At 35.8% G+C, this 144,179-nt stretch overlaps 6 protein-coding genes and 3 pseudogenes across 10 annotated transcripts in view; 6 read left to right on the forward strand and 3 right to left on the reverse strand.

Moving 5' to 3' along the window:
* Positions 1-1,713, forward strand: part of LOC143550442 (BTB/POZ domain-containing protein POB1-like) — a 6,034-nt pseudogene extending 4,321 nt beyond the window's left edge. Inside the window, exons 5-8 of the transcript XR_013138329.1 lie at positions 1-121; positions 213-276; positions 359-635; positions 716-1,713. The exon at positions 1-121 is cut by the window's left edge and continues 1 nt beyond it. The product of XR_013138329.1 is annotated as a BTB/POZ domain-containing protein POB1-like (transcript). The remainder of the gene's footprint in view (positions 122-212; positions 277-358; positions 636-715) is intronic.
* A 687-nt stretch (positions 1,714-2,400) lies between these two features.
* LOC143550417 (uncharacterized) lies at positions 2,401-4,907 on the reverse strand. Of its 2 annotated transcripts, none has more exons than XM_077041062.1 (2): positions 4,115-4,907; positions 2,401-2,571 (listed from the first exon to the last, which is right to left on the reverse strand). In XM_077041062.1, exon 1 carries the CDS (start codon positions 4,870-4,872, stop codon positions 4,123-4,125), a length of 750 nt encoding a protein of 249 aa, XP_076897177.1. In that variant the 5' UTR covers positions 4,873-4,907; the 3' UTR covers positions 2,401-2,571; positions 4,115-4,122. The 2 variants fall into 2 exon arrangements, with proteins under 2 accessions (XP_076897177.1, XP_076897178.1); XM_077041063.1 differs by having other exon boundaries at positions 2,425-2,571; positions 4,120-4,907.
* An 810-nt stretch (positions 4,908-5,717) lies between these two features.
* LOC143550419 (protein CURVATURE THYLAKOID 1A, chloroplastic-like) lies at positions 5,718-8,358 on the reverse strand (annotated as a pseudogene). The gene is made up of 5 exons (XR_013138324.1): positions 8,145-8,358; positions 6,983-7,077; positions 6,789-6,896; positions 6,606-6,677; positions 5,718-5,963 (listed from the first exon to the last, which is right to left on the reverse strand). The product of XR_013138324.1 is annotated as a protein CURVATURE THYLAKOID 1A, chloroplastic-like (transcript).
* Positions 8,359-41,502: 33,144 nt separating this feature from the next.
* On the forward strand, positions 41,503-45,869 carry LOC143550443 (common plant regulatory factor 1-like). The gene is made up of 12 exons (XM_077041087.1): positions 41,503-41,678; positions 43,015-43,145; positions 43,237-43,287; positions 43,381-43,476; positions 43,577-43,645; positions 43,732-43,883; positions 43,983-44,031; positions 44,521-44,569; positions 44,670-44,857; positions 44,942-45,019; positions 45,101-45,226; positions 45,307-45,869. The coding sequence occupies exons 2-12, from the start codon at positions 43,068-43,070 to the stop codon at positions 45,517-45,519; spliced, it is 1,149 nt and encodes a 382-aa protein (XP_076897202.1). The 5' UTR covers positions 41,503-41,678; positions 43,015-43,067; the 3' UTR covers positions 45,520-45,869.
* A 20,261-nt stretch (positions 45,870-66,130) lies between these two features.
* On the forward strand, positions 66,131-68,346 carry LOC143550420 (putative glucose-6-phosphate 1-epimerase). The gene is made up of 8 exons (XM_077041064.1): positions 66,131-66,261; positions 66,349-66,423; positions 66,721-66,777; positions 66,867-67,030; positions 67,107-67,241; positions 67,314-67,416; positions 67,495-67,594; positions 68,063-68,346. The coding sequence occupies exons 1-8, from the start codon at positions 66,151-66,153 to the stop codon at positions 68,248-68,250; spliced, it is 933 nt and encodes a 310-aa protein (XP_076897179.1). The 5' UTR covers positions 66,131-66,150; the 3' UTR covers positions 68,251-68,346.
* A 6,811-nt stretch (positions 68,347-75,157) lies between these two features.
* LOC143550421 (ethylene-responsive transcription factor CRF5-like) lies at positions 75,158-76,415 on the forward strand. The gene has a single exon (XM_077041065.1). It carries the CDS (start codon positions 75,332-75,334, stop codon positions 76,217-76,219), a length of 888 nt encoding a protein of 295 aa, XP_076897180.1. The 5' UTR covers positions 75,158-75,331; the 3' UTR covers positions 76,220-76,415.
* A 2,557-nt stretch (positions 76,416-78,972) lies between these two features.
* Positions 78,973-83,824, forward strand: LOC143550444 (mitochondrial carrier protein MTM1-like). The gene is made up of 10 exons (XM_077041088.1): positions 78,973-79,325; positions 80,397-80,471; positions 80,564-80,686; positions 81,112-81,171; positions 81,270-81,440; positions 81,515-81,611; positions 82,491-82,585; positions 82,671-82,820; positions 82,946-83,004; positions 83,536-83,824. Exons 1-10 carry the CDS (start codon positions 79,164-79,166, stop codon positions 83,675-83,677), a joined length of 1,134 nt encoding a protein of 377 aa, XP_076897203.1. The 5' UTR covers positions 78,973-79,163; the 3' UTR covers positions 83,678-83,824.
* LOC143550445 (arabinogalactan protein 41-like) lies at positions 83,787-85,263 on the reverse strand. The gene is made up of 2 exons (XM_077041089.1): positions 85,135-85,263; positions 83,787-84,003 (listed from the first exon to the last, which is right to left on the reverse strand). Exons 1-2 carry the CDS (start codon positions 85,256-85,258, stop codon positions 83,900-83,902), a joined length of 228 nt encoding a protein of 75 aa, XP_076897204.1. The 5' UTR covers positions 85,259-85,263; the 3' UTR covers positions 83,787-83,899.
* A 39,113-nt stretch (positions 85,264-124,376) lies between these two features.
* On the forward strand, positions 124,377-126,972 carry LOC143550446 (jasmonoyl--L-amino acid synthetase JAR4-like; annotated as a pseudogene). The gene is made up of 4 exons (XR_013138330.1): positions 124,377-124,726; positions 124,804-124,908; positions 125,628-126,008; positions 126,239-126,972. The product of XR_013138330.1 is annotated as a jasmonoyl--L-amino acid synthetase JAR4-like (transcript).
* The last annotated feature ends 17,207 nt before the right edge of the window (positions 126,973-144,179 follow it).

The raw sequence follows: 144,179 nt of genomic DNA on the forward strand, positions 1-144,179 counted from the left end.
AGATGAAGGTGCGAACGACCTTGATTCAAACTGGAGCATGGAGTGTACAACAGTCGTGAGAGTAAAAACTCTACACATTAGCTCTCCAATTTTGGCAGCAAAAAGTCCATTCTTTTACAAGGTAAAATTCCCAATTTCCAAATGAGTATACTTTTCTCTGTCATTAAAATTCTTTAATTTACAATATTCATTTCCATTTATCTCCAATGCAGCTTTTCTCTAATGGTATGAGGGAGTCAGAGCAACGACATGTAACATTGCGTATCAATGCATCAGGTACATATTTCATTTTATTTCGAGCGTTCTATACCTAAAACTGTTAAGATTCTTCAGATTTCTCACCCTTTTTTTGGAACAGAGGAAGCTGCACTTATGGAACTCAACTTTATGTATAGCAATACCTTAACCGTGACAACTGCTCCTGCTTTGCTGGATGTATTAATGGCTGCTGATAAGTTTGAGGTGGCTTCTTGCATGAGATATTGCAGCCGTGCATTGAGAAATCTGGATATGACGCCCGATTCCGCACTACTTTATCTTGATCTTCCATCTAGCGTTTTAATGGCGGAAGCCGTTCAACCGTTGACTGATGCAGCAAAACAGTTTCTTGCTGTCCGTTACAAAGATATCACCAAGTAAGCTCATCTCATTTTACGTTTATTTAAGAAAAGAACCATTAGTTTTCAGTTTTTAATTTTCGATATAATAATATCAGGTTTCAAGATGAGGTTCTCAACTTGCCTCTTGCTGGAGTGGAAGCAATTCTAGCAAGTGATGATCTCCAAGTGGCATCAGAAGACGCGGTTTATGATTTTGTACTCAAATGGTCCAGACTTCAGTACCCTAAAATAGAAGAACGCCGTGAGATCCTAGCCACACGTCTGGCTCAGCTCATCCGGTTCCCCCACATGACCTGCAGAAAGCTCAGAAAAGTCATGGCATGCAACGACTTCGACCACAAGTTTGCACAAAAAGTGGTGGTGGAAGCCCTCTTCTTCAAAGCCGAGGCCCCACACCGACAACGCACCCTAGCCGCTGACGAAAACCCTCACCCAAATCGCCGGTTTATCGAACGGGCCTACAAGTACCGCCCCGTTAAGGTTGTGGAGTTCGAACAGCCACGTCAGCAGTGTGTAGTGTACCTAGATCTGAAACGCGAAGAGTGCGAGAATTTGTTCCCGTCAGGCCGGGTCTACTCTCAAGCGTTCCATTTAGGCGGTCAAGGGTTTTTCTTATAAGCTCATTGTAACATGGACCAACAAAGCTCGTTTCATTGTTTCGGGCTGTTCTTAGGGATGCAGGAAAAAGGGTCGGTGACTTTTGCGGTTGACTACGAGTTTTCAGCTCGGTCTAAGCCGACTGAAGAATATATTAGCAAGTATAAAGGGAATTATACGTTTACGGGTGGAAAGGCGGTTGGTTACAGAAACTTGTTTGCGATCCCATGGACCTCGTTTATGGCTGAGGATAGTCTTTACTTCATCAATGGCATCCTTCATCTTCGGGCCGAGCTTACCATCAGGCATTAAAAATATAGTAGTTAATTAATATTTCTTACTTCAAATGTTGTGATCTGAGAACTGAATCAAAACTTGTGTGCTTTGAAAAGATAAAAGAGGAAATGTAAATTGGTATTATGAACCTTAATATGCATGTATTTATAATTTACTGTCTTATAATATTCGCTCAAATCGAACTTTTTACATATTTAGATCAAATTGCGCAACCTGTAAAACCGACAAAAACGGGCTTAGATGGTTTAATAACTTTTTTGCAAACTAAATTCTGTATATGTAACCAAGTATTCGGTGGGTTTACACACCTGAATTCAAGTTTTAACAGTTAACCAAATCGTCAAACCTCATTTTTAGACTATAAATTGATCGACTAATTAGTTGGGTTTAAACAGATCGTCCAACTAGTTTAGCACTTTTAGCAGTTTAACCGGTCACTAAACAGTGACACACTGTAGAGTGTAGAAGGTAGACAGTTCTTGTATGTTAACAGTCTTTATGGGTGCAGAAAACCAAATTTCCGAACTGATTTGAGTAGGAAACGGTTTGAAGTAAGTCAAGGATCAGGTTCGTAGACTGGGTTTTGATCAATTCATTCAGGTTTGACTGGTTTCAAGCTATGAGGTTACAATCCGGTTTACACCTACTGTTTGGTTTTTCGTACATCTCTACAATAAGAAAAAATCGAACTTTTCTTGCGCTGTTATAACCTTGGTGACAAAGAATTCTGTAGCAACACATGCCTCAGAGTAGTCACAATAACTATTAAATTTACTGTTACATGATGTTTAGAATAATACTAGACCAGTAAACTTAATAATGACAAAATATTATCACCAACATGCCAACCATGTTAACATTATCCCAAAATAATAATATTATCCCAAACAATAAGATGAGATGATACAATCATTGATCAATGTTCAAACAAATTTTCATCAACAAAACTGAAGGTCATTTATTGAATGGGTGATGAGATCTAACAAACTAAAAGCATACCAGCCGACACCATACGGCTGCAACTGCAAACACCCAAAAGTTGATACCATGAATAAACCTGCATCAATCAAAAGAAAGACTCGTAAACACCAAAGATAGGATAATAACAAGTTCCTGATCATCCAACACAAACTAGATGTGCATTTGCTGTAAGCGAACCAAGGCTGGAAGTTCGTTTGTGTTCATAAACCGTTCACAAACAAGTTCACTTCATTAATGAGCGAACACGAACACGAACACGGAAACAAAGAAGAACCTTCGCTTGGTTAAGTATTCGTGAACCATTTGCTCGCCCAATAGAAGAGGTCGAACATAAACAAGGCCTTGTTTGGTTTGTTTCTGTTCGTTTATAACCCCACGCATTTCTATTAAAATCAAGTTCAAAAATCCACATTCAACAAAAAACACAAATCTATGCCATTATTATCAAAAACCCACATTCAACAACGAAACTGGTTTCTGACTCGTCCCACTTTAAAAGAACTGGTTTGGGCAAAACCCGACCCAATCCGCAGTTCGTGTAGTGGCATTCACTGGAACCGGTTTGGACCCAACCTGATTTGTAAAAATGCAAAAAAAAAAAACGATTTTTCCCTAAACCGGTTTATAACCCGAAACCAATTCATTTAATAGGCTTGCTTATTTCCCCCCTAACCCATTTTAAACCCGAACCAGTTATTTACAAACCGATTTTTATAACCTGTCGGCCAACTCAATTCGGCTTATTAAGACTCATGAATCCAAACCAGTTTCGTACATCTCTAAAATCAAGTTCATGAATCCATATTCAACAAACTAATCAATATTTAACAAATCATAAAGACTCAAGAGATCAAAGATCGGCTAATAACAAGTTCTTGATCATCTAACACAAACTAGATTTTCATTTGCTGTAAACAAACCAATTCGTTTGTGCTCGTGAACCGTTCACAAACAAGTTCATTTCCTTAATGAACGAATTCTGTTCGCTTACAACCCTATGCATTTCTATTTAAACCAAGTTCAAAAATCCATATTCAACAAAAACCACAAATCAATGCCACTATTATAAAAATTCCATATTCAACAAAGAAACCGGTCTCTGACCCGGCCCACTTAAAAAAAACTGGTTTAAACCCAACCCAATTCGCAGGTTCGTATACCAGTTAATAGTCACATTCACTGAAACTGGCTTTGGACCCAAAGTGATTTGAAAAACAGGCAAAAAAAGTCGGTTTTCATTCATAAATCAGTTTATAAGCCGAAACGAATCGACGTGATAGGTTCGCATATTTTTCCTCCTAACCATTTGAAACCCAAACCAGTTACTTATAAACCTATTTTTATAACCGGTCGACCAACCCGATTCGTTTACAACCCAAACAAAATATTAATGGTTAACAAATCATAAAGATCAAAGATCGACTAATAAGTAATAACATATTCTTGATCATCTAACACAAACTAGATACGCATTCTTTATAAACAAACCAAACGTTCATTTCCTTAATAAACGAACACGAAAAACTTTCATTCTGATCCGTTCAGTTCGTTTACAACCCTATGCATTTCCATTACAAATAAGCTCAATAATCAATATTCAATAAAGCACATATCCTAACCTCACCGCTCATCGAAGCTTGGCTTGAATCGAACTCTGCCTCTTCGCCGCCTCCTTCACCTTCTCAATATACCCTTCAATCGGCGGTGTCAGCGTCGCCATAAACCGATTAACCGGAAACGGCGTCATATCCGGCACCAACGCCTTCTCCCTCAACTCATCCGGCAACGCCTGGATCGCCTCCTTCTTACACTTCAACAACGCCGTCTCCGCCGCCTGCCTCGCCCTATGCTTCCTCATTAATATCCTACTATACTCCTTAGCCAACTTCCTCCCATCCTCAACCGTAAGTTCATATTTCGGGACCTTATCGCCATCGACTACTCCTAATGTTATCAAATCCAATCCTTCCGGTCCAATTAACCCTAACTTATTATCATTATCATTATTACTATTTTTTTTTATATTTTTTTTGAAATTAGTGATTTCTAGTTTTCGGTCTTCGGATATTAATCCCATTTTCTCTCGTTCGGCTTCTCGTGCACGTTCTTTGGGGGTTAAGTGACGTACGGGTGCCTTGGCTTGCAAGCAACCGTCGATTAATACTTCTAATTGGCTTCTTCTCGGGCCGGATTTTGAATCCGATGGATCCGGTTTCTGTTGCTGGCCTTTTTTGATGGTGATTTTGGACCGGGTTAGGGTTTTGCCGTCCTTGAGCTTGCCTTTGCCTTTGGCCGTGCCGCTGACGGTACGGCGTTGGAGGATTTGGTGAGTTAGGGTTAGAGTTTGGAGTTTGGTGGTGGTTGTGAGGCGGTTCATGGTGGTTGGTTGGATGGGGTTAGGGTTTTGTGAATGAAATGGTGAAGAGGAAGGAGGTCAATTTGAAAATATGGAATCTTTTACGGGTTATTCGGGTTTCAAAGTTTTAAATCAAGACTCGAAAGCCAACTCAAATCACTCGCGGTTTCTTCAGGTTCGGGTAATTCGGGTTCGAGTTTTTTCGGATTGTGTTAATCGGATCTTGAGTATTCTTAGAAAAAAAAGTACATTGTTAAATTTAAATGTAATATATTTTTTTTAACTCGTAATGTAAATTCTTTACTCGCATGTCAGCAAATATACCCCTTCATCTTTACCAAATATTTAACGATTTTAATTTAAAATTCTTATTTCTTCCATATCTTTAAATATATTTTGCCTTAAAAAAAAACGAGCCTACCATTGTCACGTGCTTATTTTTGTTAACGTTACGATATTAAACTTATTCAATTCCATGATATAGATTATAATGTACAAGTTATTGATGCATTATAGTTAAAGATTTTAAAGCCCATTTTTGTTTTCAAAACCGAGTCAAACATATTAACTCGAACACAACATAAATATCCACTCGTTATGACAAACACAATGTATTAAACCCAACATCTTTACAAATTACATGTTTACAAATTACAACCAATCATACATAAAACTATTACCATTTTACTAAACAATATCATATCAGTCTCTCTTTCAACTTTAAAACTGTAGTCAAAATCACACATCAAGTTTCATTTACGGCACATAAACATTAACGGAAAAACGGCTTAAGCAAGTCGATTTGCAAACCCGTCATGTTGACACAAACGCTAGCCGTTTAGGTAAATGTGTTCGTGGATTCATCATGAAAACGAACCAACCCGGGCTTGGTTTACTTAAGCTTGGCAAATTCCACATATAAGATACTATACTACATTACAAGACCATATATGCTTCTTGTACATAAATTTTATGAGAAAAAAACACTTGAAGTCGAGTTCAACAAACAAAGTAAATGTAGGATTATAGACTGAAACAACGACCATCTATTCGGAGCCTGCAATCTTCTTCTTTATGGACTCGATGTCTGTGGCTAGCTCTTTTCTGCTCGACTGTAGCACAAAAAACATGACACCATCAGTCATTCGCTATCTATACTAACTGTATGTGAACTTAAGAGCCGGGGCCCAGTCAACAGACTGGTCAACGCTCTACGCAACAAAGCCTAGCCCGGTCAAAGTCTGGACAAGGGGTGTGCGTGGTGCGGTTCGGTGAGGTTTTTGGTTAAATTGAACCGAAAACCAAAACTTCGGTTTTTAGAGTATTTGAAACCATAGGTTATGGTTTTTCGGTTTTGGTTTCAGTTCGGTTTCGGTTTATTGCGGTTTATGCCATTTGATCTTGAAAAAGTTAGGCCGAAAAAAAGTTGGCAAAAATAATGAATTTAGTTATAAATAATTTTATTAATTTTAAAATAACAGACTATTATACATTAAACCAAAAATAATTGAGTTACATATTTTTAGATTCTTATAAATTACTTAATATAAAATATTAATAAACAAAAATTTAGGAATTCGGTTCGGTTCGGTTTTTACAAAAACATAAAACCAAACCGTCAGTTTTAGTTTCGGTTCAGTTTTTTCGGTTTCAGATTGGTTTTTTCGGTTTCTTGCACACCCCTAGTCAAGACCGGACCGTATAACCATTACCAGAAAAACATCTTGCAATATTTTTAATCTTTTATTTCGTACCTTGAAGAGCAAATATCAGTAGACAAACCATCCACTATAACCGAGTCCTACCAACTCCATGATCTTCGGAAGCTGAAAATTTTATAAAACCAAAAAAAAAAAAAAAATCAGAAAAGATATTAAAATTGCTAAAATATGTTTTTTACAATAGTATCAAACATTCAAACTTATGCTACTACTTACCAATGGCACGGAGTTGATTGCACCAACAACGATCGAGGATAGCCAAACTGCAACAATTGCACCTCCGCCATAGATTATGACGGTGGATTTGTTCTCAACTGCATCCCACTGCAAATAATAAACAAAAAATAAAAGAACATTAAGATATGAAACATAAATGTTTGAATGTTTTAGACTTTTAGAATCATGTTTACCTTTTCTTTAAGGTCATTGAACAACTCGTTAGCATCTGGGGCGGATGACGCGTCTTCTGAGACCTTTATCTGGAAAAGATTTGACCTTTTTGAACCTGGTGTGCAACACGAAACAGAAATGAGATATAAACTAGGATTATTATTTATTACCCAAAATGCAAAATTAGCCTAATTTGGGAAACAAAGAAAAGGATTTGATCGTTTTAAAATCATAGGAAGCTCATGAAAAATCTAGTTCCCAAACATACAAATTGGCTGTGTTATAAAGATCACGCTTAGGCCCGATTAATAATAAATCAAAGGACGACCAATTTGATTTCACCAAACCGGTCTCTAAAATCGGTCAGAAATTGGTCAAAAACGGGTCAAAATCTAGTATTTGAAAAACTATACTTATTTTGAATAAATATACTCGAGCCCCAAAATATTTCTGCCTGTTCTTATCAACAAGCCAAGCATTTACTTAACCAAAATCTTCACGCACACACCAAGTGTTCGACAAACCGTTTGAAACAAACAAACAAACAAATGGAAAATTTTTACAACTAAATCCTCCGGCAAAACACTTGAATTATGAATAACCCACGCCCAAAAAAATCTTTATACACGTTCTTATAAACAACCTAACCATTAACTCAACCAAAATATTCGCATACACTCCAAGTGTTCGACGAAAAGCTAGAACATGTTAAAACTAAATTCTCTGGTTAAACACTTAAATTATGGATAACTCAAGCAACCAAAACCTTTATACATGTTCTTATCAACAACCTAACCATTAACTTATCCAAACTATTCACACACACCAAGTGTTCGACAAAATGCCTGAAAGAAACATACTACCAAAAATTATTTTTTTAAACGTAAGCTCTCTGGTTAAACACTTGAATTACGGATTACTCAAACCCCAGAATCTCCATATTCGCTCTTATCAACAACTTAACCATTAACTCAACCAAAACCTTCACACACACCAAGTGTTCGACGAAATGCTTGAAACAAACAAACAAAAGAAATTTTTTTACTATTAAACACATGAATTATGAATAACTAAGCACCCAGAACCTTTATACACGTTCTTAGCAACAACCTAAACATTAACTCAACCAAACTGTTGACACACATCAAGTGTTCGACGAAATGCCTGAAAGAAACAAACTACCTGAAACCCGCTTAACAGAAGTCTAAAACGAGCGAGCAGGGAGTGAAGGCAAGCCAGAGCAACGGGTGGTTGTGGGTCTGGTCGGAATACGTGGTAACATGACGGCAGTAGCCGCCATGTAGGTTGAATTAGCCGCCGCATACACCGTCGACGCCATTGCAAATGCTATCCGCACAAAGTCTAATCTATTCCGAGCTTGTTTTTGTTTTGTTAAGTTTTTATTATTGTTATTATAAAATTAAAAGTGAAGATTTTGTAGTGACACGTGGAGGAATAGAGGTTTTTGATTGGTTGGTTGTTTATCTTCTTAATCCACGTTTGAAAGGTTCATACTTGAAAGAAATATAGAATAGATTCAACAGAATTATAGAATATACTTGGTTTGGGCTATATATACTGGGCCATGAGTGTTAAAAAATATGGTTTCGGTTATTTGGGCTTCATGGGCTTCCTTGTGCATTAGTCACTCACGAGTTATTAGAGATCTGATCGATAAAAAGGTTGTGCATCATATAAAGTTTGTTTGGTTGTCATTATGAGTTTGAGCCTTGTATAGGATGATTGTTTAGGTTTGTTGAACCTTAATGAGTTCGGTGTGCTTTTAAGTTTTAACTCTTTTGAACTCCTATGCATTAATTTCACAGTGTATAGCTGAGCTTGAGTTGACCTTTGACTCGTTTAAGGTGCTACCCACGTGCTCAAGCTTAGGCTTATTTAAAAGTTTTTTTCAATATATATATATATATATATATATATATATATATATACACTAAAAATATATACAAGGTAATTAATAAAGAAATAATAAACGAGCCATGGTCGAGACAATTGCTCGAGTTTGAGAAAACAGCCCACAATTCGAACTCGAACTCTTATAAGTCACAACAAGCCAAGCTCAAGTCTAGACAAGCTTGGGCTCAGCTCGTTTGCAGTTGCACCCTTAAGTAGAGGTGCACAAAAAACCCGAACCCGGAACCGGTTTTTTTAATACCCGTACCCAACCCTACCCGTAGGGTATGGATAGGGTACGCATTTCGGTACTAAAACCCGAACCGGACCCGATTTGTACCTGGTAATACCTGAAAACCCGAACCGGTTCCATACCCGGAATCGGGTTTTTCCAATACCCGGAACCGGGTATTTCAAATACCTGATGTATACCCGAAAAATACCTTATAAATATCCGAAAAATACCCCAAAAAAGTGCAATCTTATAAAAAATCCAATCTATACCCGAAAAATATCTGGAAAAAGGTCCGAAAAAACCCACAAATAGGGTTTTTTCAATACCCGAAAATAGGGTATTCAAATACCCGGTTTTAGAATACCGGTTTCTATACCCGACCCGAACCCGATGCATAGTGTATGGTTTTTTGAGGCAATACCAAGACCCGAACCGATTTTTACCAATACCCGGTTTTTCAATACCCGGTCATACCCAAACCAGATTCCATACCTGAACTCGGGTATTTGAAAAACCCGATTTGCGCACCTCTACTCTTAAGTAGAGGTACACAAATCGGTTAACCTATAACCGGTTTTTTTTTTTTTTTGCGGGCATTAACCGGTTATACCGGTTTCCCGGTTAGGTTAGTAACCGATTTTGACCGGCTGGAGAAGCGGTTTTGATCGGTTAGGCCGGACCGGTTAACCGGTTAATAACCGGTTTTTTATAAAATAATAATTAAAAAATCGGTTAACCGGTTTATAACCAGTTTTGAAATCAAACATATAAACCGGTTACTAACCGGCAGTTAGAATCGGTTAGTAACCGGTTAAGGTTGGACCGGTTACAAAATCGGTTAGAAACCGGTTTATGTGTGCATCTCTACTCTTAAGTCCAACAAGAGCAATACATTTATGTTACATTGATGGTCTAGTTCTTTTTTATATGGGTCAGGTGGTTCGGGCCTGTTGTGCTTTTCTATGTGTGGAACTACAGTACGATCAAGTATCAATGGCCCATATTTATTGGGCGAAATAATGAGTTTAAGTGGCCCCATCCCTCAGCCATTTTTGAATTGATTTAATTAAATCATTTGGTTTGGACACACATATAAATGAGACGTTCCGTAGGGATGTAAATGAACCGAGTCGATCTGGGATCAAGCGCAGCTCACTTAATTTACTAGAGCTTAAGCTTGAGCTCGGCTTCTTTCGTGCTGTATTTCTAAAGTGTGGTGTAACACCCCGACCAAAGGCGGATTATACATCAGGGCGCCACATATTGTTTCATTACTCGTGACACTATTGGTGTCAATATTTATTAATACACATTTTATCGCGCACGCGCAGCGGGGAAAATAAAATACATAAATCAAACATAAATCAATATATTATAAATTATAACATTCAAACAACATTAACTAGTCTTGATACATTTTAATTCTAGGTCCAAAAGTAAAAACGTCCTACGTGTCCACAAGCTCCAAAACAGCTACTGCAAACCTGAACATGTGTTAAAATAAACGTCAAACACTTGCGTGTTGGTGAGAAATCAAGTTTAGTACAATACATAGATAACAATAAATCTGCGCGCAACATGTGTATGTCTGGTTTTCAACAAGGGTGTAATCTGATCGGGACCAACTCTAAGAGACAAGACTGCCAGTGCTCACAATTGAGCTCACAAACAAGACTAACTGTGCAAGTGTAACAAAAGAGAAAATCATAAACGATAGTTCTCCCGTGTTCATCTAATGGTACCATGAAAACTGCGGAATAGACCGTCAATACGGTTAATGATCCACACATACAAATAAACAGCCAAGTCTACGTCCTCAACACATGGGATACTGCGCGACTAAAGTTCATAAACAGTTTAAGACTCAAGTTTTGTATGAACACATGAACATCCCAAAGCATTTAAAATAAAAAGGGATTAGATACGAGATAACTCACTTGATAAACGATGCGGTGTAAGATAAAGCAAGAACCAACTTTAAACAAGCACAAGTTAACCTATAAATAAGATTATTGTTTTAATGATCTGTTTTAAGTCTTGATTATAAGTTAGCATAATTAATAAGTAAATTATTATATAATATATATATATTACCGGAAAAGCAGGGAAGAACAGGGAGGAAGACGGAGGCAGAGAGGAAGACGGCAGAGAGAGCAAGGAGCAAGAGAACAGGAGAGATTAAGTGTTTTGTGTGTGTAGTGTTAGGAAAAATAATGTTATTATTTATAGAGAAACCCTAGGGAACACAATCCCTAGGAAAAGGGGAAAAGATCTCAAAAAGCAAAAGATTCCAAAAGCAAAAGATATCAAAAGATATGGCAGCTGCAGGGGCAAGATAAAGCTGACAGCGAACAGTAAAAAGGCATGGGCAGGTCAGATAAAGGTACTGGTCAAGCATGGCAAAAGCAGATCTCAAAAGATTATGTCTTTTGTGTCACTTTATCTGCCAACCAATGGGGTTGGTGCGCATGCTGCGCCGAAAGTAACTATTCAGACATAAAGCAGATTAGGTCAACAACACAAAAGATAAGACAACACAAAAGCAAACGGCTAGATTAAACAGAAGAAAAACTCAAAGGGTTAAGCGCGGGAAGGCTGAGTGCGCGAGCGCGAAGGCTGGCACAACAATCCTTAGCGCACTGCGGGAAGAATCACAAATCCTTCGCGTGCTGCGTGAAGAACAAGAATTCTAAGCGCATCGCGGGAAGAACATACATTCTTAGCGCATTGCGGGAAGAACATGCATTCTTAGCGCGCTGCGAGAAGAGTTCTCTTCACGCATCGCAGGAACAAGATGTCTTCACGCAGGCTTCCTATGTAAGGAGTCTGGCGCGTGGAGCTGCAGACATCCTTAGGCGGGAAGAACCAAAGGACAAGCAAAGAGTTAGAAGAAAAAGAGGAAACAAGGCTTAAGGGCGGGACAGCGACAAGAGGGAACAGAAGGCGGAAAGAGAGAAGAGGGATGGGACGGCGGAAAGAAAGAGAGAGAGAGGCGGGAAGGAAAATATATATATATTATTATTAAAAGTAAAATATAAGTATAAATAAATATTAAATCATAAAAGAAAGAGATCGGATAAGAGAAACGGGTACCTGGGTCGGGTCGGATCAGGGCAGATGTCACAGTCTCCCCTACTTTAAGAAATTTCGTCCCGAAATTTATCTCGAAGTAGGTTGCGCAGAGAACAGGTGCGGGTACTTGATCTTCATTTGATCTTCCCTTTCCCATGTAAACTCGGCTCCGCGCTTGGACTCCCAGCGAACTTTCACGATAGGGATACGACTGCGCTTGGTTTGCTTAACCTCGCGATCCATAATCTCAACAGGCTTCTCAACGAAATGCATAGATTCATCAACTTGAACTTCATCGAGTGAAATGTGAAGGTTCTCGTCAGCTAAACACTTCTTGAGATTGGATACATGGAACGTTGGATGCACATTACTGAGCGCGGGCGGCAGGTCAAGTCTGTAGGCAACTTTTCCCACACGCGCGAGAATCTTGAATGGACCAACATAACGAGGAGCAAGCTTACCCTTCTTCCCAAAGCGGACAACACCTTTCCAAGGCGACACTTTGAGGAGAACAAGATCACCAACTTGAAATTCGAGAGGCTTTCGCCTACGATCTGCGTAACTCTTCTGTCGGCTTCTGGCAGTCAGCAGATGATCACGGATCTTGGCGATTTTATCGGTTGTCTCTTGAACAAGTTCGGGTCCTGTGATTTGAGTTTCACCCACTTCGCTCCAACAGATCGGGGAGCGGCACTTACGACCGTAAAGTGCTTCAAATGGGGCCATACCAATACTGGAATGATAGCTGTTATTATAAGAGAACTCGATCAAAGGCAGGTGCGAATCCCAATTACCTCCAAAATCAAGAACACAAGATCGGAGCATATCCTCAAGGGTTTGAATAGTTCGCTCAGACTGACCGTCAGTCTGAGGATGATATGCCGTACTCATGTCCAAGCGAGTTCCTAGCGCAGATTGGAGAGATTTCCAAAAGCGAGATATAAAACGGCCATCGCGATCGGATATGATGCTCAAAGGAGTACCATGGCGGCAGACAATATCCTTGACATAAAGCTGCGCGAGCTGCTCAACACGGTAGTTTTCACGAATGGGCAGGAAGTGAGCAGACTTAGTCAATCGATCCACTATTACCCAAATGCTATCATGTTTGCTTGCTGTCAAAGGTAACTTGGTAATAAAGTCCATCGCTACACATTCCCATTTCCACGTAGGAATTTCTGGTTGTTCGAGCAAACCAGATGGGCGTTGGTGTTCAGCTTTTACTTTAGAACAAGTCAGACATTTAGCTACGAACACAGCAATATCCTTCTTCATACCGGGCCACCAATAAGTAATGCGCAAATCCTTGTACATCTTATCAGCGCCAGGATGAATAGAATATCGAGATTTGTGCGCTTCACTCAGGATATCAGCGCGAAGATTCTCATCAAAGGGAATCCAGATGCGATTGAGATAGCAGAGAATTCCACTCAGATTAGGGACAAAGTGCGCTTCCGCGCCACACGCTAACTCGGCGCGAAGGTTACCATTACTGATGGATGCGCGCTGCGCGTCACGAATACGCGATTCAAGGTTGCTTTGAATCGGCGCGAAGTGAAGATGCGTGCGCGGCAAAATACAGTTAAGCTGGCAGGGTTTTCGGCTGAGCGCATCGGCTACCACATTAGCCTTACCAGGATGATACCGGATCTCACAATCGTAATCGCTGATGAGTTCGTTCCATCGGCGTTGTCTCATGTTAAGTTCCTTTTGATCAAAGATATGCTGAAGGCTTTTATGGTCAGTGTAGAGGATACACTTAGTACCATAAAGGTAGTGTCTCCAGATCTTTAAGGCAAAAACAACTGCACCAAGTTCGAGGTCGTGAGTTGTATAATTCTTCTCGTGAACCTTGAGTTGCCTCGATGCGTAAGCGATAACCTTGCCTCGTTGCATAAGAACACAACCGAGACCTTGGTTGGAGGCATCGCAGTACACGACAAAATCGTCATTACCCTCAGGTAGTGCAAGAACAGGAGCTTCACACAACAAACGCTTGAGCGTTAGAAAGGCTTCTTCTTGCTTCGAGCCCCAAATATACGGTTTACCTTTGTGCGTCAGAGCTGTTAAAGGCAAAGCGATCTTCGAGAAGTTCGAAATGAAGCGCCGGTAATAACCAGCTAAGCCCAGAAAGGAACGGATCTCAGAAGGAGAGGATGGCGTAATCCAGTTCTTGATTGCTTCAATTTTGGATGGGTCAACATGAATACCCATCTTGTTAACAACATGGCCAAGAAACTGTACTTCATCCGACCAAAATTCACACTTGGAAAGCTTAGCATAGAGCTGCTCGGTTCGGAGCTTTTGCAACACCAACCGAAGATGTTGCTCGTGCTCGGCCTTGGTCTTAGAATACACCAGAACATCATCGATAAACACGATCACGAATTTATCCAAGAAAGGCCTACACACCCGATTCATAAGATCCATGAAAACGGCGGGTGCGTTGGTTAGACCGAAGGACATGACCAAGAATTCAAAATGGCCATAACGAGTTCGAAAAGCAGTCTTCGGCACATCTTCATCGCGGATGCGCAACTGATGATAGCCAGAGCGGAGATCAATCTTCGAGAAACAGGAGGCACCTTGGAGTTGATCAAAGAGGTCGTCAATACGCGGTAAGGGATACCGGTTTTTAATGGTGAGCTTGTTCAACTCGCGGTAATCAATACACATGCGAAACGATCCATCTTTCTTTTTAACGAACAACACCGGAGCACCCCAGGGCGAAGAGCTAGGGCGAATGAATCCTTTAGCAGTCAACTCTTGAAGTTGGCTTGCCAATTCTTGCATCTCAGCGGGTGCAAGACGATAAGGAGATTTAGCTACGGGGGAAGCACCAGGGACAAGATCAATACGGAACTCGACTTCACGAGCGGGAGGGATACCAGGAAGATCATCAGGAAAAACTTCAGGGAAATCACGCACAACAGGGATATCGCGAAGCTTCTTTCCTTCATCGGGTTTAACCACATGGGCTAGGAATGCAATATACTTCTTCCGCATGAGCCTTTGGGCTTCGGCGCAAGACATAAGTTTAAGACCACTGGAGGGTTTTTCGCCGTAAATGTAAAGATCACCATTTTCTCGAGGTAGGCGAATCAATTTCTTGGCGCAAATAACTTCGGCGCGATTCTTCGAGAGCCAGTCCATACCAATAATAACATCAAAGCTTCCAAGAGGCATAGGGATGAGGTCAATCAGAAAATCGTTTTCGTTAAGGTTAAGCGTGCAATCTTTAATCACCGAGTTAATTAAAACAGTTTCACCGTTAGCCAATTCAACTGAAAAATCTTCTTTTAAATCGTTGCGCGGTCGCGCAAGCTTCTGCTCGAAGGCGCGAGAGATAAAGCTTCGATCGGCGCCAGTATCAAAAAGTACAGAAGCATAAAATCCGTTAAGTAAAAATGTACCATTAACTACGTCATTATTCGCTTGCGCTTGGTGCGCGGTTATGTTAAAAGCTCGTCCACGCGTCACTTGGTTCGAAATCTGGTTCACCGGATTCGCTTGTGTGATTTGCACTTGCAGTCTCGGGCACGCGTTCCGGAAATGACTGGGATCACCGCAGTTAAAGCACGATCTGGGTCGTGGGTTTTGGTAGATTGATTGTGGGTTCTGCGGGTAGACTGGTGGTGTTGGCGAAATTGGATTTGCGGGAAGGACTCTACAGTTTTCAGCAGTGTGACCAGTACGGCCACATCGGTTACAAAGTCGACACGGGGTTTGGGTTGGGGGGTGAAATCTACAGGTTGGGCAAAAGGGATGGTTTCCTGTGTAAGGTTTCTTAGGAGGCGGGGCAGGGAGTGCTGGATTGGTTAGGGCATAGTTGTGAACTACAGGGGGAGTTGGGTAAGCTGACAGAGGGTTAGGCGCGTAAACTGGGGGTTGGTATGCGGGTTGCTGGACAATGGGCGGGTTGGTAAGCGCATAGGCCTTGCGCCTGCGCTTGAGGTTGTTACGGTTTGAGGGTTCAGGTTCAGGGGCAGTTTTGGTGGGTTTGGTCTTCTCAGATCCCCGCAGGAACAGGGTTCCTGCTCTGACATGGTTGTCGCTGAGCACAGCGGCCAACTCAATGGCGTCAGAGAGGGTAACTGGGTTTCTGGCCCATACAGAATCTTGAATTTCCATGGGGAGACCCCCAAGGAATTTCTCGATTGCTCGGCGTGAAGGGGTAACAAGGTGAGGGACCAGTAAGCTTAGCTCGTGGAAGCGCGTCGCGTACTCGCGCGCTTCACCGCTGTATTGCTTCAAGTTCCAGAATTCTTCCTCCAGGCGCTTAATTTCGTTGGGAGGGCAGAATTCTCGCGTAAGAATTTCCTTGAATTCCTCCCATGTCATGCTAGAAGCAGCTTCTGCGCCACGCGCATGGGCTACTCCATTCCACCATGTAAGCGCTCTGGATTCCAGGACACTGGAAGCATATAGGGTTCGTCTTTCTGAGGGGCATTGGGTGTGAAGGAAAGTGTTTTCTATCTTCTCGAGCCACTGGAGCATCACGGTGGCTCCTTCGAGACCTGTGAACTTTGGAGGGTTACCCGCGTTGAAGGATTTAATGTTATAACTGGAGGTATTGGTATTGTTTTGGCTCAAGGCTTGGGCTATTGCGGCGGCCATTTCCTGGGAACGTTGCTGTCTACGCATGCGCGAGGCTTCTCTTCTCTGAAATCGGCGAGATAGCGGAGGCATTCTATAAAAATTTTAATTTTAGTTAATATCTTAGTTTTAGCACAAAGTTTAACCTCGAAAAGCTTGGTTTCACGGAGTTAGATGCTATCAAAAGTTAAAGTAAAATAAATGACCCAAAATGCAGACTTAATAAAGGTAACAAATTCGAATCAAAAATCGACAATTCATGTATCACCATGACTTTCCGAATTCCCAATTTAAAATATACGAGTAAACGAGTATTGGAGATTGACGATTCATGTATCACCATGACTTTCCAATCTTCAATATAAAATATACAAGAAAATGAGTATTGGAGGTTGACAATTCATGTATCACCATGACTTTTCAAGTCTCCAACCTCAGAACATAATCGTAAATGGAAATTGAAAATCAACTATTCATGTATCACCATGACTTTTCGGATTTTCAATCCCAACAAACGAATATGTAAGTAAAATCAATAAAAATCGAAATTCACAAAAATCGAAATATCGCGGAATAAAACATAAAATCATATACTGCGCAAGTGCGAGCATATTCATAAATAACGAGTAATTAACAATAAGCGCGCAAACATGAGATTTCTCTCATGCGCGAGAAGGGACTCTTAGGTATTCTAGGCCGTTACGTCTAACCACCTATCCTAAAGTCAACGAGCTCTGATACCAATCTGTAACACCCCGACCAAAGGCGGATTATACATCAGGGCGCCACATATTGTTTCATTACTCGTGACACTATTGGTGTCAATATTTATTAATACACATTTTATCGCGCACGCGCAGCGGGGAAAATAAAATACATAAATCAAACATAAATCAATATATTATAAATTATAACATTCAAACAACATTAACTAGTCTTGATACATTTTAATTCTAGGTCCAAAAGTAAAAACGTCCTACGTGTCCACAAGCTCCAAAACAGCTACTGCAAACCTGAACATGTGTTAAAATAAACGTCAAACACTTGCGTGTTGGTGAGAAATCAAGTTTAGTACAATACATAGATAACAATAAATCTGCGCGCAACATGTGTATGTCTGGTTTTCAACAAGGGTGTAATCTGATCGGGACCAACTCTAAGAGACAAGACTGCCAGTGCTCACAATTGAGCTCACAAACAAGACTAACTGTGCAAGTGTAACAAAAGAGAAAATCATAAACGATAGTTCTCCCGTGTTCATCTAATGGTACCATGAAAACTGCGGAATAGACCGTCAATACGGTTAATGATCCACACATACAAATAAACAGCCAAGTCTACGTCCTCAACACATGGGATACTGCGCGACTAAAGTTCATAAACAGTTTAAGACTCAAGTTTTGTATGAACACATGAACATCCCAAAGCATTTAAAATAAAAAGGGATTAGATACGAGATAACTCACTTGATAAACGATGCGGTGTAAGATAAAGCAAGAACCAACTTTAAACAAGCACAAGTTAACCTATAAATAAGATTATTGTTTTAATGATCTGTTTTAAGTCTTGATTATAAGTTAGCATAATTAATAAGTAAATTATTATATAATATATATATATTACCGGAAAAGCAGGGAAGAACAGGGAGGAAGACGGAGGCAGAGAGGAAGACGGCAGAGAGAGCAAGGAGCAAGAGAACAGGAGAGATTAAGTGTTTTGTGTGTGTAGTGTTAGGAAAAATAATGTTATTATTTATAGAGAAACCCTAGGGAACACAATCCCTAGGAAAAGGGGAAAAGATCTCAAAAAGCAAAAGATTCCAAAAGCAAAAGATATCAAAAGATATGGCAGCTGCAGGGGCAAGATAAAGCTGACAGCGAACAGTAAAAAGGCATGGGCAGGTCAGATAAAGGTACTGGTCAAGCATGGCAAAAGCAGATCTCAAAAGATTATGTCAGTCACTTTATCTGCCAACCAATGGGGTTGGTGCGCATGCTGCGCCGAAAGTAACTATTCAGACATAAAGCAGATTAGGTCAACAACACAAAAGATAAGACAACACAAAAGCAAACGGCTAGATTAAACAGAAGAAAAACTCAAAGGGTTAAGCGCGGGAAGGCTGAGTGCGCGAGCGCGAAGGCTGGCACAACAATCCTTAGCGCACTGCGGGAAGAATCACAAATCCTTCGCGTGCTGCGTGAAGAACAAGAATTCTAAGCGCATCGCGGGAAGAACATACATTCTTAGCGCATTGCGGGAAGAACATGCATTCTTAGCGCGCTGCGAGAAGAGTTCTCTTCACGCATCGCAGGAACAAGATGTCTTCACGCAGGCTTCCTATGTAAGGAGTCTGGCGCGTGGAGCTGCAGACATCCTTAGGCGGGAAGAACCAAAGGACAAGCAAAGAGTTAGAAGAAAAAGAGGAAACAAGGCTTAAGGGCGGGACAGCGACAAGAGGGAACAGAAGGCGGAAAGAGAGAAGAGGGATGGGACGGCGGAAAGAAAGAGAGAGAGAGGCGGGAAGGAAAATATATATATATTATTATTAAAAGTAAAATATAAGTATAAATAAATATTAAATCATAAAAGAAAGAGATCGGATAAGAGAAACGGGTACCTGGGTCGGGTCGGATCAGGGCAGATGTCACATGTGGGCTCCGCTTTTAATATTTAGGCCATGTTTGGGATTCCTTATTTACACCTCCTCTTGACTAAAATAAGGAGTTTTTGATAAGTTACACTTTTCTAACTTATCAAAACTCATTTTTCCTTCTTTACAAACTTAAAAAAAGTCACATTACCCAAACATTAACTTACAAAAGTTGATAAGTTATAAGGAGGTAAAAATAAGGAATCCCAAACACCCCCTTAATTTATACACACATATTATAACTATAAATTTATATGTACTATAATATAGATTATTTGATTATTTTTATAATTATTATATTATAGTACTATATAAATTATAATAAATGCATTAGATAAAATCTATATATATACTCAGAGCTCATCTAGGCTCGTGATCCAGATTGAACTCGGGCTCATTTATCAAACAAACTTAATTTTAACCTTAGGCCCATACTCGTTTAAGCTCGGCACAGTCTTAGCTTTTTACGAGCCAATCTCAAGTAGCTCACACGTGAATAGCCTGTTTACACCTTTGGTATACGAATATGGAATAATTTATACAATATCACAATGAAGGATCAAAAAGTGCGTATATATATATATATATATATATATATATATATATATATATATATATATATATATATATATATATATAAATTAGTTTGTTTATAACCAACACATGTTTATATAGTGTAACATATGCGTTGTAACTCGTATAAGTTTAAGCTCAGACACACAACTTAGGGAGTTGGTTTGGCTCGAAAACAATTACCAAGATGAAATTTGAACTTTAACTCTATGTCTCTACTGAAACCTTAAATAAAATTCAAGCGATGGTGCGAGGTTTTAATCAAGGATTTTTCAAACAAGTTTTAAGCCAAAACTATCTAGTAAACCTAGTTAAGCCATTAAAAACTATCAAAATAACAATACATTTATTTTTAGAACAGCGAAAATCTACGGTTATGACTGGGTAGTTGCAGATCGGCTTGCGGCAACCCCAGTTTGAAACCTTGATAGAGTTTCTCCCGAGTGACATAGCCCCTGATTCCATGATCCTCCCGCGTCCTCAAATGAACTATCTCATCTTATGTCACTTAACACCAGTTACACCGACATAAGAGTCGAAGCACTTTAACGTAACTTAGGCAATATCATATTTAAATATTTAAGTTAAGAGGAAACATCCAAGTTGATGTGCTACCTAAATAGATAGGGCAAGCCCATAATGTTCAACGAGTAAGAGTGTGACACGTGGGCCAAGAGCACGTGGAATCTATGTGCCACATGGTCCCAATTGGAAGATTTGAGGAAAGTACCATTGATGAGCTGGTCTTTGGTGACGTGTCATGACTCGTGAGGCCATAGTAGCTTTTCTTTTGTTTATGAGCTGGATTTCTAATCATTCATACAATATTAATTAACAAATGAAGTTATAATGTTGTTTGGGTGATCTTGTATATGTTTTTAGTCTTTTGACTGTGTGTTTCATTTGTGTTGGTTCTAATTGGGTGTGTCTAGCATCTTGCTAGTCAGCTGTCTTGTAAAAAAGTATTTTGTTGGTCGTTTAGAAAACAAAAAAATAAAGTTATAATCGACTCTTTTGATATGTAGAATTATTTACATATCATTTCGGTTATAAACGTTATAGTTACTTGATAGTGGAAAGGATTCTTTGATTAAATCAGTTAGGAGTTGAATTTCTAATTCAAATTTACACTTTAAACTTACTCGTAAATTTGTAATATTTTGTTCATAACTGGACTTAACTATTACAACTTGATTACTTGAAAGAGATATCGTTTATGCACCTATATACCATTAGGTTACATAGTACATACCATTCTTTAACTTTGATTAACTTAATGATAAATTTACATATTACTAATCAACTTTTTCAAGCGTATCGCTAATGTAACTCAAAGTTTTTTTCTTAGTCAAAGTCATAACTTTCCTCGGGTGTTTCGGTCCTATATGAATATTTTATAAACTATTTTATTTTTTGAAGTTAAGTGAAACAAATGAAACGTATATAAATATTGGTTACTTTTTTAATTACCTAAATTTAACAGTTCTTGATTATTAGTTAGTGAACTGTCTTTATTTACTATTACCTTTTTTACTTCAATTTAATTGGAAGAAAAATATTAAGGTGTGGATATATTAAGAAAACAATATATATTATTGTTATTACTTATTAATATCATTTGATCATTAAGAAAACACGTTAATGATATGGATCACAAATTGAACCGACATTTGCAATGGTAGGTATTTCTACGACGCCTTTCGTTTTTTGGTTTCTCGTGACGTAATCTTGACTATCTTTTTGATTTAGACAAAGGCCCCACAAGAACTCGTGGTGCTTGTACATTATTATTTACTATTTTCTCTTTTTAGTGTATCCGCTTCTCTAAAAAACATGACTTAACACAAATATTTCTTGTAACACTAGAAAATGGTGCGTTTAATTTAAATTGACTGCTCACTTATTTAATAATATTAAAGCGTTAAAGTTAGATAATATAACATTAAGTTTATAATTAAGATCTATTTTAGTTCTGAATTATATAAAAGGTTTTTGAGCGATATGCTTTCTAGATTCTATAAAATAACCAAATAAAAAGAATTTTAGCAAGTAGCTTTGAGCATTTCAAGAGAATACATACGACAATGAAATTTTCATGTAACTATGAGCATTTTGTAATCTACGTGAAAGAGTTCACTTCTATCTCTTTTAGCACTTTATATCTTTAAGGAATTCTATGATTGAATATCCCATAACTCAGGCGTGATTTGTTGAAGTAGAAAACATAGCCAGTTGTTGTAACACAGGTATCGCGCTTGAGAAGCGAATCCACTTTTGGGATTATGTTGTAGCTAAAGAAATTAAAGTTAATCGATACCCTATTAACCCAATGGTGCATGTAACTATTTGTGTGGTACGATTATGTTTCTGTCAATAGTTGGATGGACTGTACTTATTGTTCCATGAAATCGTGTCCTTTCCAAAATCGAAAACCATTGTACCTTGTTATCGTTTATGTGCATATCATTTAAAAACATTGTTATAGTTCTTAAACCTCATCATGTGAAATCATCCCCATTTACCATTTCTAATTTCAAGTCAATTTATTGTGTGTTTATGGGTTTATTTTAACATAAATAAACCCTAGTAATTTCTTAGTAGAAACAACACCTTTTATTTTCTTATACGGATAGTCCTAAAAGGTAAAAAAGACCAAATGTCCTCATATGCAATGCACGTGTGATGATTTAAATGAAATTTTTAACGGTCGTTAGCGTAAAGGACTAAAATAAGACATTTTTAATTTAAAGGACAATTATTACAAGTAAAATTTTTAAATGACCCGATTCATAATTTGGCTATGTTTGAAGTACGAAAATTGTAATTTTGTCAATTGTTTGACATTCTTGGCCCGATCAATTGTCCAATTAAAAGTCCAGTTCTTCACCATCTACTTTTCCTTTCGCAAAGGCCTTAAAACTTAAAAGCAATACACAGTTTTTCAAGTTCTTAGTTAATCATAATGATATATGTTTTCATACGCCATAAACGCCCTTCTTGACCGGATAAAAAGGCCACACTCTTTTGTTTGAGTGGATTGACAAGGTGACTTTTCGACTTATACATCCACCACCACTTTAGTAAGTAGATTGATATTAGACGACGAGAGACTTCCCACCCCAAGCTATTTTATTGTTTTGGTTATATCTGCCCTATAGAAAAATCTTATTCTAATTTTCTCAACTTCATTAAGAAGTAAGGAGCAACTTAGGACAACCTTAATTAAGCTGAGCCCAGGGCCGACCCTTGGGCAATTCTAACAAAGCAGCCGCTTAAGACCCCAAATTTTATTTAGAATAAATTAATTTAAAAGAATAAAGGATAATAATAATAATAATAATAATAATGAAAATTGGTTTTTATTGGTCAAAACTATTGTCGTTTGGTCATTGCCGGTCTCAACTAACGAATTGATCGCTGATGGTCCCAAATTTTAATGAATTTGTTCATAACGGTCAGTGGCTAACAGAATCCACATGAACACCGCCACCACCACCAACCAACCAACATCACTTAAGCACCATCAACTGATTCCGACGATGGTGTTAGGGCTTCGGCGATCTCAGTAATTGAGGCTTGTGCCATAAAAAAGTTCCTAAAGGTATGATACAAAGTTACTATGACGTTTGGGACAAAATTGTTGAGTTTTTTGGAATAAATGTGTGTTTCCGGCCAAAAACTTTTCCGGTGAAACTAATGACGTTAGAATTCTGTTAGTCACGGACCGTTAGAAACAAATATGTTAAAAGTTGAGACAGTCAGCAATTAATTCGTTAGTTGGGACTTGCAGTGACAAAAAAACGATAATTATGACCAATAAAAACTAATTTAATAATAATAATAATAATGGTTTTATAAAGGCAGTGGGATAAACTATTGATCTGGTGGAAGGTGGTGAGATAGAAAGCGTGCTGATTCGGCATAAGCAAATGGACGGCTAGGATTGAGTCATATTTTGTTGTTGGTGCAATAAGTCAAACATCATGCGTCAGACACGCTATGCTTTCCGCGTCGGCTGTTTCGATAAGTGGGCCCCACTTCATATCCTTTTTCTATCTTCAAAAAGGCTAAAGGTAACATATCAATAAGTTGTTCCCGTAAATGAATCGAATGAACATGAACCTGTAATTGAAAATTTGCTTTGATAGTGTCCGTTCATTTAGAAAATCGGTTACGTTTGTGAATGTTCGTTTAGGTTTTAAACGATTTAACATGGATGAATATAACCTAACAAACATAAATGAACATAAGTTAGCATTCACAAATACAAACTCTAGTGAGTTTAGGATTGTTTCGAGTAATGGGCATTTGCAATGAATAGTAACTAACTATTACAGATAACGGGATGCCCACAAACCTAATGATAACGAGTATTGGCTACCGAACTGATATAAGCTCATGTTTTATAATCATGTATGAGATTGGAGTCCGAACTGATATAAGACATGTTTAATAATCATGTATGAGATTAAAGTTATCAACACTAGACGCATACCTAAGTCGTCGGTATTGTCCAAATGGCTACAATGTAATTAAAAGTTATGTTTTATATATTTTATGTGAATTATAACACACATTTTAAAATCTTAATTTGTGTATTAAGTTATATAAATGGACAGTTTAATATAAGTTTTCAAAGCTTTATACCATCTTATTATCTAGCAAAAAAATCGTAATATCAAACATGTAACATATATGGATGATATCATCATCATCATCATCATCATCATCATCATCATCGTACTCAGTATATCCCACCAATAGCAAAGCTATGGTAGGGTCTGAGGAGGGTAAGATGTAGACAGCCTTACCTCTACCCCATGGGGATAGAGAGGCTGCTTCTGGTGAGACCCCCGGCTCGATAGTAGTTTTGCATCAAGCCTTGGACATATTACATAAGGCACATAGCACTCAATCATCGGGACGCCGGCTGATTGGTGCATGTACCCTTGTCTTTCGGCTATCAACGCCACCACATGATGCCTGATTAACCTTCCATCACTTTTAACGTTATTTTCACAAAATTAGTAAAATAACGTCAAAATTAGTGCAATTTTAGAAAGTTAGAAATATAACTTGTATTATAATAAGAAAGTTCGAAATATAACGAAATAACAATAACATATGGATGGGACATGGAGCGGATGGAGAAGCAATATGGTTAAGGTGACAAGGCATGTATGGTGGGACCCTCCCCCACACCCCCCCCCCCCCCCCGCGCTAGGTATTGTTGTGGCATATTCATATTGATCGATTCTAATAATTACATTATTAATTTGATAATTACATTATTAATTTTATGTAATAAAGCATGTTTGATACTTCGTATTAATCTTTTTTGGTTCCGTTAATACAAAATTGTTCATGAACGTGCGTATAAAGTTTTCATTGGTATAAATATTGATATTCATAAACCGCATTCATGTTTAACAACGTGTCAAAACCATTGTTGTTCATTTGTTTGTTTTAACTGAAACCAGAATGTACGTCGTAGGGCGCCTTAATTAAACATATCACATATGTTTACTATGATCCATCGTTTTGGATAATCGTATTCATTTGACTAGTTATCGAAATAGAGGTGATTAAATCAATAGCATGCATTCGATTAAACTTCTTGTTATGAAACAACAATCAAATCGACAACTTTCACTCACCAATGACGAGAAAATTCCACGATATGTTTTGGCAACTATGTATCGTCGTAACTTAATACCTAATTTAACTATACACAATACTAGTTAATGAAGTAACAGCTAAATATAGAAAGGCCTAGTTCAATTTGATTTAAAGAACAAAAAGAAACAAGAGATGCATTGAAAATGATATTAAGTTCGGTGTATGTGAGTATTATGAAACTACAAAGACCAATAAGTTAAAGCTACACGTACTAAATTCCAATGTAAGGATCAACACGTAAGAATTGGACACATGATGAGCCCGATATAATAATGAAAATCATGTAAGATATATTGCTTATCATTAATCAATTATACATATGAATACAATGACAATGATTAAGAATGAAACATAATCAAATAACATATTTGAAACATGATAATTATATAACAATAAACCTTGATATTATATTTTTATAAATATTGAGTCCGGCCCCGTCGATGTGCATGTCCAGGCTTCGTTACTGAGCATGGAGACAACAAAAAAAGAACTATGCTTCTAGTGGCGAAAAATGAAGATAGATCAGCGTTGGTTGGCCGATCAAAGAAGATTTGATCGACGACAGATGGATCCTGGTCAAAGGACGACGGCTAGGCATCGATAGAGGAGTTATGATTGTGGCGACACTAATTGTAGAGATATCGGCGATAATTAACCAATCAAGGATGATTGGAGGCGGCATCTGGGCCGTGGTTAGGCGGAGGCGACTTAGCATGGTGAAAAGTATCGAATATCTATTATATGTGTGTATAAACTGTTGGGTTTCTATGGAAATTACAAACTTAGTTAACCATTTAACTAGTCACATTAAAGGCGGAAGCGTGATATAAATAAACTAAACATATGTATCCATGTGTTTATATATGTATATCTTACAAGTTTATATAAGATATGTTCATGAACAACCTAGTTCATTCATGTCTTAAGATTACCAATAATCTATTTATTAGAAACCCGAAGCAAGGATCAAATGATACGGAAAAGCTAAACTATCAAAGCTATAAACACTTACATTCTTAACCCTTTAAGATTGTAGTTGATGTTGAAGAAGATGATGATGTTGATGCTAGACTTTCAAAAGGAAAATCCTCAAACGGAATGTACCCCGAGCCTCCAACACACACCGAGCTATGTTAGGAAGCTTGAACACGAAAAAACGAGACCCGAACCTCCTTTTTTTTTTCTTGGCCGTAAGTAAGTAGCAAGAAAGAAAGAAAGAGACTTGTCTATCTTTTGTTACTTGAAAGTTTATATGATAATTATCTTTTTTATCATTCAATCCATCCATCCATGATGTTAGGTATTAGGTCAAGTAAACAATACTCAATCTATACCAAATACATGACAATATTTGACCAATACATTGGGGTGTGGGGCCCACCCAAAACCGGCCCCAAATATATTTATTTTTTTTTTATTTTTTTTTTTATTTATTTTATACTTTATAAAATATATAAACACCCCATCTTTTATAAACCATTTTATAAAAGAACACATAGTTAAATAATCATTCCAATAATAATTATTTGAATAAATAAATTAACCAATTAATTTATTTAACACTTTCAAGTAATTATTCAGAAACCCGATTTTCTGAATGTGTCGTGTTCTGTATTTGTCTTATAGATCTTATCTCAACAAATACATAATTGGTGTGTGTCTAACTCGTTATTGGGTATGACCCGACTTGGATCAAACACGGCTAGCCACATTAACCTAATTATGTGTCTCGGGCATACGGTATTCCAACAATCTCCCACTTGCACGTGACTCATAAGAAGTTAATGCTAATGGTGAATACCGCCTAACAACAGGTCACCACCCCTAGTGTGTTTGACTAAGTGCCATTCAATAACATCATCCCCTTCAAGTCCATACTTGATATGATATAGGTAAGTCTTATCACTACATCCCTTTGTTACTAGATGTCCTGTCAAATCGAAGAGACACAGAGTAATCATTCTCTCAATGATTTAACTTAACAGGCCTTAGACATCTAAACTCTCAACACATAAGAGGAACAAATCCCATCTTGACTGCATACATCCTCGTTGACATCTCATATGATATCTGAGCTCTTTCTTACACGTCATCGTGTTACCGAAATAACAAAGAAAAGAGTCAAGTTATCAGACTTGATGAAAAACCAGATCCAATATGCGTCTCAGGTCAAAGGACACAATGATACTCGCCTTTACTCAAGGATTACTTATGATCAGTTGCACTAACTCCATACAGTGATCCTTGAGAGCGGATCATGTCCAATATTTGTATCCCACAAATATCTATGAACCTTGGTGGCAAACCTATGCCCTATATTCATCACATGAATATTAACCAATCCGGGTTCATAATAGTCTTACCTTCATACTTGTTCCCACAAGCATGATCGACTACGGACGTTTAGAACAACATAAGTCATTCATGGATTAAACATGCAAATATAGAACATAACTCATTGAATAATTAAAACATAATTAATTTTCATGAGACACCCATTACATTCGTTCTTATACAAACACTAAACACAGATTAAATCCACTCACTAGAATACCGAAGTCCTAATGCACAAACATGACCCTCATGCTTTGGCCTATCGAGGAGCTTCGTGAGTGGGTCCGCAATATTTTGATCGGTATGAACTTTATGAATACATATCTTTTTCTTTTCAACTTCATCCCTTATGTAGTTGAATCTGCGCTCAATGTGCCTCGTTTTCTGATGAGCACGAGGCTCCTTGATCTGTGCAATAGCACCCTCATTGTCACAGAATATCTCTAGGGGCTCCTGAATGGTAGAGATAATCCCTAGATCCATGATGAACTTTTTCATCCATGCAGCTTCTTGGGCTGCCATTGAAGCGGCGATGTACTCAGATTCTGTAGTGGATAACGCGACAACATCCTGCTTCGAACTCTTCCAAGAGACAGCGCCTCCATTCAAGATGAAGACATATCCCGATTGTGATCGAGAATCATCTCGGTCAGTTTGGAAACTCGCATCCACGTAACCCTTTACGACGAGTTCCTCCTCACCAGACCCATATATTAAAAACATATCCTTAGTCCTTCTAAGGTATTTTAATATATTCTTGACAGCCATCCAATGACTGTCACCTGGGTTGTGCTGGTATCTACTCGTTATGCTTAAAGCATACGAGACGTCCGGTCTAGTGCACATCATTGCATACATAATAGATCCTATTGCCGAAGCATAAGGAACATGTTTCATCCTATCCTGCTCTTCCTTAGAGCTAGGACTTTGGGATGAGCTTAACACGGTTCCTCTAGGAATAGGTACCAAACCTTTCTTAGAGTTTTCCATCCTGAACCTTTTTAGGATTTTATCAATGTATGCACTTTGATTAAGTCCGATCAATTTCCTTTGTCTATCCCTATAGACCTTTATTCCCAAGATATATGTCGCTTCTCCAATATCCTTAATTGAGAAACGACTACTTAACCACGTTTTAACGCTTTCCATACTTGGTATATCATTTCCAAATAAAAGTATATCATCGACATACAAAATAAGGAACATGATTATACTCCCACTAGCCCATTTATACACACACGCCTCATCACCGTTTTGGACGAAACCAAACGCTTTGATTTCTTCATTAAAACGATGATTCCACATCCGTGATGCTTGTTTCAACCCGTAGATTGATTTCTTTAACTTACATACTTTATCAGGATTAGATGGATCGACAAAACCTTCAGGCTGAACCATATGGACATCTTCCTCAAGATATCCATATAGAAAAGCGGTCTTGACATCCATTTGCCATATCTCATAATCAAAATGAGCTGCAATGGCAAATAATATCCTGATCGACTTAAGCATCGCGACCGGCGAGAAGGTTTCATCATAATCAATCCCTTGAGTTTGCGTGAAACCTTTTGCGACAAGTCGGGCTTTGTAAGTATCTAAATTTCCATGCATATCGGTCTTCTTCTTGAAGACCCACTTACATCCAACCAGTTTGGAGTTAAGTGGACGATCAACCAATTCCCAAACTTGGTTATCCTGCATGGATTGCATCTCGGCGCTCATGGCTTCAAGCCACTTGTCACACTCAGGTTGTGACATAGCATCTTTGTAGGAGATCGGTTCATCCGAATCGACCAAGTAGCAATCATCCACAAGAAATCCATATTTCTTGGGAGGTCGACTAATCCTATTAGATCTGCGAGCAACGTGTGTATGATCAACCATTTGATCATCTTCAACATCCTCGTGTTGAACGCTAGTATCAACCAACTGTGTATCATCCAGTGATTCTTGAACCTCTTCAAGTTCCACTCTTTTTTCACTAGGTCCTTCCATAAGGAACCTAGTTTCTAAGAAGTATCCTTTGCGTGAAATAAACACCTTTTGTTCACTAGGATCATAGAATATATATCCTATATCATCCTTTGGGTATCCTATGAAGATACACCTGATGGATCGAGCCTCAAGCTTATTTGGGGTGTCACGTTTAACATAAACTATGCATCCCCATACCCTTAAATATGAAAAGGATGGAACCTTTCCATGCCACACTTCATAGGGTATTCGATCCACCTTTTTGGTCGGGGCCATATTCAAAATACGAGCCGCTGTGAGTAGCGCATATCCCCAAAATGATGGCGGTAGTGAGCTTCGTGCCATCATTGATCGAACCATGTCCAACAGTGTTCTATTCCTCCTTTCGGATACTCCGTTATGTTGAGGAGTTCCAGGATGAGTGAGCTGTGAAATAATCCCACAATCTCTAAGATGACTTTGAAAAGCATCACTTAGGTATTCGCCTCCTCTATCGGAGCGGAGTACCTTGATTGTTCGGTCGAGCTGATTTTGTACTTCATTTTGAAATTCCTTGAACATTTCAAAGGCTTCATGTTTGTGTTTCATTAGATACACATACCCATATCGACTAAAATCGTCGGTAAAGGTAATGAAGTACCTTTCACTATTCCTACTAGTTGGCTTGAAAGGTCCGCATACATCCGTATGTATGATACCCAACAAGTCCTTAGCCCTTTCATTTGTACCTTTGAAAGGCTCTTTGGTCATCTTGCCTTGAATACAAGATTCACACTCATCAAACGAACCTAACTCGTTTGTTTTCAAAAGACCATTCTTTTGGAGAGTATTTATACGATTCTTGTTTATGTGTCCAAGGCGACAATGCCAAATGTAGGAATCACTCAAACCCTTTTTGAGTCTTTTAGTAGAAGTTTGATATAATGAGCTATTTGAGGTATTATCATGAACCAATTCATAAATACCGTTGTTTGGTACAGCTTTAAAATAAAAGATACCATTAGATGATACATGCATTTCTGATCTTACAAATTTAAAGTCAAAGTTACATTGTCTAAGAAGGTGCACAGAAATAATGTTCCTAGTCAAACTAGGAGCATACAAAACATTTTTCAAAACAACTTCCAAACCACTTGGAAGCGATAAAGTGAAGTCTCCTCTAGCGACCACGTGCACCCTTGCACCGTTGCCCATGAAAAGATTCACTTCGCCCTTCTTTAAGTCTTCATTCCTTTTGAACCCCTGCAACCAATTGCAAATATGAGTTCCACATCCGGTATCCAATACCCATGTGTTAGAAGAAATAAGATTTAGCTCAACATTAATCATAAAGACATTACCCGAGGTATGCGCCGCATTCCTCTTGTCTCTTAGCTCTTTTAGGTAGACCGGGCAATTGCGTTTCCAATGTCCGGTCTCCCCACAACCAAAACAAGGATCATCCTTATGACCCCTCGGTTCCACAACCTTTTGTTTCTTTGCCATAACCGGTGATTTGCCCTTACCCTTAAGATGCATAGGAGGACCCTTTCTTTTTGCTACCTTAGCCTTAGAATTGGGTTGAGATCGATTCTTGGATCTACCCTCATTGATCGCAAACATGGGTAAAACCCTTTTACCCATGCTCGCCTCGGCTGTTTTAAGCATTGAGTGAAGTTCTCCAATGTTTTTGTCCCACCCGTTCATGTTATAATTTAACACGAAAGTGTCGAACCTTTTCGACAAAGAGTTAAGGATCAAATCCGTTGCTAACTCTTTTGAGATGGGACAATTGAGCTTGGCGAGGCGATCAATGTAACTTTTCATCTTAAGTACATAAGTTGAAACTGGTTGATTATCATCCATTCTACATGCATGCAAGGCTCGAACCGTTTCGAACCTTTCAACCCTCGATTGCTTAAGGAACATTTCCTTAAGTTGAGTAATCATGTCGTACGCATTATGGTTTTCGAAATCCTTTTGGATTTCGGGAACCATAGTCGCCAACATGAGGCATGATACTTGAATGGAATCTTCCGTGTGTTTGACCCAATTCATGTATTCGACCTCAGTTCCCTCTTCCGGTTCTTCGGGGATAGGTGTTTCCAAAACATGATATAATTTTTCTTGTTTTAGAACAATCCTTAAATTTCGGAACCAATCCGAAAAGTTATTGTGGTTAAGACGGTCTTTAGCGAGAATAGATCGGAGAGATACGTTTTGGACGTTAGGGATTATGTTGTCGTCGACGTGTGCGGCCATCTGCAGAATTTTAATTAAGTTCATTTTAGTGTTTTAGACTTTTAATTATAAATACCCTTTTATATATACCAAATATAATTAATAATTAAAATCTAAAATCCAACAATAAACCCGACTCCGGTTAGGTGACCTTTTTCCCATTGTCGGTTTATCAAGGTAGTTATTCATAACAATTGCAAACCATTTTGCAACTTCTAGAGTTTATGGGACCGGTTCGAAATCATATTTCGTGTCGGCATGTTTATCCCATCAACACCTATTAGACCCATGCTTGGGTGACCCTCTTCACATGGTTCTAATTTAAATCGTCCTACTTGTATCAACTTGTAATATTAACATACAAACGGTTAGGTGACCTTTTTCCCATTTATATGCCAATATTACCTCAACATATTAATTTACTCTACGCGGTTAGGTGACCTTTTTCCCACTAAGAGCTTACTAATATGTTAAGCGTTATACAAAAGGATGGTGTTTAACTCGTTATCCTTAATTTAAAAGGGATTTTTAGTTTTAATAATTCTAGTTGTAAAACTTTAAATCATGTTCTAACATGCATTTAGTAACATGATATTTTGAAACCATTTTCAAAATTCTAATATATAATAAAACCATTTTATTATGGGCGTGAGACGGCTAGTTAATAAGTCCATTTTATTAAACTACGTGTCACGTAATTACCGATAATTATTAGAACCCGTTTTATGCTTTGTTAATTAATTCTATGTGACGAAGTTGATATCCTAATATCTAACAACCACATAATCAAACAATCAATTAACAAGCATACACAATTATACTAGACACGAGCCACTAAGTTAGACCACACTTGTTAGCCGAAACAAGTGTGTGTCTTAGGTCCAATCCTAAGGGACACATGACACGATCCCGCATCCAAATGCTTCGAGCATCTTCTTCAACCCCGTTGTGATCCATTGGGCTTGAACTTGGGCCTTAGCTTCCATAAGCTTTCATTTGGCCCAAACTTCCAATTTTGCAATCTTCTTTAATTTTACAAAACAAATGTCCTAATACATTTTTCTATAAAATAAAGATATTACAAATAACCTATTTATTACATACCCATATGAATAAATAATTACAAAATTACAAAATTGCCCCTAATTAATTATTACAAACCGAAACTTGAATAATTAACTACAATCACAACATCAACCACAAACAAACATCCATTTTGGTCTACGGCTCGGTCTAGTTTTAACAAACATAACCCGTTATGTTTTAGGAACCCGTTCCAAAACCCCTTAACCTTATCGGGCCTAGCCCAACCCAATTTGGGCTTGACCCAATAACTTGATTATGGGCTTCGGCCCACATGTCCAAAACACATGGGCTTCGGCCCAATGAAAAGTCTAATGGGCTTCGGCCCATTTATCCAAAATGGGCTTCGGCCCATATAGTTTTTTCCCTTTTTTTCCGGTTAGCCCAATAACCATTTTCAAGTGGGCTCCGGCCCAATTTCACCCGAATTGGGCTTCGGCCCATTTACTCGGTTTTTATTTTTATTTTTATTTTTTTTGAACAAAGCCCAAAACAATAACAAGATTAAATACAAAAAAAATCATGCATGTTAATTTTTGTATAAAATCTTTCAAGGGGAAAAATATAAAACCAAGAACCCGAAGCTTAGTTTCCCGTATCCCGGCTCTTGATGCCATTTGTTGGGTTTCTATGGAAATTACAAACTTAGTTAACCATTTAACTAGTCACATTAAAGGCGGAAGCGTGATATAAATAAACTAAACATATATATCCATGTGTTTATATATGTATATCTTACAAGTTTATATAAGATATGTTCATGAACAACCTAGTTCATTCATGTCTTAAGATTACCAATAATCTATTTATTAGAAACCCGAAGCAAGGATCAAATGATACGGAAAAGCTAAACTATCAAAGCTATAAACACTTACATTCTTAACCCTTTAAGATTGTAGTTGATGTTGAAGAAGATGATGATGTTGATGCTAGACTTTCAAAAGGAAAATCCTCAAACGGAATGTACCCCGAGCCTCCAACACACACCGAGCTATGTTAGGAAGCTTGAACACGAAAAACCGAGACCCGAACCTCCTTTTTTTTTTTTTGGCCGTAAGTAAGTAGCAAGAAAGAAAGAAAGAGACTTGTCTATCTTTTGTTACTTGAAAGTTTATATGATGATTATCTTTTTTATCATTCAATCCATCCATCCATGATGTTAGGTATTAGGTCAAGTAAACAATACTCAATCTATACCAAATACATGACAAGATTTGACCAATACATTGGGGTGTGGGGCCCACCCAAAACCGGCCCCAAATATATTTATTTTTTTTTTTATTTTTTTTTTATTTATTTTATACTTTATAAAATATATAAACACCCCATCTTTTATAAACCATTTTATAAAAGAACACATAGTTAAATAATCATTCCAATAATAATTATTTGAATAAATAAATTAACCAATTAATTTATTTAACACTTTCAAGTAATTATTCAGAAACCCGATTTTCTGAATGTGTCGTGTTCTGTATTTGTCTTATAGATCTTATCTCAACAAATACATAATTGGTGTGTGTCTAACTCGTTATTGGGTATGACCCGACTTGGATCAAACACGGCTAGCCACATTAACCTAATTATGTGTCTCGGGCATACGGTATTCCAACATAAACGTCCCTAAGGAAAGACGTGAAGGAAAGAAGATAAATAATAAGTTAATAGCTCTAAGCTTTAATACCAAATAGAATAATGAAAACTATATAAGATGTTATGAATTACTAATCGACAATTTATTCTTATTATTACGTGAGTTAATTATGCTGATGGTTCATGTGTTCATATTACATCCACTGTCTATCATAACACGTTTGGTTCTTCACACAGATAGTGAAACCTCTGTTAAATTCCCATGGATGGCGAAACTACCAAGGAAAGGAAGTTTGGATTGTTATGATATTAGGTGATACTCGTCTTGGTTACCCAAGCCCGTTTAGTCATATCGAAATCAAATATACTAAATAGTATGTCGAAAATTTCAATATCATGAGAAAAATTATTAAAAAAATCTAAATCAAATAATATCAACTGAAAATCATAATAGCATAAACCATGAAGAAAATCCAAATTCCAAACAACATAAACCTTGATAAAACAAGGTATCGAAATATAATATCTAGAAAGTCAATATTTCTTTTTTATTTGAAGTTGAACTGTGTATATCTGTCATCTGAGGGACTTGAACACAAGACTTCTTAACCCCTTGATGTTTATTAAAAACTCTATCTTCGTTAATGAACCACCAACATGATTCGTTTTTAAATAATTTTTAATAACTATCACTAATGAAATTGTAGGTTTAATACGTTAATGTTGCATGTGGCAATCATAACACATTATGAAAAAAATAAATTATTTGTTTTATAAAGTTGTACACACATTCAGTAGAATAATCTCATACGACATGTAAGTAGGATCTACTAAAATCATACATGTTAAAACGAGTAACTATTAGAAATCGTGCTAACTTAATATATGGTCAAGGGTCGATATGTTCATGACCATTGTCTTTCTGTACCCTTGATCGTTGTTGCACCATCGCAATGTTTTAATATCCGGATTTTACCGTACCGGTCGGGCTCATAAACGACACAACCGGTAATAACGGCAGGTTTGAACTAGTTTTTAAATTATAACTCTAAAAAAATCCGAAACTACATAATTCGATAATCAAAAATCAACTTTCAACAATTTTTTTTTATAATTAAACGTCTACGATATGCTTATGACAGTTAAGTGTTGAATGCATTTGGTTCACGGCCGCTTAAAAGATGGAATTCATATCATCGTCTACGTCGTTTACATAAACATAAATCTTTTCACTTTTCACAATATGAAATAAGTAGTTTTAGTTACCAATATATTAAATTTGAGTGATGGGAATTGGAAAGCCGCCAGGTTATAACGGGGAGTTTGAAAATAAAAATTCAAAATTGAACATTGGTATAAACCGGTTCATATGGATGCACCGATAATATTGGATTTTCTTGGGGTTCGAAAACTAGACCGACACTCTAATTAGACCAGGATCTATCCTACCAATACAACTGGTAATACCGGCCTATTTGAACAAGTTTTTAAAACATTGCATCATTGACATAAACAGGTTATCAGCTAAACCGTCACCAACAACGGCACCGCTCGTTGTAATCATCATCTTCATCACCACCACCATCACACCGGTCAAATGGTTGTCACGGTCTCAACTTTCAAACTATTTGTTTTCATTGGACCTCCGTTATATAAAATTTAACGACGTTGAGTTTTTTTTTTCAAATTTCAACATGATGTTTTAGGCTTTTGATCGGAATGAGAATAAGAATCGATTTATGTAAAACTTAACTCGAAACGGTGGTTCAAACGACTAAAGCATGCTTCAACTTCGGCATTTAATATTTTAATTATAAAAATCAAGTTGTTTGGAGCGTCGATTCGAGTTAAGTTTTACGTAAACTTATTCATATTCTCATTCCAATCAAAAGCCCTAAAACATCAATTTAAAATTGGAAAAACCTAACGTTGTTAAATTTATTTTAACGTATGTCAAATGAAAACAAATAGTGTAAAAGTTGAGAACGGTGACAACTATTTTCTAAGTTAGAATTATTACCGATCAACTGCGTTATATTGATATTATTAAAATCCAATTTGCCTAATGAAATAAACATTTATAATTCAAAGGATACTAAAACCATTATTTAAACCAATGTTTTAATAACCGGTATTTTACTTGTACCGGATTGAGTTCAAAATGGTACAACCGGTTGAATTGGGTCATACCGGGAGGTTCAACCGGTTAAATAGTTACTTTATAATTTTATATAAATGTAACTTTAATCCAAAAATAACTTAAAACTAAATGATTGCATAAAAAAAATAATCCAAAAGTTAATCCGTATTAAAAAAAATAATGCAAAGGCATTCAATTTATAAAAAGTAGTTCTAAAGTTTACACGTTTGAATGTTAAGTTGGGTTAAAAGTAATTTTGAAAATATATGGGCTGCAAATATCAAAAAATTCTCGAACTTAAAACCGGTTTGCCGGTAAAGACCGGTATTTTAGACAAAAAAAAACCGCCGGTACGATGTTCTAGCAAACCGGCTAAAAATATCATACTGAAAATACCGGCCTGCTGTGTGAAATCCGGTTTATCCGGTTCAACCGACCGATTTGAACCGGTTTTTAAAACACTATTTAAACTTTATTAATAAAACTAACGATAGTGTTGGACTTGTGACTTGTGAGGAAGGAGTAGTTGTAAATCCATGCAATTGAGACCCATGGGCAAAATCGTAATTTCCAATCAGATGACGCATCCGGACGTGAAACATTTCATAATATACACTTTATAAATATTTTATTTATCTTGACTTAATTTAATATTTAATTTAATAAGGTGGCTTAAAATGACCACGTCAGCCACATGACTGGTGGCGTTAGTTGTCCAATTCTTCACGACGCGTAGATCGATCAAGATTCGGACACGTGTACGGTGATCAACAGTGTGAGTATCGTACAAATTTTATTGTTTACACCTTGCACCGGCCTTTTATTTAGATTGAACGCTATGCCTCCTTTGAGTTTTATTAAACATAAATGGTCCCTTGACTTTGAAAAACTATTTGAAAGCAAGTGCTTTAACAAGTCAAAACATTTTTAAATTTTAATATATGTGTATGTATGAACCCATGTTGATATCAGTTGATAACAAACATTTTAACCGTGTAAGAGTGATGATCGTATCTGTATGGTTGTATGGGTAACAGTGACGAAGCTTGGACTAAGACACCCGGGGGGACTCAAAATGTATACAAAATTTCACAAACGTAGTGGCCAGACTCAAATTTTCGACCGAAAACGTATAAATTTACACTACGTATAAAATTTTTTGGCAAAAAATGGCTAAATACTACACTACGTATGAAAAATTTCGTCAGAAAACGGCTAAATTGTACACTACGTATAAACAATTTCGTCAGAAAACGGCTAAATTGTACACCACGTATAAAAATTTTCGTCAGAAAACGACTAAAATTTACACTACGTATAAAAAGTTTCAGCAGATAACGGCTAAATTTACATTTTGTATAATAAATTTCGGCCGAAAATGGCTAATTTTTACACAACGTGTTAAAAATTCTTCCGAAAGCGGCTAAATTTCACACTACGTATAAAAAGTTTTGGCTGAAAACGTTTAAATTTACACCACGTATAAAAAATTCTGACGAAAACTGATAACTTTATACTATTACGTAAAAAAACAGGGGCCGATGCCCTAAGCAACCTTCGCCATTGATGGGTAAGTTAAGTATTGATTATTTTATTAATTTCAGACAACATGTTAATCTAGTATCTGATGCTTTGTTTATGTGATTGTTTTTTTACGATTTATATTAAGATGATGTGTTATAATATTTAAGTGTAAGGAATAAATTACAATGTTATGGTATACGGTTTTACAAAACAATTCTTTGTCAATTCAAATGTAGGCTTCATAGTGGTGTGTGCTTTTAGTAGTGACAAACATTAGTAGAATAAAAACAATTGGTAGAGTTGATATTAGATCTTTAAGTCAAACAAATAGATCTTTAATGGTATATATGTGTGTAATTTTACCTCGGTTAAGGTGAAAGTTCGATAACGTGCTTCTATACGATCTCGAACTAGCTACAGATGCTCAACTCATACCACCACATTCTTAAAATGTATGAACAATAAATGAGTAAATTAATTATGATTTAAGATCAAAACATCTTTCGGTTTCGATTACAGACGTTTAGGTTACATATACTGTATGTAAACTTTCTAATTATCTATGGAAAATCTACTACTGAACAATGCTTTACGATAGCTGACAAGCATACGAAGAGGACGAACTTCAACTTTGTTAACCAATACAACGTTACAATCCAAAAGCATAAACCGGGTGGCGGGTGCTCCATGGTGTAAACATTAAATTTAAAAGGACTAAAGAGTCATTATAGCCAATATAGAGGGGGTAAAATTGGAAAGGTTTATTTGTATCAATATCAACAATTATTTAGAAAACAATTCAAACGGCCAGCACGATATCAATGGGCCAGCTCAACGACCACTTTTCTCGCTGCATAATTTAATATGTTATTTTTTATTTTTATTTTTTAAGAAAGGATTTAATATGTTCATTTAAACTTACTTAAAAGAGCATTTTTAATATAGTGACTCGTCGAATAAACCATTTGACCTTGTTTTTATATAATTAGCATCAACATGTGTTATTTGTTTATGTTTTGATATTTTTGTGTTTTATAATTACCCTGTTAATTACGTTGTTAAACTTATAAAGGGCTGTATAAAATAACTTAATTCCCTAATAATAATATGAAGAAAGTTAACGTACAAATAAATTTAACGTGCACTCGTGCAAATTTGTAAAACTCAGGTAAAATAATTATATATACAAATAAAGTAATTATGTAATTACTCTATAATGTAATTTTATAATTATATACTAATTGCATATATCATTACTATCCTTGATTATCATAATTAACATGTTAATTTCATTTGTATTTGATTTAAACCCATAATAATATTATATATTGTATTTAATTTCCGTATACTTTCGCATTACCACATTAACGATAGAAAAAAAAAATCTTAATATTATACCCGCTATGGTTTACATACAACTTTTGCATAATGTACTAATAGTAAGAAAACAAAAATCTAGCTTTCACATTATCACCTTTAACTTAAAAAGATTTTAAACTTTTAACGTTTTCTTTTCCGAACTTTATATTTATTTTGCTGTCCAAAATTTGTTTTATATTCATTTTAGAAGCTATACAAACAAATATGAGTAAATGAAGCGATTAATACAACAATACTGTTGATTATTTATTTATTTTTTAAAATAAAATTTCATTTATGATATAATTTGATTTTCTCTAATAACTTTGTTCGTTAACATTTTAAAATGTTCTAAATATACAATCACGTTAAAAAAATTATCGACGTTCCAATACAAATTATTAGAAAGGGAACTGTAGTCAAACTAAAATATATTCTTGTATCGATGTCTTGCGCACATGTTTGGACCGATATTTCGAGGGGATATAATTACGCACTTCGACTTTCTGATAAAGATATGTAATTGCTTGATGCTATTTGTATTTTTAAATTTGAAAAATGGTCAAGACAAGTTATAAGTATTTTCATGTAGAGACAAGCATTTCTTTATCAAGTCCTCGTGACTTACCAGTACTAATGCGAACAACATTGGTATCAGTATTCATCTTAGTGGTTTTCCTATGAGTTGCTTCAATACTGACAAGTGTCTTTCACTATCGATTTCGAACCGGTACACGTACCGCCATAATTAGTACAATATACGGTTTGTCTTTTCACACATTGTGACTGGTACATGCTTATACGACTAATAGGGGTTTGCATGAGTTGATTTGGGGTGGTTTTGGGCCAAACCCATAACCATAATAGACATGTCGGTTAATGGATAGCCACAACCATAACCGATTCGTTATGGCGGTTTCGTTAATCGGTTTTGAAAGTTAGAATGAGTCGGTTAACCATAACTAAAACAATGTAACTGAGACTAAAATTTAGTACTAAATAATAATAATAATAATAATAATAATAATAATAATAATAAATGACATAATCCAGCAAATTATATAATTCATAATATCAATACCAATATTAAAAAAAAAACTACATTATATAATCTAATGAAATTCAAGTTATATCGATAACAAACAACGAACCTAAAACATCAAAATAGTATAACATGACAATATGATTAGTGAAACTTAATCCTAAACATATCGTTGGTTAAATAAATGGGTTGGTTCAGTTATAACATGTTTAAAATATCTTTAACGAAGATCGACCCGCATTTAATGGTTTTCAAAAATTCATTAAATCGACCCACCGGTTATGTCGGTTATCGGTTCACATCGGTTTTGTTATGACTGTTTTGGTTATGTTAAGGGTTATTACGGTTATGTTGCTCATTCTAACGGCTACGCATGACTGACAAGTGTACAGATGAGACATAAAATCATCCTTTTTCACTCTATCCGCCCTGTATTACCCTCTACGAGCCGTATAAGACTTCAAAACTGACACATCCCAGGTCCTATACAAACAGTATATTATGATTTTGTATGTATACGTATATAATAACTCAGGAAGACGTGTCTGGTGACGTGGAACGTTGTTTTCTCTCACTAGCTTCAGCTGCAAAAAGGCCACACCCTCTTCCCTCCATCCCCTCTTCCTCCGTCTCGTTTTAGAGAGAGAAAGAAACTCATATTCTAGAGAGAGAAAAAAAATGCACTTCTAATACTATCAAATAATATTATTAATATTATTATTCCAACTCAGGTACGCCTTATACTCTGTTTAATCTTCAACTCTACTGTTCTGTTCTATGTTGTTCTATACTACACAATTAATAATTACCTACTCATCACTTTAATTCAATTTACCACTCCTCACTATTTTATGTAATTATTATTTTTTTTATAAAAAAATCGGTATAGATAACCGATTCATGTTTATTGTTATTATTATTATTATTAGAAAAATATGTTGATATATAAATTCACATACGTGTGACTGTGTGTGTGTGTGTGTGAGAGAGAGAGAGAGAGAGAAGATCAGAATTCAGAAGACTCATAATAATTGGGCAAAAAACTAATTGAATTTGTTTTATTTTATTATTATTATTATTTTTATTTTTTATTTTATGAAATTGGACTAGTAATTACTATAATTGTTAATAATTATTTGGTTATGTAATAACTGGGATGAATTCGAGGGCAATTTTGTAAATTGATTAATTGGATCGGTAACCGTAATTCTGTTGGGAGTTTGTTGGATGCTGTCTGTTACTTTCCACTTGTTTGATTTGAATTGAGATTTACCAGATCCGGTTAATTAACTGTTACCGATATCCCGAAACCCGATTAATTAGTGATTACTGGATTTAAGTTTATGCTTATATTCAGTAGGGGTGCAAACGAGCTGAGCTACTTTAGATAAATAAGAAGCTCGAAACGAGTCGAGCCTTTTCTAGCCCGAGCCTCAAACGAAGCTCGTTTAGTAACCGATCTTGAGCTCGAGCCTTGTGTATTTTTATGTTTTAACTCTTCTGAAATTCTAACCAGTAGCCGAGCTTTGGCTTGTTTAAGGTACTGCACATGAGCTCGAGCGGAGATTAGGCGCGTTTTAAGGTTATTGTCAATATATATAAAATAATTAAACTTGTATATAAAATTATAAATTTATTAAAGTTTATTAAATAATGATCGAGCTGAGTTTGAGCTTGAAAAACTTCTCACGAGTCGATCTCGAGCTCTCGTAAGTCAACAGACGGCTAGCTCTAGGTCGGGCCGGCTCGTGTACACCCCTACCGATGAGAAGCGTAAGATTAAAATTGAAGCTAGTTTAAGTTGTGAAATTGCTTTTGTTGTTACTGGTTACGGTTTTCAGTTTATCAAATATAGTTTCTGGATATTACTATATGATAATATTATCCATATATTCTTTGTAACATATACAAAGTATTATACTTTAGAAGCAACAAATATGGTAAAAGATGGTCTTGAAGAAGAAACCGACACATTATATTTGCTTATGGTTTTTTTGTTGATTAGTAGTGGTTTAAGTTTGTAGCTGAAGAATATTGATGACTTCACATTTCTGTCTCGCATTGCAGGACTTTGACCAGCGTTGACCGGTTATTCTTTGAATCTGTTGACGTTTTTGCCCATGGGCAGTTGTGAAGAAACAAAGGCTTGTAAACCTGAAAAATCATCTTCACCTCCACCTCCACCTCAACCTCAACCTGTAAGCTCGAATATTATTCATATTTCACAATTAATTAAGATACGTTTCTGTAACTATTTTGTTTATTAAAATCTATTACTAATTGTTGCAGGAACATCAGCAGGTTGGTGTTCATGCGTATCCCGACTGGGCAGCCATGCAGGTTTGCTTTATTATACATGTTATTGTCATCTAAAATATTGTTTTTGTTCATGAAAGTTGAAACCGAATCTTATTTGATCCTTTCTTTTTGCAGGCTTATTATGGGCCTAGAATGGCGGTGCCACCATACTTCAACTCAGCTGTTGCATCTGGTCATGCCCCTCCACCTTACATGTGGGGACCACCACAGGTATAGTACGATACGGTTTGATTATGTATGTTGAAAGCATATCATGGTGGTCAGCTGGTCTGGTCATGTTGTTGACTTGTGTCTGTGATTGTAATTTCAGCATATGATGCCACCGTATGCTGCAATGTATCCACATGGAGGTGTTTATCCACATCCTGGAGTTCCTATTGTGAGTCTTTTATCAAATTATTTTTTAAAAAACCTTACATTAGAACTTGTAAAATTAATTTTATCATGTTTGGAACTATGATGCAGGCGAGCCCTATGAGCACTGATTCTCCTGCCAAGTCATCAGGGAATTCTGACCGTGGATTGATGAAGAAACTGAAGGGATTTGATGGGTTGGCAATGTCAATCGGCAATGGCAATGGAAATGGTAATGCTAATGAAGATGGGAATTCTCACAGGTACTAAGCTTTTTCTCAGTATTAATTAGTGTATTCAAGTATATACCTATTTCCAGTTACAAAGAGTTGAACTTATTTTTTAACATTTTTTAATAATAGTGGAGAGACTGAAGGTTCTAGCGAAGGAAGTGATGGCAATACAACTGAGGTAATGACAATACAAAGAGTTGAAGTTCTTAGATATAAATCATTTACCTTCTTTCGGGTTGAATCACAGTTTAGCTAAACAAGAAACGGTTACGCTAGGGTCAATGTTTTAGCTAAATAAGTAACACAAGGCAATTTCATATATACCCATGCAAAACTAAAATATCATGTATGCCCATACAGAGTAGTTAAAATACCAAATGTACCCAAATCATTAAAATCAATTTAATAATGACCATTTTACCCTTACCTTTTTGAAACTTTAAAATCTCATATATGCTCATCTTGCTTATCATCAAAGTCAATCAAATTCAAACAACAAATAGGTTTAAATATATAAAATGGAAAGGGGTAGATGGTCAATAAGTAAAAATACATTGAAGTTGGGTATATATAATATTTTTAGTTTTGATTGAGTATATATGAAAACTTTCAAGTTTGTAAGGGTATATATGAAATCAATCCTAAATCTATTCACTTGTTTTTTCAGGGTGGTCAAAATAATGGAAAAAGGAGCCGTGAAGAATCACCAAATGCGCGTAAGTCCAACAATCTATCAAGTTATTCACTCATATTTTTATTTGGAATTTATCTGTATTATACTTGTTTACAACTCTTTTTCTTACATGATTACACCAGCTGCTGAAGTTGGCAAGACCAAGCCATTCACCGGTCAACTATTTCCTGTTGACCAAAATGAAGCTTCCAAGAAGTTGACTCCACTCACTGTAACCGCTTACAAGGCCTCTGATTCTGAAATGAAGAAATCTCCCACCGAGATGGCATCTGCTACTCTTGCAGTAGTGGCAAGTGAAGCCCTGTTACTGGTCCGTTTTATTAATTTTAATCCGGTAATACTAGCTCGTTAACATTGTTTTCTGAATTTATATCTTTTTTATAAATTGTGATAGAGTGAGCGAGAACTTAAACGGGAGAGGAGAAAACAGTCTAACCGAGAATCTGCCAGAAGGTCTAGATTAAGAAAACAGGTATCGGTTTCTTATTTCTAATATTAAACCTTATATCAAAATTAAATAATTATTCAAATGTCTAAAATTTCAAATATTTAGGCTGAAGCTGAAGAACTTGCAATAAAAGTTGAAGCCTTGACTTCTGAAAATTTGAACCTTAAATCTGAGATTAATCGGTTGACCGACACATCAGAGAAACTGAAGCTTCAAAATACTATACTAATGGTAAAACGTAAAACATAATTAAATAATAAACGGGCTCGATTATTTCTTTTCTTAATGTAACATTTCCTTTTCAACCACAGGAGAAACTTAAAACTGCTCAGCTAGAACAAGAGTCCGAAGACCCTAGACCCAACCCGACAGCTAACCTACTTTCACGGGTCGACAACGGGTCAAGTTCAAATTCTGGTGGAGAAGGTGAAGTTTATGAAAGTAACAATAACCAAAAATCTGGTGCAAAGCTGCGTCAACTTCTGGACGCTAGCCCACGGGCTGATGCGGTTGTTGCAAGCTAATTATTGATGAAATAACCCGACCCGTAATAAGTATCCTGTTTGCTTACCTTAGTTTTTTTAAAGCTAATTATTAATGTGATTTTGGCGTCATTTTGAAGCTGAAATTGCTGTTATGCTAACGTTAGTAGATGATGACGTGATTGCGATTTTTAAACATATGTCTGGTTGTGCTTTGAAATTTCGTTGGCGAACCTGAAACGTGTTTTTAGTTTCTGAGTTTGCTATGGAATTAGCCACCGACTGTTTATCTTATATGATTGTTAAGAACTGGAGAGATGAGAATATTGATGGAACATATATTATATATGTTGTGTGTAATATATGGGATGATAATATTATTGGATGGGTGTGACTTCAATTATAAATATGATTTTGTGTCTGTCTTGGTTTTGCTACATGCCTTTTTTGATGGATGTGTAATGTGTTTATGGGAGTGGGCATTAAGTAAGGATGGCAGTGGGTCGGGTTTCATTACTGAATAAGCATAACGTTACTAACAGGTCTACACCGATTAGATCCTTTAAGTTGCTCTCATTCTATGAATGTTATTTTAAACTTCTTACTTGGTCTTCTGTCTTTTGTATTTATGTAAAAAAATACAGCTTTTGGATTTTTTTTTATTATTTAATAAGCAATTTTATAAACATTTAACACCAACCAAACTACATCTGGATAATGGGTAAGCAAGCAACAAGCTGCGTCGCTATCTCCTTTTGGATCGCAAAGCCTATTCTACTAAATATAAATCCTTGGTTCTTCGGGCTCTGCGAGTCACTGTGGACCACCTTCTACACCCGTTCCAAGAAGCGAACCGCCTTGGGAGCTAGAGATCCAAATGTGTCGAAGGCAAATGGAATGAACACGTGCTGATTCTCCAAACACGCTGCCTCATGCTTAGCAACCTTCTTAGATTCCGCCCTCAAAACCGCCTGTCTCGGAACGAAACCACTATCTCTCCGCCCCACCAACGGGGACACCCCAGTGAGGTCGACACATGCATGCTTACCCCCTGCCCATTTCAACACAAGAACGTCTGCAGGACGCAGTGTAGATCTCAAATTCTTATGTAAATACTATTTTTTAATAAAAATTATCATACTAGATTATAAATAAAAATAAAATTAAAACTTATATTCTTCTTGATCTCACATTCAATGTATTAGCTCATATGGTAGTATTAGCCAAATCTTGGGCGTTGTTATTGTAAGGGGGTTAGGGAGTGTTTTTAAGTTTACATGGTAGGTACTGATTAGTGCGACAATTTAGTGGAAACGCTATCACACACAAACGAAAGCAAAAAATTAAAGACATAAGAAATAACGCGGTACGGTCAGAGTAATATGCATCCACGATGCAACTACGGTTTCTTCTTTATTAGCTTAGACAATATTACAAGTACAATAGCGAGTATAATAGGATCGAGTTATTCTACAAAGAGAAACAAAAATGAGAATGATGAGAAGAATTTGCAGCCACATAAAAAAACCCTTCAAAAAAAAAAAATCATAACTCAATTTATAAAAAAACGAAAAAAGTAAAAACAAAAAAATGTTTCCACTGTCTTTCTCGTTCTCATAAGAAAAATTAAAATAAAAAACACAATGGTAAGTGAAAAAAGTCGTGTCTTTTTGTTTATCATGGTGTTTTGTGTTTATTTTCGTCATTGATTGTCTTTTTTCTTTGACGTTGTGTCTTTTTTTCTTTTATATTGTGTTATATTACTCAAAATTTTGTTATATTTTGTTCGACATTGTGTTATATTTTGCGATCCTATTGTGCCTTTTTTTTAGTTTAATTGTGTCTTTTGTTCATTTCCGTCATTGTTTCTTTGATCTCGACATTGGCTTTTCGTCAAATTTATATATATTTTATTATTATTATTTTTTGAACGGGAATGATGGCGGAAACATTTTAGTTTTTTTCGTTTTTTATTTATATTTTAAGTTATGATTTTTTTAAATTTATATTTAAGGAGTCTTTTGTGTGGTTATAAATTCTTCTCACACTTCTCATTTTCGCCTCTCTTTATATTTTAACTTTACCCGGTATATATAATAGAGACTAATTAGCTTTTATAACTTAATTAGAAAATAACAAAATATGGGCCTAAAGCAGCCCTCAAGTTTGAGCCCAATTCCTCTTCACAAGCCCAACAAAACGTAGGCACATGACAACTAATTTCCAACTTAAGTCATTGTAAAATGATGCTTGTATATTCTTCAACAATGTTATTTTGTTAAGTAATCAAAGGTGTCACACTATTCAATAAGCATATCAGTCTTATAACAAAGCTTTAGGACCTCCCATGACCTCTTCTATCATTGTAGTGATGGATCTAATAGCAATAGATCGATCATAAAGTCGCATATCACGTACTATGTCAAACTCATTAAAATATGGTTGCACTCGTAAAGCCACTCGAAACACCTTTGTTCGAGAATTTTGAAAGTTCTACGTTAGAAAATCGATTATTGCTCCCATTGATTCTTCTTAAGTCAGTTATGGTTTCCACCCAAAGCTAATGTTGTTCCAACAACATTGTTCAAAGATGTACACATTGTCGTGAGTGTTAGCGTGTTACTCAGGTTTAGAAAGAAAAACGACAAAGCGATCGAGTTGATCCAAATCTAGGCTACCGTTTGTTATTATCAACTGTATTCATGTCTGATTTGGGAAGAAAGGGAAACTAGTATCCCGATATGTTGGTCCATTCAAAATCCTTGAAAATGATGGAATTTGGCATACAGACTCGAGCTACCTCAAGAGCTTAGCAATATTCATCACACTTATCATGTGTCCAATCTCAAAAAGTGTTTGGCCGATGATAATCTTCACATTCCTCTCGATGAAGTGCAAGTTAATGAGACCATGCACTTTGTAGAGAAACCTGTTGAGATCATGGATCGTAAAGACAAGCAAACTTCGAGCAACCGTATTCCTCTTGTTAAAGTTCGTTGGGAATTGAAGTGTGGAGTGGAATTCACTTTGGAACGTGAATACCAAATGAGGACCGAGTATCCACGTCTTTTTTCACATATTCTTCTTTATTTCGACGAAATTCCCAAAAGTAGAGAATAATGTGATATTTGGGTTTACCTGTATTTGTAATCCGACTTATTTGTTTGACCGATAATATGTTTGAGATTAATTTCTACCAAATATGTTATCTAATATATCATTTTGATGTTTAAGGTTCAAAGTTTGTTATATAATTAACTTGAATTTCATCGTTGGAAACTTGGAATATATAATGCCCTTTTTTGAATACTTGGTATTAGTATTATAAATTATATATATTTTGTTAGGATTATGTTATTTCATTTTTTTTATACTTGTGTCAAACTTTTAGGCCCACTTACATTTTTTGATTACGGTTAACCAACTGACTATAAAATGCAAAACCTATTAGCTGAAACCGCCATAATGGATTGATGACGTGTATATATAAAGAAGTGTCACACACACTCTAGTATAAGTGTATGTTGAATAATAATATTGTGTTTGTTTTATATAATTACACAACGTTTAATAATATTATATAATGCTCGTCACTTAGTGATACTCGTGAATTAGTTTGTGAATCTTTTTAATATATTAATAATTTATTTTTCGTATATGTTACACAACACTTCTTATCTTATCTTATTATACAAATAAACAAAAATAATGATGCTTAGTTGTAGTAACCATATTCAATCCTAGCATAAAATTCTCTCTTAATCTTCTAATATCTATTCTCCTTAATCCATGCTATCCATAAGTCATGGATGAAAACGATTTGACCAATAAGTTAAAACACTTTATATATCTAGATATTATGCATACATTAATGATCATTTACAACAATTTAATACCTAAAATATAATTATGCTCGTATACCTTACTTTTTATTGAAAAATCAATATTTTTTTAACAATAAGCGCTTATGAATTCAACATTTTTAGAATCTTACGATTCATGTTTTTTCGAAAAATTATAATAATCCTACGATTCATGTTTTTTCTGAATAATTATAAACCACGTTTTTTGTTTTTTGGAAACCATCAATTCCGTATTTTTTTATTTCATAAATATTTATCACATACTCAATTTCAACAAAAGAAATATGATCTTCAAGGCATTTAATTGTGTATGACATGCGTCAAATCATTCTATGTACTTATAATTCTATGATTATATTATTGTTGTTTGTTTTTACTGCTTCTTTGAACTCATAGCAGTATTTAATCATTTTATATATTTTCTATATGAATGTAAATTTGAGATTATGTAATTATTATTTGTATTATATATATATATATATATATATATATATATATATTTACCTTTTGTGTCTTTATTTGAATAATTAACTTTATTAGTTTTTTTATTTGACAAATCCACATATTCAAAAACTAGTTTAGTAATATCATTAATAACATGCATTTATTGTTATTTTACATCATTAACGTCATGTATCTTGTTATTTAATATTAAAGCATGCGTTTTTAATATATATCAACAAATTTATGAGTATAAAAGTAACATTTCACTAATTCAAAGCACAATTCTTTTATTTCAACACCCCAAAATATCATAAAACATATCTTCTTTAAAGTTTTATTTTGTAGTTTTACTCATAGTCGCAATTATCGGTAAGCTACACATTGATTATTGCTTATCGTCGGTTCATGTTTTTTTTACATCTAACCTTCTTATATATGACTAACACACTTGTGCCCGTATATTACTTATTTGTATTGCTTTGTTTTGTTTAATTAATTTAAGGAGCACACTGATGATGAGCAAAGCGTGTCATGAAGATTGGTTTCTTGATCCATGTGACAAGAATACTTGTGCCACTCAATGCCAAGCTAGAAGACCTGGTGGGACGGCAAAATGCAGTCCGTATGATAATATGTGTATTTGTACTTGGGAGTGTTAAGAACCATTTATTTGAATAATAAAAACAATATATGTTATCTATTTCTTTTTCATTCCTATTTAATTAGTTGATATATTATGCACCATTTTTCTTAAACTTTGTTATTGTTGCCAAGAGGTTTTTTTTTGTTTGTATATTTAAATATCCGCACTTGATTTTTAAAGATGAACACATATAAGGTTTTGAATTTTAATGATCAAATAACAAAGTAAATCTTTTTGGGCGTGGCTCAGCATGATGGCGACTGTCAAACAATTTCGCATTCGTGTGTATAGGGTGCCAAAAAAAAAAAAAAAAAAAAAAAAAAGCTATACTAATGGGCATAGGATAGGAGTAAGGAAAGTGGGACTCAATGATAGATCAATACTTTTTTTTTCCAACGGGGTCCACTTTTTTGGTTGTTTAGACTTTTCACCGTCACATGTTAGAATTTTCGGGTCGGACGCATTTGTTACTTGTATTTTTGAGTTTATTAAAGAAAATCTAATTTTCATTTAAATTAAAAATAAAATAAAAAACCAAAAATCAAGTGGGATAAGATTGGGTGAGATTTGAACCCATGACATCTTTGTTGGTAATCATATAAAGCTACTACTATACGTCTATACCAAACTTAATCTTAATCCAATGGGTACAACTAAAATTTCTTATTGAGTAATTGAATACACCGGATCTGCTAATTTTTCAAAAAAAAAAAAAAGATTAGGGTTTGTAGGCCCCGACCCAAACCAACTCTATGTGGGTTTGCCCGCCATGGATATTTCCGACCAATGAAATGAATCACTCACAGCTTTATATGTAAAAGGTATTAAATAATAGTTGTATTGTTAGTTTAACAATTACGTGTTTTTTTTTGCGTAAAAAATTAGTGAGTGTTAGTGGCGGATCTTGAACAACTAGTATGGATGAGCCAAAAGTTTTGAGACAAATTTTGTTTTCCTAATTATAAGTATCGGGTCGACAACCCGGTTCTGGTCGAGTCAAAAAATAAATAACTCTATATTCAATCATTCAACCAAAATACTTATTCAATCATTTAAATTATTGTTGTTACACGTAAAAATCACTTTTTTAAACAAACAAAGGCAAGATGCGAGGGGAAGAGACAAGTATCTGCAAAAGGATAAGATAAGATGTGAAGCGAAAGATGAGTGCCTCAAACCTCAAGTTCAAATTCAAAAACCGAATTCACATAATTAAAACACACGTATTCCTAATTCATGAAGGAGACCAAATTTAAGCACTAATTCTTCTAATAATTCTGTCACACCCGGCCCTGAACGGCGGAAACAGCCGGGCGCGCGCGAGTGGGGATTGATAATTAAGCACAGGCCATTGCAAACATTCAAAGTAAGATTTTCATTGCGCATGAAATGTTTAATACAAATACATTACATTGTTTAAAAAAACATCCAAGTATAGAAACTGTTGAAGATTTCCACGCCATATCCCCTTGCGCGGCGGGAACAACCACGCGCATCGAAGGGATAGAACTAAAATCTTCCAAAAAGCTAGTTTTAGATGTTCAGCGTGAGGTGCTCTAAGTGTGACTCCATGCGCTACCTAGTTATCTCCTGAAAGACACGTAAAACATTTGAATCAGTATAAACTGAGTGAGTTCACAAGTTTTAGTAACTTGATAAATCGTATTGCATCATAGTCTTGGCGAAAAATCATATTGAAACACATTTCTGATTTTATGTCTAAACATATGCTTGATAAACCGTATGAAAACATAGATCTGACAACATATTTCTGATAGAACCGTTCCGCGGGTTACGCGCGAACGTTTCTGGAGGACGTGCTCGTCCATGCAAAGTGGCGCTGCCACTACGAGCTAAAATAATGTAATACCGTCCCGCGGGTTGCGCGTGGACATTTCTGAAAAACCGTGCTCGTCTGTGTAAGTGGCGCTGCCACTACGAGCGAATAATACCGTCCCGCGGGTTACGCGCGGACGTTGTGCCGGAAAACAAGGCGCTCGTCCATGCAAAGAGGTGCGACCCCTACGAGCGGGCTCAAACCCATAGTCCTGCCCCATGACCATACTAGGCACTCATCCATGCAAAGAGGTGCGACCCCTACGAGTGGGTTGATCAAACCAGCAGTCCCTACCCTTAGAGTTCCAATGGTTCAGTGATCACTTACTCGAATTCTGGCGCACATACATCGTAAACCATAGATAACCGTTTGCATTGCTCATCATGAAACATAATTTAAACACAATCGTTTACATAACTTGTAAGTATACCATGATAAATCGTAATTTAAGTACGTGTCCCTCGCCCCGAAAACAGTTTAAAAATAGTGAAAATAGTGAAAATAGGGGCTGTGAGACTCACCTGTGGTTTTTGTTAAGGGATTAATCGAGATTCGGGTTTTCTTGGTGTTGGCCTCGGAATTGAAGGTCTAGAATACGATTAAATAACAAGAAGTATATATATTAAGATCAAGAAATAGGAGAATATAAGGGTTGGAAAGTAGATCTCAAGGTTATAATCTCGGCTTACCTAGTAACAGGATCGGAAATGAAAACAACGGATGCTTGGGAGATGATTAGTGCAAGGTTGCAGTTCTTAAGAGAGAAGTTTGAAGTGTGTTTGGTTGATAATTTGGGTTACATATTTATAGGCAAGATTCAGGGAACACAATCCCTTGCTTTAGAGGATTGTAATCTTTTCATATCTAGGTGTAATGATGATAAAGTATGGAAATTATTATTATTTATTTAAAAGTGGAGGTGTGGATTCTGATTTGATTTGGACAGGACATGCAGGTCTGTGGTTGGTGAGAGTAGGGTGGCTGACAGTTGACTTTTCATGTTACAGTATGCTTTTTCAGATGCTTTTGTCAGTGTACAGTTAAAAAGTGGAAATCTCTGAAACACGCTACTGTTTCCTTTTGGGCGGGAATAATCTCCTTACATCTGGAGAATAGACTAAGTGTTCTGCGCGTATAACTTTGTGTGCATAGCTTTCTGCGTGAAGGACATTTCTTTGCTGCGGGTAGGTTCGTAACCTTCTCGCAGTCAGGGACATTGAGTTTCATTTGTAGATTCTCCAGGTGGTCTTGGTATTTCAACATAGTGATCAGTTATGTTGAAGTCAATTCCATCTTGGAGCTTCAGACAAACTAACTCTCAATGTTCCCGCCATGCGGGGAGGTTAGTTCCCCTTCTGCACGCGCATAAACGATTTGGGATGCACCCGCCTTAGCATCATGCGGGACGGTCAACCCATTAGACAACATAAAGTTAAGTTACATGAAAACATACAGCCAAAACATTCGCGCATGGCGCATATAACATATGCCCACGCTGGTTCTTACATCGCGCGCTCGCGCAGGGCGCACATAACGTGCCCGCGCTGACTCTAACATAGCGCGCTCGCGCAGGGCGCACATAACACATGCCCGCGCTGATTCTAATATAGCGCGCTCGCGCACGGCGCACATAACACATGCCCTCGCTGATTCTAATATAGCGCGCTCGCGCACGGCGCACATAACACATGCCCGCGCTGATTCTAATATAGCGCGCTCGCGCACGGCGCACATAACACATGCCCGCGCTGATTCTAATATAGCGCTCTCGCGCACGGCGCACATAAACAAATTCCAAACCCTAACATACCAAATTGAAAACAAAAACGCTAAACTTGTTGCTTACCTAATGTTTGAATTGTGATCCGTGAGCACTCATGACTCGACCTGGGTCTAGTGGTCTAAGTATTTTTCGAGCGTCTTGCTTCTACTTCTGTTCGATTTCATTTTTCACACCTTAGCCCAGACAAAAACTCTTATGCTTCGGTTTTTTGATTAGGACTGGCAGTGTGGACTTCTTGTTAGTTTTTTTTTGTTTAAAGATAATTTGGGCATGGGCTTTTTTGTTTAAACAAAATTGGGTGTATGGGGCTTTGTTTACGCTTATTAAGTAAAACGGTTTCCCGTTCTTTGGCCTTAAGAAATTTATTTAAAAAAAATCAAGTGCGGGCGAACACAAATAATAAGGACGAGCCAGACTCAATATACTTTTTGAAAAAAAAAAGTTACTCTACTAAACAAAAAAAAAGTTGGATGGGCCAAGGCCCACGTTGGCCCATTGTATGATCCGCCCTTGGTGAGCGTCCCTTTACGACCTTTACGACGTATAGTATTCAAAATACTTCACTAGTTTGGTGATTGTGCACCATGCACATGCATTACACACCTGTGTCCGTACATAAATATAAAAAATGTCGGAGACCACCACCTATACCGCCGCGGAATAAAAGCCGGCAACCCATTACTCCATGTGAAAATGTTACCCTGAGGAGTGACGTTTATAAGAACATAACATTTTCTATAATAAAGAATAATATATATATATATATATTAATAAACTTAAAATAATCTAATTATATTTAAAGAATATTAATTCAGATTATTCGTTCCTTAAAAATTCTGCATGTGGTTATCTTGTTTTCACATATATAGGACCAGGACATGTAGTCACGAATAAGTTATATTAGTTTTGTTTTTACTATACTCATCATAAGTTAAATAAAATATTAAATATATGAGCAATCAATTTATAACATAAGAAATGTATACCAAAGTACCCCTTTCAGTGGCGGATTCAGGATTTTTTTCAATGGGTTCACTGTTTTTAAGTGCTCTAATTTTTATACGACCGGCCATAAAAATTTCGGGTCGATTTGAAGGTTTAGGTCGGTTCAACGGTTCGGGTCAGGTAAGGCCGTAAGGTTCATTACATAACATAAATACGACAAATTAACAAAAAAACAAACATCGTCATAGAAAGGATAACATACATAATAAAGATGTGATTGTCTTTTAAAACAAATAAAAAAACTTATGCTCTTGTGTGTACAAATCCTTATTAAAATGTCTTGCTTTACCACTAAAATATGTTTGTGGAAACTCATGCTCTGTTGATTGACATGGACCTCTAAGCAAATAAGTTCGTCTAATTTCATCTTTTTGACTTAGATGATAAGATGAAATTGGTTTCTTTTCCGAAGGATCCCACGAAAGGTCATTCAAATCTATTCGTTGTTTACTACTTGAAGATGATGATTGAATGTTTGATGGTTCACTTGAAAAATATTTTTTAATATTCATAATGCCTACAAATCAAATTTAAACATCACAAATTTTCTAATTCAATTAACAAACTTCAACATAATCATACTTTCTAATTGTAATTTCTGTAAATAAACAATAATAATTGAAGCAAAACATCTAACTATCAAAGCATACCTTACTGTTAGTCTGTGAAGATTGGAGTGAAGGAAAGATGGAGACTAGAGATGGAGAGGAAGGCAGAGGAAGCGAGGACGTTGGGGCGGAAAGAGAGAAGGCCGTCGGCGGCCGGCGGTGGTGGTGGGGGTTAGGGTTTGAACTGCAGGTCTGATGTTGTTATGTGTTAGCGATGGGTAGAGATGCCCTAACTTACTTTACTGGATAAAAAATAAATGAAAAAGCAAAAAAACGAGAAATAAAAAATTTGCAGCTGTGGTTGAGACTCGAACCCGGGTAAGCTGAAGGGATGGCGGGATAAAAGGTGGGAGCATTACCACCAAACTAGAGTTATATTTTGTTTATGGGTTCACTCTCAAAATATATATGGGTTCACTCTCACAAATTATACATATATTCTATATAAATTTCGGTACTCAGGGGGTTCTCGTGAACCCGTATGACACAATATAGATCCGCCCCTGACCCCTTCAAATTAACAAGATTAAAACATATATATTTATATTTTAGTAACATAATTATTATTTTATTATTAAATATATTTATTAAATACTTCAAGTATAAAAGGTATAGATTATTAACTTTAAGGCTATATGTAGTGGAAAGACTACAAAATTGGACGATTTACGTCATGCGGCGCCCAATCAGCAAATGATGAGTTTTTGTTTTAGGGGTGTAATGATTTTGTAGTCCAATACACACACACACACATATATACACGACACACAAAAGTATATAATAATATCTTCAAAGAGTTGGCTGGCGACAAATAGAAATCGCCCAACCCCTTATCTCCCAAGTTGTCGCCCCCGGGGGCGGTGTTCTCGTCCCTAGTCGCCCATTATCGTCTCATTTTGTAGTCCACTACACATGGCCTAATTAGAAGGCTCACATAGTATTAAGATAGTTGATAAAAAAAACTTCTAATAATCAATTTTAGAAAGGTATGATATCATATTTATTTTAAAGAAGAAATTAAAAGGTATTTCATGCCTGTATGTGGTTACTAAAAACTATTTAATTATGTGTATTAGTTTAACATATTAGAATATGTTTTGGCTTAACGTACGTAGCTCACATTATTAAATTTAACATGTAACTAAATAAAAATATTTGACTAATAATTAAGATACCAACCTGAATATTCCTTATGTAGCAAAGTATGTCATGTTATACTTGATACTAGAATATATCTTTATTCAAGACATACATACGATCTCACATTATACCTTTTTTTAACGTAGCTCACATTATTTATACATGTGTCATAAAATCTTTCTATGTTACCCCAAAATTATATACATAATACCAGGGTAGCTAATACGTATGCTAATGCCTCAACGTACGATAGGTACGCGAGACGCTTAAAGGCAAAAAAACATTTATAAAAACTTAAAACTCTCAGAAAACGCTCACAAAAACTTAAACGCTCAGCCAAAAACCTAAAACGCTCAGAAAACGCTCAAAAAACGGTCTTCGTGAAAAAAGTAAAAAATTGATCGATTAACAATCCAAAGCTGTTTTTTTCGGTTAACCAATGATTAATTGGATATGTATTGATGATTCCGAGGTGTTGGGATGTGATTTCATTGATCGATTCGTGAAAAATGAAATTCGCGTACGTTAAGGATTGTTAAGGATTAGTGTATTTGATATTCTTTTCAACATAATACCAATTGTTTTCCATAAACTCTCTGTTTAATGCACACGATAAGGACCAATTTTGTAATTAACTGGTTGTGTTTTATGTCCGGATACGTGAAAAAAGACAAAAAGGAAAAAAAAATATAATTATTAACTTTTATATAAGTTCTTCAAATTTTAAATAACTTTTATATACTTTGTGATTATTGTAACAACTTTTATAAATATGTTGATTTTACGTAATTGCATGTGTGTATAATGTTTGAGTGATCAATACAAATCAAAATTTTACACACAAGCGATGTTCTTTATATTCAGATAATAAACTAAAGATATAATGAGACTTAATCATCTTGTCCTCTTTGCATGAAAGTATTTTTCTTTTCTTCCATCTTTATCCTCTCAGATTTTATTCTTGTTTAGTGTCTGATTGGAGACAACACATGACTATAGCTTCATTCAGGTTCAAACATGTGTATTCTGTCTTTAGCTTAGTACTTATCCCAATTTTAGCATGTAATACATGCAAGGAGAATATGACATATTCAACTTTAAGAAGAAAACCATAATAACATACACTATATATTTTGTTTAACTAGCACATACAAAATAGTTGTGTTTGCTTATCTCACCATCTTTGAGGCTCGGAGGGTGTACGAGACGCAACATCAGTCGGGACAATAAGGTTCAGGGGCACAATTTTTTTTATACATATTACATATATATGTTGATGTTAAAAATAAGGTTATTTGCAATGGTTTATGAGATAAGTACATGCTTAGAATGGTTTCTGCTTATAATAAAACGGTCGATAAAAGTTTTATCCATGTACACTAGTGAATAAAAAGTTTTCATTAAGGCATACGCAGTGGCGGACCCAGGATTTTTTGACAACGGGGTCCCGTTATTTTCGGCGTTCAAATTTTTGGGTCGGTCGTTGTTTGGGTCGGGTCGGGTCGGGTCGAGTCGAGTGGAGAAACATAATAGAAAACAATATCATTATAATAAAACACACACAATACGATGTCATTCGAAACGATAAGAGAAAACATTACAATCATGATATGAACAAGTTGCATGCTTCCATCTGCAAAATCAAAGCTTTGCCATTACGAAATAGAAAGTAAATAAATACAGGCTCCAAATATTTCTTTTGCTACTAATTTAACATGACTAAACCCATTTTAGATATTTCTCACAAAATTCCTCATACTCGTAAATAGCTAGACCATCTAAGTTATGCTTAATTAACTTATTATGTTACAACTCTATTCAACAAGAGTCTAATGGTCAAAGCCAGTTTCGACCTGAACAAAATTAAAATTTTGAAAAAAGAATCGTTTTGACCCGAGCCAAATTGAAACACTCTTAAATGAACCGTTTTTGCACGATCTAAACCGTGCTACTCTCCTCAAACCCTAACTCCATAGCATGGCTCTTCTCTAAATCTATAATATATATATGTGTGTGTGTGTGTATATATATATATATAACAATACCCCATCTTCAAACCCTTTCCCCATTCTTTTCAATGATTCTTGCATAACTAACCTTAAAATTAAGTTTTTGACATAACAAAGTCGTAATCTAACAATAATATACAACATACAGTTACTAATCTAAGTAAATAATTGCATAAAATCAATCAATTGGATATCTTTATTTTATGGAGTAAGTGTTTAAAATTACCTGAAAGTTGTGGCAAAATCAGAAAGCAATGAAGACAGAGGAGCGCCAAAGGGATGGATGGTGGCTGAGAAGGGCGGCGGCGGCAGGTGGTGAGTTGGTGGCGGTCTTGCGGAGGCTTGAGCAGTGTTGAGGAGTTGAGGTTGAGCAACAACGTTCAGATCTGTTCTGGTTGATGTTATAAACTTAAAAAACCCTAATTATTATATTGACTATTTGACTAAAAAAGAAAATAGCAAAATCATAGAAAAAACGGATTGTGGATGAGACTTGAACCTGGGACATTCCACACGCAAAACAAGGATCTTTCCCAGCAGAGCAGATCTGTAACATTGTTATAGGGTCCAAGTGATAATTTATATGGGGTCATTTAAAAATTTTCTATATCGCTTCTAAATAAATTTTAAAAAACATTGGTGTCCCGGGACCCCGACGGCTACTATGTAGGTCCGCCCCTGGGCATACGTGCCTTTTTATTTTTGCTCGGCCGAGGTATTTAAATTCTTGAAGACCGACGACCATTTTCTGACTCTCGTTACATCTGTTAATCACAACATATAAGTGTATTATGTTGTTCTTACAATTTTCTATGTGTATTGATTTGGATACGGTATATTTCAAAACACTAAATTATTACGAATACAAAAATAAAATAAAATAAAATAAAATCTAAATTATTTAATTTTCCTTGACTTTGTTAATATTTCTTACAACTTTTACTTTTGACAAACAAATATGTTGCACACAAAAAGATAATATATATAAAAACAACTTTGTACATATATATGTATTATAAACTTTTGCTTGCAGATCTGTAGGTTTTATAAACATTAATCCATTTCAATTACTTTCTTATATTTTATAAAATAATAAGATTTAAAAGATGAATGATTCATATATACATGCATGCATATCAGCTTATGTATACATAAAGGCATAAGATGAATGATTTATATATGCATGCATGCATGTTAGTTTAGGAATAAATGTTTATCATATTGGATTAAGAAGTTACTAATATTACTACATTATTGCTTTTTAAGATTTAAATGTTGTTGAGAGGGAAATCGTTTTTTTTCAAATATAAATAAAAATCATTGGAGTCATTTTCTCTTGATTCCTTTGGCAGATAACAGATGAATAGTGATGCCTACAAGGCTACAATAATTGTATGAAAATTTATCATTATTAGAGAATGTGTATGACAAAGAATTTCATAAATTTTAAACACCTATTCTTAATATTATAAAAATTATTATATTTGTTGTTTAGAAAAATAGATTTTATTACGTGTCATATGATATGCTGTGTTGTTTTTTTTCTTGGCTTTATAAATATGGGTTGGTTCATACTTGTCTCAAATAACATAGTCAAATGGACAAAGTCAACTAGGTTTTGAATGATTTAACTTAGAGCTGAGCATGGTTCGGTTTGAAAAAAACCAAAACCGAAACCAAAGTAATCGTTATGTGAATAAACAAACCGTTTGGTTTTCTGGTTATTTTCGGTTTTGATTCGGTTATTTCGGTTTTTGTTTTACAATTGTTTAGACATTGCAATAAAGAAAATTAAAAAATGAAAATGCATATTTTAAGCTTGTGTACAAACGTATTAGAGTACCACATATATAGTGAATTCAAAAAACAAAAATAGGCACGTGTTACGTAGAACTATACAAATACAAAGTTGATAAATAAAGTTTCAAAATTCAACAAAGTTGTTAATTAAATAGCATTATAAGTTTAGTATTAATCTTCATTTATCATCTTATTTATCTTCAAAGTTTAGTCAATTTCTCATCATCTTAATAATTTTTATCACCATCAATCGGTACGGTTCGATTTTAAAAATGAATAACTGAACCGAAACCGAAAATTCGGTTTTTTCAAAAAAACAAAAAATTAACCGTCTGTTAATACTTCGGTTTGGGTTTTTTGGGTACGGGTTTTTCGATTAAATCGGATTCGGTTCGGTTAATTTGGTTTTCTGCTCACCCCTAATTTAACTTAACTTATTGTCTAGTTATTTTATCTATTTAAATTGAGTAATTTGTGCAACATAATTATTGATCCATACACCACAAAGTGGTAATTTATGAAAAAAAAATGGTAAAACATCTTGAAAATCCTATACTTGTAAATCAATTTAACTCTTCTTACTTTTTTCTTTATATTTTTTACTCATTTTATCAGTTAAATAAATATAACACAAGTTGTAATATTATAAAAGTTAATGAATGAAATTAATCACGTTTAATTAATGAATATTTCTTACAAATCATGTACCTTTGTTGTTGTATTATATTGAAATCAAAATGCATATTTGTTTTACATAAAATAAATTGGTTGAAAGTTACGTATGTGGTCAATATGTATAAGTTATATTAAATTTACATTTGATGAATTGGTTGCCCTAGGATTGACAACAAATACATTACTTGTAATTGATAAATACTCATCTATTAGTGTTTTATTAATCAACGAATTCAATGATTGATGCCATGTGTGCTACATTTTATACACTTCACATTTCTTTCCTTTTATAATAAGAACTAAAATTAGATAAACGATCCAAACACAAATGATTTGATGGTGACATTATTATCAACATGATGTCGATCGATTGGTTATTCATCTATGAACTCAATCAAACATACGCACGTAACCGATTTTAAATGGATCTAATAATACGTGGTCCTGGTTTATCGGTCAAGACCTATTTCTGAATTTAGTTGAGTTTTAAATAAATGTAAGGAAATTTAAAAGTCCCAATGTTATCATAGATGGATATATTATGTTTCATAATAGTGATATTTATTAATCACTTTTTAACTAATGTAAGTGTATGTAGACACTTTGGTTTTTTCTATTTTTACACCCGTTTGCCAATTCAAAATAAGCATGATATAAATTTGGAAATAGTGAAAAATATTAGAAAATTAATAAACACCATTTTAAATAATGGTCCTTGTTTTTTTCTTAAAAACAAATTGGGACTTGTTAACAATACTAATACATTTTAGTCCCTGCAATGCATAATAATAAATATCTCATCAAGCAGGCGGTTTATGATGGCTAAGAAATAAACCTAGACCAATGGCTTGTAGACCAGTGTGAATGGAGACGAATACAAACGAGAACTCTCTTTAGCTCGAAGTAATGTTTTGTAAATATTTAATTTGTTACTATTTTCTTTCTTCGCAAACGTGAGTCGTGAAAGATTTTTTTTTAGTTTACAATTTGTGTCGTATTTGCATATAAGATACCAATAGATAGATTTATCGAATAACATTGATTAGAGTAATTTTCAACTTAATGTTTTCTTTAACGAAAAAAAGTTCAAAGCTAAATTTCATGGCTTAACCGCCCCCATTTCCATCCGTGTATCTACATATCTACTAAGGACAGTGAGTGTCGTTTTGGAAACAGGGAGAGAAGGGTGACAACTGATATGGCACCCTATTCCCGGCAGTGAACACTACCACCACACATCACATAAGGAATGGGAAAGGAATGTGAAGTGCGCTGCCTTCACCACGAAAGTTGATGGCTTGAGCGAGGAATGGGAGAACGCGTAGTTTGAGGATGTGGCTAGTTGGGAAGACCCGCTTGGTTGGGACGACTCCTAAGTCCTGCCAGCTAAATACACCCCACAATAAAATAAAATATACGATTATAACTGTCTACACATCTTTCAAACTCATTTATTATATGACTACCGATGTATCATAAATCAAAACATTATCAATCACATAATCAAGCGAGAACTATATCAAGAGATTATTACCATTAACCGGTTCTTTGAATTTAGTTTAACTTTTAAGGTTTGACACAATGGTAAACACAACATTCTCGTTTATGACATAACTCAAACTCGAATCTTGTTTTCCTTGAAATACACCTACTCAGTACAAACTGCGATTTACCTATGATCCCGTTTAGTTTTCTGTACCAGTTATCACGGACAAAACGAACCAAACCGCCAACAACTTTATAAAAAAGTACAAAGGGGTCTTAAAGTACTTAATGAGATAAACAAAGGGTACAATCAAACACCATATCTCATCTATTTATTATCACATCTTCATGGCCCATTTGCCATCACTTGCAGCCTCTTGATCCGGGTTCCTTCATCAAGTTGAATCCTTTTTGTCCCCTCTCACACAATTTAAATTAAAAAAATAATAATAATCTAAGCAAACCTCAAAATTTTTATTTTTTTATTATTTTTTTTATAAATCTTGACCCTTTGTACAACTTTCATGTACTTCATGTATCTTACACGTCCTCCTTCATCTTCCCCAAGCAGATAATTAATAAAAACTTGTCCTTCATTTTTGCTATTATATATTTTATTATGTTATTGCACATGTTTTCACAATCTTGCCTCTTGCCCCATGTTTCTTTATTCTTTATTGTCTAGTTATCAACCTACAAACAAAACCCCTTATGCTTATTTAAAGGTTCTTGATTTGAAGCTGTTTTGCACATCTCCAACCATCAATGTGAGTGAATCTTGTTTATGGATTTTGTTAAAGTTTTGTGCTTTTTGTTGATGTTGTTGGTAAAGATTTAGTTTTTTTTGCTTTAGCTTGTAGTTTGTGTGAGATTTGGATCCAAAATTTGAGGAATGTGTTTTCAAGATTGTGAATCTTGTTTTTTGTGTTCTTAAATTTGGGGAAAAAGTTTGTGGCTTGAAAAGCCTAATTATTTAATTATTAAAGGGTTTTTTTTTTTTTGGATTGAATTTTGATTTTCATATAGGGATAAGGGTTTGTTTGTTTGTTTGATTATTGAATGTTGTTGATATCATGATATGTATATGATAAATGGTAAATTTTTAAAGAATTATCATCAAATTCTTGGAAATTGTGAACTTGACTATGAGGTGTTGTTTGAAGTATGAATTGTTTGACATTTCTGGTTAAAAGTATGATTTTTTGTTGTTGAAATTTATGTAGAAAGTCATGTATTTATTATTTTGTGGATTAGGCTGAGGGGTGTGGGGAGCTCTAATGGGGGCGTGAGTGGGGGCTCCAGCCAATAATATTGTGACGTGTGGCAGAGAGAGAAACTGGATAAGGGGGGTGTTGGAGCCCCCGGCCCTAGTGTGGAGGGGCTCTAGCAGGGGCTCAAGCGGATTTTTTTTTATTTTTTTATAAATATATTCAAAAAACGGATTATTAAAAAAACTCATAAATTATTAAAAAAAAACACATTAATATCTAAAAATAAAATAAAAATTAAAGTACTAAAAAAACATTATTCTTATTCTTCGGCTTGGTCTTCTTCGATCAACCTCTTTCGGATACGTTCCTTTTGCTTTTCCATCAGCATTTGATCGACCGGATTTAGGTTACTGAAGTCTCTTGTAAGGAAGTCCAAATCTCTCATTCGACTTTTTTCCTTTTTGTCATTAGAGACCACCTCCATGGTTTTGTTGAATTTATTGAGGGATTCAACAAGATCGACGATGTTTACGGCTCCCCCCTCAGCCGGTTTTTTCCCCTTGGCGTCCCTTCCCAATGGCCGCCTCCTCGGCGGTGAAGACGTTTCCTCCCCCGCAATGTTTAGGTCGAATCCAACGCGGCAATCCGACCCGGCGGAAGTGCTATACGCTCCAGACGAACTAGTTTTAGTCCGTTTCGGCCCTACTTCCGCATCAAGGTCCGGCGCCACCAGCTCAACCCACTTGGAACACCTTTTCAACCTCTCCCACAACTTTAAATCGTCCCACGTCTTCACCATCCCATACCTCCGCAAACACTCCTGCCTCCACTCTTCGACAGTGAAATTGTAAACCGCCAAATCATCACTGCCACTTGGTCTCATACGACCGGCGTTCCTGTTGAAAAGATTAGTAAACAAGCCGACAAATTTTCTGATTTCGGACCACCGACCCGAAATCATATCGGCGTTTCGCTCTGTACTCCCAACGAGTGTATAGAACGTCTCCCTAACCTTTGTCCAAAAAACCTTGCTTTTTTGGTAGTCGGCTGCAAAATGAATAATTAAATTAGATTTCCAGTTAACTTTTTTATTTAACTTTTTTATTAAAAATCATTTTTAAAAACGTTAAAACAATTACCGCAACGCCGATCCTCAGAAATGACTATCCAAGCCCGACACAAGGCTTCCTTCTCATCCGATGACCACGGAGTGGTTTTCTGTTTCGTCCTCGGAGTCGAAGCCGGTCCCGGCCCGTCCGTTGCAAGTTGTTTTTTCCGGTGGACGCGTCTTCTTGCTCCCGTAGCATCACCGTGTGATTCTTGTGTCTCTGGAACAACAAAGTTAGGAGACGGTTGTATGTTGGATGGTTGAAAGCCGGATGTTTCTTGCGGCCCCGAATAAAACATCGGTTGGTCTGGTGACGACCATAAATCGTCGTCAATATAATCTGAATCTAGGTTTGGGTACCAATTTCCAGACATTTTTGGGTATTATATAGGAGTTTGGGATATTATATAAGAGTTTGTAAGGTGAAATTGTGTTTTGATATGGTTGAAATGGGAGTAATTTGGGGTATTATATAGAGGTTTAAGGTTTTTTTTTAAAAAAATTCGGAGCTCCAACGGCTCTTTTGGGCGAGCTCAACGGCTCTTTCTCTCTCTTCTCCCGCGACCACACTCACGCCTGCCTGGGGGCTCGCGCTCGCGCCCCGTTCGCGCCCCGGTGGTGTGGGGTTAGCGCCTGGGGGCGCGAGCGAAGGGGCTCTCGCGCCCAGGTTAGCGCCCCACACCCCTCAGCCTTATAGTTAATAAAGTTTGAATCTTTTGTTGAATCTTTTGAAATCTTGAATATTAGGTATAATAATATTCTTGCATCAAAATCTTGACTTTTGTTGACCTTATCTTTTACCAGGTGGTATGAAACTATGAATCCAAGCATTCGTTTTCGAAAACCAATGTGACGGATGCGTCGAGGGTCTTATTAAGAAAAATCATAATAAGTAGTAAAGATTTTGAGTCAACAAGATCACAAAAAATACTGTTTCTAAAGTTGATCACTTGGCATCATCTGTTGAATGATATCTGCATTTGGCACACTCGAAAAGTGTGATTAAGGGTTTGTTAAGAAACACATTAAGGGGGGCATTTTGGAGTTTGTGTGAACGAAAAAATGGGACACTCTGCAGCTGTTTGGGATTCCAGACTAGCTTTTGAAACAACAAAGGACTGGAATGGAATTGAGCAAATCGTGCTTCGGAACCCACAAGGAGCTTCGGCTAGGGTTAGTTTAGTAATTTCAAGAATTTATGTTTATTTTCAAGAAAATATGTACATTATATAATCTTTTCGTATTTGCATATTTTTGCAGGTTAGCTTGCATGGAGGTCAAGTTACTTCATGGCGAAACGAAAGAGGCGAAGAGCTTTTGTTTATGAGTAGCAAGGTGTGACCTTTTTGCTTTAATTTGTGTTTTTAATGATAAATTTGCAAACTTTTAGTTAAAAGATTGATTATGTGATGTTTACTTGTTAAATAATGCTTATTAGATTTTTGTAAATATATTAAATTAAGTTAAGATTACAAAAAAACTGTTATTCACAAGAAAACAATATTAGAGATTCTAGCTTCTTAAAACACTTTAGACTGTTTTTAAAATGCAGACTTGTTTTATTTTTATTAAATTATCATGCTTTATGTCATTTATACCTTAAATATTAAGAAAATGATGTTTATATGTTAGGGAATTCTTAAACACCCGAAGGCAATGCGAGGAGGTATTCCGATTTGTTTTCCTCAGGTATGTATACGATGCCCGTGCATAATCCTGCGTTTCTCGGTCTAAAAAAATAATATAAAATTAATATGTATATGCACCTCTTAATGTAGTTTTGTAACTGTGATTCACTTGAGCAACACGGGTTTGCAAGAAACAAAGTTTGGGTGGTTGATGACGATGTTCCACCGCTTCCCGCCAACGATTCTAACTGGAAATCTTTTGTTGACTTGCTTCTTAAACCGTCTGAAGAAGATCTCAAGTTTTGGCCACACAGGTTTGACTTTACCCGTGTGACCTATTACCTTTTTGACCCATAACCGTAACTAAACGTTGATAATGTTTTTCCATAGCTTTGAGTTTCGTCTTAGAGTTTCACTTGGGATGGATGGAAACTTGACATTAATATCTCGCGTTAGGAATGTAAACGGGAAGCCGTTTAGTTTCTCTTTCGCGTATCACTCGTATCTCTCGGTGTCTGACATAAGGTACGGGCCCCACGCGTTATGTTTTTTTCGTTAGTTAAATTTATGAAATACATTTTTTTTTGTGATTGATAGTGAAGTGAGGATTGAAGGGCTAGAAACGATGGACTACTTTGACAACCTTTGTAAACGCGAGCGTTTTACAGAACAAGGAGATGCTATTACTTTTGAATCCGAGGTAAATGTTTCTACTTTTTGTGTTTTGTAAAATTTTATTTATAATCTATATATTAAACGCTTTGATTGTCTGTTTCAGATTGATCGCGTTTATCTTAGTTCTCCGAGTTGTGTTGCTGTCCTTGATCATGAAAGGAAGCGTACATACGTGATAAGAAAGGAAGGGCTACCGGATGTTGGTATGCAATTACAAGCTTTATACCTTTGAATTTTTAGGTCAAACGTACTAATATTCAAATTCAAAATAAATACAGATTTTGTTATAAGTTAAGGACCGGCATTCTCTAACTGATAGCTGATGTTATCGAGTTTTAATATGATGCTGACTTTTTAAAAAATATCTAAACGACCAATGTGAATGTCAAAGTTTTAACTTTTTTGGGTTGACCTTAAAAGTCAAACATACTGCATATCTACTTTTTTGTTAAGCATGACAACATAACTTATATATCAAGACTTTTAGTTCTTGATTTTTAAAAATATTTACCGATAGCATACTTTTGACTTTTGAGGTCAAACTTACGAATCCTGTTATGGTCAAGTAAAAAATATCTCTTACTACAATCTTGTTATCGAATTTGAATTTGAAACCGTGTTAAATTTGACATCTAATATAACACTCTTTTTTGTAATTTATGCAAATGAAGTGGTGTGGAATCCATGGGACAAGAAATCAAAAGCAATGTCCAATTTCGGTGACGATGAATACAAGCAAATGTTATGTGTGGACGGTGCAGCGATAGAAAAACCGATTACTTTGAAACCAGGTGAAGAATGGACGGGTCGGTTGGAACTTGCTGTCGTGCCATCGAGTTTTTGCAGTGAGGGTCTCTGATATTCAAATAAGGTTTCCTCTTGTAAGATACTGTTTTCCGGTTTCTTTTATATTTTGTTTTCAATATGAAAGTAGAATTTAGGTGTCAGTTTAAAGGTTTATAAGCTTTGTGTATTAATCTATGTTTAGGATTATCAGTAGCAATATATCTCATGTTTTTTTTATTGCAGCTAGTTTTCTTTTTTAATATAGATTTAATAAATGTTATCAAAGGTAAATAAGCACATAGCTATGTATGTGTGAATATATGCATGTATATATTTTTTAATAATAAGAATTAGGGTAATTTATGAGATTTCTGGTGCCCTGAGCGAGTACTAAAAATGGGCCTTTATATATATTTTTCTCTTCATAGATGAATGATAGTTGTGATAACAATAAACAAACACAAAGTTAAACAAAACATGAGACTCCGTTAGTATTATTCGAAGCAAAATAATCGTATTCACTTTCAAGAATCATAAAATCAATAATAACCTTTTAAAATCATATAATCAATTTGGCAATTAACTAGAAGCGTGCGGTCAATGATCCTTGGTTCAGTTGGCAAATGCATGCAAGTAGGGTTAAGCGTGAGGCGAGAGAATGTGACATAATTTGAACACGCTATGGCAAGAATTTTACGAGACCTCCTGGGGGTCCCGGTTTGATTCCGACAAGTGTGTGCCACTAATATGGAGAACTAGAGGTGCACACAGAGACCGTTTAACCGGTTTCTAATCGGTTTGTACCCGAGTTCGTAACCGGTTACTAACCAGTCCAATCCTAACCAGTTACTAACTGATCCTAACCGCCAGGTAGTAATCGGTTTATATTATTGATTTCAATCTCGGTTATAAACTGGTTAACTGATTTTTTTATTATTATTTTATTAAAAATGGGATTTTTTTCCTGTTATTAACCGGTTAACCGGTCAAAACCGGTTACTAACCGACCCAAAAAACCGGTCTAACTGGTTAATTCCCGTAAAAAAAACGGTTAGCATATTAACATGTTAATGGTTAACTGGTTAACCGATTTGTGCACCTCTATGGAGAACAGTTAGAACACCACTGTTCTAGGATTAGAATTCAGGTAAGATGGGTTGTATGCTAGTGGTAAGCCTTTCAGTGTTCCCGGGTAACGAGTTGCACGAAAGCCGTTAAAATAAAGAGCACTTATTTTAGATAACAAGAGGATAGTTCATAGCCCCATAAATGAATGCTTGTGATTCCTAGTATACTTAAATACAATTATCTTGTCGGAAAATAACTTGATCATAACTTTACTTTGAAAAAACTGTTCCTGGTGTGCACACATCAACATTAATATATCCACTCGTTCACCTGCAGAATATAGTACAAATGTACTGTTTTTTTCTCCTTAAATGATTCTTGGAATGTAGATATTAAAACTTTTCCTTATTCATTAACTATGCATAGTATGTTTTACACTTTTACACGACCTCTGTCATGGCCGGCTCAACAATTTAAGAGGCTTAGAGCGAGACATGAATTTGAAATTAATTTTGTTCAAAATATTTGTCCTAAAAAACCAAGATACGTTGGTTGTTTTGTGACGATACGATAGTAATACATTACTTAAATAGTTAAAATGAATCTTAAAGGGCGCACACTTACGCCCTGTTCTTGAGTTTTTTTAAAGGAGGGAAAGGAAAGGAAAACTAAGGATAGTTAAAAAATGGGTGTTCTTGAGTTTTTTTTAGGATGGAAAGGAAAGGAGTAGGAGGAGTTAGGGGAGATTAAATTAATGTATTTTCCCAATAAGTTTTCCTCCAAAAAATGTGATGATTACTAAGGATAACTATTTTTTAACATAGTTATCCTTTACTTTCCTCTAATTTCCTTCAAACTAAAGAACACACCTGATTAAAAAAAAATTCCCTTCACTTCCCTTTCTTATCATTCCCTCTCCTTTCCTTTTCTTTCCTTGGTTAAAAAACTCAAGAACATGACGTTAGTCTCTACATTCACCAAGATACAAATTCATACAACATTTACGGGCTATTTAGTAACATTGTGCTAAGCCATTTATATGCATGACTGATTAAGAGGTTGCATCTGTAGTGTGTAGTGTGTCAGGCCTATTCAATGGCAAAACATTTTTTATGTAAAATTTTAGCTAATCAAGTATTAAAAGCTAGAGGTGCATAAATCGGGTTTTTCAAATACCCGGGTTCGCGTATGGAACCGGGTTTGGGTAGGACCAGGTATTGAAAAATTGGGTATTGGTAATAACCGGGTAGAGTTCGGGTCCGGGTATTGCCTCTAAAAACCATACCCTATGCATCGGGTTCTGGTCAAGTATAAAACCGGGTATTTAAATACCTTATTTTCGGGTATTGGAAAATCCCTATTTGTGGGTTTTTTCTGGCTTTTTTCCGTGTATTTATCAGGTATAGATTGGATTTTTTTAAAAGGTTGCACTTTTTAGGGATATTTTTCGGGTATTTTTAAGGTATTTTTCGGGTCAAATACCCGGTATCGGGTATTGGAAAAACCCGGTGCCGGGTATGGAACCGGTTCGGGCTTTTGGGTATTACCGGGTACAAATCGGTCCGGTTCGGGTTCGGGTTTTAGTACCGAAATTCATACCCTATTCGTACCCTACGGGTAGGGTCGGGTATTAAAAAACCGGTTCCGGGTTTTTATTTCAGGTCCGGTTCCGGGTTCGGATTTTTTGTGCACCTCAGTTAGAAGCCCGTTTATGATGAGCTCAAAATCCATTTCACTAATCAGCAGCCCATTTTGCTAGAAATGACGAGCCCATTTTTTGTTAAATATTTACACAAGTATGTAACCTCTCTCATGTTTCAACTGGAAAAAAGAAAAGGTTAAACCTAAAAAATTACTCTCTTGAACTCCAAAGCTGACCTGTGAACTTCGACCAACGATCGACAATCCATCGCACCACCCTGTTGCTTAACCGCTAACCTCTGATGACAACGCATGACTGGTACACCAGGAAATGCGGAATTGTAAAATTGATTGGATGACGCCTGTACAAACGACGATTGCATTTTTTATTGCATAGAAAATGAGTATTCAAGAATATTTTGATTGAATATGTAATGGATAATTTTAAAAAATGAAAACCCAAAAAATCGTACGTTAAAAGGAGAGACACACAACATTGAAAAAGCGGACCTCAATGAAACGTTTTTGGACGCGTCCATGCTCTTAAGTAATATAAATAATAATAATAATGTTACTTTTTTTATAAATAAATTAATAAAGTTTATATGATTGATGGATCCATCTAATACTTTATAACTTTTTTACAATATATAAACATTGTCCAATTAAACCTTCTATAAAAAAAATCTGATTTAACTTTTAAAATAATTACTCCACCTATAAAGTTGGAAAGAAAACATAAACGTTGCACGCTTACATATTATGTTTGGTTATTTGAAAGCAAAAGCTACTTATCACACTAACGCCGTTAAGTGGGTCTTATTTTATTTATAAATCTGCTTGGGCCCCAAGTTTCGCACCTTCTACAAGTCAACCCTTGTGCAAAGTTATTTTATGATTTTATTAATTAACCAAAGATAGATACATCAAACATAAAGATATTTATAGGAGTCGAAACAATTAATCCGGCTGATTGAATGACAAAAGTGAGAGTTAAAATAATTTATTGTTACTTCTAAGTTCTAACTTAAATGTAAAAACATATACTATTAAAAGACTGCATAAAATAGGGGTGAGCACGGTTCGGTTCGGTTATTGGGTGACACCCAAACCAAAACTGAAGATATCGGTTATTTTAGAATATCAACCGGCCGGTTTCGGTTATTCGGTTACTTTCAGTTTCGTTTTTTTTTAATTGTAAGTAGACATTACACAAAATAAAAATTCAAAAAATAGATTATCTCATATATATTGAATTCAAAATACATAAAAAGGCACACGTTACGTGGAATCAAACAAATACAGAGTTATTTGAGTAGTAGAGTATAAAATTCAACAAAGCTTTTAATAAAAAAACACTAAAAGTTTGGCCCGAATTTCATTCATTATCTTCAAAGTTTAATTTTCATCATCTTTATCACCGTCAATGACAGATTTTTTTGGTATTCATAACATCTTAAAAAACACACGTAGAAAACATAAGTTCGATTAATCGGTTCGGTTCGGTTTTTTCAGCTTTTTTAATATGGATAACAGAACCTAAACCCAAAAATCGGTTTTTCGAAAAATTAAACAATCAACCATCGGTTAATGCTTCTATTCGATTTTTTCTGTTATTCGGTTTCGGTTCGGTAAATTTGGTTTTTTCTCACCCCTAGTATTAATCATGACTTCTAGTGTTAATTTAACATATGATGCTAATTAAAATTTAAATTAAAAAAAGAAATTGCAGGTATCTATCTCTTCTTCTTTCTAAATTTTTGTGAGAAAAAAAATGTTAAAATACTAAAATTGTTAGTTTTTATCAATGATTAATGTATTTAAATTTTTTCTCTTCTTAATTTTGTAATGTTTACATAACATGTGTAGGTTATTTAAACACACACAATTTTTTGCTTTTTTACTTTTATAAGTTTGAAAGAGAGACTTTTTTTTTGGTTAGTTTTCACATTTTCTATGTATTTTGCACATGACTTCTATATAGTGTTATGAAGTAATTAAAGTATAAAATATTTGTGAAAAATCTTGTTAAAATTTAATTAAAAGTAGGTAAGGATCACAACTACCTGTATATTAAAAAATTTTGTTAGGTTTAGTGATAAAGCTAGTAAGCATTTAAATTATCAGTAAGCACATAGTGCCTTGGTGAGCAAGGAAAATAATAAAACAAATCATCATGATCGAGGAAGAAAGATAACTATTACTGACAGTAAGTATATGATGCCTTGGTGAGCAAGGAACGTAATAAAGTTAATCATCTTGGGAACAAAAAAATAATTCACATTTGGTTGTGAATAATAATAAACACATGAAAAACGTTATAAAATAATTATTTAATAACACGGAAAACAAAAAATCTAGAATTTAATCATTGTATTTTTGTTAATCATGTGTTACAACTTTGTAACTAAGATAGGAACACTAAATTTTATATAATATAAGTTTTATTGGAATTACACATCGAGTTCAGGTAGGATGGTGTAGATGGAGAGCAGCCACATGTATATTGTGCGACAAGAGTTTCCCAACTAAACTAAAGGGAAAATTTTATAGGGTTGCAGTTAGACCTGCAATGTTATATGGAACAGATTGCTGGGCCACAAAGAAGGCACAAGAGCGGAAAATGGAGGTAGCAGAGATGAGAATGTTACGCTGGATGTGTAGGCACACAAGGTTAGACCGAATAACAAACAGGGTGTTTCGGGAGAGATTATGGGTAGCTAACATATCCGACAAGATAAGAGAGTGGAGATTGAGATGGTTTGGACATGTGAAGAGAAGACATATGACGAACCCTGTTAGATATGTAGAAAACATTACTATAGGGGGAGGAGGGGTAGAGGCCGACCTATGACTTGGGAAGAGAGGATTAGACATGATTTGCTAGACCTAAACCTCTCAGAGGACATGGTTGAGGATATGAATTCCTAGAGACTTAGAATTAAGGCTAAGGACTTTTAGGGAGAAAGGAATACCTTAGCGGTCTTCTTTACCTGATTTTTGGTCACACACCATATTGTTTCCTCTTCTCATATAGTTTTATATGGTTATCTATAAATGCATTGGTACTATTAATTTTACTACGTGCTACTATCAATTTTATTACTATTGTACTTTGATGCCCCTTATTTTCCCCATACAATGTTATTTTGAGCTGAGGGTCTCCCTGGAAGCCACCTCTCTATCCCATCGGATAGAGGTATGGTGTGCCTACGTCCCACCCTCCCCAGACCCTACTTATAGCTTTGCTATTGGTGAGATTCCACTGGGTATGATTGATTGATTGATTATATGTGAAAAATAATCAATGGGAATAACGTTACATTTTCTTACGCAATAGGGTATGACTCATTTGAGTAATTATTTTTTATCCGCCGCGTCAGCTTTTTTTCCATCATTCATCCTCACACTTCAACCCGTGATATGAGTCATTTTCCTCTTTCTTTATCATTCCATTATCTAATAATATAAAAAATTAAAAAAGAAAAAAACAAAGCAAAAAGAAAATTATGATCGGGTCTCACCCCTCACTCTTTGAAATGAGACGTGTGATGATGGTCATTTCCTTCATTTCACTACTCAAATGAGGAAGTGTAGAGTGGTGTTTAAATGAGATCATTGGGAAAATGCGTGTCACGTGGAACCGAGGGGGTTCCCACTAATCTATACCTCTTAACTTTATACACATATCCTGATTGGGTTAAGTTTGAGGCAATGTGATGCACTGGGACGTGGCACATATTTGTGGGAATCACTTAAGAATTATATTCTAACAAGTGTATGTCACTAATAAAGAAAAGCAACACTGTTCTTGGAGTGAAACTCGGTTAAATTGAGTTGTGTGCGGGGATTGAACGACAAGAGTAATACTTGTTTTACTCGATATACCATTCAAATTATAACTTATATCAATATGAAATTTTACTCAATATAACACTAACTTCACAATTTCTCTAATTTTTACCTATCTAACTCGACATATATATGAAGCGTTACTGTTACAATTAACAATTTACAATAAATAAATGTTACACATTAAATAAAATGCTAAATGCATGGTAACTTACGGTGCAAGCAACCATAAATTTAAAGTTACTTTTTACAAAATATTTTCCATAATAAAATTCTCAAAAAAGCAAACATAGTTATTTATTTTTAGTAACTATATATATCAATGCAATCTTACTATAATTAAAAAAGTTACATCAAATGTCAATAACTCAGTCCATATATATAAAAAGATCTTCCTACAAATTCTCTTAAATATTAACACTCATTCAAACTTCAAACATATTGACATAATCATATTATTAATATTATTAATATTATTATTATTATTCACTCCCTCCATTTTAGCTTCTACCGTTTTCCCTTCTTATTAGGCGAATATTAATCTCCTTAACACACTGATTCAATCCCATAGTCCATTTATTTCACATGTGAAAATGGAAGTAAACTTTAAAATTGATCGTACCCTCATCACCAAATTACATCAACCCGAAGCCGAATCACCGAAAACCGTAACGATCTCGATGACAGATCGTTACGCAACCGATTCGTCTAGCGATGAAGATAATCGGAGAGTTAAAAAGTATGTTAGTGTGATCAAGTTTGAGGAAAACGATGTGAAGAAAAAACAAATTCGCCGAAAAAAAGAACCGGTGGAGAATGTGGTGGAGAATGGTGAAAGGAAGTTTAGGGGAGTACGGAGACGTCAGTGGGGCCGGTGGGCCGCGGAGATTCGTGATCCACGACGGGGAGTTAGGGTTTGGTTGGGGACTTATGATACTGCTGAGGAGGCAGCGTTGGTTTATGATCGTCGAGCTATTGAGCTTCGTGGATCGAAAGCTCAGACGAACTTTTTAACGCCGCCTCCTGAGGCAGTATCCGTACCCGCACCGGAGGTGATAATTATATCACCTCCGGTGTCGGAGCAACGTTCTGGCAAAGAACAAGAACTAGAACTGCAGTCTTTGCCAGAACATTCCTCACCTACCTCTGTTTTACGGTTTGGTAAAACAGAGGGGCCATTTAAGAGCCTGGACCTGGTACAGGAAGTGGGCCCTCTCCAGGACCAGGAATTGGAACCGGCGGGATCAAGTGACACGGACCACACGGTCCCATTTTCGGATGATTGTTTTGATTATTATTCGAATTTTGAAAATGATTTTTTTGAATTTCGGATACCGTCTCCGGTGATATTCGAAGAGACTAATTTTACGGACGAAATGGGTGTCGGGTCAACACAAATGTTGACGGAGTTGGATGATGATATCGAATCATCTGTATGGGATGTGGATAGTTTCTTCCAAGATCCTTTGGTTGAAGAATGATGAAATTAATTTTAATTAATTGTTATTAAGTTATGGATTCTGTTCATGATTAGTTAACCGTTATGATTTAGAAGCTAAGCTGCTCGTGTATTTTGATTTAATGATCATGGAAAATAATCTTTTTAGTTTAATTGTAAATATTTTAACGTATAAATTATTAAATATGTTTTAATGTTGATTGTGTTATCTATATTATCATGGCGGTCGTTGATTACTCAACGAGTAATTCCCGAGTACTCCTTAACTAGACTGAGCACTTGGTACTCTCCCGACTAAGACGGAGTACTCGCAACTCATTAGTCGATCGAGTTGGTAACCCCTAGTAATTTTTGCAACCATGTTTTAAATTATATTAATGTTGTTACCCCGAAGTGATTAGTTGTTTGTTTGTATATTTTTATAATCAAATTAGATGATCTTTTTACAATCTAAAAAGTTAAAATACAGTTATAAAGAAAAAATAAATAAATAAATAAAATAATACATGTACAAACTACCAACATGCTAAGACCATCGCCAATGGATCCGTGACTGATGACATCCCTTTGCTTACATGGCAACACCCACACGAAGGTTTGCCCGTAGAGAAAACACCTCTTAACGGCTTTTTAACACACCATACAATTTCGTAACCCCTAAGTGTACATCGTACAATATTTGTTTCTGTTTGACTAATCAAGTTCTTACGAACCAAAGAGAAATACAATAAGGATATCAAAACAATCATTGGCGAAAATTAAGTATTTAATTTTTTTTTATTTTTTTTGGGGGAGGGTGAAAACATTCGAAAAACCTATAATGAGAAAACTTACACTTCTAAGCCTAAATATTAAGGAGAACCAGACACTTCTGGCCCAAATGAAACTTTGCTCATGAAAACGTTTGAGTCGTCTCGTGTGAAATTACTAATTATATTTATTGTTTTGTTTTATTAATGCTAGTTTGATTATGTATTTTATTATTAAGTTTCAAAAACGGAATACTAAACATCTTAATTGTGTTATTTATTTATGATTGTTTTAACTATTTTGCTTTAGCAAATATAATATAAGCTTTGTATGGGCTTCGCTTAACAAAGTGGGCCATAGGCCCATATTTTATTCATGAATTTTGAAATTGCACCCAAACCCTATATATAGTTCTCAAAACCCCATAAGCCATTGTATTAGTATTTGTTAATCTTTCTTATCTTCATTTTTTCAGCCATGCCAAATTCAGATAACTCTTGCTTAACCACTGAGGTTCAGGTTCCTCCGGCAGCGACGACGGTGGAAGATTGGAAAAAGTATGTCGGTATCAGGAGGCGAAAGTGGGGAGAGTTTGCGGCTGAAATAAGAGATCCCGAGAAGGGTAGACGTGTATGGCTAGGAACTTTTAAGTCACCAAAACATGCTGCTTTGGCTTATGATCAAGCCGCTTATAAGTTTTACGGGTCTCAAGCCGTCCTTAATTTCCCACATAAGTTCATCTGCAAGAATGCAAAGGCCGAGTCCACTCGTTTTCGTCATAGTTATGTTTATAGTTGTTTGTGGTGGTTTGGCCTTCTTGTTCTTGGTGTGATCCTAGCATGGTTTGTTGATAAATCAATTTTAAAATTTAAATAGATTGTTTGAATGTTTATCTGAATATTTTCTCTATATTTATTTGTTAATCGTATTATTAATAATTTGAATGGTAACTTATGTTAATCTTTTGATTGTTTGAATATTTGTATTTATATCTTTTTTTTTATCTTTTTATTTTATTAAAAATTTGCTTGCGTATCAAGATTATTTTTTCATCAATGCATTCTTAATCTTTTATAGTATGAACAAAATCATAACCTAATGACTCATTGAGCAACTCATTAATAACATGATCAATTTAGTTTTAAATTCAAAAATCACCAAAAGTTTTAAAATTCTCATTTTAAACAAACCAAATACACAATTTGCATAAGCAATTCTAAAAGTAATAATAACACCACAATGTCATTAAGCTATTTCTTCACATTAAGAGTGCATAGCATTGGGTTTGATATTTAAATTTAAATATAATATAAGTTCAAAGACATTAACAATTGACTCGGTTGGTTGCGTGCAAATTACTCGTATAGCTTATGTTACTCGCATCACAAAAATTTAACCCGTAACAATAAAATCCGATTAAATGAAATTTACAAATATGTAAAACGCTAACATACCAAACCGTGTAGTGGAGACTTCATGGGACGTCATCACCTTGCCACATCAACGTTTAACACCTTCGACACCATTGTACAGCCCCCAAACATGGGCGTTAATATGATAATTGTGAGGGCGTGGGCTCACGAGGCCAACTTAAAACCAACCAATTTAATTTTTTACTTCAAAACACTACCACCTTATGAAAAAAAGTGACTTAATTAAATCCTTATTGTACACTTAAAACAATAACTTGTGCGACCACTAGTTGTGGGCCTTCAATAAGGATGTGGTAACGGGGCTTTAACACCGTGCGAGGCGTTAAGGCCCGGGCAGTGAACATAAAAATGGTAGCATAATAACATGTTTTTAACATTTTTATGGTGGGACCCAAATACTTTTATAAGAACATGGCGGTGTTTTAACATGATAACGAGACTTTAAACCACAAGATTATATCAAATAGGTACAGTAAAGTGACATTTTAACTTGACGTTAAAACCCGCCACTAAACATCTTAGGAATATATTTGAAGGATAATATGTTGCTTGGTTCTACGCAACGAATCTCTAGCCTCTTCTTTCTGACACACACACACACCGCCTTCATGACGCAAACAACACCAAATCCTCATTTTTCTTCTTTTAGACATTTTATCAAACACTTGATATGCATCCACATCACACACCTCAAAACCATTAACAATCACTGCAATCCGATCCGATAAACACATGCTTAACGAATTAAACACTTGAAGATCATCTTTTTACATATAAAAACATATGTCACCCAATCGAGATTGTTCTTCGGGGCAATTGAATAATAATAATAATAATAATAAGATGAGGTCTGATTTCAAATTGAGTTTACCGGAGAGAGCATTATCCGCCGCAGGTGCGGCGTTTATATCTGCTATCATAGTTAACCCTCTCGACGTAGCCAAGGTACTCATTAATTGATTTAATACGACCGTAGGCCTGTAAACGAACCAACGTTTCATGGAACTGTTTGTCAACTGTTCCCCGGAAGTCAGATTATGTTCGTTTAATTAAATGAACACGTTTTGTTTGCTCATTTATGTTTGTGAACGTTCATTTAAGTTCGTTCGTTTAATTTTTAATAAACACATAAGTAGTTATATTTATATATATAAATAAACATATAAGGGGCTCATTTCGTTATTTTTGTATGTTCATTTGTGCTGTTTTATGTTTGTTTAATTATGTTCGATTTTTGTTTGTTTGTGTCTAATGTTCGTTTAGGTTTTAAACGAACGCACACGAACATGCCCGTTTTGTTAATGAACGACCATGAACACAAGAAAATGTTCGGTTTTTATTTGTTTATGTCCGTTGTTCATTTAGCTTTTAAAAGAACGAATACGAACATGCCCATTTTCTTAATGAATGACCATGAACACAATAAATTGTTTGAGTTTTGTTTGTTTGTGTCCGTTGTTCATTAGGTTTTATACGAACGAATACGAACATGCCCATTTCCTTAATGAACGACCGTGAACAAAAAAATTGTTTGATTTCATGTTCGTGTTCGTGTCTTTGTAGATAATGCGGAAAAATATCAAATATCGGTTTAGGACTGATATTTGAGATATTGATTATCGAGGTGGGATAGCAGTTTAACACTAACAGTTTAAAATACTCTCCTACCACTAATAAAATTAACGCTTTGCAACTTACAAAACACTAACAATTGTAGCAAGTAGGAACTGTTTAAGACTTAAAACACTAACATTAAGCACTAAAAATTGAAAATCAAGACTTTAAAAACTGATATCGGTCAATATTGCCAATATTACCGTTACCGATATTCTCCTAGAGACTAGAGGTCCGATAACCGCTATAGCACCGATATTTACTGCATAGGTTCATGTTTGGTTAAAGTTAAATTAACGAACACGAAGATGCCCTGTTCGTGTTCGTTTGGTTCGTTTACTGGCCTGGCGGAATGCAGTATTATGTTTATTATCATGTGTTGCAATTACTCGAATTTTGCAGACAAGGTTACAAGCTCAGGCTGCTGGTGTTCCATATCAGAATCTATACCCTACATGCCACTTTGAATCGAAAACGGTATATTAAATCTTCATCTTTCTGTGATGTAATTAACCAGTAATAATTAAATGCTCACTATAAAGTTCAACTTTGCTTGTTTTGTTTATCAGATGTTAGCAGACACCAGATGTGTTCCATCATGCTACCGATCAGTACTAGGTGAACCGCCTTGTAATCCACAGGCTTCTCAGTATAAGGGCACTCTAGATGTCTTCAACAAAGTTATTAATCAGGTTAGATCACATACAATATACACTACCTGTTAATATCATCATATGTAAAAAAAAAGGGATATTTTTAATTATTAATGCACAAAAAGACTAATTTTCCCTCATTATTATTATTATTATTAATGTACAAAAAGACTCTTATTTATTATTATTAATGTGAGAAAGAGAGTGTTATATTTTATATTTTTCTGGTTTTTAATTTTTGTTTTAAAAGTGTAAAAACGACTAATTTGCCCTCATGTGGGGTCCATGTGACCAGATTCACGATAGAAAATAACTAGTTTAGGGTCAAAGGACGTGACGTGCAAGATTTGTTAACATAAAGTACAAATCCCGTCAATTTTAAAGGCAAATAACAGTTTGTGAAATTTGCTATAAACATAGAGGACGGTTTTGTAATTTACTTTATTATTGTTATTAATGTACAGGAAGGATTTGCGCGACTTTGGAGAGGCACTGGTGCAAGTTTAGCATTGGCAGTGCCCACAGTAAGTGTGTCGTTTGATTTTAGCGATTCGGTTTCAACAGTTAATTCGGGAAAGTTGGTTAGTTATAAGTTATTTAAAATTGTATGTATTTTTATCAGGTGGGTATCTACATGCCCTGTTACGACATTTTCAGAAACTATATGGAAGAGTACACTGCAAAAAACGCTCCAAGCATGACACCGTATGTCCCGTTAGTTGCGGGTTCTGTTGCTCGGTCTTTAGCTTGTATTACTTGTTACCCGGTTGAACTTGCAAGAACTCGTATGCAGGTAGTGTTAACCTTTAGTTTCAAAGCTCGTGACCCGAATTTTCAAATAATATTATTCTCGTTGTTGAGTGATAGGCGTTTAAAGATGGGAAGCAAGGTACAAAGCTTCCTGGAGTGTTGAAAACACTAGTTGGAGTGTATGTAGACACGGGCACAAAGACACTCCATTTCTGTAAGTTATTTGTCTAGATGGTAATATTAGTGGCTCGGGTAACAGGTAAAATCAGGTTTGGTTGATCCAGTATTCCAGTTTGAATATAGCACTACTCAATGTTTAAAAAACCAGTACGTACTGGCCGGTTGAATCGGTTATACCGGATTTTCTCAAGGCACCCGGTATTTAGAGTCCGGTATTTTTGGGCGGTTTGCTAGAACATCGTATTGCCGGTTTTTTTTAAAAATACCGGTTTACATTCAAGAGACTTTGATATTTTTTGCGGCCCATATTTTTAAAAAATGACTTTTAACTTATCGAGATAAGATTGAACCGAGTAACCACGGTAAACGACGATTCGTTAATAAACCAATTTTGTATCATTCAAGTCCAATGTTGGTTTATTTACATCTTTTGTAATTGACTAATCTCGTATACAAAGTACAAACATTTTATCTAACTCCGCCATTGTTCATGTGTAATATTTGGTACAAGTGTAATGTTTATTAATGTAATTGTTGTATTTATATAGAATTACAAGGTAAATTATTCAACCCTGGTTGAACCTCCCAGTACATTCCGGTTCAACTGGTTGTACCATTTTTAAACTAAATCCGGTACGAGTAAAATACCGGTTTTTAAAACATTGCCATTACTACAATTATATACATGTTGCTTTAATATTTTGAATATAACATTATAGGAGTAGATAGTAGTAAACGCTTATTGAACTTTTTAATGAATTTTAAAGCGGACAACAGTGTGATATGTTTTCTTTTGTAGCTAAATTTTTAGTTTTTCCCATTTGACCCGATATTAATAATGTATCATACAATGGGTTGAAATTGTTACATCTGGTAATATGTATGTCTCAAGTTGTGTGTTAATCTTGCACAGCATTTAGTAACTTTAGGCTTTTATGGACCGGCCTTGGAGCACAGCTATCACGTGACGTTCCATTTTCTGCGGTTTGCTGGGCTACACTTGAACCAGTAAGACAAAAAAAACTATTAAGAGCTTCTAAAGATGCAAAATGTGTTACTTATGTTATATACTTATATGTTATCTTTCCTGTAGATCAGGAGAGGATTACTACGCATGTCCGGTGATGAAAGTAACGCTGCGACAATTATTGGCGCAAACTTTGCAGCGGGTTTTGTTGCAGGAAGCCTTGCGGGGGCCACTACATGCCCGTTAGATGTGGCAAAAACTCGTCGCCAAATAGAGGTACCGATAACCAAATCAACCGTAAAACATGTTCGTTAGAATGGGAATAGATTCATAGAATACGTTTATGTTCAAATTCCAGGTTAGTTAGTTACTTATGTTTGACTTGCACTTTTGACTTTCAGAAAGATCGAGTCCGGGCATTGACGATGACCACTAGACAAACACTAGTTGAGATATGGCGGTATGTATTACTCGTCCACTTGATTTGTTTTAGTTTTTTTAAGTAGAGTAAACCGCGGTTTTCGTCCCTGTAGTTTGTTCAAATCTGCGGTTTTAATCCAATAGTTTCAAATTTTTGATTTTCGTCCCTGTGGTTTCATTTCACTTGCAATTAAACCCAAATTCATTAACCTCGTTAAGTCTTGCCGTTAAACCCATCAACGTGTCCCTCACGCGAGGTGCGGTTTTGTCACCCCAGACCTAATTTGCAAGCCCCCTCACGTGAGGGCTGGGTGTATTTGGGGGAAAAAAGGACAAAACTGCCCCTCACGTGAAGGGCGCGCTGATGGTTTAACGACCACACTTAACGAGATTAGTGAATTCGGGTTTAATTGCAAGTGAAATGAAACCACAGAGACGAAAATCGCAAATTTAAAATTATTGGACTAAAACCGCAGATTTGAATAAACCATATGGACGAAAACCGCAATTCACTCTTTTAATTATGTTAATTAGGAGTTTGACAAAATGAATGGTTATGATCATGAAACAGGGATGGAGGGATAAAAGGACTATTCACAGGAGTCGGTCCTCGTGTAGCACGTGCGGGCCCATCAGTGGGGATCGTAGTGTCTTTCTATGAAGTCGTTAAGTATGTTCTCTATAACAGAAGACATCGCCTACGCGAAAACTAGAACAATCATTTATCTTAATGAAATTTAGATTTGAACACTTTGATGATATCTTAGTTTAGGCTTGATTATCTGGCCTAACTAGATAAATACTTAAATACATATTGGATAATGACAAAGCAGGTAGATTGATATCAAGAAATACAACTAAATCATCGTCCCAACGATGCTTAGTAACATGAATCAAACCCGTCTCTTGATCTACTAAGATAATAATACAAAAGTTTAAAAGAGGCCGTATGGGAAAGCGTCCAACGGATGGATGAGGTACGTTAGAAGTAGCGCCCCGATCATCAACGCATAAGCGATGCCCTGGTCAATCGAAGTACCTGTAACACAAATGCAATTTCCATCATTCACCATTCAAATATGTAGCTAAAGATAAACTAATGTTTGTAGGAGTCAAAATTCCAATTACTTTGTTCCAAAAGAATTGGTTGTGAATTGTGACCATCACATGTGTTTGTATGTGCACTTAAATGGACTATAATTTTAAATGGCCTAACTACATTTAACCACCTAAAAGTAACATTAAAGTAGAATATTAATAATAGCATCTGGTTCATTCACATAACTTCTTAAGTTACTTAACTTGTGAATATAGTTAATGAAATTCCAAAAGCCAAATTATTTTGGTGTTGATGAGATTAATCAAACTTCACAAAATGCAAAACATAGTAAAACAAGATTCACACACAGAGACAAGTATCCAATCAATTGACAACTGCTTCAATCATTATCTAAGACAAATTAAGCCGAAAATAATCGGGGTGAAAATAACCGAGCCATTCACGAGCTACTATTTCGATAAAAAGCTCGAAACAAGTTGAGCCTTATCGAGCTCGAGCCGAGCATGGGCTTCAAATTAAGCACATTTAGTTACCAAACCCAAAGCTCTAGCCTACTATGGGAAAATCATTGATCATTTAGGCCTGTTAAGCCTTATGGAGCCTAGTGTATTTTCAATTTTAAACTCTTTTGAAACTTCTATGTATTAATTTCAAACTACACACCTGAGCTCGAACTCCACCTTAGGCATGTCAAGCCTTAACGATCATTTAGGCCTAGTGTAATTTTAAATTTGAAATCTTTTAAAACTTCTATGTAATAATTTTAAACTACACACCCGAGCTCGACCTGAGCTTTAACTCACTGAAGGTTTTTCTCAAAATACATTAAAACAACAAAAAATCTATATAAATTAGTTAATAAACAAATAAATAAGCCAATCCGACACCGAGCTCAAGTTTAAAAAAGGTCAAAAACAACTCACGAAGGAGTTCGAGCTCTCGTAAGTGAAAACGAGGCTAAACTAATGTTAGATTTCTTTCATTATAAACTATGAACAAACTAATATATATCAGATCTAAGTACAAAAACATCAAAATATAATTCAATATAAACTGCATTAATGTATATTATATATTTTGAACCAAAAATAAATGAAATGAATAGTTTACCATCACTAGCAGGAGCTGGTGCAGGGGCAAATGACTGTGCCTGGACACGTGGACAAACAATGGTTAGCAATACCGCTAGCATGACCACCATTGTGGTCATCAACATAGCTCGAGTCACCGCCATTAATCAAATTCTAAAACACACAGATTTGTCTAGTTGAAACCTTAGCTAGATATGTAATGTGTGTGTGTGTGTGTGTGTGTGAGTGTTTGTGTTTTAGCAAGGGTGGCGGTGTTTGGTTTATATATGTGAATAATAATAATAATAATAATAATAATAATAATAATAATAAGACAACAAGTGGGACCAGGACTGGACGGGACTTAACGGTAGTCGGTTAACATAATAATAAAATAAGTTATTGGGTGTCAAAAATATGTCTAGCAAACAAGTTGGGTGGTGTGTTTGTGTTTGTGTTTGGATCTAAATAACAATTGGAGGGCTAAAACCTTAAAACTGTGTGCCGGCGGCCCTTAATACTTTCATAATTTATTATTATTAATAAGTATACTGCAGTGTTCGTCAGCGTGGTTTGTTTAAATCTACGATTTTAGTCCGTAGTTTCAAATTTGCGATATCCGTCGTGGTTTCATATAACTTGCAATTAACCGGATCCTACTAACCTCGTTAAGTATGGTCGTTAAACCTGTCAGCGTGCCCCTCACGTGAGAGGCATTTTTGTCATTTTTCTCCCCAAATAAACCCGCGTCTTAATTCGCAAGCACCCTCACGTGAGGGATTATGGTGTATTTGGGGGGAAAGGGCAAAAATGCCCCTCACATGAAGGGCATGTTGAAGAGTTTAACGACCAGACTTAACGGGTTAGTGAAGTCGGGTTTAATTGAAGTGAAATGAATCCACATTAGACGAAAATCGCAAAGTTAAACAAACCACATTAATGAAAACCGCATTTCACTCTTTAATTAATAGCTTTTAACATAAAAGGTATAGACATATGGGATCATCATTAAAAAAGAGAGCAAAACATGGTGGCTCAGTGCTCACTCATGAGGTAACCCATATATAAAAAGTCCTCTGACTCGAGATGGGACATCTTAAGGATACTTGAATCCACCATGTCCATAAGAAAACTCATGAGGGGCTATCACTAGCTAGTCGTACAAACGAGTGAAGTTACTCGAAATTGACTCGTGAAAAAGCTATACCGAGCGGAGCTTAAATAAGCCCAAGCTTAAAGTAAGCCTAAACGGGCTTGTCATTTAGATGAGGTTGAGCACGAGCTTCACTAAACAAGCTCGAACCGGCTCGCAAGCCTAAACGGCCTGTCATTTAGACAACTTTTATAATATATATATAATGTTATGAAAATATAACTAAATAATATATATATATATTATGTTATATATAAAATTATAGTTAAAAATAATTACAAATATATAGAAATTAATTAATAATAGTAAATGAGTCGAGCCTGAACTTAGCTCGAGTTTAAAAAATAACTCACAAGCTAAACTCAAGATTTAGAAATAGAGATCAAAACGAGCTCGGGCTCGGCTCGTTTGCACGCTTGTGTTAGACCATTTGGTTTATAAAAGCAAGAGTTATTAGATGAATACTCACTTAATCACTTACTGTCATTACATTGTTTGATTCTTTTCATTATTATAGAAATGGTTAGATTTTACATAATCAAGACAGCGGATGCAAATTCAAGACAAGGTCATTGTCCACATTAATGAACACATTAACACATTCCTTGGTTTCACGAATAAGTTAATATAATCATGTTTTGCATGTTAATCGTTTTCCTAACAACTAAATAGTACTACCATCATCCTCAACTGAAAATCATGAGAGAAGTGACACCAAAGAAGAAACGAAGATGGGAAGTGTCGGATTTTATGTTTTTTGTTCGTTATTTATAAAAGTAGAACATTGTTTAACACAAATTTGTTTATTTAACACGAGACTAAAACAACCTCTTATGTGCTAAACGACCTCCCTTATAAGTGAAAGTAAAGAGATGATGTGACTGAGTTAGTAGGACATGATGCATATTAAGTTACAATCTTAAGTATGGGATACATTCGACACAACCATTTATACATAGATTTTATTCATTTTTTTAGGACGGTTAACTAATACATTCCCTAATGTTACTCCTCGTTAACACCTTTTGTCCACCACATGACTCAAATCTCATAGGGATTTTGGTACCAACTAGACTACACACCCTTTAGTATATACATATACGTGTTAGAGAATATTGTAGAAGAATATATTATTAGAGTTTTAGTATTATAGCATTACTATAATTAGGAGATTGTATTTGATTATGTTTCCTTGTATTTATCTACTTGTAACCCTATATATTGTTGATCAATAATACATGACACCTTACGGGGTTTTCATTATTTTACATGGTATCAAAGCCTTAGGTTCTGACCTGTTTCTTACTTTTCTTATTGTTTTCATCCTGCCCCGGGGACGTTTGTAGATACGTAATATATTACTTTCTTGTTGTCGTTCTATATCATATTTACGCGCCTACGGGCCAAAGTAACCAACACCGCTACAGCCGTATTTTTTTTATCCAGTCAATTACGAGTAAAACCCCTCTTTAATTGGAGCTACCTACACGTGCTCATCATGTTTGAGTCCCAGCACATTCACAAACCTAATATGTGAACCAACACCGCTGCAGCCGTATTTTTTTCGTTCAATTACAAGTAGAACCCTTTATTGGTTGGAGCTGCCTGCACAGTTCGGTTCCGAGCGTAACACATGTGTTACCACGTTTTAAATTATTGAATCTTTATTATTTATTTATTTTTACCCCACTCTCTTGATCAAGGTCAACTACGTTTTTGAGTTTTCTTTTAGTTAGTTTTTCTTTTTTTTTTAGTTTTCTTTGATTCTTTTGTTTTTCTTTTATTTTCTCTATTTTCTTTTCTTTTGATCCAATAAATTTGCTTTACGTAATTTGATTTTATGAAAAATGGTTCTAACCCTCATCTCCAACCATCGATTTTTTTTATTTATTTTTTTTTATTTTTTATTTTTTTGAATAAAACATCTTTCATTATATGTAAACATAGATATTACAACAACATAGCAGGTAGGCGGGCAACAAGATGCGCCGCCACCCCTTTCTGAATTGCAAACCCTAACCTGCTAAAGACATACCTCTGCCCCTTTGGAGTCGACACATTGCTATGCACAACCCGTTGGACCTTGGTTAGGAAACGGATAGCTTCCGGTGCCAAGGAGCCAAAGGTATCAAAAGCCAGAGGGACAAAAACATGCTGGTTCTCTTCGCAGGCTTTAGCATGTTTCTCCACCTTCTTCGTTTCAGCCCTTTTCATTGTTTGCCCAGCTACAAACCCATTATCCCTCAAACCAGCTAAGGGAGATACCCCTGTGAGGTCAACACAAGCGTGTTTTCCCCCGGCCCAACCAAAGACGAGCAAATCTGCCGGTCGTAGAGTGGATCTCCCTTCCGTGGGGTCTGTAAGGAAGTTTACGGGGGCTTCCTTTTTAGCTGAAATTTTGTGTTTTATTTTCGGTTCTACTGATAGAAAATTTTATTTATATTTTATTTAGTTTTAGTTTTTTCTTTGGAAAAAAAGTTTTTTTTTATTTTCTTTTTTAGTTTTATTCTTCGGAATATATAATTTTTTGTCTTTGCCGTCAAGTCGTTGCTTCGGCCGACTCAATCATAGCTCCTGCCATCACAGTCGAAGCTCCTGTCATCATGCTTAGCTGCCTGACCACAGTCATGCCATTAGTGATCTTCTTAGATCCTATAACCAATCGAGTTCTTGCTCTACGTGACAGCCGATCGAGTATCTTCACAAGCTTTGCGCTCCAGTCTGAGCGTCCGATTTCCTACCGCTCTAACTGCGAGAGAATGTTAGAGAATATTGTAGAAGAATATATTATTAGAGTTTTAGTATTATAGCGTTACTATAATTAGGAGATTGTATTTGATTGTGTTTCCTTGTATTTATCTACTTGTAACCCTATATATATTTGATCAATAATACATGACACCTTACGGGTTTTCATTATTCTACAGTATATGTATATATGTATGTATATGAGATATTAGGCATAACACATACGATATTGTTCGTTTACAAAAAATCATAACAGTTGAGAGAGCGAGAGTAGAGGTGCACAAATCGGTTAACCTATAACCGGTTTTTTTAAGGGTACTAACCGGTTATACCGGTTTTTCGGTTAGGTTAATAACCGGTTTTGACCGGCTGGAGAAGCGGTTTTGACTGGTTAGGCCGGACCGGTTAACCGGTTAATAACCGGTTTTTTATAAAATAATAATTAAAAAAATCGGTTAACCGGTTTATAACCGGTTTTGAAATCAAATATATAAGCCTGTTACTAACCGACGGTTAGAATCGGTTAGTAACCGGTTAGAGTTGGACCGGTTAACCGGTTAGGATGTGCACCTCTAAGCGAGAGGCTTAGTTCCTTCCAGGACGATTGGACCATCTCTAGTGGGCCAAGTTTGGTTCATCAAATAAAAACCCTTAAACCCACCACAAATTTATAAAAAGATTTTAACTGTATCTTAAATAAAACATTTTGACTACCTTTATAAAAAGAAGCCAGTTATAATTGGTAACTATGTGCATTAAAAAGTGTAATGTTACACTTTCACAAAAACATGTATATCACATTAACAAAGGACTGATGAGTCAAAAGTCAACTTTCTAAAACATCAAATTCTGATAACTTGCACATTGTGCAACAAAAACTCTGCCTTATTCAGATTAATGTTACAGAGTTACCAAACAAAATACAAGTTGATAATAAGGATGATGCCAAAGGACCAAAGGACAATGTCACATGACCAAGCCTGACCTTGACCCTGACCCTAACCCACACCCACATGGGCTCCTAGCGAACCACTTTACCAGAAATACAACCCATTGTGGGACCCAGTAAACCAGCTATGCTGATCCCTAACCAATCATAGGATTCATGTCATCCAGTTGAGATAATGTTGACCAAAACATAGTTTTTTAATGTTGTTACTTTACAAAATATAAACATACATACCTACATTCTATTTCATTAAACTAAATCCCGCCTAACATACATACTTTTAAATGCATGAACATTAACATAATCACACATATGTTAGTAATAATCAAGTTGAAAGTTACATACTCAGGATCCTGAAAAACGTATGAACTCATTAGCATTATATATGTTATTAGAGTGATTCGAAAAAGATATTTAATTGATTATGACATACCTCCATTCCACATTTTATATAATAAGGAGATGAGTGAACTATGGTTTTCGTCCCTGTGATTTGTTCAAATATGCGGTTTTAGTTCAATAGTTTCAGATTTGTGATTTTTGTCCCTGTGGTTTTATTTCACTTGCAATGAAACCCGAATTCACTAAAACCACTAACTTTAGTCGTTAAATCCATCAGCGTGAGGGGCGGTGTTGTCCTTTTTTCCCAAATACACCCCAGCCCTCACGTAAGGGGGCTTGCGAATTAGGACTGAGGTTTATATGGGAAGAAAAAGGAAAAAATTGCCCCTCGCGTGAAGGGCAAACTGATAGGTTTTACGACCAGACTTAACAGGGTTAATGAATTCGGATTTAATTGCAAGTGAAATGAAACCATGGGGACGAAAATCGCAAATTTGAAACTATTTGACTAAAATTGCTGATTTGGACAAACCACATGGACGAAAACCACAGTTTACTCTAAGGAGATTCACAGGACTTATATTCATCAACCAAACTCTCAATGATATCCCGGGCCTCGTCAAATTCTAAAAGAACGTTGTGCGCATCAAATCTAATTACATGTAAAGGCTTTCCAAGACAACATCTAGACCAAACAAAAACTGTGGTAAGAAGTTATTACTTATTAGTCTATTGAGAACTTGTAAGGGCCTTGAATACTTAATATAATCCTCAATGACGCAGAGCGAAAGTACGAAAAATAAACATTGAACTTTTCAAAGAACTTGATAAAATATTGAATGAGAATTACATTATTTCAAGGTCCCTTGATTAGGCATTAAGAACTGAAAACTATGTAGTGAGAAATTTAAGACGTGCGTAAAAACATAAATTTAGGCGATCAATGATTTATGCATTTTTACACTAAAAATAGAATAACTAAAAGTTATTCTATTATGTTTGGCTTATTTTATTATATGGACTAATACAATGTTATTGGGCTAAGGGGGTTTTGTGGAGGTAACCCTAACTGGGCTAGGCCCATTAGGGTACCATGATGGTGGCCATGAGGCTCCCTATATAAGGAGGTCTCCACCTCTTTATTAGGGGTTGGTCATTCTCAATAAGAGCCACCACCATATTTTTGTGTCCGTGAACAAGAGATCCTGGAGATTTCTTAGCGGTCACCTCCACACCCCCAAAAGGTCATTGCAGATCCCAAGCAGCCGGAGAAGAAGATCAAGACGTGGTTCGTTCATCTCGAAATCCGTGGAAACATCGTCATGGATCAGGTCAGATTCATTTCGTGTTTCGACATTGGCGCCATCCGTGGGAGAGCAATGAACCACGCTTCGCTTCTCGTCTCGGCCCTCCGATCTGTTCATCAATATCTCGGGTCTACGGTTTCTTCTTTCAGATATGTTCTATGGAAATCCAAAAATCCGTAGATCTAAAAAATACTTCCAGATCTGGAAATACACAGGAAGAAATACCACCGAACTTTGGGGAAAACCCTTAGATCTGTGTTTTTTCTAAGTGAAATATACCAAATCTAGTTATGATTTTTTCAGATCTGGGTTCGTTTGAGCAACAGTCACACTTCATATTCATAGATCTATAAATCTTATTAGATCTGTTGGTTTTACATAAAACCTACCTGATGTGGATATTCAAAATCTCTAGATCGTGCGCGCCACCGCGGATCAAAATCGCTCCCTGTGGATCAACTTCGGATTCCGCATGCGCGCTCCCGGCGATCACTCTACGCCACAGCAGGTCGCATGCGCGCTCCCGGCGATCACTCTACGCCACAGCGGGTCACATGCGCGCTCCCGGCGATCACTCTACGCCACAGCGGGTCGCATGCGCGCCCCCGGCGAACACTCTACGCCACAGCGGGTCGCATACGCGCTCCCGGCGATCACTCTACGCCACAGCGAATTTCATGCGCGCTCCCGGCGATCACTCTACGTCACAGCGGGTCGCATGCGCGCTCCCGGCGATCACTCTACGTCACAGCGGGTCGCATGCGCGCTCCCAGCGATCACTCTACGCCACAGCGGGTCGCATGCGCGCTCCCGGCGATTACTCTACGCCACAGCGGATCGCATGCGCGCTCCCGGCGATTACTCTACGCCACAGCTCACGCATATCACATGCTCACGCATCACGCATGCTCACGCGTATCACGTATGCTCACGCATACCACGTATGTAACACCCCGACCAAAGGCGGATTATACATCGGGGCGCCACATATTGTTCCATTACTCGTGACACTATTGGGTGTCAATATTTAATAAATACATTCATTCGCACACGCGCAAAGTAAACAAGATAACATAAAGCAACATAATTCAATATATTATAAGGCAAAATATTCGAACAACAATAACTTGTCTTGATACATTTTAATCTAGGTCCAAAATAAAGAAAACTTCCTACGTGTCCACAAGCTCCAAAACAGCTACTGCAAACCTGAACATGTGTTAAAATAAACGTCAAACACTTGCGTGTTGGTGAGAAATCAAGTTTAATACAATACATAGATAACAATAAATCTGCGCGCAACACGTGTATGTCTGGTGTTTAACAAGGGTGCAATCAGATTGTGATCAAGCCTAAATAGATCATAGCTCATAGTTCATAGTTCAATCCGTGCCCCCAATTGAGCACAAAAACGAGAAAACATCTGTGCAAGTGTAAACAAAGAAAACCGTAAACGATAGGTCTCCCGTGTTCATCTAATGGATCCATGAAAACTGCGGAATAGGCCGAACAAAGCGGTTAATGATACATACATACAAATAAACAGCCAAGTAAACGTCCTCAACACATGGGATACTGCGCGACTAAAGTTCATAAACAAGTTTAAGACTCTAAGTTTGTATGAACACATGAACATCCCAAAACATTAAAAGCAAAAAGGGATTAGGTACGAGATTACTCACTTGATAACGATGCGGTGTAAGATAAAGCAAGAACCAACTTTTAAACAAGCACAAGTTAACCTATAAACAAGATTATTGTTTTAATGATTTGTTTTAAGTCTTGATTACAAGTTAGCATAATTAATAAGTAAATTATTATATATAATATATATTACCGGAAAAGCAGGACAGAACAGGGAGGAAGACGGAGGCAGAGAGGGAGGCGGCAGAGAATCAACGGCAGAGAGCAAGGAAGAACAGGAGAGATTAAGTGTTTTGTGTGTGTAGTGTTAAAAATAACATTATTATTTATAGAGAAACCCTAGGGAACACAATCCCTAGATAAAGGGGAAAAGATCTCAAAAAGTAAAAGATTCCAAAAGCAAAAGATATCAAAAGATATGGCAGTAGGGAAAAAGAGAAAAAGGCTGACAGGGAACAGTAAAAAGCATGGGCGGATCAGAAAAAGGTACTGGTCAAAGCATGGAAAAAGCAGATCTCCAAAGATAATGTCAGTCACTTTTTCTGCCAACCAATGGGGTTGGTGCGCATGCTGCGCCGAAAGTAACTTATCAGACATAAAGCAGATTAGGTCAACAGCTCAAAAGATAAGACATCACAAAAGCAAACGGCTAGATTCAACAGAAGAGAACTCAAAGGGTTTAGCGCGAGAAGGCTTGAGCGCGAAGGCAGACACAGAAGGTCAAGAGAGCGCGAGCGCGAAGGCAGACAGAACTAACCGTAACGCGTCGCGGAAAGAACTACATTTCTAAGCGCGCCGCGGGAAGAATCACATTTCTTAGCGCGCCGCGGGAGGAACTAAAATTCCTAGCGCGCCGCGGGAAGAACTATAATTCTTCGCGCGTCGAGGGATGAACTACGATTCTTAGCGCGCTGCGAGAAGAACTACAAATCCTTAACGCGTCGCGGGAAGAACTACCGTTCTTAGCGCGCTGCGAGAAGAATTACAATTCTTAGCGCGCTGCGAGAAGAGTTCGTCTCGCGTATCGCTGAACAGGTAGTCTTTACGCAGGATTCCTTGTAAGGGGTCTGGCGCGTGGAGCTGCGCAGACAACCTTAGGCGGGAAGGAACAAAGGACAGGCAAAGAGTTAGAAAAAAGAGGTAAACAAGGCGTAAGGGCGGGACGGCGACAAGAGGGAAAAGAAGGCGGAAAGAGAGAAGGAGAGGGACGGGACGTCGGAAAGAAAGAGAGAGAAAGAGGCGGGAAGGAAAATATATTATTATTATTAAAAATAACGTATAAGTATAAATAAATATTAAATCATAAAAGAGATCGGGTCAGAGAAACGGGTACCTGGGTCGGGTCGGATCGGGGCAGATGTCACAGTCTCCCCTACTTTAAGAAATTTCGTCCCGAAATTTATCTCGAAGTAGGTTGCGCAGAGAACAGGTGCGGGTACTTGATCTTCATTTGATCTTCCCTTTCCCATGTAAACTCGGCTCCGCGCTTGGACTCCCAGCGAACTTTCACGATAGGGATGCGACTGCGCTTGGTTTGCTTAACCTCGCGATCCATAATCTCAACAGGCTTCTCAACGAAATGCATAGATTCATCAACTTGAACTTCATCAAGTGGAATATGAAGGTTCTCGTCAGCTAAACACTTCTTGAGATTGGATACATGGAACGTTGGATGCACATTACTGAGCGCGGGCGGCAGGTCAAGTCTGTAGGCAACTTTTCCTACACGCGCGAGAATCTTAAATGGTCCAACATATCGAGGAGCAAGCTTACCTTTCTTCCCAAAGCGGACAACACCCTTCCAGGGCGACACTTTGAGGAGAACAAGATCACCAACTTGAAATTCGAGAGGCTTCCGCCTACGATCTGCGTAACTCTTCTGTCGGCTTCTGGCAGTCAGCAGATGATCACGGATCTTGGCGATTTTATCGGTTGTCTCTTGAACAAGTTCGGGTCCTGTGATTTGAGCTTCTCCCACTTCGCTCCAACAAATCGGGGAGCGGCACTTACGACCGTAAAGTGCTTCAAATGGGGCCATACCGATACTGGAATGATAGCTGTTATTATAAGAGAACTCGATCAAAGGCAGGTGCGAATCCCAATTACCTCCAAAATCAAGAACACAAGATCGGAGCATATCCTCAAGAGTTTGAATAGTTCGCTCAGACTGACCGTCAGTCTGGGGATGATATGCCGTACTCATGTCCAAGCGAGTTCCTAGCGCAGATTGGAGAGATTTCCAAAAGCGAGATATAAAACGGCCATCGCGATCGGATATGATGCTCAAAGGAGTACCATGGCGGCAGACAATCTCCTTGACATAAAGCTGCGCGAGTTGCTCAACACGGTAGTTTTCACGAATGGGCAGAAAGTGAGCAGACTTAGTCAAACGATCCACTATTACCCAAATGCTATCATGTTTGCTTGCTGTCAAAGGTAACTTGGTAATAAAGTCTATCGCTACACATTCCCATTTCCACGTAGGAATCTCTGGTTGTTCGAGCAAACCAGATGGGCGTTGGTGTTCAGCTTTTACCTTAGAACAAGTCAGGCATTTAGCTACGAACACAGCAATATCCTTTTTCATACCGGGCCACCAATAAGTAATGCGCAAATCCTTGTACATCTTATCAGCGCCAGGATGAATAGAATACCGAGATTTGTGCGCTTCACTCAGGATATCAGCGCGAAGATTCTCATCACAGGGAATCCAGATGCGATTAAGATAGCAGAGAATTCCATTCAGATTAGGGACAAAGTGCGCTTCCGCGCCACACGCTAACTCGGCGCGAAGGTTACCATTACTGATGGATGCGCGCTGCGCGTCACGGATACGCGATTCAAGGTTGCTTTGGATCGGCGCGAAGTGAAGCTGCGTGCGCGGCAAAATACAGTTAAGCTGGCAGGGTTTTCGGCTGAGCGCATCGGCTACCACATTAGCCTTACCAGGATGATACCGGATCTCACAATCGTAATCGCTGATGAGTTCGTTCCATCGGCGTTGTCTCATGTTAAGTTCCTTTTGATCAAAGATATGCTGAAGGCTTTTATGGTCAGTGTAGAGGATGCACTTAGTACCATAAAGGTAGTGTCTCCAGATCTTCAAGGCAAAAACAACTGCGCCTAGTTCGAGGTCGTGAGTTGTATAATTCTTCTCGTGAACCTTGAGTTGCCTTGATGCGTAAGCGATAACCTTGCCTCGTTGCATAAGAACACAACCGAGACCTTGGTTGGATGCATCGCAATACACGACAAAATCATCATTACCCTCAGGTAGCGCAAGAACAGGAGCTTCACACAACAAACGCTTGAGTGTAAGAAAGGCTTCTTCTTGCTTCGAGCCCCAAATATACGGTTTACCTTTGTGCGTTAGAGCTGTTAAAGGCAAAGCGATTTTCGAGAAGTTCGAAATGAAGCGCCGGTAATAACCAGCTAAGCCCAGAAAGGAACGGATCCCAGAAGGAGTGGTCGGCGTAATCCAGTTCTTGATTGCTTCAATCTTGGATGGGTCGACATGAATACCCATCTTGTTCACAACATGACCAAGAAACTGTACTTCATCAGACCAGAATTCACACTTGGAGAGCTTGGCAAAGAGCTGCTCGGCTCTAAGCTTTTGCAATACCAATCGGAGATGTTGCTCATGCTCGGCCTTGGTCTTAGAATACACCAGAACATCATCGATAAACACAATCACGAATTTATCCAAGAAAGGCCTACACACCCGATTCATTAGATCCATGAAAACGGCGGGTGCGTTGGTTAGACCGAAGGACATGACCAAGAATTCAAAATGGCCATAACGAGTTCGAAAAGCAGTCTTTGGAACATCTTCATCGCGGATGCGCAACTGGTGATAGCCAGAGCGGAGATCAATCTTGGAAAAACAAGAGGCACCTTGGAGTTGATCAAAGAGGTCGTCAATACGCGGTAAGGGATACCGGTTCTTAATGGTGAGTTTGTTCAACTCGCGGTAATCAATACACATGCGAAACGATCCATCTTTCTTTTTAACGAACAACACCGGAGCACCCCAGGGCGAAGAGCTAGGGCGAATGAATCCTTTAGCAGTCAACTCTTGAAGTTGGCTTGCCAATTCTTGCATCTCAGCGGGTGCCAGACGGTAAGGAGATCTAGCTACGGGGGAAGCACCAGGGACAAGATCAATACGAAACTCGACTTCTCGAGCGGGAGGGATACCAGGAAGATCATCAGGAAAAACTTCAGGGAAATCACGCACAACAGGGATATCGCTAAGCTTCTTCTTTTCTTCAGCAGGTTTGACCACATGGGCTAAAAATGCAATACACCTTTTCCGCATGAGCCTTCGGGCTTCGGCGCAAGACATAAGTTTAAGACCACTGGAGGGTTTTTCGCCGTAGATGTGAAGATCACCATTTTCTCGAGGAATGCGAATCATCTTCTTGGCGCAAATAACTTCGGCGCGATTATGCGTAAGCCAGTCCATACCAATAATAACATCAAAGCTTCCAAGAGGCATGGGGATGAGGTCGATCAGAAAGTCGTTTTCGTTAAGGTTAAGCGTGCAATCTTTAATCACAGAGTTAATTAAAACAGTTTCGCCATTAGCCAATTCAACTGAAAAATCTTCTTTTAAATCATTGCGCGGTCGCGCAAGCTTCTGCTCAAAGGCGCGAGAGATAAAACTTCGATCGGCGCCAGTATCAAAAAGTACAGAAGCATAAAATCCGTTAAGCAAAAATGTACCATTAACTACGTCATTATTCGCTTGCGCTTGGTGCGCGGTTATGTTAAAAGCTCGTCCACGCGTCACTTGGTTTGAAATCTGGTTCACCGGATTCGCTTGTGTGATTTGCACTTGTAGTCTCGGGCACGCGTTCCGGAAATGACTGGGATCACCACAGTTATAGCACGACCTGGGTCGTGGGTTTTGGTAGGTTGGTTGTGGGTTCTGCGGGTAGACTGGTGGTGTTTGCGCAATTGGGTTGGCGGGAGGGACTCTACAGTATTCGGCAGAGTGACCAACGCGGCCACATCGGTTGCATTGTCGACACGGGGTTTGGGTTGGGTGGTGAAGTCTACAGGTTGGGCAAAAGGGTTGATTTCCTGTGTAAGGTTTCTAAGGTGGCGGGGCAGGGAGTGCGGGATTGGTTAAGGCATAGTTATGGACTACAGGAGGTGTTGGGTAGGCTGTCAGTGGGTTAGGCGCGTAAACTGGAGGTTGGTAGATGGGTTGCTGGACAATGGGCGGGTTGGTAAGCGCATAGGCTTTGCGCCTGCGCTTGAGGTTGTTACGGTTTGAGGGTTCTGATTTGGTTTCTGTTGGTTCAGGAACAGTCTTGGTGAGTTTGGTCTTTTCTGTTCCCCGCAGGAACAGGGTTCCTGCTCTGACATGGTTGTCGCTGAGCACAGCGGCCAACTCGATGGCGTCAGAGAGGGTAACTGGGTTTCTGGCCCATACAGAATCTTGAATTTCCATGGGGAGACCCCCAAGGAATTTCTCTATGGCTCGGCGGGAAGGGGTAACAAGGTGAGGGACAAGCAGGCTTAGTTCATGGAAACGCGTCGCGTACTCGCGCGCTTCACCGCTGTATTGCTTAAGATTCCAAAATTCTTCCTCCAAGCGCTTAACTTCGTTGGGAGGGCAGAATTCTCGCGTCAGAATTTCCTTAAATTCCTCCCAGAGCATGCTGGAAGCAGCTTCTGCGCCACGCGCATGAGCTACTTCATTCCACCATGTAAGCGCTCTAGATTCCAGGACACTGGAAGCATATAGGGTTCGTCTGTCTGAGGGGCATTGGGTGTGGAGGAAAGTGTTTTCTATTTTCTCAAGCCACTGGAGCATCACGGTGGCTCCTTCAAGACCTGTGAACTTTGGAGGGTTACCCGCGTTAAAGGACTTAATGTTGTAACCAGAGGTGTTGGTATTGTTTTGGCTCAAAGCTTGGGCTATTGCGGCGGCCATTTCCTGGGAACGTTGCAGCGAACGTCTGCGCGCGGCTTCTTTCTTCCTAAGATGGCGAGCTGATAGTGGAGGCATTCTATAAAAGTTTTAATTTTAGTTAATATCTTGGTTTTATCGCAAAGTATAACCTCAAAAAAACTTGGATTTACGGAGTCAGTTACTGTCAAAAGTTAAAGTAAAATAAATGACCCTAAATGCAGACTTAATAAAGGTAACAAATTCGAATCAAGAATCGACAATTCATGTATCACCATGACTTTCCGAATTCCCAATTTAAAATATACGGGCAAACGAGTATTGGAGATTGACGATTCATGTATCACCATGACTTTTCAATCTTCAATATAAAATATACAAGAAAATGAGTATTGGAGGTTGACAATTCATGCATCACCATAACTTTTCAAGTCTCCAACCTCAGAACATAATCGTAAATGGAAATTGAAAATCAACTATTCATGTATCACCATGACTTTTCGGATTTTCAAATCCAACAAACGAATATGTAAGTAAAATCAGTAAAAATCGAAATTCAACAAAAATCGAAATATCGCGAAATAAAACATAAAATCATACACTGCGCAAGCGCGAGCATATTCATAAATAACGAGTAATTAACAATAAGCGCGCAAACATGAGATTTCTCTCATGCGCGAGAAGGGACTCTTAGGTATTCTAGGCCGTTACGTCTAACCACCTATCCTTAAGTCAACGAGCTCTGATACCAATCTGTAACACCCCGACCAAAGGCGGATTATACATCGGGGCGCCACATATTGTTCCATTACTCGTGACACTATTGGGTGTCAATATTTAATAAATACATTCATTCGCACACGCGCAAAGTAAACAAGATAACATAAAGCAACATAATTCAATATATTATAAGGCAAAATATTCGAACAACAATAACTTGTCTTGATACATTTTAATCTAGGTCCAAAATAAAGAAAACTTCCTACGTGTCCACAAGCTCCAAAACAGCTACTGCAAACCTGAACATGTGTTAAAATAAACGTCAAACACTTGCGTGTTGGTGAGAAATCAAGTTTAATACAATACATAGATAACAATAAATCTGCGCGCAACACGTGTATGTCTGGTGTTTAACAAGGGTGCAATCAGATTGTGATCAAGCCTAAATAGATCATAGCTCATAGTTCATAGTTCAATCCGTGCCCCCAATTGAGCACAAAAACGAGAAAACATCTGTGCAAGTGTAAACAAAGAAAACCGTAAACGATAGGTCTCCCGTGTTCATCTAATGGATCCATGAAAACTGCGGAATAGGCCGAACAAAGCGGTTAATGATACACACATACAAATAAACAGCCAAGTAAACGTCCTCAACACATGGGATACTGCGCGACTAAAGTTCATAAACAAGTTTAAGACTCTAAGTTTGTATGAACACATGAACATCCCAAAACATTAAAAGCAAAAAGGGATTAGGTACGAGATTACTCACTTGATAACGATGCGGTGTAAGATAAAGCAAGAACCAACTTTTAAACAAGCACAAGTTAACCTATAAACAAGATTATTGTTTTAATGATTTGTTTTAAGTCTTGATTACAAGTTAGCATAATTAATAAGTAAATTATTATATATAATATATATATTACCGGAAAAGCAGGACAGAACAGGGAGGAAGACGGAGGCAGAGAGGGAGGCGGCAGAGAATCAACGGCAGAGAGCAAGGAAGAACAGGAGATATTAAGTGTTTTGTGTGTGTAGTGTTAAAAATAACATTATTATTTATAGAGAAACCCTAGGGAACACAATCCCTAGATAAAGGGGAAAAGATCTCAAAAAGTAAAAGATTCCAAAAGCAAAAGATATCAAAAGATATGGCAGTAGGGAAAAAGAGAAAAAGGCTGACAGGGAACAGTAAAAAGCATGGGCGGATCAGAAAAAGGTACTGGTCAAAGCATGGAAAAAGCAGATCTCCAAAGATAATGTCAGTCACTTTTTCTGCCAACCAATGGGGTTGGTGCGCATGCTGCGCCGAAAGTAACTTATCAGACATAAAGCAGATTAGGTCAACAGCTCAAAAGATAAGACATCACAAAAGCAAACGGCTAGATTCAACAGAAGAGAACTCAAAGGGTTTAGCGCGAGAAGGCTTGAGCGCGAAGGCAGACACAGAAGGTCAAGAGAGCGCGAGCGCGAAGGCAGACAGAACTAACCTTAACGCGTCGCGGAAAGAACTACATTTCTAAGCGCGCCGCGGGAAGAATCACATTTCTTAGCGCGCCGCGGGAGGAACTAAAATTCCTAGCGCGCCGCGGGAAGAACTATAATTCTTCGCGCGTCGAGGGATGAACTACGATTCTTAGCGCGCTGCGAGAAGAACTACAAATCCTTAACGCGTCGCGGGAAGAACTACCGTTCTTAGCGCGCTGCGAGAAGAATTACAATTCTTAGCGCGCTGCGAGAAGAGTTCGTCTCGCGTATCGCTGAACAGGTAGTCTTTACGCAGGATTCCTTGTAAGGGGTCTGGCGCGTGGAGCTGCGCAGACAACCTTAGGCGGGAAGGAACAAAGGACAGGCAAAGAGTTAGAAAAAAGAGGTAAACAAGGCGTAAGGGCGGGACGGCGACAAGAGGGAAAAGAAGGCGGAAAGAGAGAAGGAGAGGGACGGGACGGCGGAAAGAAAGAGAGAGAAAGAGGCGGGAAGGAAAATATATTATTATTATTAAAAATAACGTATAAGTATAAATAAATATTAAATCATAAAAGAGATCGGGTCAGAGAAACGGGTACCTGGGTCGGGTCGGATCGGGGCAGATGTCACAACGTATGCTCACGCATCACGTATGCTCACGCATCACGTATGCTCACACATATCACATGCTCACGCATCACGTATGCTCACGCATCACGTATGCTCACGCATATCACATGCTCGCGCATCTCATATGCTCACGCATCACATATGTTATTGGGCTTCACGTACGCTCATGCATATTAGATGCTCACGCATCATGCACGCTCAAGCACCACATCTGCGCGTGAGAATAAAGGAGACATTGCGCAGGCCGCGCGTAAGCGACATAATAAATGAACAGTCTAATCCAAATCAGGATAAGAACAACCATGATTGTACTCATATGGCTAAGCGCCATACTTAAAGGTTGGGAATCCTCATAATATCCCATATGGCTACGCGCCATACTTAAAGGTTGGGAATCCTCATAATTTCCCATATGGCTACGCGCCATACTTAAAGGTTGGGAATCCTCATAATATCCCATATGGCTACGCGCCATACTTAAAGGTTGGGAATCCTCATAATATCCCATATGGCTACGCGCCATACTTAAAGGTTGGGAATCCTCATAATATCCCATATGGCTACGCGCCAAATTTAAAGGTTGGGAATCCTCATAAACCCATAGGCCACGCGCCAAGCTTAAAGGTTGGACACACCTCATAATTTGCCCGAGGATGGGAACCATGCAATACATCCACTTTTAGTTGACATGTTTTTGCAGGTTCGGCTACGAGCCGCACAAACACCTATGACATCATTATTATTATCTGGCCATTTGTGCCTCCATTATTATTTTGAAAACAGGCCGGGATATTCATCCTGCGCGGAGAAGGCCCTTGTGGGCCAGTCATTATCATCATTTTATAGCTCGTAAGTCGCCTCGCGCGCAAGCTTTTATTATTCATATAGCTTGTAAGACGCCTCGCGCGCAAGCTTTTATTATTCTTATAGCTCGTAAGACGCCACGCGCGCAGGCTTCATTATTCTCATAGATCCGTAAGTCGCCTCGCGCGCAGACTTCATTATTTTTACAGCTCGTAAGTCGCCTCACGCGCGCAAGCTTTATTATTCATATAGCTCGTAAGACGCCTCGCGCGCAAGCTTTTATTATTCTTATAGCTCGTAAGACGCCTCCGCAAGCTTTTATTATTCTTATAGCTCGTAAGACGCCACGCGCGCAGGCTTCATTATTCTCATAGATCCGTAAGTCGCCTCGCGCGCAGGCTTCATTATTTTTATAGCTCGTAAGTCGCCTCACGCGCGCAAGCTTTATTATTCATATAGCTCGTAAGACGCCTCGCGCGCAAGCTTTTATTATTCTTATAGCTCGTAAGACGCCTCGCGCGCAAGCTTTTATTATTCTTATAGCTCGTAAGACGCCACGCGCGCAGGCTTCATTATTCTCATAGATCCGTAAGTCGCCTCGCGCGCAGGCTTCATTATTTTTACAGCTCGTAAGTCGCCTCGCGCGAAGGCTTCATTATTCATATAGCTCGTAAGACGCCTCGCGCGCAAGCTTTTATTATTCTTATAGCTCGTAAGACGCCTCGCGCGCAAGCTTTTATTATTCTTATAGCTCGTAAGACGCCACGCGCGCAGGCTTCATTATTCTCATAGATCCGTAAGTCGCCTCGCGCGCAGGCTTCATTATTTTTACAGCTCGTAAGTCGCCTCACGCGCGCAAGTTTTATTATTCTCATAGCTCATAAGTCGCCTCGCGATTCTCATAGCTCATAAGTCGCCTCGCGCGCAAGCTTTATTATTCTCATAGCTCGTAAGTCGCCTCGCGCGCAAGTTTTTATTATTCGGCGTGCTATATCTTATTCATGCTAGTGCACCATCATTATCATAAAAACCACAACACGTCACCATCATGAAGAAAAACCTCCCAAAACTCAAAGACAATAAAGATAAGGCCGAAGATAAGGGAAAAACCGCCTCACGCCCTAACACACCTCATAAAGTCCAACGCTCCACCTAAACGCTTGGGCGCCCAGGAGCAACGCTGGACTTGGGGGGGCTTGTAGGGGTATGGTACTAAACCCGGTTTTACGACCCTAAATTTATTATGTGTGGCTTATTTTATTATATGGACTAATACAATGTTATTGGGCTGAGGGGGTTTTGTGGAGGTAATCCTAACTGGGCTAGGCCCATTAGGGTACCATGATGGTGGCCATGAGGCTCCATATATAAGGAGGTTTCCACCTCCTTATTAGGGGTTGGTCATTCTCAATAAGAGCCACCACCATATTTTTGTGTCTGTGAACAAGAGATCCTGGAGATTTCTTAGCGGTCACCTCCACACCCCCAAAAGGTCATTGCAGATCCCAAGCAGCCGGAGAAGAAGATCAAGACGTGGTTCGTTCATCTCGAAATCCGTGGAAACATCGTCATGGATCAGGTCAGATTCATTTCGTGTTTCGACAAAGTTATTACTTATTAGTCTATTGAGAACTTGTAAGGGCCTTGAATACTTAATATAATCCTCAATGACGCAGAGCGAAAGTACGAAAAATAAACATTGAACTTTTCAAAGAACTTGATAAAATATTGAATGAGAATTACATTATTTCAAGGTCCCTTGATTAGGCATTAAGAACTGAAAACTATGTAGTGAGAAATTTAAGACGTGCGTAAAAACATAAATTTAGGCGATCAATGATTTATGCATTTTTACACTAAAAATAGAATAACTAAAAGTTACAAAATTAACAGGAAATCTTCAATGTTAAAATCATAGCTCTAAATAAATGAAATCTGGGCCCATCCATCAAGACCATACCGTCTATGGCTTATCGTAACTTCACTTGTAGCCCAAGTTATGCTCTTTTTACATTGAGGCCTTTTCTATCTCTTTTTCTTGAATCTAGTTGGTCCAAATAGAAGTCTGTTAACTCTTAAATCAGCTCCCTGTCACCTAACACCCTTTGTTAAATGGCTATAAATCGATAATAATCTCAAAGCCATCACCAATTCATCATCCTTATGATATCAATGAGTAACGCACTACACATAGGTGCAAGGGGGCAGTGCACTAGTATACATTCTTAACCCCTAAATAATAATAATAATAATAATAATAATAATAATAATTAGACAACTTATAAGTTTATACATACTTGCATTTTTTTATTCCAACTTATTTTGAGTGATTTTAAAATTTTTCGTGTCGCGAGATGATTTAACTTATTTTGAGTGCTCGTTGTTTCAAAAATCTTTGATTCTCGCTGTTCAGTGTTAGTACATTTGTGTCTAATTAACCACTTTGCATGATATGTGAACTTCTTGCTGTGAATACCGTTGAAATGGCCGATCTTCATGTTTTTATCCTTCTACTTTTAGGTAAGTTGATGGACCGTGCGCTTGCTTGAAAATCGTTGCTAGAAAATGTTAAAAGAAGTTTGTTCAAAATGAAGCAGATTGTTGTTGATTTCCATGGACCGGGTCTTCTGACTTGTCGGTCCAAGTCTTGGCCAACGTCACCTATTTGAAAAATAAAGTTATTAAAAATAAAATGAGTTAAAAGCGTAGATTAATTATGGTATTAGGGGAGAAATTGAAATTTAAACTTTTACCATTGCCATTTAAGAAGCGGCTGTGAATAATAGAGGAGCACAAAAAAACCGGATCCAAACCTAACGTTTGGAATCGACAAAAATCAAATCAGTTAAGAACTGGTCAAAAATCAAATCATAAATCAGTTAAACCGAACTAAATCAGTTAAGAACCGGTCAAAAATCAAATCATAAATCAGTAAAGAAACTGGTTTCAAAGTGAACATGTTTGTAATCAACCCGATTTTTTCAACTTTTAATCAACCCGAACCGGTTTTATTTGAAACTTGTTTGTGCACCTCTAGCCGTGAGGGGAAGACACCAATTACCCCAATACAAGTGCACAATTGGCGATAGAGGTGTGAAAAAAACCGGTTTGGGACCGGTTTTAGGCAAACCGAACCGAACCGGTTTGGGTTTAAAACCGGTTTCACCCAAACCGGTTCCTAACTGACCCAAACCGTCAGTTTCAGGACCGGTTCCCCTTAAGATCTATCAAACCGGTTTTAAAACCGAACGGACGTGACCAGGCCTGCCTATCTTGCTTCTAAACCGGTTTATAAATCGAACCGGTTTGAGTCAAACCGGTTTTGACCAAACCGGTTCGGTTTGGGTTTAAAACCGGTTATGTACATCTCTAATTGACAATTGATCTATGACTTGGGCCAAAATGCATGGCATTGTTGGGCCAAAAATGCAGTGTTTGAGTTTGCCAAAAATGCATAGTGCTTGACCCGGTTTAGTTATAAATGCTAGATCATAACCAACCTATAATACATAGATAAATATTGATCATAATGCAACCTAGTTTGATAGTTCATTACATTACCAATTTAAATATAGAGTTACATGAACTACATAAACATATCTACTTATTGTTTTAACAATAATACATAAACGGTTATATAACTGTATAACCGTCTAATCATTTCTCCTGCTTTAACTGACAAGCACAACGTACATAGTCCTTGCGGCTCTCTATTTAAACTGGTTCTATATTGAACACACCCATACTTATGCGAACCTATCTTATTTATTTATTTTCTACTAAAAGGTTTACAAAATATAATACATCAAGTTACAAACCACAAGATTAATAACTTATGTAACATAACATACTAACCTAGACATATTTATTCAAATTCAACAACACATTACCAAAACAAAAAGGTTATGTAACATCAAACTGATTATCAATACTGCCATAAAAAAGCCCCCATGGCAAACTTCCTCTTATGGTTCAAGTCTCCGGTAATCGGAAGGCCATAAGAACTAAGCAAGCAATCAAGCTTCCACTCGGGCATAGTCTCGTATTCTGCCCGTGTGTATCTCGGGTAATGCAATGGCATCTCAAAGTGCCCACAATAATCCTTCGGTTGATGCCCGTTTGCTTTCGTTTGATGCGCGTTAGTGTTCGGGACCGATGGTGCCAAAGATCCCATATTATTATTGCTTGTTCTTTGTTTATGTTTTTGCCTAGAAACCAAAGTTGTTATGTGTTGGTATTTATATACCAAAAAAGGTGACATGAGTTGTTAAAAGTAGGTAGTGTAATTAATATACACGGAGAAAACAATAGGTGTCGATATGTAAGAGAATAATTGGTATACTCTTCTTTGGTTCTATAGGTTAACAAGAATTAGTAGCCTTTAAAATTATTATTAATTTATATTTTTGATGAAAACAATATAATTTACAATGAAACAAAATAGGTGTAAATGTGTGATTGTAGTTTGTTAGTTTGCTAAAAATTAATGACAAATATTAAAAAGTTTGAGTAAGAAGTGTTGAATAACTATATAATAAAAGTACTTATCAAAACTTAATATATGTCTCTTCTCGAATCATGATTATTCCTGTTTTATTTGTTTTATGATCATATGCTAAAAATTGGTTTAGCTCATAAGTTTAGGGTTTAAGGTTTAGAGTCCTTTTTAACTATTCCATTTGGGTGGAGTGGCCAGGCTGATGAAGGATAAGAACCTAACCTCTTTGAGGTCTCAGGTTCGAATCTGGAGGCCGTCCCGAGTTTTCTATTACAATGTATTTACTCCAGATGGCTTACTCTTGTGGAGGGTACAGCATCTGTCAAGTGGCAGGTGGCTGGAATTTTTCTCGAAGAACGCCTAGCCAAACTCGGATGTCAAGCGTGGGCCCGGTTAAAACAACATAGTCTTGGCCCGAGTGGGACGGTTGGGGCTTCCAACTTGACAGTTGAGGTCAACTTAACTATGAAATTCACCGTTCAAAAAAAGCTAAAATGTTTTTGATGCAGATGTCGAATTAAACGCTTTCTGAATTATGTTTAAACTCTTATCATATGCTAGTTTACTTTTTTTAAAATCTTTATGAAGGATTCTAATTTCTAAAGAAAGCCATTAAGTTATGAGAAAACTACTACCAAATATAAACTTTTTAATATTTTTTTTTTCATTTATTGTATCTATTATTACTATAATATAAATAAGAACTTTGGTGTCGCAAGTGGTCTATTGGGCCACTTGGCCGCACCGTATTGGTCGATGAACATTGTTTTATTCAGTTATTATAATAAACGTAATGGAAACCGGAAACCGATCAGACGCCAATTTTTTTAGTTTCAGTACCATAACAAACCTGAAAGAACTGACAGAGTTCGTGCAGACTTGCTGACTTATTTAAAGCCCATGACCGACAACGCTCGGGTTTTACAATGTGCAAGTTTACCAACCGACCCCCTCCCAAATTGGTTGTTGGTCCACCTCATTTTTTATATATATTTGTTTTTTAGTTATGGTACCGTAACGTACGTAATCAAAACCGACCGAATTCATGTCAAGTTACCGCGTCAATGCTCGGGACCACAAAGTTTGGGTTTTACCACTGCCCGGGTTTGCCAACCAAATAAACATCGTTTAAAATATTTTGTTTTATTATATGTTAATTTAACGAATTAATTTTTTGGGTTTTAAAGTTCAGATTTTACCAATGGTGTCTATATCGTAACGGACACAGCCGATACTGACCGAATTCGTGTCAACCCATTATTGTAAAGTTTCAGTTTTGCCAACGTCCTTTCAACACTGGGGTTTTGCCAACTTCAAAAACTAGGTATGTAATAAATGTGAAAAAAATATATACGCAATTCCCTGAATTTGCATATATGTAGTTTATAAGGTTACATATGCGTACCTCGTACAAGGTACACATATATAACTGTTTTATCTACATATTTCTTAAAAAAAAACTTTTTAAAAACGTTTTATTTTCGTTTATTTCCTTAGTCGTCCTTTTAGTTTCGGTTAATAAAAAATGAAATTCAATTTATCGAATACACGTGTAGGTGACGACACTCTACCAAATATGCTATAATAATTACTATATATAGTAACCTAAAACCATATTAAGTGGCATCCATATGTTCACATTCACAACACAAACACAAATGTATACGAAACTATAGGTTGTGGTGAGGGGAGTGTATGATCTGGCCTTCAACTTTTTTAGGCCACACATGTTTGCACCAAATCAATGCCATTCAAGGAAGGTAAATAGTTCGTGTCGGGGTAGTTGGTAGTTAGTTTACTTGTGTAATAAATACAGGTAGGTGCATAAAATCATTTGCTATGAAGATGTATATGGACTAGTTCCTAATAAACATACGATCATTAATCTCATTTTTGGCCTCGTAAACGGTTTAACTAGGAATATGCGTAAACTTGAATAGTGGTTAAGTGAAACCGACCAGTGTTTTAATACGTTTTGAGACGTTTAAATGGATTGTTATTGTTATAATATTAATTAACGAGGTGTGTTATTTGTTTATATCATTCGTTATAATCGGACAATCATCACATATTTTTTTTATTAAGTTGATTTGAAAAAAAATACGTATGAGTTTATTTGGTTTAACTTAAAGTAGACAACAGGTCAATGTGAATTTATTTAAATTAGACAACCGGTTACTCATATATGATTTGTTAAATTAAAACGGGTCCAAAAAAGTTGCACTGCTGATGATCATTTTCCGTCTCCTCCGCTTATTCGTCGCTGCCACCTCCACCATTTCTAGTAGCCGCCATTATAAATCGAAATTGAAAATTGAACAAACCGAACTAAATTCAAGTAGTTCACAACAGAGCTGAAAAGCGAATTCAAATTCAGTTTGACTTTCTATTCAAATAAAAAGTAACTTTTGTTTTCAGAAGGGAAAAAAACCACAAATACTTCATTTCCGTATGTATTTTTCTAATTTCTTTTTTTAAGTGTAATATTAATGATGCAAATATGGCATGTTAAGACCAAAGTATGGCCCATTAAAGGATCATAATGTTTCATTAGAAAACAATCATAACTTTTAAGGCTCAAATATGACACAATACGATATGTATGATTAGAGGTGCACAAATCGGGTATTAGAAAAATCTGGGTTCAGGTATGGAATCGCGTTTGGGTATGACCGGGTATTAGAATATCTGGGTCGGGTTCGGGTCTGGGTATTGCCTCTAAAAACCAAACCCTATGTATCGGTTCTAGTCGGGTATAGAACCGGGTATTTGAATACCTTATTTCCGGGTATTGAAAAAACCATATTTCCGGATTTTTTTCTATGTATTTTTCGGGTATAGATTGAAATATTATAGGGGTTGCACTTTTTGGGGTCTTTTTCGGGTTTTTTCGAGTTATTTTTTGGGTATAGATCGGGTATTTGAAAAACCTGGTTTCGGGTATTGGAAAAACCCGGTTCCGGGTATGGAACCGGTTCGGGTTTTTGGGTATTACCGGGTACAAATAGGGTTCGGTTCGGGTACGAGTTTTGGTACTAAAATGCATAACCTATCCGTAACCTATGGGTAGGGTCAGGTACGGATTCGGGTATTAAAAACCCGGGTATAAAAAAAACTGGTTAAAGGTTTTTTTCGGGTCCGGTTCTGGGTTCGGGTTTTTTTTTGCACCTCTATGTATTACATTACTAAATATTAAGGCTTGAGCCTTGATATGAGTCAATTTACTATAAGATAACCAAAGAAAGCATGACATGATATAACACATCATGCAAATTATGAAATGCATGATTCATTTAATTCATACAAACTGAATATGACACACAACACTACAACACAGTTAACACGTCAAGGCCTAGTTTTTGTTTGAACACCTTTTCTATAATTATTTTTGTCACCAATGAAATTTTAATTCCTCACCACTTGAAAATACAAAGTGTTATCCGACATATTAATTTCAGTATCGACCAAAAAATCTTTGGTAACACATTAAGTCATAATATGTCCTAATAAGGCCTTTCATGCTCATTTAAGACTTTAGTCTCTTAGACTTAATACTCAAGTATGATTCATTAGTACATGTATGAATAGTTATAACCTAACGTCCTAACACCCAATAGAGGTGTACAAAACCGGTTTTAAACCCAAACCGGTTTATAAACCAAACCGGTTTATAAATCGAACCGGTTTAGTCAACGCCCGGTCAAAACCTGTTTGACTCAAACCGGTTCGATTATAAACTAGTTTAGAAGCAAGATAGGTCACGTCGGTTCGGTCCGGTTTATAAACCGGTTTAACCAGTTTTAAACCGTTTTTCCTCAAACCGGTTTGATTTTAAAACCGGTTTGGTAGATCTTAAGGGGAACCGGTTCTGAAACTGGCGGTTTGGGAACCGGTTTGGGTGAAACCAGTTTTAAACCTAAACCAGTTCGGTTCGTTTTACCTAAAATTGGTCCCAAACCGGTTTTTTTATACCTCTAACACACAATATAACTATGTAATTTACCCTAAAAGATCATCTTTCTCGTTATTGGACTACTGGAGAGAGCGGCGGGTAATGCGCAATGGTTAGAACAAGCTCAAAGTTAGAAATGGATCAACCATAAGCCCAAACACAAGAGATGCACCTTGCCCAATTAAAGTCCAAAATGCAAAGAAAAATTATTAGAAAATTATAATAAAAAATCTGTAACAAGGATTAAAAAATGTTCTAACGTTCACCTACTGGCGGGATTAGTCCCAACTCATAAAATGTTTATAAACAGCCCTAACTTTGAACGTATTTTTTGTAAGTAGTACCCTCCATACTAATTGTCAAGTAAACCCGTTAGCTTTCAAGCTCGGGACTATCTGCATATTTTTTTGAGTTGAGATTAATCTCGTCCAATAGATGAAAGTTAGGATTACTAAAATCCAATCACCCATAAAGAATATTCTTTAACAACTTGTGGCGAGACTTGTTTGAAAAGCATCCATTCAAAATTAGCTCGGTTTGTAAACGAGATGGGTCCGAGCCAATGTAAGTTACTATTGCTTATGAAATGTAGCTTCATTATGTCGAAATGGCATTATCAAACTTGAATTAATAAAATATTTTGTACTTTAATAAATAAAACATAAATATATCTTATATATTATATAACATGTATTTTTTTTAACGTCTAACGTGTTTTCAAAATGAACTACTGGCTAACTTTACCACATCAAGATAAACTCGTTTATTGATATGGAGAAAACCCTCACATAAAGCCAATGCCCGTGAACACTTGTCTGAAGGCATGACAATGCGATGAGATAAAGCTCGTTCAGTTCAATAATCTAACTAATGAAAGTCGTTTATTCGCTAGCATCATCACCAAGTCTCTTCCTTATCATTTCACCATTAACTAATTGACATATATAATGTATTTAAATCAAACGGAACAGGCGAAACACACACATTACTATTTTTATATTCCAGTATCTTCGTTTCATATTTTTTTTTGATGTTAGGCACCACATATATAACCATATTTCTCACGTGAACAATGTGATCTAATGTTATTAATACATAACCTAACATAAGCCATTCATTTTCTATGCACGTGTTCTAGTTATAACCTTAATGTTCGCCAAATAAAATGATGGCGCCTGCATTAATGCTACTTCAAAACCCAAATCTTAATCTCCAAGCAATCCAATGTTATTGTGAATTTGTGGATGAAACTGTTCGGTTGTACGGACAAATCAAATTTCGTTTTAATAACAAATGTACATAAATCATAGAATCCGACAAGGATACCTAGCTATGTGAGTTATAGATTTTACTCAATGTGACGTGTACAACATAAGATTTGAGTTGGTTGGGTTAGATACGAGGTGCATGTGGGTTAGGTTTAGCTTACTTATTGAACTTTGAGTACGTGCATGTATATCTTAAGTAACTTGTCTTTGTGAATAAAATTGGTTTTGTTGTGGGGTTTGGTGAAGACTTTGAGCCTCTTTCTTATGGCCTAAGATACAAACCTTAGTTATTTAATTATTTATAGCCGATGATTGTCATTGTAACTTTTTACCAGAGCTTAATAACAATATTTATTCATTATATAGAACCACAATAAAGTTGTAGAAACACACTGTCTTTGTTTCTGCGTGTTTAATTCGTTTGTGCATTATGTGTTGATTTTCTGATACGCCCAGGGTTGGCCCTATAGTGATGTCGGGTGAAGCTAGGGCTTTAGGCTCCTGATATATTAAGGCAACCGATTAAAAAGTTTAAAAATTTATATACCAATGGTAGGTGTTGCTTCGGTGGCTATGGTACAAGGCTTCTGCCTTCTAAAAGTTTTTCAGACCTGGGATCGATTATGTTAGAATGCAAGTAGTTATTTATTTGGTCATGGTTTATTAAATCTTTTTCAAATTTTTCCCTAGGTTAGGTTTATACAACTTTTTCCCATTATTGTTGGGAAATATACAAAACAATTTGATGCTTTATATATTCCTTTTATTTGTATTATATAAATCAAAATCCTTTTTCAAAACAAAATTGGAAATATTTTTAATTTCATATATGAAACACGACAATCGTTTAATTTATAAATTTTATAATTTCATCTCTCTAACTCTCGGTAAGGCCCCCGACTTTTTTTTGTTTCAGGCATCCAAAATGGTTGGGCCGCCACTGGATACGCCATTGGATACCTTACATTAATTTGATCTACGAGTCAACCAAAGGTTAAACATGAGAATAATGATCAAGATCAAACCGTTTAAAAAGTTTGGTGATAAAATCTTACATGCACCGCATCTATCCGACGTGTGGTGAGAGATGGCGGCAGGGGGATGGCGTGGTGGTGTGGCTGTGGTAGTTTTGGTGACGAATGATAGTGATTAGGGAGGGAGATTATGATGGTTTCAGTTAATTGATCAAAATAGTAGAACCACTAGATCATTTACTGGATGAATAGATGTTTTATAGATTCACAAGGCAACTAATTTAATACTGTTGTATGTGTAGACTTTTGCTAAGTATTTAGTATTTAGTGATTACATTACAATTGTTTAAAATGCCGACAATGTGACAACTACATTGCTACACTTTACTTTACCACGCTTTATAAATTTAAAGATGTGTTATATTTTAATTGAATGATTTGGAAAAAGCAACCTCACCGGTTGAACAACAAATCAGATTTATAGGACTGGTTTTTCAAAATGCAATTTTATATTTTTTTAAGTTCATAATACATATTTTATGAACATCACCAAACACTGAATTAGTTTTATATTTATTTAAAGTTATTAACACACACACATAGCTTTTAAGATAGTTTTTAAAATTATTAATAAGTAGAGGTGTAAGAGAGCCGAGCAAAAACATATAAGTAGTATTTTAAGTTTCGGTGCAACCAGGGTTTGACAATTTTTTTTATTGCAAATTTATATATTGTAATAAATATTACATAAACATTACATAAATAATAGCTTTGTCTAGACTCACGAGTCTAGTTATAGATTTAATATGTGAAGCTCATGCTCGATCTTATACTATATATTTGAGACATGATATGTTTAAATTCGACCGCTTCAAGTTTTTATTAAATCAGTCTCAAATAGCTTGTTGATGATTCAACTCATTTCCTCTTAAAAAAACACATATTTATAATGCTAAACTAAATTTTAGGAGCACTTTTAAAGCGTTATTGTTATTATTATATTATCTTTTAACATAATTCGGCAAAATCAAAAGGGTTTGAAATTGACAGCATTTGAAATTCAATGATTATTCATATAAAAACCGTGTCCATGACAGCACAATCAATTAAATATAAGTGATTTAACTTTCGTCTCTTCTTTGTTTTAAGTTTTAACGTTTTCTAATCATCTTTTTATGAATGGTTGACTACTAAATGTCATTATTTTAATTGTAGACCAGAGAAGGTAGATTAGGTTTTCATTTTCAACCTTAATTGCTAAACGTTAAGCTAAACCTTAATTGATTTTAAAATAATTAATATTTTGGTTAACTAATCCCTTTTCATAACACGTGTTTTTTTAGGTTGGTTAGTTAATGTCTCACTGCCTAGGTGATATCACTTTTTTTTGTTAACTACCCTTACAATAACACATAGTCTTATAAATTTGCTGCGCTTGGTCACTCTCATTACAAAATATTGTACTCCAAAATTTGTCTGACAATAGATACGTTTAGTAGAGAGAGGAATACTACGTTTAGACACACTTCAAAAATATTCGCTCTACATTAATACATTAACTCCATGAAGAGTAGAGACTTTAAGCTAATAAACAAAATTTATTATTTCTAAAATTTATTAATCAAAATCACATGTAGTAAACACCATTAATCAAAGTAACATGAATAACCATATTTTCAAAATATATTGCATTCGATGACCATTTTGAAAAGATGACGAGAATGGTAACTTGTACTGGACTTATCGATGAATATCTACCAAATGACTAATTACTGTTGGCTCGTTTCCCTCCTTAAAAGTTATAACAAACACACTATTCTCTTTAAAAGTATTTTCCAATCATTTTTTATTCTTTACTTTTTTATACAGCAAACACCGACACTCGGGATCACCATGACAATTTAAATTAAAGCATATTTTTGCGATAAACTTTGTTGATGATAAACGACCCACACAAAGGTGGAAAAACACTGAATGTAACAGCCACCATTTTAAGTGCCTAACAAATTGTGGAGTCACACTTCACCCACACTTAAGTTTGTGGGTGTCTACTTAACCAATAATGGTGGGCACTCACCTTTTTATTTCTGCTAAAGGTAATGTATTATTATATTAATATAAAAATCTAATATATATAAAGGTAGTTTCATGTATAAGTTTAAATTTTATTATGATGTAAGGTGTGACGTTTTAGTAACAAGCTAGAGACATTTCAATGGTCTTAGGTCATATCTCAATAAAATAGATGTAACATATACATGCCAGTATCTTATTTAATCTTAGTTATATTCTTTAGTTATCTATTGGTTTAATTGTCTGATTCACTGTTTTCACCGTTATCACAATGGTTTTGGTCTTGATAACATTGTGTCTAACTAGATATATAAACCGACATTATAAAGTTATGGTCATATGGATGAATTCTCGTGTTAACATTTAATTAGTGTGACTGTGTGTCCTTGTTTATTATGATCATTGACTTGCTAACTAATGCTAGCTTGTATGTGCGACTAATTTATATATTACTACGTAACTTGTTAACTGTTCATGGATTACATTATAAATGACGTTAGGACTATCAATCAACCTCGGAAACAAACGCCAATGCAATTGTCTAACACTTCTAAAATAAGAGTACATACTAGACCTTAGTATTCAGTTGTGTTTTCTATTGCTTTAACTTGGTATGTTGGTTGAAAAGAAATTAGGTTTAGAAAACTACAATGGAAAATCAATTATAAACTAGAAAAACCATAATGACAACTATTTTAAATACCAAATAGCTTGTAGTTTAATAGTCAAACTGTATGTATTAAAAATGTTTATATTCAAGTGGTTGTTGAAGGTTCTAGTGTATGATGGATATTTTTATTGAACATGTTTAAATTCTAAAGTTACACATTTTGTAATGCTTAGCACTTTAAAAAATAGTTATTATTATTATTATTATTATTATCAATGCACATGCTTCTTTAAAATTTTAATTTAATTGTTCATTTATTATTATTATTATTATTATTATTATTATTATTATTATTATTATTATTAACAAATGAGGAAATGAGCATTAATATTTTTTTCTTTTATGCCATGATTCACGTGCTCCCCATCTTCATGCCTCGTCAAACCCACACAATGACACAATGACACTACAACACCACCCACTACCACTTATTAATTAACTATATTTGTCTCATCACCTTTTTGGATATGCTCAAGGTTTAAGGTGTTTATGTTATAATTAAAACAAAGTAAGGTTTTATTTAGTATTAATGATTAATTAACTATAACCATAAAGGGTAACGTTAGGGTGGTACGTGCTATCATTTTAGAACCTAAAATGAATTAAAAAGCTGGATTCTTTACAAAAATATTTTTATATTATGTCTCATATGATCCCAATTAATCAATCAAGATACCATGTTGGATTTGATGCAAATATAAAATTGTTAGAATAATTGTGAAAATAACAAGGATTTTTTTCACTAAGTAGAAAAATGTATATATATTTTTTTATTTTATAAATTTGGACATAGTTATTTGTATAATTGTATGTATTCATGGTTGATATAAAAGCTAATCAACTATTTTGTTTGAGTTTTATGTTGTGAGAGTTTCGCAAAGAAGCAAGATTTTGGTATTCATATAAGTTATGTCATAAGCGTATTTTTAGTTTATAATTAAAACATATATGAATCGTGATTACTATTTTAGGGTTTTTTTTAATGAACTTGAATTTAATAATTATGAGACATGGTTATTATTTGGTTAATATTTTTTTCACTATTACCTTCCAATTCAAGTTAAAATCAATATTAGCACGAAGCAGGGGCGGACCTATGTAAAGGTTGGGGGGGGGGGGGAGGCGTCCACCTTAAATTTTTTTTAGTGTTATTTGTATGTGAAAATCTTGATCGCCCCCCTTAAGATTAGTGTTAAGTCCCGATGTCGCCTCCTAAAAAAATAATTTATGGATCCGCCACTTGGACGAAGTAATGTATGTTTAATGTTTTTATAAGAAAGATAAGTTATACATTTATGGCACCAACGACGAAATGTGTATCCATTAGGACCATTATCCATAGACAATTATCACAAATAGTCAATTTAGTCATACCCCATTTAGGTGACACTTCATTAGTCACATTGCATGTACCCTCCTTTCAGTTTCACATTTACTGGCTTTCCTAATATAAACACAAATTTTATTAATTTATTTATATAATATACGTACCAAATGACCTTTGACTTAGGTGAACTAAGATGCATCAAATATCATCTCATCTTCACGTCTTGTAAGGTTGAGGGTTTAGGTTCCATGATAAAAAACAATATAGAATAATGAGTAAGACTATAACCCTAGATGGTGCGTGTTAGCCGTTTAAAAAATAATATGTATATTACTCACTCGTAATTATATAAAATATATATTTTATTATTAGTAGTCATGTTTAATACCGCAAGTTAATTTATTTATTTTTAACGGTTTTGTTTGACACTGCAGGTTATTTTATGATTTTTTTTTGTTTTTAATTTTTTAATTATTTTTTTGTTTTTTTATTTACTGTTGGGTTTAATTCCGCTATTGTCACGAACCTAACATATAGCAACTGAAATCACATCGATTTAGCAATTGAAATCACATCGATTCACAGTCGCACTGAGCGAGTTTTACCGGTTAAAATATTTTATTGCCACATCATCAATATATATGTGTGTGTGTGCGCGCGTGTTTATTTTTTAAAATATTTTATTTTTTGGTATTTGAAAGCTGATGAATTTATTCTTTACATTTAGTTCTGATATCGTTTTCAGTATCGTCACGAATCTGATTGATATCGGTCATATTCGTGTCAACTCACAGTTGCAATAATTTTTATAAGACATATTGTGTTTTACCATCGCCACGTCATCAACATATTGTGTTTTTTAAATAATTTTTATAAGTATCTTAATTTTTTGTATTTGGGCTTTCACGAATTTATTGTTTAAGTTTAATTCCGATATCATCAAGAACTTACTCGAGGACAGATGAATGTGTTGACCTACAAGGCTACAACTACAACGAACGGATTTTACCAACCTAATATATTTTTTTTTGTGTATCATAAGCTAGAGTATCAATACCAATATAGGCATTCACTAATTTGCTTTTGGGGTTTAGTATTGTTACCATATCAAACCTAAATAATATTGATCAAATTTGCGTCACTACTTCGCCACAATGCGGCGAGTTTTGTTACGTAGTTAACATTGTTTTACGTAATTTACCCACTCGTAAATAATTAACTTTATTTAACCATAAAACAAACGATTATAAATTTCACTAAAAAAACTATTTATTATATAAAAATGTAATTTATTATATTGAAATTTATATAATTGGATATTTAACAATTGATTCAAAATTCAATAAACAAAAATCAAAGTACTTAAAAAAACATATAATATACGGTTAGGATGTCTTTGTATACGTTCACCGGTTCTTCATATAGTATTTGCACGTGTTTTATGTTATTTTAACGTTATGCGTGACAATAATTTTCAAAAGATAATTTTGTTATGTTTTAATAATAATAATAATAATAATATAGTAATAATAATAAGATTAATAGTGAACAACTGAATAGTAGAGATAATTCACGAGATTGATACCGTACGCGTACCTGTATTTGTATCGGTACCTAAGGTTTCACAAATAATCAGTAAAACTAGATGCCAAGTATTACCATGAATTTTATGATACGGATACGGGTATTTCAGTATGTAAGCGCTTTGATATCAATTTTTTTCTTTCAAATTTTCACTGAACTTGGTATTAAACTGGTACAAGTAACAAGTTGAGTCGGTTCGGGTATAGATGACGGGTACCAAATTGGTTGAATTGGTAAGGCTATGTGTAATGAAGGACTATAAAATGGTGCGTCTTTTAACACGTGACAAAAATGGGCGACATGTAGCCCAGGGGGCGGTGTTCTCGCCCCACCTTCCGGTCACTAATCGCCACGTCATCATCATCATCTCTTCATCCGGCGATAAATTCTCGTCGCCCCATCCATTGATACCGATACTAGTAAAATTGACATATAGTTAATGCTTTTCTTTTTTTCTTTTTATAGTATGATTACTTTAATAGAAAAAGATTACTAGTGTCCCCATTTTTCCTAGAGCAATTCATTGTACATGGGATGTTTTATATGCAAGATAAGATGTTACATATCACATGTTAATCAACAGCTTCTTTATTCTTTGATTTTAGTCTCAAAAGAGTCTACCCATTCTTTCACGTTTTTATAATATTGAAGAACTTTCGATGACCATTTATGAAAAGAGAAGTACGCGTACTCGATTCTAAGCTGAATGTAGAATAACAAGAGGCATAAGATGTCGATTCAACATGATTGTCATGACGCGTGAAGGAATATGTTGTTTCAAATAATTTGTGACATTATTTTTCAAAGAACAAACATCGAAAGTATATTGACTTGCGCGTACATTAAACTAAAATAAGGATTGTTATAGTTTAAGCTACATATCTAGGATGTAGAATACACATATGTGCGTGCTTCATTCAGTGACACTCGAAAAATGTAGACATGATAGAATGACACGTAAGGAAGTAAGAAGGTTATGAACATCTAAACGTATAAGGTGTTATGGGCGGCTAGAAAGTTTTATATACTTGTGGAGTTGTCTAAGTACTTAAGAACGCCTTATCACTCGAATGAGTTTTAAAAGATTGGGTTTTTTTCAGTGTTTAGAAATTACTGATTAAAATTAAGCACAATGATCAACATATCAACCATGCTTTTGAAAACTAGTTGAGATGAAGCCGACATGAGAAAGATAGTAATGGAGTCGACATTTTTACTACACCAAAAATAATACATGTGGCGCGGTCTTTAAATCATTATAACGTCTTATAGGAAAGTTGTTTGGTGAAAACAATAATTTAACTGATATCATATGATTATCATGAATATGTAATTTACAATTTAAGATATTTTTAGTTCTATTCTATACTTAGCGATTTTTAATTTACGTGAAAATAAATAATGATTTGCTTAAGTTATGATTATAAATTATTTTTGAACTAATTTAATTAATATGAACTCCTCTTGTTTAACTAATTATAATTAAAATTTGCCATAACTTTAGACGATATTAACCAATAGTTTATTTGAACTGATTGGATTTAAGAACAATAAACAATTTGATGAGTGCATAACGTGAACGTATGTAGATTAGTTAGTGGGTCTTGTCTTTTAATTGTAGAGTGTTGGAACTTAAAATTAAATAATATCATCTTTTATGTTTTTTCTAGTAAGGCTAATATGAACCAGTCATGATTTTTACACTATAACAGTACTATTTTTTTTTCACAGGGGACGGCTGACCCCAGTACCATAAGGGTAGGTTTGCCCCTGCGTATGAATTGAAATCCAAATTGATACACGTTGCAATTACTAACTAAATCGTATGCAATTTTGTAGCGTGTTTAGTATTTAACACTACTACTTGAAGTTCAAAACAAACTGTCACAATTTTGTTTTTATAAACGTTATAGAGAATATGTTTTAAGATATTCTAAATTATTGATTAAGTCCAGCCGTTTTTGCAAATTTATAATATGCTTTTATAAAAGTTGTAGAGCATAATGTGAAAATATTGAAGAGACATTTGTTTAAATTGCCAAACTTTAGAAAAGACATTTGTGATCTTTAAGTTGTTCATAGGTTTTAAAATTATATTCGTTAACTTTTTATTGAAGAGACATTTGTTTGGATTGCCAAGTTTTATAAAAGGGTTGAATGTAGCACGTGTTTGCCTTAAGCCTTAAAATAAAATATGGCAAACATTGAAGAGTGAAATTAGTAATTGACTTCGTCTACAAACTTTAGTGAAGTTATCATTAACTAGTTTATAAATTTAGAGTATGCACACCGGTAATGGTTGAAGTATTTTATGGTTGGTTAGTGAAAGAGTCACGTTACTATCACCTAAGCTACTCTTTTAAAGAATACATTTTGGTTTAACTAGATATTAAAAAAAGGAAAAAAAAAACGTGTTTGGCTGCAAGGTTGGGTCGACCTTTTTATGTGCAACGCTCTTTAATGCGTTAGTTAACACGACATAACGCAGGGCCTTTAACGTTGCGGCACTATGTAGCCGGCATTAAGGACTGGCCATCTCATCATGACGCTTTGCATTTGTCATCCACAATGACTAGCCTTATAAAGGTTTAACATTTATTATCATTTGATTATGTAAATTGATATCTCATTGCGTTATATAGATTAAAAAATAAAGTTAAACGTAATCTAAAAAATAAAAATACCATGTAATTAATACAATCAATAAAGACTTTAGATTTTCGTCTCAAAATCTACAACTTGCCATCTTATTGTAAGATTAAAGCTTAAACTTTAATAGTTTATAACCTTGTAAAATCATACACCGTGCAACCGAAAGCATACCTTTCAAGTTTTACTAAAATCACATGAGTTTATGTTTACTTCAAAGTATATCAACTTTAAGACGTGTTTATTTTTATGAAGCTTTTTTTTTCTGTCATAAATGTTATTATAAATATTTTTATTACTAAGTCAGTTAAATAAAACATATATGAATATTGGTTGTTATTTACTGTTTAATTTTTTTAATTTGATTTAAATTAAATAATTATAAAACTTTATTATTACTTAATCTCATTTTTCAATATTAAGTTAATTAAAAAAATCACTACATAATAGGTAGGATTTTCACACATTAAAAAAAGGGAAAATCCCCAAAATGGCCCATTTATATAATGTGGTTCTAAGTTTGTCCCCTCAAATTTAAGTTTTCAAATTTGTTCCTTTGGTATCTCGTCGTCGGCGACATGTTAGCGAACACCGACGGACAATGCGTTATGTTGCTAACATAGGGTAGCAGCGATGCGTTAATGATTAAAGCAGGGGTTCCATGATGCGTTAGTTGATAACGCATCGCTGCTACCCTATGTTAGCAGCATTAACGCATCGTCAACCCTATGTTATGTCAACAAGTCGCCGGCGATGCGTTTATGTTGCTAACATAACATAGGGTTGACTATGCGTTTATGTTGCTAACATAGGGTAGCAGCGATGCGTTATCAACTAACACATCGTGGAACCCCTGCTTTAATCATTAACGCATCGCTGCTACCCTATGTTAGCAACATAACACATTGTCAACCCTATGTTATGTTAACACATCGTCGGTGTTCGCTAACATGTCGCCGGCGACGAGATACCAAAGGAACAAAGTTGAAAACTTGAATTTGTGAGGATAAACTTGAAACCACATTCTATAAATGAGCATTTTGAGAATTTACAAAAAACAATTATAACATGAAACACCTAATAAATTTTATTAATTTTTAAATTAATAAAAAAATAGTTTGACTGGATACTTGAATAACCATGATCATGTTTTTACCTTTTTAGGTTATTCACTGTTTACCAATTAAAATAAAATAAATTAATAAACAAACAAACAGTAAAATCCCACTCAAAATTAACCAATGAAACAGCCTATATAATTGCTACAACCTTTTAAGAATCTTCTTCACTCCTCAACCCACAACCTTCATTTCTTCACTCAACAAACCAAGAAAACAGGTATTTCAAACTCACAAATCTCTATATACTCTATATGCATATATGTATATAACCATGTATGTATATCCCACCATTTTGTTCTTCACTTCTTCATTAGTGTCTACTTTTTTTTTTTTTTTTTTTTTTTTTTGTTTATAGAATAAAAATCATAAATTTATGATGTGTTCTTGCTTGTCTTTTTCATTCTCTACAAAAAATTTATAATATGTTTATAGAATAACCATTTGTACCAGTCTTTTATCACTGTATCTACTCACTGTGTGTTTCTGTGTGTTTCTTGATCATCATCATAATCTCAACTGGTAGTAGTAGTACTTAATTTTTTTTAATTATTTTTTTTTTGGGTTTATTGTTATAATTTTTTTATTAAATTCTTGATTTTTTTTTTCTAAGTTTCAATTATTCATTGGTGGAAATTATGCTTTCTTGGGTTGACTTCTTTTGACACAGTAGTCAACCATTACTTTTTCTTTGATATCATTGATCTGACATGAACAAACACTTAAAAAGTTAAATTAATCATTTTTTTACATGGGTATGATTTAATTTAAGTTTCTTGATATGGGTTTTGTTAATCTTGATGTAATCTTGCTGAAAGCTTTCACCTTTAGTCAAATTTGTCAAGTAAGTAGGGGTGCAAACGAGCCGAGTCCGAGCTCGACTAGCTGCTCGAGCTCAGCTTGTTTAAGTTATACAGAACTCGAGCTCGGCTCGTTTCGAGCTCTATTTTCAAAGCTTGAGCTCGGCTCGTGAGTGGATTTGAAGCTCAAGCTCGGGCTCGGCTCGTTTACTAATTTTTTATATAATTATAATTATATTTATATATTCTTTTTATTATAGTTTTATGTATAAAATAATATATACTATTTAGTTATTTTTATTTATTTTTTAATAACACATATATTAGATAATAACTATTCAATATATATTTTAAATAAATTATATAAATGACAGACTCGTTTAGGCTCGTGAGCCGGCTCGAGCTCGATAAGTGAAGCTCAGATCGGGCTCGCTTATTAAACGAGCTTTTTTTTAGCCTCGAGTTCGGGCTCGGGCTCAATTAAGCTCGGCTCGATTGAAATTTTTAACGAGCCGATCTCGAGTAGCTCGGCTCATTTGCACCCCTATTGTTAAGAAATTGAAATCTTTTTAAATAAACTAATCATTTTTTTTACATGGGTATGATTTAATTTCAATTTCTTGATATGGGTTTTCTTTATCTTGATGTAATCTTGATGAAAGCTTTCACCTTTAGTCAAATTTATCAAGAATTGTAATCTTTTTAAATAAAAATGTTACAGGATCAAGAAACTATGTTGGTGAAGGCTGAAAAAAGATTTGATCCTGAAGAAGTGATTGAAGAATTTGAAGCTTTGACAAAAGATGCAAAGAGGGTTCAAACTGAAACTTTAAAAAAAATCTTGAAAGAAAACAGTGAAGCTGAATATTTAAAAAAATGGAGTCTTGATGGTAAAACTGACCCTGAAAGTTACAGTTCTTGTGTGCCTCTTGTTACACACAAGGATCTTGAGCCTTTAATCCAACAAATTGCTGATGGTTCACCTCACCCTATTCTTACTGGCAAGCCAATTACCACAATAACATTAAGGTAATTTGTGCTATTTTGGTTTTTTTACTATGTGCATTAAAGTTGGCTTTTATAATTGTTTTGTTGAATATTTATAGTTCTGGGACTACTCAAGGGAGGAGAAAGTTTGTACCTTTCAATGATGAATTGACCGAAACAACAATGCAGATTTATCGAACCTCTTACGCGTTTATAAACAGTTAGTTATTTTAAACCGAAAGATTGATATAGAGTATTGTTACTATTGTATATAAAGTTATGATAAAAATAACTAAATAAATAAATAATATTGTGTTATGTTATATGTAAAAATTATAATTTTTACATATAAAAGTAATTAAAATGTATATAAAAAAAATAAATAATAAACGATCCGAGAACGAGTTTGAAAAGATACTTATGGTCCGAGCTCGAGCTTTAGAAAAAGAGTTCAAAAGAAGTCGAGCTTGAGCATGAGCTCTCATAAGTTAAACGGGCCGAGCTTGAGCTCTCACGAGTTAAACGAGCCAAGCTCGGCTTGTTCACACTTGTTGGTTTCTTGTAATTTGTATGTGATTTTGGTTGTTCAAGAAGGGCCAGAGCCCAAAGGGGTGGTAATTTCCAAAGCGACCCATAACACGACAAAAAATAATCGAGTTTTGGGTTGACATGTCTAACCAGTTTGATAATCGGGTCGTGTTCAGGTTGACCTTTTAATAAATGGGTTATGCTCAGATTGACTTGTTTAACCCATTTAACTAAATCTGTCGACCCGCTAACCCGTCTAACCCATTTTTACACCATATCTACCCGATCAACAATTTTACCACTGAATTACTACCCGCCAACTCGTTCTACACATTTACATATTGGGTCATGTTCGGGTTACACCATACTTTAATAAAGATCAAAACTTTGATTCTTATTATGGTTTTCTTATTAGGGAGTTTCCAATTAGAAATGGGAAAGCTTTAAGCTTTATTTATGGGAGCAAACAGTTCAAGACGAAAGGCGGTTTACTCGCAGGCACTGCTACATCAAACGTATACCGAAGCGAACAATTCAAGAAAACAATGAAGGAAATGCACACCCCATGTTGCAGCCCTGATGAAGTCATATTCGGGCCCGATTTTCACCAATCTTTATACTGTCATCTCCTTTGTGGCCTCATTTTTCATGATGAGATTCAAGTGATATCTTGCAGTGCTTCCCAACATTGGGTATTTTGAGTTCTTACCGTTGAGAGATTATGACCCGAAACCCGTAGGTTTGACCGATGTTGCAGTTGGTGAAGAGTATGAGGTGGTTGTCACCAATTTTGCAGGTACCCTTTTTTACAATGTTTTCAGACCCGGCCCGGATGACGTCATAAATAATTTAAATATAAAAATATATATATATATTATATATAAAAAACGGGCCAAATACCCTGGCCCGCCCCGGTATAGGTATCCTGGTTGGACCGCCGGGCCGGGTTTCAAGACACTGCTTTTTTAGTATTTTTATTTCATGCAAGATTCATTAAAGGTTGACTTTTTGACTTTCCCGACGCAGGTTTGTATCGTTACCGGCTCGGTGACGTAGTTAAGGTTGTCGGGTTCCATAACTCGACCCCAGAACTCCAGTTCGTGTGCAGAAGAAACCTAATGCCGACAATTAATATAGACAAAAACACCGAGAAAGATTTGCAGTTATCGGTTGAAGCAGCAGCAAAACTGTTGACCGCTGAAAAACTCGAGGTGGTTGACTTTACGAGCCACGTTGACCTCGCGTCAGCGCCGGGCCATTACGTGATTTTTTGGGAGGTAAGTGGTGAAGCAAGTGATGAAGTGTTTCAAGATTGTTGTAATTGTTTGGACTCCACATTTGTTGATGCCGGTTACGTGAGCTCAAGGAAGGTCCAAGCTATTGGACCGCTAGAGCTCAAAGTTTTAAAAAAGGGTTCATTTCAAAAGATTTTGGACCATTATGTTGGGTTGGGGTCCACTTTGAACCAGTTCAAGACACCAAGATGTGTGGGCCCGGTTAACCAGACTGTTTTGCGCATTCTATGCGATAACGTAGTTAAAAGTTATACGAGTACCGCTTTTGGTTAGGGTTGTTGGGGGTATATTTGTTTGTACTTTGTATTGCAGCATTGTAGTTTGCATATATGTTAAAAAGGGCTTGAAGTAATTTGCTTTCATTTGTAAAATTCCCATACACGAATATACGGTGTAATATATTAACAATCGTAATGTTTTAATATATTTATACTGTATTTTGTTGAGATATCGATGATGTCTGTCGTTTCGGTTTTAGTTTTTATGTGTTGTATGTATCGGGTTTGTGATTTGTCACAAACACTGAATTTCATCATATTAAACTCGAAACCAAATTTATTTTACCCAAGAATAATACAGAAAATGAAGAAATACGACCTAGAACAAACGAACACTAGAAAATAGAATATTAACACAACGAGCTATCAAAAACAAAGGAATACGCTCAAAATCACAAAAGAAACTAAATAAGAATCTCTAACTTGAGGAAAATCTCAAGTAGATGAAGATGATTGCTCGTAAGTCGTAATGAAGACTTTTTGAGATCAGAGTAGAAAATAATATTTCGGTGTTAACTAGGTGCTTCGTCTTCTCTTGACATTTTAAAAACCAACTAAAATTAATAAACTCATTTATATGTTAATATTAATTTGCTATTGAATTGAACCATCTACATATTGGAAAATGTTAAAATACAAAGGGCAATCTCGGTAGCATAACCATCATACATTTATACTTGATTTCGACTCGATTTTTCTCACAACAATGATTATGAATGAAATGAAGAAACACACTAGCGAACTCGAGGATAAATCAAATGTAAACTGAGTGTAAAATCGTTGATGATTATGCTTATGGGATTGCTCTTAGCAACAAAGCGACAGTTAAGATTTCATTGATTAAAGTATACGTATAGATTATTATCAATGTGGGATCGGGCATTGGAAACAACTTGAGACGAGTTATATAACCGGCTTTATTCAAATTGTGCACACATATATTTAATCATTTTCATTTAAAATCTATGCATTTACAATGTCACACACTATTGTAGGGTTAGATACTTAGATTCTAATTTTCAATCTTTCATCATTTTACATTTTTGACATATCAACAACTACAAACCCTCAATGATAAAAACTAAATTTCTAGGGTTATATACATTTTCAAGATATCAATAGTCTTGCTCTCATTGTTGTTAATTTGTCTGCAATCTCATCATATACATAAAACGTTAAGCAATCGGCATAAAAGTCAATATGCTTGAAATTGAGACAGTCAATATACAATTGATTACGGTATACGTCTTGTCTTGGGTACTGCCGACACTTTGACTGCGTACTCTGATGCTGATTGGGGTGGATGTCCTGATTCTCGTCATTCTACATCCGGTTACCGTGTGTTTACGGGAGCTAATGCATAATTGCATATTCTTGGTCTTCAAAACGATAACCTACCATTTCACGATCTAGTATGGAGGTTGAATACCGTGGTGTGACAAATGTTGTAGCTAATAACTAAAGTAAATTGTAAAGAGTCTAAGAGAATATGCTTGTTCAAAAACTATAATTATTCTTGTATGCCCATCTTGAATGGTAATGTGACATTGATGTGCAATTGGAGTTTAATGGGTACCATATAACTTGATTTGGGAGAAAAAACAAGAAGCAATTTGGACCACACTTTCAAAATATTTAATAGTGTATAGGTTAGTAGTGTTTAAATTATGTCCCCATCATTTATTGAGATAATGTTTAATCCTGTTTGATAAACAAACCATGTGTTAATTAACATTTCAAATCGGTTTGCATCTGTATGGGATGGTGTTTAAGGTTTGAAATCTTTGAGGTTTCAGGTTTGAAATCTGATTTAAGTGGATTTTCTCATAGTGATGGATTTTATACCTTAAAAGAGTTCTTGGGCGAGTCATGTCTGGAACGTCAAAATCAGTATAAACGATTAACATCTTGTCTCAAAAAAACTCACTCAGGTATTGACGAGAGTTCTAAAAGCTGTTAAAAGACATTTCTAATTCGTTTAATATGCGAAAAATATTTGGGTAAAAATGATAAAAATTATACGGATTGATACGTCAAAGCATATTTAAAACTTGAATAAAAAATAGAAGCGTATATAGGTTTTTTTCAAAAGAATGGAGAAATAGATAAATAACCAAAATCTATCAAGAAACTAGACATTTCCATTTCATATTATATGCATGCTCGAGCATCACAAAAAATCCCCTAAAATTCACTTTAATTTACATTCATGATAATATATATATGATTATATAACCAAAAATCTCATCTAATCATCTTATATCCTACAAAATTCATGTTAGCCTACTTATTTTTACTTATATAACTTTCACAGTTCATTATATTTTCACACATCAACATTGTTATAGCTCAAAGTTACATATTAAATACGCATGTATGTTAAAATATGAATCAAGACCATGGTCCATGTGATCCTAAATCACAAAACAACCAAAAGAAATTATTAATCCCTACATATAATTGCTGACCACATGGAGCTTCTCAATAACAAATTCACATTATCTGTTAATTGAGTTTGCATCTTTAACTAGGGCTATCTTTTTTTTTTCAAAGGCCGGTTTATTAAAAATCAAAATTGAAATAACAACTAGCAACAAGTCCGAATCACACAAGAAAGAAAAATTCAAAAGAAATACCCGATACATGAACAACACCATAAAAAAAATTCACGAAGTTAAACCTGCTCTAGCCTTCGTTTCTCCCAATCCAAGCTCGATTTTTTGCTTCGATGCTTCAGCCACAAGGAGGCGGATTTGATATTATTCACCACTTTGGAGATTTGGTAAGGAAGAGTAAACTTCAATTTTCGTCCTTGTGGTTTGTCTAAATATGTGGTTTTACTCTAATATTTTCAAATTTGTGATTTCCGTCCATTTGGTTTCATTTCACTTGCAATTCAACCCGACCTCACTAACCCTGTTAAGTCTAGTCGTTAAACCCATCAGTGTGCCCTCACGTTAGGGGCATTTTTGTCCTTTTTCTTCCAAATACACCTTAACCCCTCACGTGATGGGGCTTGCGAATTAGGACTAGGGATTATTTAGGAAGAAAAAAAGACAAAACTACCCTCACGTGATGGGCGCGCTGATGGGTTTAATGACAAGGCTGAACATGATTAGTGTAGTCGGGGTTAATTGCAAGTGAAATGAAACCACGTGGATGAAAATCGCAAATTTGAAACTATTTGACTAGAACCGTAGATTTAGACAAAATACAGGGACGAAAACCGCAGTTTCTACTTTTTAACAATGAGATCATTTCCAAGATTTCCATACCGTACAACACGTTACCGCCAAGATAGATTAAACTGCAAAACATTCCTACTTATTCTTAATATTTTTGCTCGGATAATCAAGAATCTCCTCCACCATGCAAAAGTTGGCTTGCTTTGGTAATTGATAGAGCTATATCAAGGATATATTATGATACATTACTTTCTAATCACAATCATTTCTATTACTAAGAAAACTAGCCAGAACATTATATTTACATAACTAACAATGTTATGGTAAACATTATTAGCAAACTCATAGATCACTAGCCCACGTTGTGACACCTATGAAATGACAATATTCTCCCTCTTGAATAAAAATGCAAGACTCACTCAAAGATGCATGTTTCTTTGTCGGCACACACATGCCTTATGCCTCCCTATATTACAAAAGGATTATTCCAAATGATAAATTCAACAATGATAAACTTCCCAAAAAGGGCATTTAGGGAAATCCAACAATAATATATATATATATAACTCAATAATATGACATAATCAACTGATCAAAGAATCTTTTTTTCTCTTCTTAAACCCTTTTTTTATTACAAATGATACTTTTCCCTTAGTACATTTAAGATCCAACTTCATATCCCAATGATCTAGCTAGCCATCATCAATGAATCTTTGTCTTTTGTTGACAACACATGTCCGGATTCTTAGTAATATAGTACCTTTATAATTGTGTCTTTGTGTACAAGAAAACATAAGAGGTTAGATGGAACAACAACATGAAGAATTAGATTCAAAGATATGGGATTGTGGTAGTCCTTTGTATGACTCATATGAGTTGGTGTCTATTACAAATGTTTTAGATAAACATCTAATGAAGTTCCCATATGTGATCAATCGATCGACAAGGTCAATTACTCATCCATCATCTCATTCATCAGTGTTTCCGGTGCCCGTGACACCAATGGCTACCCATTCACCGAGAAAGATGAGCAAGTGTTTATTCATGCCCTCATTCAAGTTATGGAAGCAGAAGAAGAACAATGCTGGCAAAGTCAAAGTCAGGATTTTAAAAGTTATCAGTCAAAGGTTGGTTTCATGGAGGAAATGATTGTTCTTGCAGTTGAGAGCCTTGATTGTTTTCCTATTTGCGTTGTTTCTTAATTCATGTATATGTGTATCAGTCTATGTATAGTTTTATGGTAACTTAATGATCAAAGTTTTCATGTAAAGCTTAAAGTCTTGACACTAGTCTATGTGACAATTTTATAAAATTTGGTTGTATCTTGTAAGTTAACAAGTTGGAATTTGATTACATGCAAGTTTTTTCCCATTCTTTAAAGATATAGCATAGAATATATATTAAGTGTTCTGAATTTATTCATAAAAAATAGGAGTAAAATTATGACTGGCCGGGGGTAACTGTGGTTAGACCGGTAAACGAACCGAATGTTCAGTGTACCGTTTGGCAAAAAGTTCGTTTTAATAAACGAACGAACATGAACAAAAAATTTGTGTTCATTCAATTAAACGGATGAACGTGAACACATGTTTCGTTCGTTCATTTATGTTCATGAATGCTCGTGCATACATGTTTGTTCATATATGTTCGTTTATCTTTGCTCAGTTATGTTTATTTATGTGCGTTTATGCTCGTGAATTATTCATTTTGATTTCAAAAGAACAAACATAAACGAAAATAGACATATTTATTTTTTAAATGAACAAACATGAACCCAAATAGTTGTCCGATTAAGTATTTTCATTTAAAGTTAAATGAACGAGCACGAGCATGTTCTTGTCCGTGTTCATTCGGTCCAGTTACAGGCCTAAGTCCGGGGGTGAGCGACAATGCAAGGTTACGTGGATTTTAAGTATAAAAAGTGTATTGTTCAAACAATATTAACATTAAAATTATTTTAATTTGGATTTTATCTTAACGCTTTCTATAACAAACCTACATTTTTGCTTTACGTAGATTAACGGCGCTAGAATATGAAGTGTCATCGTGAGTAGGGGTGTACACGGACCGGACCGAACTGGACGAGAGCATGTCCGTGTCCGTCCGTTAAGCTTTTGACGGACAAACGAACGGTTCACGAACACTCTACTGAACGAAAATTCATGCCAGTGTCCGTCCATTAAGAAATTGAGTTTGTCCATGTCCGTCCGTTAATATTTTAAACGGACGTTAACGGACAATAATGGGCAAACGGACACTAATGGACATTAATGGACAAACAAACATGTGAACATTAATGGACAACGAACACTAATGGACAAATATAAACGGTTACATATTAACACCAAACATATATCTAAACAACTTCACATACAAATTAGGAATTACACCATATAACATTCAAATATACTTAACACTTAATATATTAACATAAAGTGGATCACTATAATATAAGAGACATCAAACATGTGTAGTAATATAAAAGTGTTATTAATAACACTAGAAATTCCGCAGTTAAATTACAATGCAGGATAGATATAAACACTAACGATACCTGTCGGACATTACCGGACGTAATCGGACGAACGTTACCGTACGTTCACGAACACTATCGAACGGACTTGGCCCTTGTCCGTGTTCGTCCGTTAAGCTTACCGAACGAAATTTTTGTGTCCATATCCGGTTCATTGTGATTTTCAATCATGTGGTTTCATTTCACCTGCAATTAAACCTGAATTCATTAACCCCGTTAAGTTTGGTCGTTAAACCTATCAACGTACCCTTTACGTACGGGCAGTTTTGTCCTCCCCCCCCTAATTTTCAGGCTCATGTAATCTGACCCTACCCATTTTCAATTTGCTAATCCACGTTCTCTATACCATAGATACATTTTCTTTTTGCCCTACTCTCAATTAAACAAAGCGGTTTCAATATCCAATTCTCTTAGCGATCTCAAGAATCGATTCACAAACATCATTGTTTTTCTTGCTTTTATCTTCGTAGGGCAAGTGTAGTGATCTGAATTTCATAAATGATTAGGTTTGTTGTTTAACTTCAACCCGATTATGTTTTTAATATAAACTAATTTTTGAACCCGTGTATTACACGGGATTTGTCAAATAATAAAAATAAAAAGATTCATTATCTAAAAGAAATGAACAGAATTATAGGTAAAATGAAGATAAAATATATAGTATAAACAATAAGAAGTCTAAAATCTCAAATTTAAAAATTTGATTTTTTAATGTACAACATTTGCAAAAATTGTTTTGACCAATTACCCGTTGATAACTATGATAAATGAGATGAGAGATTAGAAAATTAAAAGAGAAATTATAACCCATTTCTCAAAACTGTTTTGTCCCATGACCCATGGATATATAGGATAAATAAGATGGGAAATTAGAGAATTGGAAATGAAATTATAACCCATTTGCAAAAATTGTTTTGGCTCATAACCAATAGATAGTTAAAAATGAATGAGATGATAAATTAGAGAATCAGAAATAAAATTATAACCCATTTGTAAATATGATTTTGCTCCATAACCCATAGATAGGTAGGATGAATGAGAAGAGAGATTAGGCCTAGAATGAATGTGTGATTGCCACATCATCCTCATTATTTTCTTTTATTAGTATAGTTAGATTTATAAATTTACTAGTTTGAAGCCCGCGTATTACACGGTAATTGTTAAAATTTTTAAACTTTGACCATTAAGTGAAATACAATCAATATATTGTTAATACAATTAAAATTACAGAAAATACATAACTAAGATTACACAAATATGTTACAAACAGGTAATAACTTCCTTTTGCATTACATTTGTGATTGTATTAGCAGGTATACATTGTTTATCAAAACTCTTAATAAAGTAACATATAAACATGCTTATAACTCTTGATATAGCCATATATAGTTTTTCGTGTGACAAAAAAAATTCTCCAATAACATACCAACTCTAGATAATGATAATACATATCCATGATACTAATTAAAAACAAATTCATACACATAAAATATCATAGTTTTTAACCAATTAATATGATGTCATTTGAGAACATCTGCTCATGTTTATAAAAAAACACGATTATCCCAGAAACCATATACCTGAACTTTGATGATATAATTATCCTTAAAATCTTACAATTTGAAATTGATTGATCATGATAAAGTTGTTGTCATTAATATTCTGTGTATGAAAAATTTTTAATTGACTTTATATTTACAATTAAAAATTGTATAATCAATCAACATAAAAACCGAAAATTTAAATATAACAAAATGATTTGTTTATTTCATATGAATGTAATTGCCAGGAAAATAAAAAATACATACTAACATAAAAAGCATGTTCAAATAATAGTGTGATTGTTCTGAGTTAAAAGAATATTAGAAGATTTAAAGTTGCATAAAATGAATGTAGTGATTCTTATTTATAATCGTTGAAAGTAAGGCTGCCACTTTTACCCGTAACATGAAACCCAACCCAAGAAAACCCGTACCTGAACCCAAACTAATCTGACTCGAGAAACTCGAACACAAGAAAATACTAACTCGAACCTAAACCGAAGTAATTCGGGTTGGTTCTTGAGTCCGAATTCTAGGTTTTGGGTCAAGCCGAAAACTTTTAGTTTTAAAATCATATGTATTTTTAGGTATTAAAGGCTAAGCATTAGCCGCTGACGTTATCAGGATTTAGTCTAAGTGGATTGTTCTCATTTCACATATTATATGTATTATGAATCGAATGTTTATTGTTTATAATTTTGAATATAAACCATAATAAACACTTTAATTAACACTTCAAAATTCACTAATCGTCTCTTGTCAATCCATATGGAGAATACTTATCATATGTAGTAATGGATTTAGTTGGAAAAAACCTATAATTTTAATGTCATATATTAAAATGACTTAAAAGATAATGACCATATATGAAAATTGGTTGAAAAAAAGATGAGGAGAGCTATGGTATTGACAAGTGGCAAAAATGATAGGATTTTATTAGAATAGATAGATGTTAACATTATTCTGGGATTAGGGTTCAGTCACTTATGGCATAAATTGAATAGGGTTTCTTAGATTATGTTTTACTGCAAATGCTAATGTGATTTTGTATCTGGAAGAACATTTGAGTTTTATCATTTACTGCTAAGGCTTTGAAATTGGATGGTTGGGTTTTTGTTAATAGCCAACTAACCATATAACTTATTTATCTAATTAGATCATGTTGTTTATTGTTTACTACTAACTAACTAACCATGGTTTACTTGAAGGGGTAACTCATAACAAAGATGCTGCTTAGCTCGCTGAGATTTTTGCAGAAACAAAATGCTATACATAGGTAGTTTATTTGTGCCCTATGCATATATCTCTATGTACTTAATTAGACTTCTTTCACATTGTTATATAATTAGTTAATATTTAAATTGTTTTTGATTTCACAGGATGGAGCACATGTGACCTTAAACGTTGATCTTACAAAACCAATTTCTTGAAACAAATGTTTGTATATATACTATTTGCAAGGTATAGATCCTATGGTAATTGTGCTTTTGCAAATGCCACAATGCTTTTGGTCTTTAAGGAAACAACACATAAAAAATTATCAGAATGGAATACTGGTTTTATAATTGGCAACCCCTGTCCATGGCTTTATAGCCTAGTGACATCTTGGTGGTGGGATAAGGCTTAGGGACTATAAGGTCCTGGGTTCGAATCCCACAAGGGGGTTTTCCTAAGATTTATTGGGTTTCCTTCTGTATTGGTGGTTAGGCATTATTGCCTAGTGGAGATGGATATGATCGCGTGGTTCTGCTGGTGACACGATGATACTCCAGTGGTCCGTAAGTGATCCTAATTTGCCGTTCAAAAAAAAAAACTGGCAACCCCTCAAGCTCTTTGGGGATTCTGGATAAAAATTCTTTTTTTTTTTGTGAAAAGAAACACCGCTTGTGGTTAATTATTGACATTAGCAGATATCTGGTAAGAAAATGATTTTGTTCATTTCTTTGAAGTGTATTAAGTTACTTCTAGCAGTATATATATATATATATATATATATATATATATATATATATATCAATCAATCAATCAATCATGCCCAGTAAAATCCCACCGACAGCAAAGCCATAAGTAGGGTCTGGGGAGGGTGGGATGTAGGCACACCGTACCTCTATCCAAAGGAATAAAGAGGTGGCTTCCAGAGAGACCCTCGGCTCTAAGTACATGTGTATGAAGCAAAATAAAGGAAATCAAAGTTTAACAGTTATATAAAAACTACTACTAATTATAATAATATTAATAATAAGATCACAGTTTAACAGCTATATAAAAGCTGATAATAATTATAATAATAATAATATATGTAAGGGAAATACCATTATGGTATGTGACCTAAATAAGTTAAGTCTAAGCCCTAAGGTATTCAATTCTCTCTAAAAATCCTTAACTTTAATTCTACTTCTCCACGAATTCTTATCCTTAACCATGTCCTCGGAGAGGTTTAGGTCTATCAAATCATGCCTAATCCTCTCATCCCAAGTCAATTTCGGTCGTCCTCTACCCCTCCTCCCCTCTATAGTAATGTTTTCTACGGATCTAACAGGATTCGTCGTATGTCTTCTCTTTACATGTCCAAACCATCTCAATCTCCCCTCTCTTATCTTGTCTGCTATGTTCGCCACCCCTAATCTCTCGCGAAACACAACGTTTCTTATTCGGTCTAGCCTTGTGTGCCCACACATCCAACGTAGCATTCTCATTTCTGCTACCTCCATCTTCCGCATGGCCCAACAATCTGTTCCATATAGCATTGCAGGTCTAACTGCCACCCTATAGAAAATTTTCCCTTTAGTTTAGTCGGGAAACTCTTGTCGCACAATATACCTGTGGCTGCTTTCCATCTACACCATCCTACCTGAACTCGTGGGTCACATCACTGTCTAATTCCCCATCGCTCTGTACAAATGATCCTAAATACTTGAACTTCGTTACCTGCGGGACCACCTGCCCTTCAATTGTGATCTGTGCGTCTTCATTGTCGTTTATCCCACCAAAATCACAGTGGAGGTACTCCGTCTTAGATCGGCTAATCTTTAAACATTTTGTCTCTAAGGTTGTTCGCCACTCCTCAAGCCTCATGTTTAGATCTTGTTTTTTCTCAGCAAGTAACACAATATCGTCTGCGAACATCATGCATCACGGGAGAGTCCCCTGAATCGACTTTGACAACTCATCCAAGACTACTGCAAAAAGAAACGGGCTCAACGCTGACCCCTGGTGAAGACCTACCTCTACAGGAAAGAAATCAGTATCCCCCACTGGCGCACGGACACTTGTTTCACTCCTGGTATACATATCCATAATTATCTCTATGTATTTCCTGGGCACTCTTCTACCCTCCAAGCACTCCCAGAGCACCTGTCGTGGCACACTGTCGTAGGCCTTTTCTAGGTCAATAAACACCATATGTAGATCACGCTTCTTCCCCCTATTCTTTTCCATTAATCTTCTTATAAGGTGTATTGCCTCTGTGGTGGAACGCCCCGGCATGAAGCCAAATTGGTTGACCGTAACCTGAGTTTCTCGTCTAAGTTTACCCTCAATCACTTCTAGCAGTATCATAATTATAAATGAGGTTACATGATTTATAAACAATATCCAGGCCATGCATGACGACATTATAAATAGTAATCTAACGAGTTGTTTGTTTATTTATCTGCTAGATGAATAAGAAACTACACAAAAAAGGCTCTCCAATTTATATTTTGGCTCCTGGATAGATTTACACTATTATATATTTGCTAAGTTGTGATGCTTTTTTATGTGCAGTCTATGCCAAATGTGATTATTTAGGCATATTTTAAGAGTTTGAACTTGAGTATCTAAGTTGTTAACTTATTATTATTATTATTATTATTATTATTATTATTCCATATTGTGTCATTTAATGAGCATCTTTATGTATTTTTCATTGTATCAATTATTCAACTCGTGTAACACACGGGTACCTAACCTAGTACAATAATGAAGCAATGCCATTGGAAGCAGCATTTAAAATAATGAGGTCTTTCGATGTGAAAAATGTAGCTAAAGTCTTTCACAAAAATGTTTTACATTCCATACCCGGTAATAGACAAAAAAGACACCATATTTTTCTTTTTGAATATCTTACATGTTGTCCTTATAAACACACGATTGTTCAACTATCACAATATTCTTATAATAAATATAAAAAATAGAAATTTTTTATGATTTTTAAGACTTTATATTTGTAAAAGAAATTACTATAGTTTTCTTCAATATGAAGATGTCTCAAAAATTGAATGTTAATGTACTCTTTAAACATAAATTCTTTTATATACATTTCAATTTTAAAGAAAATATATTTATGACACTTAATTATTATATTTATTTTTTTATATTAAGTATGTTTAGTATAATTTATGGCATTAATAATTCAATCAATGGAGATTGACCAATTAATACGGTAGATTGAATTTATAATCAATACTATATTTAGAAACAATATTTTTTTCCCATCAATATATGAGAAGTGATTTTGGCGGGAATTTGATTGTGAGAATTAACCTCACAATGTCATGTGTCAGAATTATTTTTTTTATTAGTATAGACTAGGGTATAGCCCGTGTTACACACGGGTGAAAAAACGTATCAATAAACATAATAAATTTAAACAACAAATTCAAGCAACATAAAAATTCTTCAAACTTTCGGACCAAAACGTTAACCATTTACATTGTCTAGATATTAAAAGTTAAAAGTTATAATAAGTTAATGTACATCGAACAACCAAAAAACATCAATAAAAGACATAAACATGTTCTTTCATATTAAACCACCCTCAACTTCTTCAAACATTCTATCAAAAGAAACTCATTTACTTCACCACCTGAAAATATAATAAAACAATAGTATACAAATTAAATATACTATAATAACATATTTAATAATGAGTAACATTTGAACATTAATAAAGTTAGTCAAATACCATCCTTAACACTATAATCAAAATTTAAATGTATATAAGTTATTATTGTAAAGAGAATATATATTCCATTTAAATGTTACTCAAATCATTATTATGAATCATTAATTATAAATTAAAGGTTAAATTATATGCAAAATTTGATTTGCATTGCATAATAGATGTTGAAATCTTATTCTGTTTCGTGAATTTATTTTAGGAAGTAGTACTTTTAAAATATTTAGAACGAAATTTGAATTTGTAATAGTATGAATGCTAAGTTGTAATTTTATAACAAAAATATAAATAATAGCATACTTGTAAACTATAATTTTAATAATTTGTAAATTTAACATAATCTGAATTAGAATTTTTTGTTCAATAAATATAATATTGGAAAAACATTGGATATACAAAAATGTCGGAAAGTATAAACAGGACATTAATTTGTTAGTCAAACATATATATTTCAAATAAAAATACGATTTATGTATAAACTGGACAACTTCATCAAATAAAAATACGGTTTAAACAGGAAACCTATTGATATATATTCCATGTAAATGTTAGTCAAACAATTATTATAGACATTAATAAGAAATTCAAATTTAAATCATATACCAAAAACGTAGAGAAATACCATAGACAAATTCGAGATCTTCATTTACTTATTTATGTAAAATATAAATTAGTCAACTTATTATTATGTATCGATTATGAACCATTAATTTAGAGAACTTATTATTATGTAAATTATGACTAATTATTTCAAATTAAGTTGTTATGATATAAAAAACTATATATAATTATGATAAACTCATATTAAATTTGACTTGGGTGAAATGATTTTAAATTAATTTATAATTCGTTAAGATTGATTAAATTTGACTTGGGGTGAAATTTGACTTGAAATACAATAATTATATTATAAATGGCAATAACAAAGTACTATAAATATGAGTTTGACCATCATAACTTATTTGAATTTGAATTTGACCATCTATAAATCTCAATCTCATCTAACAAATCAATCAATCAAATAAGTTATAATATTCATGTTAATTAGGTTATTTAAACAAATTAGGAAAGTCAAACTAACTAAATTGCATTAATGGGATACTTAATTGAGTCATTTATTAACGTGCCGGAAAAAAAATATACATCAAGGTATCTCCGATATACATGAATACTTACAATTAACTAAAATTTATGAAATTGAATATACATGAATATTCAAAAAAGTAAATATACATCAATATATATAAAAAATACATCTTATAAAGTCATGCTCGATCCGTGAAATTATATTATATGAGTCGGACAATAACCTGAAATAATAAAATCGAAAATTAATATTGATATTATGGATTTTTGAATTATAATTAATAACCGGAAAATTTTAAAGGTGTTACCGGAAAAACGAAATTGTGAGAATGACCATGGTATCTTGGATTTTTTTGTAGAATTTAAAGAGAAATGATCTGTATCAGTCTGGATGTTAACCTGAAATTATAAAGCAGAATATTAATGTTGATATTATTGAGCATTTGATATTTAATTTCTAACCAGAAAATTTGAATGTCTTACCGGAAAATAACAAATAACGATAATAACCATGGTATCTCCGATTTTGATTATCAAAGTAAAATGAAATCTTCAGTAAATCAATCGGGTAAATAACCTGAAATAAGAAAGTTTTGTTAGAACATTGATATTATGGAAGATTATAATTATAATTAATAACCGCATAATTTAAATGTAGCTTACCGGAAAAACGAAATAATGATACCGTCGATGGATGAACCGAATTTTCATCTAGAACCTAGAATAACATGTAAAACAAAATAAAACACGAAAATATAAAACTTCAAACAAATATAAAACAATCATTGTTATAGGTATAACGCATAACTGGAAAAACTTACCGGCAATGCTTACCGGAAAAACGTTAATAAGTAGATATATTAGCTTCATCGTCGTTTTTGATTTAGAACCTAAACTGATTTAAAAAAACCAGTTAACAATGAAAATAAAGATAAAAAGGTTAGATCTACAATAACCGGAAGAAAATATGATGTTGCCGGAAAAAGATATAACCTTGCCGGAAAATCATATAACATTGTTGGCCAGTATAGTATAACATATAACCTTACCGGAAAACGATTAATCTCGATCTACATTACCGGAATATAGAAAATGGTGGAGTTAGTAAGGAGAGAGAGAGAGAGAGATATTAAATGATTATGGTGAAAAAATCTTAAGGTTTAAATAAGTTTTTTTGGTGTGTAGTGAATGACATGTGGCAGCATAATAGACACTATGAGAATTGAAACATGGTGAGTTGGAGGCCTAGGTGGACAACCTAGTAGGACACGTGGAGAAATTGTATTGATTTAAAGGGGTGTTTGGTAGAGGGATTTGATTGGGGAGAAATGAAATTAGAAATATTTCTTTTGTTTGTTTTCCACTTTTCATTTTTATTTCTCTTTCTATTTCTCTAAAACTAGAGAATTCCATTTCTCTTTAAAACAAAGAGAAATCCATTCCTCAGCAGCCTCCTCATAGCATGTCACCACCCCGTCTCCGGCCACCACCTCGTCTCCGGCCGCCACCTCGTCTCCAAGTCTGCAACCGCCACCTCGTCTCCAAGTCTGCAACCGCCACCCCGTCTCCCCGTCTCTAAAACACGTTTGGGACTTCGATACTTGCATCGAGAAAACGAGATGTCGGTTCATCATAGAAATTGGGCACACTTCCCTAGGTTATGTGTGTGCTTTAGAAGGTGTTTTTGTGTAACATCCCGAAATTTCAAAGTGATATTAATTATATTACTTACTAATAGAGGGAAAGTTTACTCGGGTTGTCAGGAAATAAATAATAGAGTAGGAGTTGGTATGAGTCGGGCTAGTGTTGGATTAATGGAGACGGGTTAAATGAGAATGGGATTTAAGGGATATAAATATCCCCTAAAACCCCAAAATATCTTCATTTCCATCATTTTCCTAAAAACACTCCAAAACACACACACCACCTACAACCGCCGGCGGCAGCCGAGGAGAGGGAGAGCGAGGTCGGAGAGAGAGAGAGCGGTTGGTTGTGATTAAGCAAGTAAACGAGATCCAAGCAAGCCCAAAAATGTATGGTTCTTGATCTTTGAAGTTTAAAGATCCAAGCTTTTTAGTGTATAAACGACCGAAAATGGTCGGGAAGCGTAGTGGGTGATATTGAACCATAGCAAGGGTGTTAAAATCGCTCGAAATGCCGATCAGAAACTAAAACAGCGGCTGTCTGGGCAACTTCGCCTTCATTTGGGCAACTTCGCCTTCAAAGCGATGAACTTCGCCTGCAAGCTAAGTTCGCCTGATGGCAACTTCGCTGTAAAGTTAAGTTCGCCTAACTGGTAACTTCGCCTGAGGCCAAGTTCGCCTGATGACAACTTCGCCTGAGGCCAAGTTCGCCTGATGACAACTTCGCCTGAAGCCAAGTTCGCCTGATGACAACTTCGCTGTAAAGCTAAGTTCGCCTAAGGTTTAACTTACTAAACGAGTCAGCTTCGGTGTCGAACACTTAGTAATACTTGTTGTATAGACTAGCTACCTATCGATATATAATTTGACATAACACTATCTGGTAACGCAAAACGCTGTAACGCTGTAACGCTGTAACGCAAAACGTTTAACACAAAACGCTGTAACGCTGTAACGCTAAACGCAAACACTAAACGATTTATTTTTATATAACTTGTGAACTCACCAACCTTGTGTTGACACTTTTAGTATGTTATTCTCAGGTAGCCGAGGCGGGCGCGCTGTTTAGGAACATGCATTGATTGAAAACGCTTTTGTCCTGCAAACTTATTTTTAACGGTTATCTTTGGTTTTAAGTCGTCCTGCGTGACGCAACTTTTGATTAAAGATTTTTACGCTTCCGCATTTAATTACTCGTAAACGTTTTCATGGTTTTGAAACTTTATTTTATGGTTTGATTATAACTGATGATTCCGATCCTGCCAGTTCACACCCTCTGACGGTAAAACTCCGTTAGTGGATTTTGAGGGTGTGACAGATTGGTATCAGAGCCATTAGTTATAACGAACTAGAAGCTGCATGCATACTAGACTATAACCGCGACGACCCATTAGTTATAATGATACGCACTACATAGGTTAGTGTAGTCTTGTAGTCTTATCTCTTTATCTCTTTCACTCATACGCGCGCGCATATACGGCTTACCTGTAGGAATGTAGACGCCACCCTCATCATCATCCGATTCGATGACGCATGCTCACGAGAAGGAACCGCAGTTACCTACCGCCTCACCACCCAGAGTAGTCCCGGAACTCGAAGCTCCCGCACCGAAGAGGTACCGCCTATCCGGAGGCATTTACGAAAACGACATTAGCTGGGAATGGTACCCTAACATGATCAGACGTATGGTCTATCGCGAACAAGTTCCCCCGTTACCTCACCCGAACCACCCTGCTTATCCCAACACCCTACCACCCATAACCGAACCTGTAGAGAGAGTTCTCGCAGCTGTTGTTTCATGCTTGGAGCGTGACGTGGGTTACCTGCGCTATACGAGGGAGAACGTTTCCAGAATGTTAAAAGACGGAACCGAGACTAAGGAGGAGATTGCCCGCATGGCAGCGGCAATGAAAGAAATGCAAGAGGCCAGTGATCAACAGATGAAGGTTATGATGAAGATGCAAGCCGAGATGATAGACTTGCAAGAGCAACTCCAAGAAGCAAGGACCCGAACTGAGATAGCGTTAGAGCGTTGCGATGTCTTACAAATGCAACTTGCTCAGAACGCAGCCGAACCTGAGGCAGAGCCTGAAGTGGAACCTGAAGAAGATCCCGAGGAGGAACCCGAAGAAGAACCGGAGGAAGAACCGGCTGAGGAGGAGGCACACTCGGAGGTGTCCTCAGATGACGACATCTAATGATGATGACACTTAGATGGAGGGGCTGTCTCCATCCGAACTATTATTTTTCTATGATATTAAGGATTGATTGGAAATACTTTGTAGCGAATACAATGGTTTTAATCATGAATTTTTATTTAGATTAATATGTGGTTGTGATGTGATGTTGTTTCTTATTTCTTTCTTACCTATCTTTTTATTACATGTATGGAGTGTTGTATATGAAAGAAAAATTCATGTTTAACATTTTATACTGTGATTCTAGGAAAAGGCTGGAAGAAACGCTG

This window comes from Bidens hawaiensis, unplaced genomic scaffold (assembly GCF_021521415.1).
Source record: "Bidens hawaiensis isolate Kalapana, Puna unplaced genomic scaffold, B.hawaiensis_p1.1 tig00016041_1, whole genome shotgun sequence".
NCBI classification, from domain to species: Eukaryota; Viridiplantae; Streptophyta; class Magnoliopsida; order Asterales; family Asteraceae; genus Bidens; species Bidens hawaiensis.

What these genes read in the sequence shown, in the direction of transcription:
- LOC143550421 (XM_077041065.1), top strand. Translation starts at nt 75,332, where the DNA reads ATGGAAGTAAACTTTAAAATTGATCGTACCCTCATCACCAAATTACAT.
- LOC143550443 (XM_077041087.1), top strand. Translation starts at nt 43,068, where the DNA reads ATGGGCAGTTGTGAAGAAACAAAGGCTTGTAAACCTGAAAAATCATCT. An exon ending in ACATGTGGGGACCACCACAG is followed by an intron (nt 43,477 to 43,576) that starts GTATAGTACGAT and finishes TTGTAATTTCAG; the next exon opens with CATATGATGCCACCGTATGC. An exon ending in GGTCTAGATTAAGAAAACAG is followed by an intron (nt 45,020 to 45,100) that starts GTATCGGTTTCT and finishes TCAAATATTTAG; the next exon opens with GCTGAAGCTGAAGAACTTGC.
- LOC143550444 (XM_077041088.1), top strand. Translation starts at nt 79,164, where the DNA reads ATGTCACCCAATCGAGATTGTTCTTCGGGGCAATTGAATAATAATAAT. An exon ending in ACCCTCTCGACGTAGCCAAG is followed by an intron (nt 79,326 to 80,396) that starts GTACTCATTAAT and finishes CGAATTTTGCAG; the next exon opens with ACAAGGTTACAAGCTCAGGC. An exon ending in ACACTAGTTGAGATATGGCG is followed by an intron (nt 83,005 to 83,535) that starts GTATGTATTACT and finishes ATCATGAAACAG; the next exon opens with GGATGGAGGGATAAAAGGAC.
- LOC143550420 (XM_077041064.1), top strand. Translation starts at nt 66,151, where the DNA reads ATGGGACACTCTGCAGCTGTTTGGGATTCCAGACTAGCTTTTGAAACA. An exon ending in TTTTGTTTATGAGTAGCAAG is followed by an intron (nt 66,424 to 66,720) that starts GTGTGACCTTTT and finishes TTTATATGTTAG; the next exon opens with GGAATTCTTAAACACCCGAA. An exon ending in CTCTCGGTGTCTGACATAAG is followed by an intron (nt 67,242 to 67,313) that starts GTACGGGCCCCA and finishes TGTGATTGATAG; the next exon opens with TGAAGTGAGGATTGAAGGGC.
- LOC143550417 (XM_077041062.1), bottom strand. Translation starts at nt 4,872, where the DNA reads ATGAACCGCCTCACAACCACCACCAAACTCCAAACTCTAACCCTAACT.
- LOC143550445 (XM_077041089.1), bottom strand. Translation starts at nt 85,258, where the DNA reads ATGGCGGTGACTCGAGCTATGTTGATGACCACAATGGTGGTCATGCTA. An exon ending in ACCAGCTCCTGCTAGTGATG is followed by an intron (nt 84,004 to 85,134) that starts GTAAACTATTCA and finishes TTTGTGTTACAG; the next exon opens with GTACTTCGATTGACCAGGGC.